We start from the raw sequence: 121896 nt of genomic DNA, 5'->3' as shown, positions 1-121896 counted from the left end.
AGGAGATCTCCTAGACCCTCTTTCAGCCCTGAAATGCCCCTGCCTCTCCACTGCTTGTTCCTCTAACATTCCTGCTTCTGGGAAGTGTCGTGCCAGGCAGGTATTTTTTCTGGCAGAAGAGGGGCTGCATACTGCTGCCAGACATGCTCTCTCCCAGGAGCCAGCAGGCTTCCCTTCTGCCATTCTGTGGGGCTTCCAGCTTCCGCTGGCCTGGGAGCTCCAGACCTTGCTCCATGACACCTGCAGATCACGTTGGGGCTGGACTGGAAGGAGCTTCCCTGGCACGTCTGAGCGACACTTCGCAACTGCAGAAAGCTGGGTGAAGCTGCTAGAGATGGTAAGAGAGGAATTTAAATATCTGTGTAAAGAAAGTTGTGTGCTACAGCTTTTACAACCATGGGTTACGAGAGTGCCTTTCTTAAAGTCACAGTAATTGCATCTTCTTTGATTGAAGTATAACATGGGGTGAAATTTTCAATAGGACTTTGACCATGACCAGCTTCCAGCATTCAAAGACATGCATCAGGCCAAGCACAAAGTGTGAGACTGTCATAAGTCAGGAAAAAGATCTAGAATTATTTATATTTGCCTTTTATTTGTGAGCCTTCCATGTTTACTCATTTTTGTGTTTTCAACCTTTTCTTTACAAGGAACAGAAATACAACTTCAAAGGGGAGGAAGAAGAACAAAGAAAACGCCTTGATTTCAGGAGCCAGGCCTTTGAGAAAAGAACCAAGAATCCCGAGTCTTAAAATCCGGAGCATTACCAAGCAGAGCACCAGACCCACTAACTTTCAGTAAGCCTTGTGGTATAAAATCCTCTTGGGCACTTACTAAATTCTTAGTATTATCTTAAAACTCATTCCAGAATTTTAAAATTAGTTTTATTACCTTCTTTGTTACCATAAAGGACACAGCACTAGAATGATAAGTTACAGATGTGGAAATTCAACACTTCAAAATCCAGTAACACTGCACAACTATTTTGTTTGGTTGGTTTTAGGGGCTTTGCTTGTGCTAGTGAGATGATTTTAACTACAAATTAAATCATAATTTCCTGATGTAACAGAAACCCAACGTAGCAAAGGTAGCATCAAGGAGCTCGAGCAGCATACGTACACGCACATATATTTACTTTTATTTACACTTCACGCAGAGTAGAAACAGAGAAGAGACTCCCAAGTCCTTCTGACTGCCTCAGTGTGAGCCTGCCTGGGGTGTTCTTGTACAGCATGCGTTACCTTCATTTATTTAATCACCTGCTCTCTACCAGCACCCACAAGATGGCCCCTCGTCCCATGGTCCTTGCAAAACCGACTGGCTCGTCCATGTGCGGTGGGAGTGATGGGTTTGGGAAATGGAGGCTGTGCTGTGCTCTGAGGGTCCAAGCTCTGAACAGGTACCACACTTAGAATCTCTCCTGGATAAGATTATCCATGAAATGTACTGTTAGCCAAAAAGATTATTTTTGATACCTCTTTAAAACATTTGGCTGTGCTTTCCCACTGAATAACCAAATGCAGAAGTTACTTAAAACAAAAAAGTTCATGCAAGGCCATATGGGAAGATTTAAGTCCCCAGAAGTCAAGTTACACCTCGTTGTGTTTGGTCGCTGCTGAATTCACCAAGACCTGAAACGATAAAATACATATTGGCACAATCTAAGTTAAAAGGGTCGTCTTAATATCTGAGAACCAAGCTTCACTCGAGCTACATCAGTGTAGTAATACATGGTGTAATAATACATGGCATACTAAGCCAGTGAAAAGGACTTTTCACTAACAGTTATAGACAAATTTCATACCTATATGAAATATACCTAATCAAGAAACTGCACACAGGAGTGCAGCTACTGGAAGAATAATTGGTCCACAATGACAAGCAAACACAGTGTTGTTTCTCCTTCCCCTTCAATGGCTGCTGGCTTTTAGAATTTTCATGATGAAAATTTTTTTCTGAAGAAGAAAAATACAGCTCCCATGGGGCAGCTTTAGCTGCCTCCCATGTGGAACTGGCTTTTCTTGGAGTAGATTACCCCAGTTATTATTATTCATATCTTTAAAGAGAAAGCAAATTCTTTCCCTACTCAGTCCAATAATGGTGTAGGAGGGAGCGAATTAAAAAAAAAAGGAAGCAAGCAAGCAAGCCAGCCCTCTTACTTGCTACTTCTGCAAGCAACCCTGCTCAATTCAGATCAAGGCCAGCTATTTTGTCCTTTTCTGCTCTTCCTCCTCTTTGATGGAGGCCAGTACCAGACACTGCTCTGCCCCAGGTTCTTCACTACATTATCACAAGTCTGCCCTTTCTTTGTCAGAGACAAAATGATGTGTGCTAATAAAAGAAAATAGAATTTGTCTGGTCTGGAGGAGCCAGTTTGTCACCAGGACTTTGGTATCAGTAAATAAAAATAGAAACCTTTATGCAAACCAGCAGGATTTCAGCCAGTGTGAAAATAACTGAGTTACCATCCTCTTTCAAAAGTTACGTTTGCATTTGGTCACCCCAGACAGCAGGAAAACCAGTTGTTCCTTATAATGTTATAAAAGTTCGTGCAGACACTGTTGGTACCCAGCAATTTCACAGCATGCAGACTTTTAATTGCCTTTCCTTCCTCTCTGCAGATGAAAGCATCTGGAATGTTTATCTCTAGTGCATCTTACTGGGGAATACATTAGTTCATAAAATAGAGCAGGATTACAAAGGAAACTGCTGAATACATATGGTGTCTTGACATAACTTTTTACAAGTAGCTGTAGTGTGAGCATACTCCACTCTATCTTAGCACGTGTTTATTATTTCGCAATACAGGTTGTATTCAGAGCTCTAAAGAGCTACATAGCTGATTCATGCTGGCTTCCTCAACGAGATCATTGATCTGCAAGCTCCAACATTATATTCTTTTTTCCTCTTTTTAATTTCAAGTTATAGTCTTTTCTCACACACAGTGCAATCATTTCTGGAACAAACTCAAGTCACTCTGCACATAGTCTTAATACTAATTAAATTACAGCATCCCATATAGACCTTTATTTGCAGAAGACTATAAACAAAGTCTGCATTTGCTGGGACAAAGATATTCTCGTTGACAAACATAATAAACTTCTGTTCTTTAACCTCCACAGCGTATCTGGAACGTCACATTCCATCCATCATGGATGGAACATAAAAGTCTTTTTAGGACAAAACAGCTCTCAGATCAGGTGTCTGTTTCTCTACTATATAATATTCTTAACCCTGTCCAACCATAACTTCCATGGCACTATCAAACCGAATAAAATCTCTTTATCTTTGCAAACGATTTTTTGAAGTGTACCAGAACACATCTGGACAATGTGAAGATACTGAAAGTATGGCAGAAGAGCAGTGTGTTTGTGGTCAGCAGCCTGGGATAACTAAAACCAAGGTAAACAAGGGGCTAGGAAATATGGGCAACAAAAGCTCTTGCAGCAGGCAGAGGAGGATAGAGCTACAAATGAGGGTTTATATAGTAGCAAGCCTGTGGTGCGGGAGCTATTGAAAGCAGAGAGTACACAACCTAATGTAGTTGTTAATGACCAGCCTATTTGAATTGTCTTTTCTAATGGCAGACAGTACTGAAATATTAGACAGGTTTTTACCAAGAACATTCTATACTTCTTAAAATGCTCAGTATATTTTTAGATATATATTTTAATGTGTATATGTATTTTTTTGTGATACATGAAATAAAAGCATACTGTTGTCAGGTGTCACCTGTCCTAGATTAAAGTAGTTATTAATCTGAATTCAAAGAGCTAGCTTCTTTTCCCTATAGAAGAGCCCTATCCATCCATATCTCTACAGTTCCTGACTTGCCGTGCTACTTCAATTCCATTAACCCAAAACGAGCTGTGGTGGAATATGGTTGCCGCACAGCCTGTTGCTCTTATATGTGGACAGAATGCTGTTATGTGGTCTATATGCTGTTATAGATGGACTAGAAGTCAGATCCTCTACTGTATTTAAACACCAAGGAGCCTCGATGTCCAGAAAACCCTTAAAGGGTGTTGGTACAAATACCTGGTGGTCTTTCCTAGACTAGCATAAGGTAATAAGAAGCCTGATGAAAATGAGACAAAACAGCAGGGTCTGTAAAAACAAGCTATCTGAATAAGGTTAGGTTTGTGAAAGATAATTAATTAGCAACTATTATTAAAAGTTCTTTCTGTTCCTCTGACCCATCTCCTACAGTCAGTTCCCAAACACCTGTGAGTAGGACTTGGGAGACAGCAGGTCTGGAAAGTCAGAGTAGCTGCTCTGGAGCTAGGATACTTTGTCATGAGGGGTGTATCCACAGATAAATTAGTAATACTTTTAAACATCATCATGACGCTGCATGCAATGTGAAGTGAGTAATAGCAAAAAGTATGCATCTAGTCAGTTATATCTATCCCTTCCCCCAACACCCAGTTGAGAATGCATAATCCAGTTGGTTTATGTCAAACAGGACGTGAATCCCTGGGAAGCGGTCCAAGTCTGAGCATTCAGTTGAGGCTGAAAAAGCAAAGCCTCCATTCCCTGATCTGTCCCTCATTTGGGGCAGATTACTACCGAGTGTCACTGTTTATCAAGGGGGATAAAGGTATTAAGGTTCTCTGTAAGGTACTTTGTGATCTGCGGATTGGAAGCACTTGTTTATATATCCTGTATAAATATATATATATGTATATACTCAGCACTTTAAAACACTTAAAAATCAAAACAGCATGGCATAAAACCAAATCTTGTTTCAGCTAAATTGTTGCTGTACAGGTAGTTTCTTTCTGACATTCTCAAAGAAACCCCATATATTCACATGCACAACATGAATGCATATGGCAGAGTGCCACAGGAGGCCTCAATGGAATACTTCATTAAAAAACAAACAAAAAAACCAGAAAGTACATTCCAAATTGAACAAGCAACACTTGTTGCAAAGCATTTAAGCTACTAAGGGGAGCCACAAAACTTGCAACTCGACTGAAGGATTAGACAGCATTTGACCAGGAACTTGTGTACTACACACTGAATACAAACCACTTATAGGCTCGCGGTCTGCAGTGGAACTTGGGCATCTGGATGCTTCCTCTTGGCCACGGGTTTCTGAACGTGAACAACTGGAATCTAAAGCAAAAACACTTTCGGCTTCAAAGAAAAGCCTCTAAAGGGAATTGGATTTTAACCAAATATCCTTCTCATGGAGTCATGTCTAATGCTGCATATCACTAAAAGACAGTTACAATTCCCCAACTTTCAAGAACAGAAACAGGTTACACTCTTCTAGCAAGTCCAGCAACTCCTGAGTGCACAAGATTTCGTAAGTGTGTCCACATGGTCAACTGCTTTTTGGCAGGGCAAATTAGCCCTTGCTGAGCCCAGCACTGCAGCAGCTACACTGCTTCCAGCTGTACCTGAGCTCCTGCATTTAAAGATAACCTGACTGCGATCAGGTATCACTTTCCTTGTGACTGACAGCATGGACCAGGTTTTTTTTTTTTCAGCTTGCTTCAGTGGACCTTGCAACAGTAAACTATGACAATTATAACAACTTGGTTTGAATCGTCTCACAACCCTTTACCGTGAGCCAGGCTAACGAAGATGCTCTTCTCTTTCCACAGGTGGGTGGTCTCTGCTGAAAAGGCAGCTCTTCTTTTGCCCAACACGCCCTGGGGATGAAGTATCCATTCCCTTTGTGCTAGCAACAAGTCTTGAGGAAGGACCAATATTTAATGAAAAGTACCTTGGATTCGTTAATTACAGCAAGTAATCCCACTTACTATTGGACAGTAAGCAGCACAAGTCTCCAGCAGGATTTCTGTTACTGAACAACTGCATAAGCATGTAAAGAATTACTGCTAGTTTTTTTGTTTTCAAACATCTGACAGAATATGATTCAGCCCTGAATAACAACTATATTAAAAAAATGCATCACGGCAGTCTAACTGTCATGCTCATTTCAACTCAAAGTGTTCTTACTGTATAAGGAAAAAGAGGCTTTAAAAAAAAAATTAAAGTTTTCAAAATGCAACAAGGATTTTGTCTCTGGAACTGAGACACATGTCTGATCAGAACGGATCTCTAAGTTCTATCAACTTGTTAATAATCATATTAACAACAAAAATAGAATACTACAGATAATAATTTGATCTAATTCTGAATACAGATGGGGAGATTTGAAAGTATTTAGGAAAGAAATTTGCTATTTTTTTTACTATGTTCAACAATCAACTATATGAAGTGTAACAAAAAAAAAAAAAGTAAGTTCCAGATCTGTCATGGACTATGATGAAAATTTTTTAAAAGTGTTCCTACATACCACATATCAATGGAAAACCTCAAGCTCATTACAAGAGCTCTCACTGGAGCATGAGAACCTAAGCATATGAAGCTCAAAAAATAACACCTATGAAGATTTAACTTTGAAATGCTCCATGACCAGTCTATGCAGCATCATACTTTGAGAAATGTTTAAAAGTGTTAAAAATTGCTTGGCTTCTCACTTTGTTTTACAGTCTCTACCTAACACTTCCGTCTTCTTGATTTAGCTGGCCACTGCAGGAAGCTGTGTGTTTGCCTCCAAAAAGATCATAAACGAGAACACTCAACGCTATTATAAATCCTTCAGGGCCAAGTACATATCTTGTATAAAGCATGAGTGGTGGGAAGCAGGGAGAAGTCATCCCACATAGCTTAATATGCCTTCAAGTGAAGTGCGAGCGAAACCGAAGCTCCCATCACAGTCAGTGGAATCGTGCTCAATCCCACCTCCAGAGGGAGACTGATGCGACTTTTCTCAAATGCTTTTTCTTGAACATGATCTCTGTCTACAGGTGCCTGTTTCCCTCCGATACAGATGAATCCTATTCCAAGAGTAACATTTTCCCATTTATGACGTTCAAATTAAGCATGCTTACAGATATTACCACCTTTGAATGATGTAGCAAGCAATAGGCTTGCTACAATCAAAATGCAAAGATTTGACACCATTGTTTTCAATGCTGTTGCCAAGTTTGTACTAAAATTTACCAATTTACTGTAGTGGTTATTGCAGCATGCCTAATATAGTCTTGCACAAATAGATTAAAAAAAATGAAGATTGTTCCACCCCACAAGATCTTGTGAAACTACTTTTGAAACCACTACAAAATGAAAGTGTTATTAGCCCCACTTCTTCTAACATCGTATTTCTGTAACATCAAACTACAACACTGAACTACTTTTCACATGAATCCCGTAAGCTAAAGCTATGAATGACCAAATAACATAGAGCTCCCTTTTCTGCAAGCCTGAAGCTCTGTATCATGTTTTATTAATAGCTAACATGCAAGTGAGTTGTGTCACCTGCACACATCTGTTTTTTACAGCTAGATATTGAATGAAACTTCATCTGAAAATCAACTGAGGAAGACAACACTCAAAGACTACTCTAGGGTAACTGAAATTAAAGGTGGGTTTATAAAGCGGTAAGGGGCAAAGAACAAAAAAGGCCCATTCCTGGTTTAAAAAAAAAAGGGTAGAACAATCATCCGAGAAGCATCCACAGTGCCTGACTCCCCACACACACAGTAATACAACAGCGACTGACAAAGCAATGGTGCACAAACTAAACCAAAGGCTCTATCTGTCCTTTGCCCCAAAAAGGAGATATTTATATCTATACTTAAAAACACACACACATTAAAAACAAAGCTAAATGAGGGCTCTGATTTCAGGAAAACTTGTCTATCCACCTACCTGTAAAAAAAAAAAAACAAAACAAAACCAAACCCACAACAAACACATACAAACAAGTCAATATTAAAGCATCTATTGATACTTCTTCACACACTACTGAAAAGGAGGGGAAAAAACTTACTAAAAAATGAACTGTTTTATCTATTTCTTACATAAAAACCCAAGAGCCCAGGATCTACTCAAAGTCAAGGACAATTTCAGCAACTGCCATGAGCTACATCTTCTAAGTCAAATTTCTCCTAACAAGAAAAATCATCTAAGGAGTAATAGATATGGGTCTTGTGCGCAGGAGTCAGACATTTGATCCTTTTGCTAACAATCTTCTGAATGTTCTTGTTCCACAATTAAGAGTACCTTGTTCCAATTTAGCTTAATCCACTTAATCCATTTGGAGTGAGATACACTTATACCACAAGAGCTAGACGGAATTGAGAGACTTAATTCTGAAATTGCAATCCAAGACCCAGTCACCCTCTGTTAGATTATAGCTTGCTTCATTGTTTGAATGGACAATTCTTCAGGTGTTTGAAGATGCCTAGTCTTCCTAGTCTGAAGACTTCCTAGTCCAAGGAAACAGATCTCTTGCATTCACCAGGTTAAGAGCCAAAAAATTGCCATCCCTCTGCCTTAGTTCTCCAAGGTCAATCTGACATACATGATGAGTGCATCTAATACACTGACAGGAGTTAGGGTTCTTTATAAAACCCAAGTAGTTCACTGATTACTGTTTATAGGAGAGCTGCCAGGGTAGGAAACAACGGCAATGCATCCTGCGTGACCTGGGGAGTACAGCAAACAGGAGGCTCGGATTCCACAGCCTTCTCCTGGAACTGGCCACTGCGTAGCTGAGCACACCAGTTTGTGTGGCCGGAAAGAGGAAGCAAAAATGTAGGTTGCCTCTGCAGCTTACTTGTTAGTGGACTTAAAGGAGGCGAGGGGGAAGTTCAGACTTCTGCTGAACCTCAGATGATTTCTAAAATTCGATTTATTGGGTAGCAGGAAACAGGCAGTAGCTCAGAACGAGCACACTTAAAGCAGACAGAAATTAAGAGGAAGTCCACCTCTCTTTCTATCATACCCCCTCCTGCTCCAGTCCTCCCAAACCAGGATTCCACATACACACCTTCTCTTTATTCTCCACCCCAAAAATTAGGACCCATCCCAATCCACTCACCTCCATTCCTGTAAGGTGACTGGCAGAAACTGCGTATGCCTGAACTGAAGGGTAAGCACCCCCGCAGAGACAGTTATGGATTGTGAGCGACTGCTCGTGTATGGGACTTCACCCAGTGGTTCGTATAAACACCTCCACACAGAAAATTACTTTCAACACACCACTCACAGTTTCTTTGGTAAGCACCAAACTCTATCATACATAATAAACTTAGTTTACTCAGCAGAGTCAACGCTCAATAAAACCTGGGAATCATCTCTCCTCTGGTTATGTCCTGTTAATCTGGAAACCAGGTGGAGCTGCCGCTACATAAATTCAGGCAATCAGACCAGTGTTCTAGATGCATTTCAGTGGAGTTTTGAATCAAGCGCCGGTAGGAGTTTCAAATACTGTGCCTCCTCACATACCAAATAGGCTATATGACACCCAACACAGCACTTTAGATTAGGCATGACTATTTGGTAACCTGAACTTTTGTCATTAAAGCTCCTAGATTGTAAGCACTCAAGTAAATTACTGGATCTAACCCAGAGAGTCATATAAAATCAGTATAAAAATTAAGTCAGGACTAAGTATGATGCTTCAAGTTTATAACCTGCCTTATTTCAGGCAAACTTTCCATTGCAGGCTAGCCCTCCAGAGCTGCTGTAATCTGCAAATTATCATTTCTGTTCTAGCAATACTGTGTATTAATTTAGTTTGCATGTCTTCTAAACAAACTGAAGCTGTTTAAGAAAAGCTCTTTATGTCAAGATTTATACTACCTGAAAAAGCTGTGGAAAAAGGTTTACCGCTTCAATAAAAGGACACAGTAAGTTCCTTTGGGTCAATACAGAATATAATGGTAAGAGTTATTTTTGAGTAACAACTCTGCAGGTGCACGCACTTCACAATGACTGCCACACTTGGGAGTTATTCTACAAATAGGCAAGCCCTAGAGATGCTCTTCATTTGTGAATCTGAATTTAAACAGAAATTTTACAGATTGGGATCACTGAATGGAACTCTTAACAACATTTCAACTTTTTATGTGAAAGTTGGGAGACCCCAGTGTGTGTAAATACTACCCAACAGCTACATTTTCCCTCAGTTTTGTAACTTAAGAAATCCAAACATCTCCAGTATTTTAGTTTTGACACCGTAATAGCTACACTTAGATGTAATAATGGTTGTGAAGTAGACTTCTTTGAAGACTTACAAGGCTTCTCTTAAAACTCCTTTAGCTTTAACAGCCTAAGTAGAACAAGAGGCATTATTTATGATTATTCTAAGGCAAACCTGTAATTATTGTTCCAGACGGATTATACAAGAAATTAACTGTACTGTTCTCTATAAATGAGCTTTCTATGATACAACTTTTTTTCACATAGACAATTTCAAGTTCCCTTTCAGATAATAAGCAGCAGCAGTTTACACATGCAACTCTAAAAAACAGTCCTTGCTCTTTAGTTAATACCTTTTCCTGAGTCTTCCTATTTTGATGTAAATTAGCTACTACTACCAGATTAAGAGAATAGAGAATGCCAAGAACATCCAGTCAAATAAATCACTTCTTTGCTACTAAAAAATAGCAACATTTTTGTGTTTCACTTCAATATAAACAAGGCATTCCTGAATACTGTGGTACTACAACAACAGCAGTACCCCCGAGATTATCTAATTTAGCGCCTCAGCATTACTGGAGGGAAGTCAGTGCAAACACTATACAAATAAATTGTTGATTAGCTCAGTCACACTAATCCCTGATGTAGCGTGGCAACCAGAAGAACGTAAAATTTGCTTCGTATTATTGGTGAAGAGCTATTACTGAAACTATGCCCATCTAAATACCCTTTACACTTGCACCTGAGCGGCACACAGTTATCAAGTAAGGGAATTACAATTGCACTTCTTTCAATTTAGTTAATTGGTATAGAATGAAGATTTGACTACAAGATGCAGCTTAAAAATCAAGTTACTGATATAACACATGAACGAGCAGGACAAAATGCACCTGTATATACAGGCACATACACAGAGAGAGGTTTAGTAACTACTAGAAATAGAAAACAGAATTAAATTTTCTGCCATGCTGTTACCTTCTCCCTGATCTCTAAACTAGGTTCTATTTTAAACTCACCTGTAAGAATGCTTGACAGCTGCAAACTACTTCTAATATAATTTTCTACTTTCATCTTTCATTTGTATTTATTTCTCTCCATTCCAAGTTGTTTACTATTCTTTACAGTCTTATTACAATCATTTAATAGATCAGTAGAGAGCTAAAGGGCACTAAAAATAAGGTTTCCAGGTGTTCTATTATTGGCTTTTATCTAAGATTATCTCTTTGGCCTTGTATTTAATTCTTAGCATTTTTGATTGAACCCCGGTAGTTTTTTCAGGACTTCTACACACTACTGAAATACAGTCATCTTTTCCTTACCCGTAAGTGGATTAGCTGGTCCAAGCTTACATGGTGTAGCTGCCTGCAGCGCTGTGCCCTGCACATGGGAGGCATGCACTTGCACCAAAATCTGTCTTTCACTATAGCGTGCCTCCTTTCTTAACAAGGCTTTTAATTACAGCTTCAGAAGGTGCATGAACCATACAGGTCTCACAGTTTAAGCCTCCATGCCCTGCATTAGTCATGTTTTCTTACCTTATCCCTCCATTATTCCAGATAAGTACGAGACGATTGTCAAAAGGGGCTGTCTGTGCATGCATCAGACAGAACTCCAAACTCCTAGAGGAAGCTAAATAGTTTCTATTTGGTCACTAACAGTAAAGCCTAAGCATTTGTAAAGAGAAAAGTAGTAGTATCTGATCTACTTGCATCCACTAGTTTTCAATCAAACAGCAATTCACTAGTAGCCATCTGAAGCCAACCAATAAAACAAATTTTTCCTCCTGTCTTCAGAATAGCCTTAAAGCATCACCATGTCAAAACTGAAAGCCTCACATCTGCCTCAACTACCTATTTGCAATATAGTTTTGTAGTGTTTAAGTAATAAGATATTTTTTTTTAACCAGCAAAACAGTAACTTTATTTCATCTATTTTCTAGAGCATTTAAAAATAATAATAAAACATACAGAAAGGTTGGAAGAAAATCCCTCTCTGTTTATGCTGTCGTTATAAGGCTCTGTGGCCAACCACATTCTCACCTAGTGGAATTTTAGCACTGTGGAGTCCAAGCATTTGACTGTTTCACGTTACATTGGTTTTCAGTTCTGGTGTATGCTTTAAGCTTCCCATTTCCTTCTTCAGGACATTAAGCAAAGTTCTAGAACTATCCAAAATCTTCATGTAAGCAGCTTCAGTTTCAGCAAGAATTTTGTCAAGCTCATTCCGTGAAGCCACCTTTTGGGCCAGGTCTTCACATACACACTCCAGTTGTTCACTCAGGACTTGGATTTCATGCTGGAGTTTATTTTTTTCCTTTTCTGCTTGCTGGATTTGTTTGTTCAGCTCTTCTTTTTGTATACACAAGTCTTCAATGCATTTCACTAGCTCATTATTGTAACCCTGAAGAACAGCTCCCTGCTGAGTCATCCTCCGCTCCCCTTCCTGAGCTTTGCCACTGCTCCCTGAAGTCCCCACTCAGGAACAGCCTTCTGCAGTTTAAAAAAAAAAAAAACCACACAAAAAACCAGAAAAATTCTGTAAGAGAGTTATCATGAATAATGCTACAGTAGTACAGACAGAGCCACGGGGAAAGATGCTCTGTTTAAGGTTAACATGCCAGTTCTGAGCTGTGCCACATATCTTCCCTTTTCAGGAAGGGGGCAGGACAAACTTTGCCATCTACACTGCACCTTTACTGAAAACTGGTCTCTCCTACGACACCCTCATATCAATGCTCAACTCTGATATCAAAAAACTTCTATTATATTTTATAATATCTTAATATCATTCTGAATATATGATGCTTTGTACCTCTGACTTCGAGGGTTTGGTCAGAACCACCCAAATGGCCCTTTCCCCGGAGAAGGCTCAGCAGTCACCACCAGCAGCGGCATCCACTCGCCCTCTGATGAAGGGGATCCTCCTCGCAAACTCAGCGCCAGGCATCCACCTCAGAGCGCCCGGGCACCTGAAGCAAACCGATCCGGCGCTGTTGGCTACTCACGGCCGCCGGGATGACAATTTTAGACGGGCGAGCTGCTTGCTCGCCGGAGGCGGCCATTAGCGCCCGCACCCGCGACCCCCACTCGCCCCCCGCCCGCCCCGGCGGCGGCTTCACCGCGCCCGGGCCGTTCTGCCGCCAGCGCCTCGCTCCCTCAGCGGCCGGGGCTGCGGCAGCCTGGCGGCGTTTCTTCAGGGGCCGGGAGCAGGGCCCCGCCGCCGCGGGTCGGGAGAAAACCAGCGCCGCCGCGGGGGCCGGGCGGCAAGGCAGGGCAGGGCCCGGTCCGGCCCGGCCCGCACGGCCGCCTCCCCAGGGACATTTTAACAACCTCTTCACCGCCGAGCGCTTCCTCGCAGAAGACGAGCCGTACACAAAATGGCTCCTGCCTATACATCAAGTCCCTGGGCGGAAGGGGAGGAGGGGGTAGGTAAGAGGAGGCATTCCCTTTCCTATCTCGCGGCCGGGCGCCGCTCCCCCCGCCCCGCCGCCTCTCTCGCAATTCCCCCTATCGCCCCCACCTGCCTGGCGTTCCCGCCCTGTCGGCTCCCACCGAGAAAGCCGGCTGCCCCGCCGCGGCCCGGCTGCCCCTCAGCCCGGCCCGCCCGCCCGCGCGGGAAGGCGAGGCGCGGCGCAGCGCTGCCGGCAGCGCGGCCCCCCGGGCGGCGGGGGCTCCTCTCGGCCAATCAGCCGGGCGCGCCCGGCCAACGGCTGCTCCGAGCGGCCGCGCCTCGGAGCCGCCGGGTGAGGGCTGACGGAAATACCCGAGCGCTGCCGAACGCGGCGCCACCCTGACGGGAGCGTGAAAACATCGCTACGGAAATAACCGATGTTTTCCGAAGACAGGTAGCCTTCGGGAGAGGAGGACGAGGCGGGCCGGCCGGTGGGAGGAGGAGGGAGGGAGGAGAGTTACGGAACGAGCCGATGTTTGCCGAAGGGAGAGACTGAAGGGCGTTGGGCTCGGCGAAGGCAGCCGATGTTTCCCGAAGGCAGAGTCGCCCGAGAGCAAAGGGGACAGAGGGGACGGAGCGTGTCGGAAAGAGCCGAAAAGAGCCGACGTTAACCGAGCGCGGCGTCGCCCGAGTTTCCCGGATGTAGTTGGAGGAGCGGCGGCGGCGGTGGCGGCGGGCGCAGCGGGGGGAGGAGGCGGCCGCGGCGGCAGCAGCAGCGGCGGCGGCGGCGGAGTCCGGGCTCCCGGAGTGTCTCAGCGTGCCTGGGGCCGAGTTGCTGGCGTCTCCCCTCTCGCTGTGCGCGGAGGAGATGGGCCCGTGAGCGCTGCTCCCAGCCGAGCTGCCTGAGCCGCCCCCTCCCTCCCTTCCCCCCTCCCTGCCCCCGGTCGGCGGCGAGGCGGAGCGCTGCCTCCCCCTCCTCCCCCCTCGGCGCCTGTGGCCCGGCCGCGGCCGTCCCCTCCTGGTCCCCTCACACTCACACACACAGGCCGGGCATTGATGGTAATGTATGCGAGGAAACAGCAGAGACTCAGTGATGGGTAAATCCCTTCCTCCTCCTCTGGCCCCTGGCCCCACGGGGTCTCCCCCTCCCCTCCGCCATGTTTGGGCCCCCTTCGCCGGCGGCCGGCAACGGTTGTTCGCTAACGTCTCTCTCTTTCTCTCGCTTTCTCTTTAGCTGTCACGACCGCAGGGGGGACTCGCAGCCCTACCAGGTACCTCAAGCGCCGGCCGCTAGGCCCAGGAGGAGGAGCAGGGGAGGAGAAGGGGGGGGGAAGCTACTCCAGCCGAGGCTTCGGCCGCCGCAGGCCGCGGTGCAACAGACGCCTCGGTCCCGTCCCTCGGCGCCGTTTCGGGCCCGGGGGGAGCGGAGCGGGGGGCGGCGGCGGCGGCCGCCCGCGGAGGGAGCGGGGCTCCGGCGCTTCGCTGAGGCCTGCGGGGCCGGGGCGAGGAGGAGAGGCCTAGTGCGACCCGTGTGGGGTTTGGGCCTAGGAGTCGGGGAGGGTACGGTACGAGGGGCGGGAGAGCGAGCGGGGGTCACTTGCAGTGGAACCGAGATCCAGGGGGAGGTGAGTGTTTTCCTTTTAAAAACAAAAGGCATCTTGTTCTTCCCCCACCCCCCTCCCCAAGTCCTTTCTTCTCCCCAAAACTGCTGCTGTGGACTGTAACCTGAGCAGGGCATGGTTGTAGACCCTGAATAACTGGGGTTGCCAGTAAGGCTTAATTTCTGCAGTGCCAGCTGCTAGGCATGTTCAGAAACCATCAAATCCTTAAGCTGCTGACAATAACCTCAATTTCTGTAAGGTGGATACTGTATTTGTCTGCTCTGTCTACTGAAAAAAAACATTCTTGGGGTGTGAATCTGGGGAATTTTGTATATTGTGATAGTGGTCCTCTTAGGGCACAGAATTGAACTGTTTTATTATATTTCTGTGTATTTGTATCACTGTGAAGTGTAATCTGACAGTCCAAGGCAGCTGTCAGTGACAGTTCACATAAATGTAAACATTTGCTACTTGGAAGCTCACACTGCAAAATCAAGCAGGTCAAAGTGAGGCAGAACATGTAATTTTTGGTAAATACTTCAAAATGAATTGTCTTATTACATGTTTTAGGCCCCCAGAATTCTGGGATTTTTTAATTACATCTGCTACAGGGTTGCTAGTAGTGAAAAAACCTTGCAGAAGTTCAAGAGGTAGTGGTGAAGCTGAGTGGCCTTGACTACAGTATGGAGGACATATTCAAAGTTTAGACTGATTCATTGTAACTTTCTGTTCATAATACCAAGTGGAGACTTGTGCTTTTCCCAGAAGTGCAGAACTACTGTGGCCCATTTACTGCTGAAAGTGTGTAGTCCGTCAGTGAAAAGAGAGAGAAATTAGGTTTTTCTTAACAGCAAGTGTTATGTTGGATGTAATAGTGGGAGAAAATGGTTTGAGTTCTAATTACAGAACTTGTTGCTTTAATGTAGGTAATTAAAATTAGAAAGGCTAATGCTGATTGTTTAAATAGGAGATGAAAATTAATTAACTTTAAAAAGTGTTTTGGAAAGAAATACAAAATTTAGAAATAACATTTTACCATCAGTTCTGTAACTTAATATCTAATGTAAATGCCTATTCTCTTATGATCTGTTACAGGCTCTTAAGTACTCATCCAAGAGTCACCCCGGTGGTGGTGATCACCGTCATGACAAGATGCGAGACACCACAGATCCTTCACCACCAAATAAAATGTTGCGGCGCTCTGATAGCCCTGAAAACAAATACGGTGACAACACAGGGCACAGTAAAGCAAAAAGTGTGCATACTCACAGAGTTAGAGAGAGGGATGGTGGTGAGTTATCTTTAATTAACCTTTATTTAAGCAATTACTAATTTCTCATAAATATTAAAATTTAGCCAGTATCACTCAGGTGATGAGAGTGTTACTCTAAATGTGCCTTGTACCGTGCTTGGAAGACTTCAGTGAAACCAAAGTGCACATTTCATTGGAAGCAATCATTTAGGCATTGTAACACCTATTAATTTTCTTATTTTTACAGGTGTGGTAGTTTTTCTTATAACCACAAAGATAAACTTTTTTTTTTTTTTTTAAAGCTGGTATGTCTCACTTACTTTAGACGTACTGCAACATTTGATAACATGAAATAGTATTCTGGATTTTTCACTAACAATAAATATTCACTGTTTTAGAGACAGTTTTTTAAATAACTGTGTATTGTGGTGCTATATGGTGTAGTTACATGCTTCATAGACTAAACCCCATAAGAAATAAAAAAAAAAACTTCCTCATATTTAGCTGTTACGTAGAACTCTTAACAATCAGAAAATGATAATCAAAGGTACCACTTCCTAGAGCCTTTCTTGGCAGGAGCGTAGAGAAGAATGTTCATAGTCAAGTCAGCCTCCTGTTTTTTTACAGGATATTACAGACGGTAGTAATATCCCCAATATTTTTTAACTGATTTTATTTTCTACCCCTGCTTCCTAGAAAAAGGAAAGAGTAGGATTTCCCTTTTAATAAAAAATGGTAGCAGTTGCAGTTTAGAAAACCTCAGTTATGAGTGAATTTGGAAGTGTGTTTTCTGTTTTGTAAGTACTGTATTTGGTCTCTCTATTGAGTCATGAAGTATTCAAGTAGAGAACTTAGAGCTTTAAATCCATGCTTCTTTGTTCTATATAAAGTTAACAACTTGTGATGTACAGATACATTTATTGCTGCACTAATGTTACTTGTTACAATAGTTAAATAAAGAAAATATCTGTAAGTACTTTTTAGGAAATACCGGTTCCACACCATGAATGTGTTTATGGTACCCAAGTGTCTTATAATTCCTATTTGTTTTTCCTTCTTTGGATTAATACAGGGGCTGTGTAGACCACTGGTAATGTGATATTATTGTGTAGAAGGATTATGAAAACAGGCATCTTTTGTTAGCACACTGATTTTCATTGTATCTGATCATACTTGAAAGTATAGTGATCTCAGAATGAAATGCATGTTCAAGGCCAGTAGGCTGCTATTCTGTGCTACTTTTCAGGACACAGGGATGTCCTCTCTTATTTCCTGTTCACCTGCCCAAAGATACTCATCCTACGTACTCTTGCAATTCTGCTTAGTTTTGCTACAATCAGTAATTCTGTCTGCTTCAGTGGAGCTACATTTAGTGGAGTTATGCATATATATGAAAACATCTGGAGGATGAGGCTCTATATGGGGAGTATATTTGCTTATTTGTGTGTTGGAATTGTTTTCAAGATAGGAAAGACATTCTGAAGTTCTGACTGAGTCCAGCTGGATTTAATAGTTGGGGAATGACCTGAAGCATGGATGTATACAGTAACGATGAAGGAAAATCCATTATTTGTAGTTTTGTAAGTGAAAGGAACACTATCCCACTGTACCTTCTCCTTCCCCAAGCTGTTAACACAGTGGAAAATTTCCTTTATTGTGATCTGAAAGTGGTCCTTTGCACATCAATAGACAGGGAGAAGGAAGTAGTCTTCAACAGTCCGAGGGAAATTACTGATTTTAAAAGATGAACATTTGTACTATTTAGTGGAAATAAGAAGTGGGGTTTTTTGTGTTCTTAGTAAAGTTGGTTTGGCCCCAGTTTCAGCTTTTTAAAGTATATTCAAAACAACCAAAGTTGCGTTAAATCCTGTGTATTGTATGTAGTAAACCAAAGCTGAGCAGATCTGAGCAGGAGGATATCAACTTTGTCTTTGATTTACTGAATCTTTCTGTCAGTATGAATTGAAGGTAGGTGTTAGAATATAGGTGAAATGCTGTGGTATTATGGACGTTTGCGTATTGGTAATACGCAAAAGACATAATTCACCATGTTCTCTGTCTATTGAATTACACTGAGGTACTGTTATTGATACAGTATTCCCTTAGTTTTGGAATTAGACATAGGGTGGAAAAAAGGAAAAAACAAATTAAAAAAAAATGCTAAAATTTTTCGTTGAAGTCCTGATATGACTGAAGAGTATTAATTGGCTTTGATGCTACTGTAGTTTTCTGGCTTGTTTTCTTTTCTTTTTACACTCTTCTGAGGGGGAAAAAAAAAGCTTGTGCTTTTTTTTTTTTTTTTTTTTTTGTAATTGCTGTGCATTTCATTATTTTAAAATCAGTCGTGCTTGATTTGGAACTAGTACAAAGGTGTTACTGCCCTCCTATGATCTAGCTGAACTTAACAAAGCAAACCTCATTGAAAAATCTCCAGTATTTATTTCGCCGAACTGCATTAAAGTCCCAAACAATCTTTTTCTCACATCCCTTAGAAAACAAAACAGAACAAAAATCTGAAGTGTTACTGCTGAATGTAAAGCCTAATTAACCTAATCTCTCCCTTTTAAGCCAATGTTTAAAAAGTCACTCCTATGTATCTCTTAGTAATTTTTGAAGTGAAACGGAAGATTCACTGGTGTATCATCATGCTGATCCTTGGGACTCATTTAGTCGTGACTGGTTCACTTTTTTGGGGTAAAGACAACTGGCTAAATGTCATTTAAAGATTTAAGTGTACATGTATAAAATGTAGGAGCTATAATTAAATTGTTTGAAAATGAATAACTCAAAAATGGTAGAACCTCCCTCTGTGAGTATCTTTGGTACCTGTATAAAGGTATTTGTTGTTACAGCTTACTTTTGTAATACTCATGGCAGAATCTTTTGTGTTTGTAGAACTGTAATCCATGGTAAGAAATTCAATTGCTTTCAATTAAGGTTTTAAAGCGTGTGTTATGGGTAAGCCCTCCATGCTAATACAGTGCAAACAAAGCATTTTTCAAAGTTGCTTACTGCATGGTTTCTGTGGAAAGAGCCTACATAGAGAGATCATTTCTCTGGAGAGAGACTTCCAAGTTTACCTTGGACTAAACACGATAGAGTACTTGCAAGTTTTTGTCACATCCCTGGTTTCCAAAGAGTACTTGTACATCCAGCGTATCAAAAACCTGCAGTAACTTTGTTCTGGCTTTCAGGCCCTTGTGCGTGGGGACATTGTCTCTGTATGCAAGTGTTTAAAACGTAATGAACAGCTACCCCCCTCAGTGCATCTCTTATTTATAGGTCAGCTGCTATAGGCAAGTGTGGAGTTTGAAGAGATTAGGGGGGTCTTATGAGACCAACTCAAGTGTGAAGTTCCTTAACAGTAACAAATAGGGACTTAAAGCTAGCATTGTTTATGGGGAATAGTACTATGAAGGGCCTTGTAGATGTGGAAAAGTGTTTCCATTAAAGAAAAAAGGGAAGTACAAAGATTTGAGGGTTCTTGTGCTGGAGGATGGACAGACTGAGAGCATAGATGATCCTCGTAGGTCTTTTTAAATGCATAAATGGGGTGATATTGGTGTACAGGAAAGAAAACAAAGAGGTCAGATAAGTAAGGTAGCTTTGGGAATGCTGTAAGGGAGATATGTATTATTTAGGAGTAAAAATTGCAAGATGCAATCCTTGGTAAAAAAGGGAAAAGGATGTTTCTTTATACTTAAATGTATGGAGCAGAATGACAGACTAAGATACATGGTAGAACTTTGTGCAAAAAAAGTTCAGTTAAGCCACGTGTACTCAGTTGTTTCTTACTGTGAAGAAGATAATGCGTGTTTTGCTACATTTACGTTTAAGACACTTTGAAAATGTATGTTTGCATCATGCCGTGATCTTACTGAATTGTTTAACAAATGGAGAGCATTAATGTACACAGCATGGAATCTTTTTCTGGATTGTGTGCTATGTAGGCTATTTTAATGAAATTTGATTATAACTTGTGATATTTAAATTCCAAAAGATAACTGAACTCTTGTGAATATGTTTCTTTTGCATGCGTTTTTTAATTGGCAATTAAGAATACTGTCAATGACTGCTGTTACTGACTGTAATACAGTTCTAAGATTCAAAATCCTACTGCTATTAGAGACTGAATGAAATATTTTAAATCATGACTTCCTAGTATTGGTGGGAGCTTCTGTCATGAAGTGTTGGCTTGCTTTGTTTCCAGTGGTTCCTGAAGGAGTTCAGAGTCCTCATAGCAAGGGGACAGCGAACAGCCGGAAACAGAGTGCTAGCTTTTCTTTCCTGTCTTAGCAACCCTTGCAGTAGAGGAGGAGAAGAGGCTAACTGCTGATTAAATTAGCATGATCATTGACCAGCAGTCAGAAATAAACAGGGCGTTAGGGCAGGTACAAGAGAGTGGAAGCTGCCTGGGCAACATGCATTGGAAAGAGGAAATTGCAGGGTAGGTGGAAAGAGGGAAGTGTAAGAGTAATGAAGCATAGTGAAGGGTTGAGGAAGAAGCTGGAACAAATTCTGTCTATTTAATTACTATTAGCTGTTGTTAATGTTAAAGTAATTATTCATTACTATGAAAACCATTTCCTCACTGTAACTGTATGGTCAAAGCTGGAATGAGAGAAGTCTGTGGTCACAAATGAGAGTAGGCTCTCCTTGAAACATGCTTTGAACGTCCCCCCCCCCCCCCCCAACATCTAAGTGTGAAAGAGGTGATTCACTCCCCTGTTACTTGAATGTTGGCTGTTTGGATGGCTCTAAAGGAGGTGGGGTTTGGTGGTTTGTTTGTTTGTGGTTTTTTTAAGATAAATACAATTGCTTCCAGGACCATTCATCTCTTAGAAGCTTTTCTCTGGATTTAAAAAAAAAAAAATGGGAAAAAGTAGATTTCTGTGGTTTTCTAATTTTGATAAAACCTTTCTTTTAAGTTGCACTAGTACTAGTACTTTCAGTTGGGGGGTGGTTAATTTTAAGTTTGCTTTAAAAGTTTAGAAGTTTTAGATAGAAAGTAGCTTTACATTTACTCAGTATATTTGGTGATGTTTCTGAAGTGAGTTTTTGCTGGATCAGTTATATAACCCTTTTTTTTTGTGTTACTCCTGTGAGGATCTCTAACAGAAAAGAAATTGGAAAGTGTGATCATAGAATCATAGTAAAGGATGTAACTTGTGTATATACTTTTTAAATTTTGAGGTTTAGAATGTTAATGTTCAAAATTGGTTTTGAAAAGTAGCTGCAAAGCTTGCTTTTAAAGAAGTACAGGATGGAAGATATAAACCCCTAATTTTATATTACTGATATTAGGAAAGAATTGTGATATTAATATGACGGTATTAATTGCTAAGTCTTTACACATTTAGGTGGGTGGACTCCTCTGTTTCTTTTCATGAAGTTCAAGTATCTGGTGTAGGTTGTGAGAGTAAAGATGTATTAATGGGAGACTATCTGAAATTAATGGGAGACTATCTGAAATGGAAGCTGCAGCAAATGGCAATAAGCGATGCTGTTTGTTTGTAACCTATTGCTGGAGCCATTTCCCCAAATCCATTGCTATTAGGACTTTGACATCGGGAACTTCCCATGTCGCTTACTATTATTACTTTCTTCTATTTGCTAGTATATAAAATACAGATCTGTAAATAGGTCCTCTGAAGGTTTCCCTTTATGGTTGATCTGTGTAAGAAAATATCTATCTTTAATTGTTTTAAGGACTCATAAACTTAGTTTTTGGATTGTGAGTGTAATATGTTCAAGTCAGTCTAATAGCTAGACCTGGTAAGCTTTTGTATGTAAGCTTATTCTATGTTTTGGAAAAGGAAAAATACTGGCTATATACAAGACTTGTTAAATTTGCTTATCTTTAGTATATAAGCTAATCATAAGGGAATGATTTTTACTTAGCATCATGCTTTCTTATTGTATGCTTCTAGCCTCTGACTTTGCAGAAATGGAACGTACAGCCAATTAAACTTGTACTTTTGGGTTGCTTTTCTGAAGGTGCTTCTTTTAGCAATGAAAACTGCTAGTTTCTGATGAGCTGCATGCTGCTAGGCCATAGTGAAGACAGCAATTTGTAAATTACGCAGCTTTTCTTACTCTGTATTCTCTAATGGCCCCCAATTAAGGTTAGTTCCTTAACCACTGTTTGGGACATGGCTGCTTTCTAAGAAGAGAAGTATTGTTTATTGACAGTTTACATTTGTTTTCCCTGCTGTTTCTACCTATTCTGTATAAAGTATGAAGTAAGCCAAGTATCATTAAAACTATGCAGAACTTGGAAGAGAAAGCTCTGCCTCTGTTTTGGCTGAGAGAGGAGGTGATGCTGTAATAACTTTGCTGTGGAAAACAGTAATTTAATGGCAACCAACTTGCAGTGTTAACTACATTTCTTTATGAAGTTAGGATTTTATACAATTTCATAGGCACTTCCAGGGAAAACCTCTCAATGTACAGAGAAATTCTTCCTTATATAGTTCTTCAGTAAGGAAAAAATATTGTACTGGCAGTGAAAGGCAGTTCTCAACAGTGGTGTTTGTAGGCTTATTCTTTGTCAGTAGTTTGCTGTAGTGTAAAAATGAATCCTTTCTGGGCTGAAATGTAGCACTTGGAGAGAAGCATTCTTTATCTTGAGTAAGATTGTTATCCTCTTAATGTTTTCCCCTGAATTATGAAGGGGTCACCACACTTCGTACAGGTGTTCCCTGCTGTAACTTCAGTATTAGAAGATTCTGTTTCTTTCTTTGAAGACTTTAACAGTCTTCCTAGCTTTTAGCAATAAAACTACCCTAGAGAAAGCATATAAGTTCACTAGCTGTTCCTTTATCTCAATAATATTTTGCTAGTAGTAAAAGAATGCTGTTTAGTTCTGGGCTTCTTTTGCTTGTTTTACGCATTTTGTGCAGGTTTGCTTATTTACTAAAGTAGCGTGAGTTTCCATTTGAAAGCACTAGCCTAATCATACAGGGAATTCATGTATAGATTTTGACATGAACCTGTATCCCTTCAGTACTTTTGTCTATTAAAAATACTAACCGGAGCAATTGTGGCTGCATATTTTATCCCTTTTCTGAAATCAGAGCTTTCTGCCTGCAGTTGTATGTGCAGGGAGTAATCTTAGAATTATACTGTAGGATAAAAATTTTATTTATTGAAATGTTTTTGAAGTGTTGCTTTGTGAAACAGCATTTTGAAATGCATTCATCTGTAATAAGTGGAAAGTCTATGGTGATGAATATATACAGAACAAAATTGCATCAATTTCTGAAGTATAAGCTTCTAAAATAAATTGCTGATCCTGTAAATTTTAAACACTTTCTAAATTATTCAGAGACATCTCTTGAATCTGATATTTACCTGTTTTCCTGCTGCAGAAAGTTTTTTCTCAGACCTTCAACAGGAAAAAAAACCCCAAAAACCCAACAAACAAACTCAAAAAAACCCAAACAGTGAAATAGCCTGGAATTCTCCTACATACACTTGTGCATCCCTCCTTTTCCTCTTGGGCAGTGTTTAATTTTTCTCACTAGTTTGAAGCTTGTGAAGCGAGATGCATGTTTTAATGCACAAATTGTACTTGCCTACTGACTAGAAGTAGACTCCTGGAGCAGTATTCAAGGATAATGTCCAGTTGGAAAGTCTGTCCTCCAGGTTACTGGAGAGAAGATAAATTTTTGAGCAGATGACTGACAAGAGACCACACTATTCACTCTTTTTATCAGATGGGTTAAGAGATGTCTGGTAAGCTTTTGTGGCCTTGACTTATGTTTTCATGCATGCAGCAATGTTATATTGTGTTTGAAATTAATGGAAAACAAGAGGCCTAAAGACCTTTGGGCCCCATACTACTTTGGGATAATCATTCTGTTCCTTACTGCGATTACTGTAATGAGAAGAGTTGCAAAGGAACAGTATGTCAAAGTTTAATGTTGTGTTTTTTTTCTGTCCCAATTTTAAAACATAACTTTGTTTCTACAGCAGAGGTATGATAAAAATGTTAATATCCTGCTTTTGTCATCACTCAGGAAGAGAGACGTAATGCAGTATGGAAGTGTTTCATGACAAGGCCAAGGCAGTCAGAAATATGAACAGTTAGTTTCCAGAGCTTAAATTCCCAGTGTCTGAGGGGCAGCGGCAATCTTCAGGAGGTCTTTTTTCTGTCTAAACTTTTGTCACTAATTTTCCGATACGTGTCAACTAACTTCTCTGAACTGCTATCTTGGGTAGACATGAGATAGGTGATTTTTAGCCACTGAGTAAAATATTTTGAGATTTTTAACTAAGAAAACATTGTTTACATAGTAATGTTTTATAGGTCAAAAACCAGTAACTGGTAGATCCCAAAAATATAAAACTTGTGATCATCAAATGAGCTGATTTTTTTTAACATTTTTTTTTAAAGTGTGCGTAGGTTTGCTCTTGGACCTAAGTAATAACATTTTTTTTATCTACAAGGAAGAAATTGTAGAATCATTCATACACAGTCAGTAATTTGAGCCTGAATGGCAAATAATAAAAACTGTTTGCTAGTACAGAGCTAGCTCAGTTATGCAGAAGTGAAAATGCTAACTAATCGACAGGAACATGTATAAGTGGTCCACTGTGTAAAAAGTTACCGGAAGGAGGTTACAGGAAGGAGTGTAAGACTTTACAGAAAGTAGATACTGTGCAGAGCGATGACTCCTTAAAACAGACATGAAACTCATCCACAAGAGAGCATAAATATTGAGTGCAGTGTTAGCCAGAAAGGAGATATGATCAGAGGAATATCAAGTAGGACTAGAGAGATTACCTCTTAGTGCTAATGTGACAGCTACTAGAATACGGTCTCTATTTTGATTATCATAGTTCAGAAAGTATGCAAAACTGCAGATTTTCAGAGAAGAGGCAATAAAATGACTACAATTGAAACTCGTGCATTAGAAGGAGAGACTTGAAGAGCTCTTGGTATGGTTACAAAGAAAACAGTAAGGATTTATTTGAATAATAATTACAGGGAAAAGAAATGGCATACTTATGAGTTCTTGAATATAGCAAACAAAGGTGCAAGATCCATTAGCTTAACCTAAATACTCAGAAAATAGAAATTTGGCACAGTTTTTAATGTTGTTAGTAACAACTGGAGTGACTTATTGTGATGATTTTTGCAGGGGTGGGAGTTTTGAAATTGGATGACTTCAAGACAATTTTCTAAAGTTTGTTTCATGCAGAAAGTTGAACTAGTTGATCAGAGGTTCACTGGTAGATAGAACAGTAATGTGAATATTTCTAGTTTAAATGTTGTAGATTAGTGGACTTCAAATTGAAAGGGATTAAAAGTTGTTAATTCACTTTGTAAGTAGCATTCATGTGATAACTCCTCCCCCCTCCCCCAGTGACTGATTTTGGCTCATGGCATGTGAGGATTATGAACCTGTGAATGTGTTTCGTATTGCATTGTAGGATTTTTGTTCATTGAGAATAGGTTGTTTTGAGTGCTGTTGTGGGATCAGGTGGAACTATGATGGATCAGTTGGCAGTAGAACTCAGTATTTGCAGGTGCCTGCTGCACTGGTACAGTTTTAAGTTTTCTGTGCTTTATCAATGCATGCTTTTTTAGGAGCAGCTATCCTAAAAACTCTTCTTAGGATTGAATATATTCTAGATGATCTGATCTCTGAAATTCCTTACCATCTAAATTGTTCACAATTTATCTGCAGTTCAGTATAATTTATACAAGGCTTAGTATGTAGCATGTATTTCTTCAAAGATGATTTCACACTTCCACTTTAATGAAGGCTTATGATGTTTTTCACTAATGTATATGTTTACCAGATTAGATTTTAGGTTGTTGGTTGTTAACTATGCAGCTTCATCTAGTTGGACAGTATCTTGAGTATCTTGAAATTGCTATGCTGTTTTAGATTTGCAGGATTTGCATATGACAGAAAGTAAATTTCTTCTTAAATTTCTTGTTTTCTTTGCCAGAATAACTTGTTGCAGAAAGGTTGACATGCTTATCTCACATGCTTTTTAGAGTGATTTACAAGGCCTTTCCCTTCCCCGCTCACCACCTCCCAGCATACATTCGATTTCAAAGTTCAATTTGTTAATATGAAAATTGGAGAGTAATTGACAGCTTCTGTAGATAAAGATTTCTCTTTGGGATAGAGAAGTGCTGTCATCGTGTGTAGATCATGTTTATGCAGTGAATTTAGAGAATAATGAAGGTAAAGGTCTATCCCCCCCCCCCCCCCCCCCCCCCAAAGTATGGGGCTACATTTAAAAGCTGGTGTAGGTTTATCAAATTCTATTGTTTCCATTTCCACATCTTTTCTTCTTATTTACTACACTTAAGGTTTTAGTTTAAGTGTACTGAGAATTAAAACAGATTTAGAATCTATTTTCTCCTGAATTCTGATACAGACGTTTTCACTCAACAGAAATCATTATTGTGTCTTGCAGAACTTCTGAAGAGGCGTGTTATAGGCAGAAATAACTTGTAACATTTATTAAATAAAGCTTTCTTTTAAATAGTCAACAGTCTTTGCCAGGGCAGCTTTCAAATATATAAGATAATAAAGTCAAGATACACAGTGAATTAACTGAATGAAACTGTAGTCAGGTTTTTTTTCTTGCCTCCATATGTGCTGACCTATCTGGTTATTTTTCTCGTAATTCATTGTGACCATAAAGGAAGCAGAGAGGCTAATTGGACATAGGACGAAGGCTTGACAGTGACATCTGGTTCCTTGCTATCCATTTTTCTGATTCCTGTCCTTAGCTTAAACTTTGGTTGCAAATGTGAGAAACATATCTGGGCTTAGAGACTAAGATGGCTACAGGATGAGATGAGAAGCAGGATAAACTAGGTTACTTCTGCTTATATAAAGATTAAACCAGTTTTATTTAAATCTTAAATAAGCCAGTATTGAATGGAAATTGGTCACAGATCCTTTTTGCAATAATTTTACTAACATTTTGAGTAACAGTAATAATAATAAAGCCTGATCATGGTTGAACTAGTATAGCTTCTTACTGGGGAGCAAATATAAAGGAATTTTAAAGAAATTAATAAAATTACATTTTCCTACTTTTTAAACATTTGTGATACTTGTTTTTAAAAATGCAGAAGCAGCTGTATGTTGTGAAAACATTGTGTCATTTTGTATGTTTATATATTTGGTTAGGAAATGTTAGCTGCATGTGTTGATCAGTTCATACCTTCTCCGGTTTTAGGAGGCAGTGGTTGAAGGCATATGATTTTGTGGCTCGGGAAATTCCTACTATAAAATCAGTGTGGGTTGTTGGGTTTTTTTGTTTGGTGGGTTTTTTTTTGGAGGGGGCAGGGTCCAGTTCATTTGATGACATGAAATTCCTCCTTACCATTTCCCTTACTTCTAGAGAGTTGACATAGCTATTCAAAGTGTAAATGAAAACAGCTCATCTGTGCCTCCTCATGGGCAGGTGATTAAAGCCCCAAATGCTGAGGTGCTTATGTGTGGAAGAATAGGGCTTGGAGGCACATCTCCTTTTACATGTGTATAGACCTCAGCTAACAGAATAGAAGTTCCCACCTAGAGGGTCCTGAAAGGGCAATGATGTTGGATCACTGCGATAAACTAAGAGGAAGAAAATGCACTTAGCTGTGTCATCTTTGTATGTGTTTTTTAATCCCAAATACCATGCATCTTGAATTTACTACTACTTGCTATTTTTCCCTTGAAGAGTGTACTGCAAAACTGGTGCTGCCATTACTCCATCCAGTTGTTTGTCTGAGAAGCTGCCTACCAGAGGAAAGCTTGTGAAAAGATAAACTGTTAACATGCTCATTAATTTCTGCAGAAATAAAAGGCAATCAGCCAATAATTAGAAATGTTTGTTAAAATACACTTTTTTAGTAAAAACTTGAGTAATTTCTGGCCTGTTTTAGTGAACTGAGAGCTTCAAATTTATTCTGAACTGTCCCTAAAGATTTGAGATTTTAGTGATTTTGGTTTTGACAATAGTGCTCTTTAATCTGCTTATTCCAGGAATCTGAAGATCACCATTTTGTTAAAAGACAACATAATTTGAAAAAATATCCATAGTAATGGGCATGTTGCTATTAGACTTTACTAGATTCAAACTAAATTATTGTGTTAAATTGCCAGTATTGGCACTTCCTTATGGAAAAGATCTCATCATAGTTAAGCTTTTCAAAAAATCTCTCCTGCCCCTTTTTCAAACCTGTTACATCTGTTACTGTAAGAATTTCAGTATCCCTAGGAAGATTAATATTTTTTTTAAGCTTTTGGGGGGGGGGGGGGGGGGGAGAGAAACATCCTGTATTTCACCATATTATCATAGAAATCTGATATATTTAGGCATGTCGGGCTTTCTGAAAATATTTTTAAGAAGCTCCATCCCAGTTAAACAGTTTAGTTCCTCTCCCTTGGTTTCTTAGATTTCCTAAATATCATGCTGTTTTATGTTCTCCAAAGCAACAGTCTTCCTCAGTGCTTTCCTGGATAGATTGGTTGCTGAGTTTGTTAGAGTAACAGAGTTACAAATTATTCATATCTATCAGCAGCAAAAACGAGGAAAGGAAATTATGATCTGCCCTGCTCATCTCATTTACTACCTTTCAGACATACCTATTCACTCCCAAAAGTGGAAGAAACCCAAAGAATATTTCTTTCATTAAGGCATGTAATTATAAATAATGCACATTTGTGCATAAACTCTTCTGTACAAATTAGGTAATGTGCTTTACATATTTTTTTCTTCTGTGTTTATTTTACATAATTATGTTCTTCTGGATGACGGTGTGTTCGTGTCAGGTGTCCCGTGTGAATAACATCAGGGGGACTTCAGATCTCTTCTAGTTAAGTAGTTTGAGTAGTTTGCTCATTCAGACACCTGCAGCTGACAGGTTAACACAGACTTAATTTTAAAAACCGCTCATTTCTTTCAAAACAATACTATTTCTACTTGATTTAATATGAGACATAATATGATCCTCTTCAAGTAAAGTTCACCTCTTTTACTGGCAAAACACTGCCTATACTAATGATTGCAGTCTCTGTATAGTCCTTTTGAGAGTGTTTACTTAACTAGGGAAATAAAATGAGACGCTTGGGCAACCAGACAATTGTAAAACAGATTTTCAGTTTGTAAACATAACTTTAGCTTTTGTGGAGAGGCATATTTTCCTCTAGTAAGGAAATTCCAGGAAAGACCAGTTGAATTTTAAGTATATATTTAAGAATTATTTAATGGGAAGAGGGAAGAATTGTCTTGTCACTTGCTGTGCTTTAGATATTTGAAAACCCTATTGTACAATATCTTTATTAAGTTGTGCTACACATCCAGCCTGAAACTAAGGCGATGAAGCCATCATATTAAACCCACAACACTATATATATTAATTCTTAGGTGGATCCTTGCTTGCTGCCTCCCCCCCACCCTGAGCCCTGGGGCAGCATTCCTTTTTTTAATGAAGAACTTCTACGCGGCAGAAATTGATTTGACTTGGGTTTTTTTCAGAACGTTATTAGCATCTTTTCTTTTCAAAAACAATTCCCAGTTGAAGATTAAATGAGCATAAAATTAAAATCCTTATACTTGTTGCATATCTATACTGTAATAAATATATGATATAGTATGTCGTGAAGTGAAAGAGTAGTTTGACTAAACGTGATCATTTCACAAGTTATCATGTAAAAGTTTATTGAGCAACTGCTGCTTCTGATACTACATATTTTCAAGTTAGCTTGCTCATTTGTGATGAATTACTAAAAATTTCATGGACATTGCTGTAGTCTTAGAAGAGAAGCAAAGTTCTCTTCAACTGGCAAATATTAATAGCACTTAAGCAGTGATCTTGTATTGAAGTGGAGTTTGGTTCTTGTCAGATACGGTTATTAAGTAACTGGAGGATGAAAAAAGCTTTCTTGTGTTAGCGTATAAAATAAAAATAGAATAGAACTGAATGAGACAAAATTTTGTATGCCTTTGGAGGATGGTCAAATTTGATGTATCTTGAGATACAAATTTGAGATAATGTGACTTACAGTTAATATTTTTAAGACACATTTAAAAAGGGAGATATACAGTGTCTTTTTTGTTCTTGCCTTTTTTTTAATGTGGTTAGGCATTGATTCTACCACAGCCTTTTTATTAAGGATATAAATGTGATAGTTATGTCTGTGACTAACCTTTTTGCAGGATTGCAGTGGTATTTTGTAATAGAGACTCCTTTTTTAATCTTTCTACAACATCCATGTACTTGTAGTCTTGCTGATTCTGAATGGTGCATGCTTAATTGAAATGGAGGAAACTTTTAAGATGGGATTAAGGTTGCTAGTATTTGTCACTGCATAGCACTACTTATGTTCAGACAAAGCTGCAACTCATCTTCCTTATTTTAAACTGAATAATGGGGACTTTCATGTGAGTTCTAAGTAATACTGTGTTCACAGAATCTTCTGCTTAAAGTTCTTTGTCCCCAAGAAACTAACCCCAAAACGTTAAAAGAAAACTGAGAGTTGCTAAACAACGTGGCCTCATTCTTATTTAATCTTATTTTTGCTCAGAGGATTTTGTCAGGGAGATTAAGTTGTCATACCTTGCTTAATTGGTTGGAGCTCCTGAGTGGGAGTAATAATTTGGTGCTGTTGATACATGGACTACATTGAGGAGTAGTCTCAGAACTGTATTCTGGCCACTGCTGCTTTTTTTTTTTTTTTTTTTTTTTTGTCCTTTGTAAGCAGTAATTGTTTAGCATGACCTCTGACTTTATTCAACCTTCTGTCAGTGATGAGCAGTTTATGGTGTATCAGTCTTTCATAGTATTACTGTGCTGTTTGCAACCTTAAAACGTTGGAAAACCCAGTTTTTAGAAAGTGTCTGCACTTAAGCAATTTCCATCTTACGTCACTGAGGCATATATTGTTAAACATCAGTGTTTCTTCCAGTGGATATGTTTTATCTTCTTTGGGAAGCTCCTTAAATGAAAAGTAAAAATTGTGGCACACACACCCCCTCCACAATGTTAACGGATTTGTTTATCCAGTTTTATTAACCCTTACGCCTAATTTTCAGAAAGCGTTTGAGCATGCGCCTATTGGTAATAATTTAAAAATACCCCAGATGACTAATATATCTTTTAGAAATGTCTTGAGTTCTCTAGTTTTTCCTTTTCTTGGGTTTTGAGAGAAAAACTGTAAAATTGGAATTATCTACTGACATTTAACGTGTATCAGTGATTGCAGAACTAGAGATTCAGGGGATCTGACAGAAGTGAAATGTTTTTTTGTGGTGTGCACTGAATATACTTTTACACACACTATTTTCTGTTAAAGCAAACATCTGAATATGTCTTTGTGGTAACTGCTTATTATCAGGTGCTTAGCCATAAAGTTAGTTTCTCCTTATGACCCAGTCTGAAAACCTTGATATACTTTATTTGACATAACCTGAAATCCTGTTCACACCTTTCTTGGGTTTTTTGTTTAATACATTGAGATGTTCTGGAGTCATGAGCTAGAGAGTTAGGAATATGACTTCGTTGCTGAAGTTCATGGTACTTTTTCATATTTTCCATGGGTAAAATTGCTTAAGCTGCTTTTTCAAGTTGATTGATTTCAAATAAAGTAGGAGCCTTAGAGATGTTAAGCAGTGTTGAGGATGTTGCTAGCTTTTTTTTTTTTTTAATTAGGTGACCTGAACCCAAAGGGAGGAAATAGCAAATGTAAGTCTGAAGAATTCGTTGTCCATCTATAGTTTTTATTTTCACGTAAATTCAACTTGTAGGTTTCAAGTCGTTTAAAATTTATCTACTTCAGTAACCTTTGGGTCTATCTTCTTCTAAGGTGTTCTTACCAGAAAGGTTTAGAAGCTGGTTGGAACTTGCCTTAATTTAGGAGAAACAGGCGAATTCTTTCAAATGGTATTGCTTACTGCTCTTCAGAAATAAAGAATAAATATTTTTACACTGATGGTAAAATGATTTGTCCAGTGTTTTGCTTGTTTTTGTTTTAATGGTTGAGATATCAAGAAAACTGCCAATATAGTGGTTGTCTTTGAAGAAGAATGTTGGTAGGGATTTGTCTAGAGTGCGGTGGAAATGCACGTTTCATCCCTTAGGCATTTTTGAAGGATATGACTTGGGACATTTGGTGTTGGATCTTCGCGAAACTCAGTGGATTCAGTGGACATTGTTCAGTGAACCTGATCATTTTCTAAGTTATGTGTAAGTTGAAAAGTGGTTTCTCAATGCTACTGGGAGGTGGGCTGAGGGGAGGAAGAAAACACAGTAAAATAATTAAATAATTTTGCGGTTAGCTGTAAGAAGGAAAGGAGCAAACTAGAAGGTGATGGTTGGACAAAAATAAGTTTATATCTGTTCTACCAGTGAGGACGACCCAAGCTGTTACATCCATTTAGACTGAAGTACAACCCTAGGAAAACAGTCTGCCTGTTAGCTGCCGGCGTAGTAAATCACTGAATTGTTATGTTAGAACTCAGATGTTTGAATTTAATTTGAGCCATTTTACTACTGCCTTTTGCTTTCCTTTTTGATGGCCAGATAACTGGTTTTCTTTCTAGAGCAGTTTGTACTGTTTGCCCTAAAATTAAACTTCAGTTTCTGAAATAAATTGGGCAGATCTAATGAAAAATGAAAATGTAAGCAGGAGACAGCAAAATACCAAACTACTGTTACATTATGCGATGTGTAAGATAAAATTTGAAGCTAATCTTTTTCGTTTTAATAAGCGGTAGTATCTTGGCATTCTCAGAGTATTGCATTAGTAAAACAATACGAGTCCTTGACTTTAATTGGTTTAATGCTCCTGGCTTTTCCTTCTTGAGGTGTCATTTTCTGGCTACCATTTCAGAAGGAAAATTCTATTATGAAGAAAACTGTATGCTTACAGTATCATTTTAATCCCTTATTGGTCATTTGTCCCACTCCATGTATGTACAACTCTTGGTCTGTTTATACTAATGTTTTGGACTAATTTCCATAAAACTGTATGTGAATGGTAACTTGGAGAAAAGGATGAAAACTTCTTTACATTGGGACAGTTATCCTGTGAATAAAACGTTACAAAACAGCAAGGTTTTGCTGTCCTGCAGAGGAGATAGATTAGGAGGGGAGGGCAGGGGAGGAAATGAGGCTTTGTAAGCTCTTTTGCTCATAAAGCTACTTGGTGACTGGTATAAACCATGTATTTTGGGGGGCATAATGAGTATGTAATTGGGCAGTTGGGCAGTACAGTGATCAGGCTAGATTTTCTTTGTTTTGGCAGAGCACTGTGCATTCAACTTAGTATGTTATAAATTTCTGGAAAACGTTACTGCGCAGTTGGTGTATTCTCTGAGGCCATTGCTCTGCTAGAAAAATTGCAAGTTTTTATGCTTTTAGTTGCCTATGGAAGGCAGACATATTTTATTTCAATAAAGCAGGCCACATAAAAATGCAGTGAAGAAAAATTGTGTTTTGTCTTATTACTTTTACATGTGGCAAATAAAAATGGTCATGATAGGCTGTTCAGTTACTGCTGAGACATTGGGTATTGTGTTCCTATTGTGTTACTTTTTTCCTCCCATATGCAGAACTTCAGAAAGTGTTCTGCACAAAGATTTGCACTGAGGTAGCAAAGATGTCAGTTCAAATGCACTTTAGACATATTAATTTAGGCTTATCCTAGGTAAGTTTCTATCATTTTCACTGCTTAAACAAGTCTTAATTAGTTATCCCCGTAAAATACCGCTACCATAAACTATCTAGCTGTTAAGCCTTCTCTGTTAACAAATAGTGTCTGTCAGTTGGGCAGTATTTGTTCTGTTGAGGAAGTTCAAGTTCTAATATTGTCTCTAGTTTAATGAATTTGATTGCATACTAGCTAAGAAGTGGAATGTAGAGTCATAGAACAGGATGTATGGAGTTGAAACAAGTGGAATGAACTTCCTTGCTTTTCTGCTGCCCAATGTTTCTTTCTATATGCCTGGTTTCTGGGCACAGAAAAGAAGGCTCTCCTAGAGCCCTTCCTGAATCCCTGTTCCCTCTGGAGGGAGTGAAGGGGAGGACTGCCTTTGAGTTCTAGTTACAGCACTTGTTATTGCTAGGGAGCATTTTTTGTGCTTCCTGTCTAGCTGGTGAGCATTTGTAAACTGCCCTTTGTATTATCTGCACTGATACTTTTTATTATGGACAGAAAGAGAGTTAAGGTATTAACGAGATATTTGTCCGACTGAAAAACAAACATAAATGCTCTATGTTGGACTGTATAAAGTTAACTGTTGTATAGTGCAACACTACACTACTGCAACTACTGTAATTTTAGTATTTGCGCCTAGCTAAAATCTTGGGTGTGAATGGAGGCGTGTGAACTTGTTTACTGTCTAATTTCTCAGTGTACATTTGTTTGAAGAGGGTGAAAAATGGGATTTCTTTTACTGTTTAAGTGTATAGGTTTTGGAAAGGAAAGAGTTTCAGCTTGTTCTTGAAAGATGGTGGGGAGAAGGGAGAGAAGTCAGTTGCTTTATTAGAGCAGTCTGATCCTTAGCTAACTCAGAATTTCAACTTTTCTTAATTTCATAGAGTTGAAGTAGTATTAATGGAGACATTAATTAAATGTGATAATTACTAGAGAAAGCTGACTGTGTTGCAAAATGGAATATTCTTGTTTCACCCTCTGTTATGTCTGTTTTCCAAGTCCAGCCTAGTGTTGAAGCCTTGTAGTTTGAACTGCCTGGGACTCAGCAGTTTGGATCTGGAAACTACTTACAAAAACATTGTTAAAGTGAGCCTTGGTGTGACAGAATCTCAAATCTGTAGGCATTAAGTCACAGCCTGTTTTTTTTAATTGGTTCTCAGAACCATGCTTTTTGCACTTTCTTCTGGTTTTCATGCATTAGTGAGGAAGATGTGATTTTTGTTTGAAAGACTTGAAGATAGTTATGATAATTTAACCTTGACTCTGACCTGTTGTATGACCTGTTCGTCACTAGAGGTAGTGTTAGTGAAGGCTTGCTCACACAGTTACACCACTACAGTTTTATGTAACTGTAGTGCTGATGCCCTTCTTGGCCATCTTCCAGTTAGGAATAGCTCTTTCCAGATTTAACTTCTTCCAGAATAATGATTAAGCTGAGGAAAGTCACAATGACTGTGCAGTAAATATTTCCATGGGGAGTTCTGTAACTGAATTGGAGGATTTATAACACAATGTGAATTTCCCTATGGTGCATCAAAGTGCATAGTTGCAATTGCTAAATCTTAAGGTATGCTAATAAGCATTTTAAAAATGAGTCTTTTTATCCCTCTTTCTTGAAGAAAGTGGGACTAGCAGGGAAGGTCTAACTGTAAGATGAAAGGGTGAGAAGTGCTATACGGGAACGTCTCGAGGCACAGTAGTGTGCTGTCCACCTTATCAGGCCTGTTTCTGGGATATGGACTAATCTTAGTGATCCAGTTCTCATGATCTACTTTGCCAGGCATGCAGCTGGGAGACACAGAGCTGACTGCAAGTCAGAGCAACCTTAAAATGGCTCAGGGTTAGGCTTTGCTAACACTGAAAGCTAGCATACAAGTAAGGGGAACCCCCCTTCTTTTTAGAGGTAGAACTCCACTTGCGGATCGCTCTCTGCATGCCATTTTAACTTGATGGCCTTTTAAAGGTCTTGAGCAACTTTCCCTGGCAACCTGAGCTGGCAATGCTTGCTTGGCTGGGTTGTCACAATTCCTAGGTGACTGCCATGCAGGTATGTACCTTTTTATACTGAGGCAGCAAGTTTTTAGTACGTGGTTAGTTTGGTGATACAGTTTCGGTGTTTATGTATGATCTTTAAGCCCTTAGCTTGTATGAGGTGCCTAAAACTCTTGTTCTCCAGAGCATCATTTGCTTCAGTCTTGGAAGCTTCCCAACAGCAAACGTCAGTTTGGCAGCTCAAGTGCTCATTGCCTTGATGTTCGATACAGATCCAAACATAAAGCGGTATTATGCATAAAATAAAATGGAGGCATGGGGGTGAACCTGCACCTGTAATTACACTGTGTGATTGTCCTAGACACCATTGGGTATGTATTTATGGTTTGCCCTTGTAAAAGCCTGTGTAGCTTGTCCTGGCAGCCCGAGGCAATCGGTATCGCTGGAGCAGCAACGGTCAGTTTTTATGCAGCTGAGGCCAGCTCAGGTAGGGCAGGATCCCTGATTCAGGGCAAGCCCATGAGTGTGCAGCCAGGGAGTTCTGCTAGGAGGACTGCAGCTCAGTGTGGAGAGGCCCAGGGGCTCCTTATGAAGAAACTGCTGCATAGTAGGCGTTTCTACTATTGGGGCCAGCTGTAGGTGGGTGTGACTGCTGCAGCCGCTCTGATACTCGCTCCGAGGTGCTTTGTGACTCAGTACTGGGGCTGGGAACCAAGGCGGCTGGGAACAGTGTGAGATGGGGAGGGGATGCTGCTGAGCTGTTAGACCATGTGGGGGCTGAAAGTCTGCTCAGTGAGTTTGAGGGGTTTGTTTCTGGGTTGGACAGAATTGGCTTTAAAGGATTTTATTGATTTAATACATATGTTGTTGGCTCTTATTCATGTTTGGAAAATGCGTGTTATTTTAGATTCACTGTGGCGGTGTATGTAGACCACTACAGTATTTAAAAATCACCAACTACATCTTGAGTATGCTGAACAAAGTGTAGTGTTACTGCATCCATGGTGCAGGATTACAGTAAATTAACTACACTGGTGTTTTCTGAAGTTTTGAAGTGACTAATATCAAACTGTTCAAACAAGGCATCTGGTAAATTTTCATCTTGGCTTTTCCTTTAAAAAGGGAGATGATTTTACCTCATAGTAGAAATGACCTAATATGTCTGCATTAGGCAACCTACAGAAATACATGAAGAAATGTAATGATTTTATCTCAGTAGAGTTTGGGAAGGGTATAGTAAATAAATAAAGATTTAACAGGATGACTAATACAAAAATATTAAACAGATATCTCAGTCCATAATCGGTGTCTAAAAAAAAAGAAATTAACACTGTTGGTGTGACTGAGGATTACAGTTTTGTAATTATAATATACTTCTTGCATATGTTTAGGGGAACTAAATGTGTCTGGTTTTATAAATGTATATTAAAGTACATTCTGGGATTTTCTATTGTACATAACATGTAAAGTGGCATCATTCACTAGAAGGTTGATTATTTTGTTGTTGTTATTCACATGCATCACAACTACGTGATGTTGTGACTATTGCTTTGACAAGTTTAAGTTACACCTGTGGTAAGTCATTCCACCTGGTCTGAGCATGCAAGATACTTTTGGTGTAGGACTAATAGGACTAATTCCTTTTGGAAGGCTGTATTTGAGGACAAGGCTTTTTCTTTTTTTTTTTTTTTCTTTTCTTTTTACCCCCAGATCTTTAAAGAGAATGACATACGGTTTTAGCCAAAGTAGTGTAGGAAAAGGTTCAGAGCTGCTGATGCAACTACAGGTTGCAATAACTCATGCATGTGCAAATCAGCCTTTAACCTTTGTAGGGCACTAAACAGATCAGTCATAGTGTTCCTCTTTGCTTTTGTGATGGACTGTTTTTCTAACCTGCAGGGTTAGAGGTGGGGAGGAAGAAGTTTGAAATAGTAATTTTGTCAACACTTGTCTAGTCAGAAGGCTCAGAAGATAGAATTTGCATTATAATCTCTCCCATTCTGCACCATGATATATCATTTAGTCATCTTCTGAGTGTGTGACTCTCAGACGACTTAAAAAAAATCTATTTGTTTAGTGGCTCCATTCAATCCCACCTATCGGTCCACTATCGGTGGACTGTTCTTTATTGTAGTTGCGTGTAAGATACAGCTTTTAGCTGCAAAGCACTGACTTCATATTTAGATTGCTATACGGTATGTGAAGCTAGTGGTACCTCATGTAGTATCCGTGGGTATTCAGGAAATTCTCAGTAGGCAGAGGAAAAATGAAGGCAAGGGAGAGTGTTGTGTTTGGAATATCTAGTATTTTCCCTGAAATGTGTAAGAAAATAATTTTTCTTAGTTTGGTGTGATTTATGTGAACATTTAAAACTTAGGAAGAGGAAATCATATAAAGAAGAATGGAGGAGTTTTTACTTGCTTAGAAATTTTTGAGGAATGGGAGGCCTTAAGAGCAGGAAATTTAAAATAAGATTGCAAAGGATTTATTGGATGGCCTTGTTTAATTGTAATTAGAACTGTTCCGGTGTAACTGGTCGCTTGAGCTTAGGCACAAATATAGATGTAAAAGGTGTTGAGAATTATCTCCCTTCTCATTTCCCACCTATTCTTTTGTGCTCAAGTGTTTTCACAGGGAGGAAGAAAACTGGGTTACCTTGAGAAGCAGTTGTTAGGGAGGCCAGAAGCAGGTGGCGGTTTGAGAAATGCTGCTTTTGGTATTCTAGATGTTGATACCTATATTGCAGAGACTGAGCTGCAGGAAAATTGATTTAATCTATATGCATAAACAGAAGTAGCTACCTAGAACCAGTTACAAGTAGTCTCAAAAAGGTTAAGAAAACAGCATTGCTCCAGTGAACTTAACCTGATTTTGCGTATCTAACTGTGTAGGCTGTTGATTAAACCCATTTAAACTTTCTGACTTAATGTTGAGGAGTGAATGTCTCTTAATTTCTGAGTTGACATGTTAGGACTCCTCCAACCATCAAAAAATATAAAGGCTACTTGTTTGTTCATAGTGGAATGAAGTTTGGGAGTAAGAGTAGTGAAGGGACATACTGCATTATTGTAACTAGAAAGGCAAAGTGAGCTTTACACTGTGTGAAAAAGGAATATGCGTATGGTCTCCTGAAATACTTCTGCATCTGAGCTATGCTGTGGTCTCCTTTCCCCTTCCACCTCCTTAGAATGCAGATGGTTGACTTCTTTGAAAACATACATGGTGAACAGTCTTTCTTTTTTCGTTTAGGGACCAGTTACTCTCCACAGGAAAATTCACATAACCACAGTGCTCTTCATAGTTCAAATTCTCATTCTTCTAATCCCAGCAATAATCCAAGCAAAACTTCTGATGCGGTGAGTATTTGTGATTGGTATTCATCCCTGTGTCACCACATTCATACGCACTGTATTTTCATAATTTTGTCCAAAACAGGCGGCATGTATATTACCTGCTTCATTGAGTTTTCCAGCATCAGTCTTTATTTTATAAGCACTCTGTAAACCCAAGCTGCAGTTGTTGTAAGTTGTAAAACTGTTCTAATGGATAATCATTAGAGCTTTGAGGTACCTGGCTTGAATTTTAAGATACTAGATTATTTAAATGAAGTAGATACAGAGCTAAATATTTTTCATGAATGTTTTTGGTAAATGTAGAGAAGACAAGTATGATTTTTACCTATTTAAGATGTGTTACACGTTGTGAATTTTAGTCACTTCTGTTATCCAAGTTTAGTAGTTAGGGTGGTATTTGTTAAAAATTGCACTGAAAACAGAATAGATAAATTTGAAGTATAGAAAAATTTTGAAAATATAATTAGTGATTTTTGAGGAAGTTTTAATTTGCAAAAAACTAATGTTATCAATATTGACATTACTGTATCTCACTAAACATACTATCAGATTTTGTTTGAGGGTTGATGGGAATAAAACAGAGGAATCTGTTGCAGATTGCAACAGGAATGTAGTGGTCACATCTTAAAACTATCAAAAGGAAACAGGCATTTAGAGATGGTATAAATGGAAAGCCGTGATGTGAGCACATGTGACACATATATGCACGTACACCATGTATTTTTAAAAATGGTGAAATATTTTAGATTTGTATATTACAACCTTCAAGTAGTCCTTTGTCCAACACTGTTTGTATTTTAAAGGCTTACGATTCTGCGGACGATTGGTCTGAACACATCAGCTCTTCAGGCAAAAAATACTACTACAACTGCCGAACAGAAGTTTCACAATGGGAAAAACCAAAAGAGTGGCTGGAAAGGTATATGTGTGTGTCTGTTTTCATTGTCTAAAGAACAAATATTCTTAAAGCTCATTTAAGAGCAGTTGAGCTTATCTAATAGATTACTGGCACCTATTTTATCCCTTGATGATCCAGAGGTATGGTTGGTTTGGTTTTTTGGTGGCGTGGGGTTTTTTTTGTTTTGTTTTTTGTTTGGGGTGGGTTGGTTTTGGGGTTTTTGGGGGGTGGGCGGGGTTCCCCCGCCGCCCCCCCCCCCCCCCCCCCCCAGTGTTAGTGAGCTGAACTGGTATACTGGGGGCTTCGACAAGCACTGGTGTAAGGAAGCAGTGGCTGGAGTTTGCCTACCCCATCTGTAGCAGCAAGCTCTTAGGATAGTTTAATTCATCTTGTGTAACTTCACCTGTAGAAAGTGTTACATTATTATATATTAGATGATGTATGTTCTTTCTTGTGTTTTCTTTTCTTCAGAGAGCAGAGACAAAAAGAAGCAAGCAAAATGTCAGTTAACAGTTTTCCAAAAGATAGGGATTACAGAAGAGAGGTGATGCAGGCGACAGCTGCCAGTGGGTTTGCCAGTGGAAGTATGTGGTTTTTTTACAGTAATATATTCTTGCCTTGTTTGCATTACTGTTTTCTTTTCCCAACTTAAAAAAAAAAAATTAAAAAATCACTTTCCTTAGCTGCTTTTCTCACTTTTTTATATAAAAAAGCCAAAGCGGATAGCACAGACAGCTCTCCCAAATGTTGTTTCTTAAAATAACTTTGAACCTTTACTAGTACAACACTTGCTTAATGCTTTTCATGGTACTCCTCCTTTTCGCAGCTTTTACTGCATAATTTAATTATCTTTATACGTAGTTATTGAAACAACTTGCACAGTTCATGGTATAGTTGGACTGTCATGATCGTTGAGACCTGTCAATGTCATATTCTGAGCTTAAAAATAGAGATGCAGAGGTCTCTTCTAAAACTTTGATTTCACATCTGAAAATAATAAGCTAATTTAATGGATTACGATACCAGAATTTTCAGAGGCTTGCGTACATTATTGAAAGCATATTTTTACCACACCAGTACTGTTAGCAAAGCCTTTCCCGGACTATGAATTTCTGTTACTTGGAGTTTTTTTTCCTGATAACTAACTTCAATCTTTGTCAATTTTTTCTGGGAAATGGTTGTACTGTGAGATTCTTTCTGTATGCTGATGTAGTTTGGGTGAATTTGTAGCATAGTTCGCAGGGTGGTTTCAAAGTAGAAGCCAAAGTATTAATCTCCCTCCCCCCCGCTGCCCCTTGCGTGGGACTTGACAAGGCAGAGTTGTATAAAGGTCTGTTTTCCTGTGTATGCTGAAACATACTGCATATGCTAAAACTTATTGTATGCTACAAAAAGATAGCAGAAATGCATATTGCAGTAACTGTTTGTTTTGTGACAGGTGAAAATCTAGGAATCAATAAAAAGAATTACTGTATATTTGCTTGGTATGTTCCCCGTGTAGCGTATTTTAAAGTCTATGAGCGTGTGACATGCAGATTAGTCACTCATTTAATATATAGTTGTCTTGAATTAATTAAACTGAAAGTACATTCTTTGTAGTAGTACTCAAGTAACTTGAAGTGGAATTCTTTGAAGGCTAGAATTTGAAACTATTAAATTATGCTTGATGTTCAGGATTTTCAGTGAACAAAAGAAAAATGGCACGAATTATCTCTTCACACTAAATATAAGATGGAAATAATAGATTTTGATTTAGATTTTTTTAGGAGACTTCAAAAGTTAACTTGACTGTAACACTCGTTATAAAGCAGCCTTTCATCAAAACACAGTGCTTAACCGGAACTCTAAATCAAGCAAAGGTCAGAGAAAATGCATTTTGTCAGTGAGTAAAATTAAATTTTGCCTTTTTTGATGCTGATCTACTTGAGGCTTTTTTAATCATAAGAAGTTCAATCAGCTCTAGTTGTTGATGTGCAGCTGTATTAATCAAAGTCACTGCAATCTTAGACATGTTTCTAATTTAATCTTTTTTTCTTATTGCAACATTACTTGGGGAATCCTGAAAAAAGTGGAAGACAAGCATTCCAGTGACGCCAGTAGTATGCTCCCACAGAATATTTTATCTCAAACAAGCAGGCACAATGACAGAGACTACAGACTGCCAAGAGCAGAGACTCACAGTAGTTCTACTCCAGTACAGCATCCCATCAAACCAGTGGTTCATCCAACTGCTACCCCAAGCACTGTTCCTCCTAGTCCATTTTCTCTACAATCTGATCACCAGCCAAAGAAATCCTTTGATGCTAATGGAGCATCTACTTTATCAAAACTGCCTACATCCACATCTTCCATCCCTGCACAGAAAACGGAGAGAAAAGGTATGTCTAATGAAATTCCTTCTGGTATTTAAAATGATGCATTGCATTTGCGTTGCTTGTTCAAAGTATGTTAGTGCTAGAATTTAAAGATATTTTTCCTGTTGATTGTGTGTGCTTGGAACCCTGTTACTGTTTTGATGTGTTTATTTCCCCTTAACAAGTTTTCTATATCTTACACAACTTCAAATTGACACAGCAGTATTTGCTGTTTACTAGTTTATTCTGTAAATTATAATTTCAAATGATAACTTGAAAGATGTATTTTGGTAGGACGTGTTTTAATTTTTGTCCTCCCTCATCTTGTTTCGGATCTCTGCCATTATTTGAGTTCTTAACATAGATGTAGTTACACCATTTGAAAGTCATTTTGGACCATTATATTTTATGAATTGCTGTTACTGTTTGGAACGCCAGTGTCAAACTTTTCAGTAAACACAAGGGCAATTCTTACAGAAAGCAACAGTTTTCTACATGTCTATAACAGCTACTCTTCTGTTCTGATCTATGTCTTGTGATATACTGGATCTTCAGTTCTAAAGCTGCTGAAAGTTTGTATTTCTGTATAATATGTACCAGAAACATTTAGAGTCATCAAGCGGAGATTGGGACTCTACTGTGCGTTGTTTGTGACTCTTCAAAAGTCTGTATTTTAATTGGATTTACCTCATTAGGGAAGAAGAGCTCAAGAAGATTGTGAGAATGGAGATGTGTGTTATTAGTGACAGTGTGACACTTTGGTATAGTCGAGTTCTTAGAGAGTAACATTGTAGAAGAAAATTCTATTTTGGGGGCTTTGGGAGGGGGGAAAAGTAATTTTTGATAAACGTGTCTCATTAATTTAAAACATTGCTTAATTACTGTGACACTGAATTCTTTTTTGAAAGCTGGCTTGTTGCCCTGTTGATATGTGCAAGTCTGTCTAGTTACAGAAGAATAGTGCAGTGTGAAAAAAAAAAAAGACCAAAAAGACTCGGGTCTGACATTGGTCTTATACTCTGCGTTTGCTTTGCTGCCTTCCAGTTTTCTTTTAATAAAGGATTCCAGCTTTTACACAGAGGTGAATGCACTTCGCTATCCAAAATAGACAAACAATACCATACATTGGCAAATACTGCAATGTAAGAAAATTGTGCGTGTAAAGAAATTCTGTATGTTTTTCTGGAGACTTTGTGCAATTTTTACATGACCTGGTACATGAATGTTGACTATAAACTACAGAGGAACAGAAGATTTTCAGCGAGCCTTTTTCTATTCAATGCAGTACAGCAAGGAGTAAGGTGTACTAGTTAATGCATGGTTCTTGTACTGAATAGCATAATTACCTGCTTCAGTTCAGCCTCTATGTTTTGATTGCAGTTTGATGCACTTTTAAACACAACAGTGCAAAACATCTGTGCCAGGTGTTCTCTCCTCTAGCATATCCTCTCTATTTTCATTACTATCTTTAAAATACACTTAAAGAAAACCCTTATTATTACTCTGTTCTGGCATGTACTTGATTCCTGTTTGGCATGTGATCAGACTGGATATATTCTTTCCCTGCTTTACTGCACACCTTTATTAGTTGCTTCCACTTAAATTGGGCAACTGAATCATACTGCAGTAGAAGGAATTTCCCATTGTGACAACTGCTACAAATGTTGGCAGGGAGTGCTAGTATTTCCTACATAAGACATTCATTTGAGAAAGTACAGTTGGGTGCGAATAGTGAAAATGATTGCACAGGGTGGTCTTGACACTATAAATCTTACTTTAGAATCCGTGTTACTGTGGATGTTTCCATGTTAAATAATCACTTAATTTCTGTATTCCTGTGTAGTTTTTTTTAAGTTTATATGGGTTAAATGGATAGATTCTCTGTAATACTCTTGCCTCATTAATATAAGTGTTTCATGGCACTTCATTGTGAGGAAATACAGGACTTCCTGAGCTTCAGATGGGGTGGATTACAGAAAGTTAGTAAGTAACAGCAGAATTAGAATAGATGAATGTTAGGCTTGAAATACTTATTCCAGAAAATGTGAGTTTTCACATGTTGCTTGAATACCTCTCTTCTTACAGAAACAGAAAAATTCGGTGCAGCTTATATTATGATAAGAGATCATTCAAAGAGTATATTCAATAGTCTTGCTTTTTTTTTTGTGAATGTTGGATTTTCTGTTGTTTTTTTTAAATAAGAAATTTGACCAGCATAATTACCATAACATTTCATGTATTTAAATTTAAAAGAAGGGAGGAAGCAGTACAGTACATTGGGATGTTTTTTGATAGTTTGCTTCTGTTATTCAGTTTCCCAGAGGAGACTGTGAACCTGTAGTACTATAGGTATGCAGTGTTTAAAAGTGTGTGTTTGTAGCCATTATACAAAATGAAAAAAAAAATGTCCTGAGACAGTTCAAAAAAATCTTCTAAAAGTATCTCTGTAAAATCATAAAATAGTTTGAGGGGTTTATTTTTACACTAGTGGAGCAAACAGCCCTTGATCTTTTCCTGTTTGCTAGCTGTGCCATCCCTCTCTCTTTCAAAAAATAGGTAAAGCTGTATTTTTTGCTTATAAAAATAGCTTGGTCCAAATGACTGAATAGTATGTGCAGTAGTTCTTGCCTAAATGAGTTCTTCCTGTCGATGTGTTGCTGGCAGCCTTATGCCAGCATATATGTACCACTGTTTTAATAGTTCTGTTCTTAGTGTGTATTTTTTAATGCAGTAATAGTTGTGAAAAACAAAACAACAAAAAAACACAAAAAACACGACCACCACCACTTTTTTCAGCTCAATCTCTTTTGCTGCAGGGGTATGTTGTAGTCCCACAAGGAGATTGAATAAAATCCCTGGCTGAACTATAGCTCAGCTGTTAGCAGTAGTCCTCTGCCCTCAATGGCTGGCAGTAGTGGAGAGTTCCTGGGGAACTATTTGACCTCTACCCTTTGGTTTGAATGTTCCAGTCAGAATCCGCTGCTTCTGTTTGTGCTCACTGTGAGTGCTTTATGCAGGTAAAGTGTGGGGTTGCTTTTCCTACTTTTTGGCTGCTTTATCTGTAGGGCACATCACATTTTCCTATTTCTAATTCAGTTACTGAATCAAATGTTGTATTGTCTGTATCTTAACAGTGTGTCTGTCTGTAGAATACTACTTCTCACACCTCTCCTCCAAGTCCCATCAGGCAGCACTTCTGTTTCTAGTGCAGCAATCCTCAGAAATTTTTCTGAGAGTGCTCAGCAAGCTGGCCAGTGCAATGCTGGGTGGGTTGTGACCCTCATGCTGACAGATTGAAGTGGTTGGTCAGTGACAGCTGAGCTTCTTCCTCATCCTTTTCTCACCCCTGTGGTTTTCTTACTTGTAACACTTGCTAGTCTTTTCCAGTCAGTTATTAACATTGCTCCTGGTATTATTGCATCTTCTTCGGCTGAGTTTTGCAGTTCTAAGGGTATTACTCAATTCACGCAGTGGTTAGAAAAAAATTACACTAGCGAGACTGTTAGAGGTTTGTTCCAGTACTTTATACTTGTTTGCTGAGCATTGCTGTTCCGTTTATTTTGGCAGCAGAGATAAAATACGAAAAGTTTTAAGATTGGAGTAATCCAAATGAGAAGAGTATGGATTTTTTTGTATTTTAGAGAATTTGAGCGTATTTGAGAACCCAGTTACTGTTGTTGCCATAGTTTCATTTGGCCAAATGTGTTTACAAAATGCATTGCTTTTAAATATGTATATATTTTGGTGTGACTTAAGGCCCTTACTAGATCAGAACTGAACTACGTAAAAAAGCTAAATGTGATTATCACTGCTCAGAGAACTGAGTTGGTGGACTATACACTTAAGGTACTTCAGCACAGATGAATGTGTTACGATTCTTAATCATTAGCAGTAAATCAAGCAGTTCAGTTAGCTGTTCTAGGTGGTAGTTGTTTAGTCAGTATATCAGAGATGAGGTGCATGGGGCAATAAGGCATTGAATTTCTGAAAATTTTGTAATGCAGTTTTCCTCCCACAGAGAGCGTGCTGTGAGAGCACAGGTGCATGACTGTTGCTAGCAGAGCAAAACTCAAGCTCACAATAGAGTGATTGGGTAATATTGTAGTGTTGAATTTGAAGGACTGTGAATACATTGGTTTTGTTTTTAATGGCAAAAAAAATGTACATCAGTAGTAAAAGCTATTGGAAAGCTCAAGGGGTCACATAGATAGTTTGGAAATTACCCAGTCAACAGTAAGTGGGTAATTTCCATGTCATTAAAAAAATCTTTGTTGAAATAAATCATCTGTCCATATATGTGGCAGAATAAGAGCAAGCTATATATAGTGGTATTTCAAAGCTACTGTTTGATCAGCGAGTACTAGTTAGTTGTCAGGAGGAGGACTGTGAAGGAAGTTATTGCAGAAAAAATGCATTTCCTCTTTTTGTTTCTTTTTCCCCCACTCACTTCTCTGTCACACTAATGTGCCTGAATAACTTGGCACACCGTGGACGAGAAGGGAATGAGCAAGTACTAGGAACAGTTACTTAGAGGACTCCAGCAGGTAGAACGGGGGGTGACTGAGGCGCAACAGAGGAACGGGAGTGTTGGTGTCAAGAGCTCTTCATTGAACCAGCAGAGCTGAACGGTCAAAAAGCTTAGTTTTTCATCCCCCTCCATTAAACCCAGTCTGAATAACTTTAACTGTAACATACTAAGCTGAGAATTGTCTTTCAGAATGAGATTTCACTAGCGGATCACCTGTTTGTTCAGGAGCAGAAGTTCGTGTGTTGAGGGGCAGGGATTGGTAACAGCAAGATTCAGCAACATTGTAATATACTGTCTCAGACTCTGAGAAACTTAAGTGTTTGCCTTCTTGTATCTAGGTTGTGATTGAAGAATGTTATGGCACAACTGCTGAAAATGATCTGTGATGCTTTTTCTGAAAGGATTACTTGGCCTTATTATTGAAAAATCCACATTGCTAGGAAATACGCAGTATAATGTTTCCATTCTGACTTATGTTTCTGGGGCAAGCAGTAGCCTCCAGTTTACTTCAGATACCTCTTTGGAAACCTGCAGCAAAGACACACCTGTGTCATACAGGTTCTTGTCATAGTGGATACTGCCTGATAACTTGGACTTCTCTCCTTTTTGTCCAAAAGATTGTAGGTCACACTCCAGCAGAGTAGGTTATGAATAGAAAGCTCTGATTAGTCATTGTGGTCTTCAAAAATTATTTTTATTTTAAAAAAGTTTTTCCTGCTCCATTTTAATGTAAAACCAATTAATAGTTCTTAACATTAAGTTAATCTCCACATGTAGTTGTTTTTGTTTGCTGATTACTTTCTTTTCCTCCTTTATTTCTTGCTCATTTTTTTTCCATATGATTAAAGTTGACGGTCCAGAAACCTGTTTCATTTTATATCATAGTTCTATATGTAGGCTGCATCTAATGAGCTTGTTTACATGATTGTCAGAAAGCATGCTGTATTTTCACATTGTTTCAACAAAGTGAATTGATTTTTTTTCTTTAAGTTTTCTTAAAAGCTCCAGGAGTTCAAAGTTTTTAATGTGCTCAGCTTATCATGGAAGGATTGGTGCAAAGTCATCTTTTTAAAATCACAGAAAATGATTTTAAAAAAGAATTTTTTTTTTATTTGTTCAGAGGAAGAGCTAAAATGTAAATTTTAATTAACAAAGTTTTCAGCAGTTCAAAAGATTGCAGCTGGCTGTGTTCTGCTTTTTTTTTTTAGTTATTAGTTATTATTTTAAAAGTTTTCCTTGGGACTTTCATAATAGCTGAAATTTTATGTGAGGTTGAAGAGTCATTTGCATAGCATTTGTATGGAAATTGGTGTTGACAATGAAGAGGCTGCAGAGTTGCCCTGTCCAATAGAAGGCAACTTCAGTCATCTTCTAAGACTTTTGCAGGCCTTGCAGCATAGTTCATCTTTCCTTTAAGAATATTTTTTCTGTAAGACACAGACCAAATTTGCATTTTCTGTTTGTAAAATTTCAGTTGTAGGTTCAAAATTAGTCTCATTGATGTATTAATGGTTCAAATTGGGTTTATGAATGACTGCCGTGTAAATGTTTTGGAAAGTAGGAAATCGTGTTCAAATGTTCAAAAGTAAACTTAACTGTGTGGCAAAACATACAACGAAACAGTGTCTCAAAGCAGATCAGAACAGAGGAATTAGGGAGGAAAAGGAGGGAGTGAGAAGTTTCCGCTTCTGTTTGTGGAAAAAGTAGGGGAAATGCATACACCCCAGTGAGTGATATCTGAGGATTTTTGTGAAACAAATATTTCATCTTGAGGAGTTTTGACTAGCTGTGTGAACTTCAAAGACGAAACTTGCAAGTTCTGTATAGCATCATAAATTAAACCAGTTTTAAACCTTTGTAATTGTATTATGCAAAAATTCATGTGTAAATATTTAGAGGCTTTGTTTATTGGCAGTATTTCTTGGATTTTTTTCTGTGAAATCAAGTGTCCAGTCTGGAAGCAGTGGAGTAAGATAGATTGGTTTAAATTAAGGTAATGAAAGTTGTGTTTATACAGAACTAATCTGTAGTCTGTATTTTTAGCATGTTTGTTTTCATCACAAAGAAATTTCCCTTTGTAGAGAAGATAATAGCCATTCAGGCTACTTCAATATAACAAGAAATACGTGTATTTCCACAAATATTTTTTACAATTTTTTTTGGCAGAAACAGGTTTATACCCTTTATTTCACTAAGAATAACTTACATTACTTAATTTGTGAAGTGCAGTGATACTCTGAGCATTCATTGTGCTCTGCATCCTCCGTGTTAAATAACACAGAGTTATAATATGATGTATGTATAGGTAGTCATGATCATAGAGATGTATTCTTTCATAACATTTGGGCTGTTGGTTTTGTAATGTTAACAATCTCAAAAGATTGGAATGTTGCATTAGACACCATGATTTTTTCACATCATTTTCTCTAGGTGTTTAATCTGGGTGATTGTATATATATTAAAAAAAAAATCTTTCAGAGATACATTTTAACACATACTTAAAATACCTGCAATAATACAGCTACAGAGTAGTGTCTCCATATTGTCTGAAAGAATTAGCTGGACTGTGGTGTTTTGATGTAATTCAGTTTGTATTTTTGTAGCAGACACGCCCAAACTAAAGTACTTTTACAGACCTGTTGGAATTCAATGGTTTTGTATTACATATTTTGAGTCCTTTTATTCAAGAAATGAGTAAATACCCAGAACTGGTCTTAAGGTTTGTCTTCACTGTATTGTTAGCTCAAGTTTGCTTTTGATTCAGTTTATTTTGTGTTCAAAACTGCAGCATGAGTGAAAAATACTTCCAGCTGTTTGGTATGGTGGTGTGGCTTGAAGCTCAGGTATTGCTTATGTGAATTAATAATATAGTAGTGAGTTGCTGCTTCACTTAAAAGAACTCAATCTAACTGTGAAGACAAGCCTAACTATATTAAATATGTTTTGAAATTAGTGCTGGTGGTTGCTTTGTATTTTTTTTTTCCTGTTTTGTTTGTTTTTAAATGAGGGCGTTGTTTGTTTTTTGTTTTGTTTTGTTTTTTTCTTGTAAGGTTCTCAAAGCTATAGGGTAGGAGATATGTATGTATGAGTACTAACATGACCCATTGTGCTTAATTCCCTTGCTTTTGTCTGCCAGCGTATCTCCTTGTCCTTATTTGGACTGTGACAGATCCAAGTTCAATTTAAACTGTACATGTTTTTGTTTAGTAGGGTAAGATTCTTGTTTGCTTGATGTGTCTTGACTTCTAGTTGTCTTATTAAGTTTACTCTGAACACCATAACGTAACATTTTGTATGTAATACTTCTATTACAGAGACTTTTACTAATGACTTACTGTTTGGGGGGGGGTGGGGGGACACGACTAATACCTAATTAGCTGTCCTAGTGACATGTTACTGAAAACCATATAAAAATTTTGTAACTGCTTTTTTTCCTCTTCAGTCTTTGTAACACTTCTTGTCCCTTTGTAAGGTCGTCTTATGAAAGCTCCTGGCCAAATGACCAGGTCCCTTTACAGATACATTGAAAGCCAACCCCTTGTCCTGAGGAGCTCGTAACTAGATAAGGCCACCTCTTCTTTAGAAGTTTGCCTGAAACATCAAAATATATGTCTGTGTGCCCTGGCTGTTGCATCCTTGCAAGCCATCAAATTTGGATTCTTCAGCATTTTTTTTTTTCTGGTTTAGATTTCTCAGCTACTTGGCTGGAAAAGGTTTGTTTGGAGTATTTGTGACCTGTTATGAACTATTTCTACTGTAACTCCATAGAAGCAGAAGTCCCCTTTTTTTCACTGACACTTCTAATCTCATTTGATTTATGTATTGATCTTGCTTAAGTCATTTTTTATTTTTATTTTTTTAGGGTTCTTCTGCAAATTAGTCTCAAAAGTTGCAATTAAGGCTGTCAGAAAACAAAAGCTTTTAGAAATTTTATAACATTTTATTCTTACGTAGTAAACCAAAACAAGACCTTTTCATTTTTCTTCTTTACTAAAAGTCAGCTGCCTCTTACCTTGACCATGTCTCCAAAGGAAAAAAAAAAAAACAAACCCTCAAACACTCCTTTAGAGTAAAAGAGTTTCCTGGCCAGTTATTTTAACTTTCATTTAGATTTTTGCCTGAAATGTGGAATATCCAGGTTGACATTCTCTGCCCAGTTTGAGGTGGGTTTAAAATCCAGGTCTTCAATATTGTGGGCAGTCATCCTGGGTGAGATCTTGGATCCATATCCATCTTTCCACTCTTCATCCACTCTTCTTCTGTTTGGCGCTATAGAGGCATTAGTCTTGACTGAATTTGGGGGCAGAGGTCTCTTACGGGTTTGATGGGGATGAGAGAAGGGGAAGCTAAAATTGAAATATAGTGGTCCAGGCTTCTCAAAGGAAGGCTGTTTGAAGTGACGGATGGTACACCTATAGGAAGTGGAAATGCTTTCAGTATAGGAATTTCTCACAGTACTGGAATGGAGGAGAAACTGTCATGTTAACTGGAAGTCAAACTTAAAATTAATTAAATAACTCACATTAATTAGAACAAATTGCTATACAGTATAATTGACTTTTAAGTACTAAGCATTTCTGTGGATAATAAGTGTTGATATTTGCTAAAATGAGATTAGTAAAATAAAGGATATAGGTCTCGATGCTTCGGGAGAAGCTGACAAGTTTGAAATTAATTATGGGCAGATACATTTTTAAGATGTTTTTCCACTCTGCTGTGGGGATGTTAACAGCTCTTGTTTTACATTTCTAGTGCAGCTCATTATCCTGTATGTGAATCCTGAGCAATGTAGCTGGATTGTGTATGATAGACTTGTTCTTTATTTTGTAGCTTCTTGCAATCTGGTCTCTGAATAAATGAAGCATGGCTTATACCCTCCCCTCAAATTCAGCATATTAGCCTATCTGTAAAGTCCATGGACTATATGGTTTTCGTTCGTAGCATGTTTTCCAAAGAAAGATTGGAATCCTGGGTGAAAATATAGAATATGGGTATATGCACAGTAAAAGAAAAAAATCACTAAGGAATTTTTGGCCCACATTTATCCTAAAAATTAGGGGGGGCGAAATTCCCATTTGTAATACTGGCAGCTTTCAGTCCAATACCTTGAAGTGGAAAGATTGTGTGTGTGTGTGTGTGTGTTCCTAATAAATACTAGGTTCAGTAGCCTAAGTTACACTAGATATTTGATATCTTCAATTTTTGTTATGTTCTTTTTTTTTTTCTTGTAATGATAGTTAAGCATTTGATCTTGTGAATTTAGTATGAATATTGTACTAGGGAGAAGTTGTTGGGTTATATTGGGGAAAATGAAAATTATTGTCTGTCTTCTGTTCAGAGTCTGCATCTGTGGACAAGTCTGTATCCCATTCTTGCACAACTCCTTCTACATCTTCTGCTTCTGGACTGAATCCAACTTCTGCGCCTGCTTCATCTGCTCCTACAGTTCCTGTCTCACCTGTCCCACAATCACCAATTCCTCCATTACTTCAGGACCCAAATCTCCTTCGACAGCTGCTGCCTGCACTGCAAGCCACCTTGCAGCTTAATAATTCTAGCGTAGATATATCCAAAATCAATGAAGGTAAGGATTCTTTAAAGGTGATGTAATCTCATATTTACACACATTAGTAATATTACTGGATACTAAGCTGTAGTAAATGCAAGCCTTACTTTATATGAAAAGTGAATAAATGAATTCCTAGATAAAGTGGGGATTATTTTGTATTTGTGGGTTTTTTGTTGTGGTTTTTTTTCCCCCTGCTAAACCTTTTTAAATTAGCCAAGTAACATTTAAGATTGTTAAGCTAATAAACGCTGATGTATGTGAGCAGTCTAATTGAGACTGGTGACTTAATCGCTGTATCAGCATTCATCTGTTGCACAAAATTTAGTTAGAGATTTTTGATCTTTTGTTTCATGCAATGGTCTTTGTTTTCTGTAGTTGTGCTGCTATTCTAATAATGTGTGTTTGCAAATACTGAAACTTCTAGGGATTCTTAAATCTTGTTGCCTATCAACTTTTTCTCTTTAACAGAACATGTTAGCATCTCTGAATAAAGATAGCATATGCGTAATTTTGCTAGCAAGTTAAATTTTGTGCATGTAATTGGTGTATCCCTTAGATTTTTGTCACATCAGCCTAGTTTATTAGAAGGAAGTTTAGAACTAGCTATAGTGCCTTTCACTGCAAAAACGGGTAGAATTAATGCATTTTGAATGTAGTCTTATCTGATGTGTCTGCATGTGGCAGGTTACTGATGAAGAAAGTGGTGGGGGACTTTTTGTTTGCTTCTTTGAACTTCTTGCGCACTAATCACCGATTTAAATAGGAAGCAAAACATTTACATGTAGTGCCCAGAGTTAATTATCTTTAACTTTTTAAAAGTGCTAACCAGGAAAGTCAAAATAGTAAAATTTTAATTAAAATTTTACTATTATGTATGTTACAATTATTTATAAGGAAAAGCTGTCGACTGACTTCCTTTCAATCAGCAAATATTATGGCTTCAGTACTGATAGGTGAGTTGGTTATTGTTTTTTTCCTGTGCAGGGAGAAGCTTTTAAAACCAATGCAATAGGTTGGAAAAAAAAAGTAAGAGTATCGTGGTTGGTTGTGTTAAAAAATGAAAGGTCCAATCAAGACTCCAATCGTATTTTATTAGCTGCCAATTTAAGTTCCTAGTCATTTTCTCCTGCTGTATCTGAGCAGCAGCTGTGGAACAAGAGTGTTCAGTATTGTTCTGATGGCACGAGGGCCTGGCTGGCAGGTCCACGTCGGCAGAATGACTGCACCTTGCGCAGCAGGACTGCCCTTACTGTGCACATGATGCAGTTACTCTGTTTTTGTGCTGGTGAGTCAGTTTTTTCAGACTTGCGCCTGGGTAGTGTATGTTCAGGAAGTATCCCACAGAGCCTGTAGACCTTTTGAAAAGATTAGTTCAGAAGCTGGGTCTCATCGGCTCATACTGCAAGATGCTCTTCCTGTGTAGTGCAGTTTTAAAACCGTTGGTTGAAAATGATTAATTTTTACTGGGGGGGCGGGGAGTGGACAGCTAAACCCAGAACAAACAAGTGTTGTTTTGTGGGGTGTTTCTGTTGTGTGTTTTTTTTTTTTTTTTTTTTTAAGAAAAAACACCAATTGTCTGGATTCTTAACTTGAAAGATCTTTTCTTTTTCCTTGAACAGGAAGTCTTTCCCCTCTGCCCCCCACCCCCATCTCTTTTAGTGAGTTAAAGTGATACTGCTTTTTTGCCTTTTTTAAAATTATTGTAGTTTTTAAAAAAACACTACACATTCTGCTTACTGCAATAACAAATTGAACAAATGTTTTCTTTATGTTTACAAGAATTATTATTGATCCGTAAGGTCAAGCTGAAGAGTTAAAGTTACTTTCTAAAAGATTTTTTTTACTGTATGTCTCAAAGATAAAACTACTAAATAAAGGACTTGGTGAGACATGCCAAGCATTCATGAATTGAATTCAAGTCACTGAAAAATAGTTCAGGTGGCTCTTTGGTCTATTGTGGATACGGGAACAAAATCAGAAAGAAAATGTGGCTTAAATGTATTTAGCCAGTTTGAACAGTTTAAAGTGATGTTCTAGAATTGCCAGTAAAACAGAATGTTTGTTTTTAGTTCTAACAGCAGCTGTGACACAAGCCTCTCTGCAGTCTATACTCCATAAAATTCTTACTGCTGGACCATCTGCTTTCAATATCACTTCCCTAATTTCTCAAGCTGCACAACTGTCTACGCAAGGTATTCAGAGTCTTCTTTTCACTTATGTAAAATCGTTATGTTGCATTTTATAAAGGCTGATACAATTGAAACTTGCAGAAACTGTCTCTTGTTGTATCTTTGGCCATCTGGTGTGGAGGATGTCGAATGACTTCTTTTTCCAAAGACAGGATAAGAAATTGTTACTTGGGGAGCAGGAAGCTGATACACAACTAAGTAAATGTGCTTCTCTGTCTCACCTTTTGGCATTTTCTTTGTATGTTAACTAACTCTATACGAGTAATGTGAAACGTGTGAGACCCTCTCAATTTATTCTGAACCTTAATTAGACGTTATTTAATGTTCAATATAAAACACAACTCTTCCTTGGTTGAACACCCTTTTTGTAATACTGTGCAACTGTGACTTTTGGGGGAGGCCTTAAATTCTTAAAAGAAAGTTTATTCTATCTAGTGGTGGGTTTTTTTGTAGTCTTCTGTAGATAGTATTTTTCAGCTTCCAGGCAAGATATTCCTTCAGGTATCTTCAATACATTCTGGTTTGTACCTTAATAAAGTTAGAAACTTAAACCAAAACAATAAATGCAGTCATGTTATTGAGTAGGTACGCAGTATTATGCTAATGCTAATTTTTAACCAGTAATTAAAACATGGGTGGGGGACTGTTGGTAGATGTCTAGAATTTGTGAATAGGTTTCTAGATACTGTTCATGCATTCTTTCAGTTAAATCTTGTTGAGCACTCTAAAATAGGAATTGCAAATGAAACTAGTCTCTTCACCTGTAAAAAACATTGCATAATAGCTTCTTCTTTTGCCCCCTCCCGTCAAGTTTTAGAAGTGGAGGGTTTGGGGAAAATACAATTCTTTAGTTAGGACTGTTGTTGAACATTTGATTGTTCCAGTTGTTCACCCCCCCAGCTGTCTCAAGGTGCGTATGTTTGTATATTATCTAATACAGCATACTGCAAGTACCAAAAGAAAATCTAATTCACATTTAAGGTAGGATATGGTTTTATTAAAAACAATATTTTTTTTTCTTTACAGCTCAGCCATCTAATCAGTCTCCAATGTCTTTAACATCTGATGCCTCATCGCCAAGATCATACGTATCTCCAAGAATAAGCACGCCTCAGACTAACACTGTTCCGCTTAAACCTTTGATGACTACGCCACCGGTATCATCGCAGCAGAAGGTAAGCTCCTTTTGATTTATGCCATATTGTAGTAAAAAAACATTATAGGTAATATTAAGTATTGCTGCTATATATCCATGTGTTAGCAGTTATATATAGGATGATAAAATATGTATGTTATCTTTCCCTATAGAAACAGAAACAACTGGAAGCAACTACTTGGCTGTATTTTTGCGGTACAACTCTAGCATGAAATTCTAGTACACTTTTCTGTTCTTGAAGAAAATCTTGTGCTCGCTTCAGATGCTGTCTGGAGATACTACCATGAGATCAATATTTTAACATATTTAAATGGAAACAAAAACTTGCTCCAAAGGCAACAGCTGATATAGTTATCTAGGCTTTAGCCAATGAAAGATTGTTAGAATGGGAGAGAAATTCTTGGGGAAGTTGGCTTGATGCAGTCTCAAATGTTCTAGGTGTTTACAAGGTCAATAACATTATGTCCCTTTCCCTTCCTGCCCCCTCACCCCCATTCATTCAGAATTCCTTAATTGGATCAGTGACTAGGAAACATTAATTGAAGCTCCTAATGTTCTTCTGAAGGATGAAGTAGAAAACATAAAGTTGTCTTTTTTTTTTTTTTTTTTTTTTTTTTTTTGGGTGTGATCCCTCTAGTGGGTCACACTTCAGAGGGAAAAATGTCTTTTGCAGAATCTGAGCTCAGTATTCCATATCCTACAAGTGGCAATATTGAAGAATAAATACAGTTGAAGCTGAGATTATTTATTTATTTGTTTGATTTCTCGGTCCAGTGGATCAGAGACTCTGTTTTGCTGTGTACAGGTGGGAAAAGTGGATGTAATTAGAGGCACTCAAGATGAACTTCCCCTTAGGCGTTTTTTCTTTTCCATTTTTTAAAGACTTGTGATTCATATTATAGAGCAAGGGTGGGAAGAGATACTGGGTTAAAGGACCTATTATGAAGGAGGATTTTGTTACTAAAGGGGACTGAAGGCAGAGGTATTGATTTGCACCCTCTGGTGGAAAGTAACTTTTTTACATTCAAGATAGTTTTCTCGTGCAAGGTACAGCTGCTGGGCATAACACTCTTGTGCCTTTTATTAAGAAAAGCAAACCAAATATTTAGCAGTTTACAGTGGTGTTCTGGCTGTGAAAAATGGAAGTCCATTGAAGAGGATCTGGACCTCTCCTAGAGGTTTGCTGTTTTCATGCAATGGGAGCTTGTTCTGTCTCTTCCTTGTACAGATCTTTCTTTCAAGATCGAGACAGTCAGATTTTAACCCAGTCTATCAGCGTGTTTCTCAGTGTATGTAGTATCTTATCAGCATAAGAAGCGTGACTCTAGAGTTTGGGGTGAGACCGGCCCTGTCTGAAAATTCCACACACACCCCCCCAAGATTCCTATTCTCCATCCCTCCCCCCCATGTACCTAAGGCATCTTTCTTTCAATTTTCTGCTTGGAAAATAACCTCTTATGTCTTGAAGGCCTTTAAGGAATACTTTTATCTTCAAGAGGACAGTTTGCATTCCTCATTCTAGTCTAAATGCCTCTTTTTCTTACAGTTGAATTTTTTCATGGGCACAAAGAAAACCAAGTGATTCTCCTGGTTTGTTGTGATTGACAATGGTACAGTGAATTGTGAAAGCCTCATGTGTGTACTAATCCTGCTTGTTGTCTTTGTTTCTGCCCCTGGAGTGCATCCTGAATTGATGTGGTCACATCCCATAGCTAGGTGACAAGCAATGAAATTATCAAATAGCACACTTGAAACAAAGAAGGGAGATGTCTGGCACTTTTATATCCTGGGATATGAAAAAGAATCTTAAGTTGTTTACTGTCAGTAACTTGGAAGTTGGTATCTTCTGGTCTCTACAACCCAGAGATCTGAATCTACTTCATAAATAATGTTCTGATTATCAGCTACATTATAAACATGGCTAAAGTTTTACCCTTTGGGATCTTCTCTACAGTGTTTTCTGAAAGAAAACTTGAAGGAAGGACAGCTCAGCAGGGATTCCTCCCTCTGCCCCTGCCCCAAGACATTTATCCTTGTTTTATAAGCTTAGCTTCTTTAGTATTTATCATCCTGCTACAGATGTTTTCCTAGAACTGTGTGGACAACCTTGAACCCACTGCCTTTCACCCAGTATAGAGGCCAGCATTATACCTATGAAGTAGGTGGTGTGGTAGTAAACTATGCCTTAAGAGAAAGTGAAGGCAAGCCAAGTGTTCTAAGTAGGGCCAGTCTGTCTTGGTAGACCAACTGTATAATTGAATATGCCTCTGGGCACACAAGCCTTCCCTCAGGTTTTCAGTAGAAGCAAAAACCTTCAAGGCTAAATGCAGATTTGAAAAGAGTTGATCTGAGTTTAGTGCAAGTTGTAACTACAGCAAGGCTGCTGCTCCTCAAAAAAACAACAAAAAAAGTGTTGGTTATTTTGTGCTTTGTTTAATAAGAGAATCTCCACTTATAGGCAGTCACAAAGCCCTGCATATAGTTAGTGACTTGGCATGCCGGATTTCACCTCTGGTATTTTCAAAGGAGGGTACTTTGTTTTTTATTGATCTGTACATAGAAGTTCTTCTGAAAATGGTAATGTCTATATTTTGATGAGCATACTGTGATACATTTTGAAATTACTATATTTTAATCCATCTTTCCTTAAGACTGCACCACGATGAGGTAAGATTGTACATCTGGAAGCACATATAATGTGGTTGTGATCAAAGTGTTAAGTGTAGTAAATTTCCGAGTTACTTATTCTAAGCTATAATGTCTTTGCTTCAGAATGCCATTCATCCTGACGGACTGTTGTGTGTTATTATATACATTGGCAAGTTTTCACTCCCATCCCTCTGTGAGGATGTTAAAACTCTTACTACACTGGGATATCATAACCATAAAAGCTTTTTATTTTCTAGTATCTTGAGTAGCTTCACAGATCAGCTGAACAGAATTAGTAGTAATGCTTGACAGCAGGAGCTTTTCTTGATTTTTGTGTTCCTCAAATCTGGTGCTAACAACAGAGCTGTTGAAATACTAACATGAATTGTTTGTGTGTTAGTCCCAGAAGTAACAAATTCTGGTTCAGCAGCAGATGCTTTTCCAGTTCAGTAGGGAAAGAACTTTCTTCATAGTTCTTGTACTCATTTATTTCAATTCCATAGGATTGAGATGAGAACTGAGGTGGTAATGGTTCCAGTGTAAGCATGTCTGTTTAGTACCCCTTTGGATATGTCAGTCGCATTAGCCTGTCCAGTTCTAAGAGTTTGAGGTAAATTATGCATAATCCAGATGTGGTGCTGTGCCAGGACACACTTGGTTCCAGAGCACAAGCTCGTTGGCTTAGGGTGCTTCTATGCAGCAGGCGTAGACAAAGCTGAACTGGCACCATGTAAGCAGAGCCCAGTGCCTGATGCCCACATACTTGGGTTGGCTCTGGGAGCAGTGTCGTGCCATTTGCACTTAGGACTGCATGAACATGGCTGTACTGCTTTTAAGCTCAAGCTGGCATGTCTGCCTGGAGGTGTGCTGTATGCACACAGCAGCTCAGGTATCACTGACTCCAGGATCCTAGGCATTGCACTTTGCTATTTAGCTGTGCCTGTGTTGTGTAGTTAGAAACTGTTCTGAATTTCTGCAAAATAACTCTGTAAAGCATACGTTACACAGACTTCTCAAGCTCAGTGAGAATGTTGCTTATGGAATTTAATTTAGCCCTTATTATTTTTCTCTTCCTGGTACACTTGGAAAATAGGGAATAGTTACAAGTTTTTGTGGCTCACGTATCTCACAAATCCCAGTGTTTCTTTACAATCCATTTTTGCTTTCATTTTTGCCAGCCAAGGAGCTGATTAGTTTTCCAGTTTGGATGGGCAACATGATCGTACTATCTCTGATGGACTTTCCTTTTGAAATTGTTCCTTCTGTTCAAACAGCCTCTTCTTGTGTCTGCTCACAGCATGAGCAAAATTCAGGCATTGATAGCAAAGTTCTCTGTGTCATGCATTTCATAAAGATACTCAGGTAGTCTTTTTTTCATAAATTAATGTATGAACTGCTACTTTTTCACCCCTCTCAACTGTATAATTCTGTTGATTTCAACACACTGAGTGATCTTACAATGATCTTGCTTTATTTTTTCCAGAACCATGACCTTTTCATGTGCTATTCAGACTTTTTTTGGCCTTTGATGGTAATTTTAAAAGGTGGCTTTTCCTCTTAGACATAAAAGGTTTAAGATTACATTAAGATTTCCTGTATATTTAAATAAATGAACTTATGTCTTGAGTTTACTTTAACAGATACTGTCTGACTTGCCGTCTTGTGGTTTGTTTCACAGGAGTCTGTTTCTGAAACTGAGAGAATTTCTGGAGGTTCAGATGACCTAGTTAGTAATCTACACCAGCTTGATGTCAGCAAATGCCAGACAGGCTGCCTGATTTATGTTTTTTGTCTTTATGGATCCCTAAACCCCATTTTTCTTCCCTCCTTCTTTCTTAAAATTGTTAGCTTGATTTTTGGGAGAGGGGGATAAATTTTGGAGCTGCTTCCTCTCTTGTACGTACTTTAAAAGGGACAGAGGCATGCAGAGTATGGTACAAAAAATCCCCACTTGAACTCCATTTACTATAACTTACACACTAGTATATTCCCAAACTTTTCATCTGATTGTAGTTCAGGAATTCACAGAAAAAAGACTGTATCTCACTGCTGGTGTCTTAATAGCTTAAATGGGAATATGTACTACAAATGAAAAGTAAAAAGCTACTGGTGACTTTTTTTTTTGTCATTCATTAGCTTAGAACTGATAGAACAGTTAAAAAGGGGGAGTAGCAGACTGATAAATATGCTTTAGATTTTTTTTTTTCCCGTTTCTGATAGAGATGTTATAATACCCTTATGACCTAATTCCGCTCTTGACACTGTGTAATGTATTTTCAAGTAGGGAGCTTTTAACTTTTTAAGTGAAAATTTTTATTTGGATAATGACAATTCTTCTGAGGTTGAAAATGAGCCTGGTGCTCACATGGAAGATATGCTCAAAAATTAAATTGGGTTGAACTGTTTTACCTAATAAACTTGGAATATTTTGACAAGTCAGATGAATCTAAATTTGCTTCTGTTATGCCTGTTAAGTACCTTTCTACTTTAGTAAAAAAAGCTATCTATCACAGCTGTGGAACTAGGGATGATTTTTAAAAAGAAACACCTTGTGAAGAGTATAAAAATTCTGTCAACAAAAAAAAAAAAACTTGTATCAAAAAACCCCACTGGTCTTGTAACTTGTAATTTCCATGTCTTCCTCTGGTTCTTACACTTGATATTTACTGTGGAGGAAGTCTAATGAAGTTTTGAACTTTCCAGGTTGCTACTCCAGGTGTTAAACAAGGACCAGCTTCACAGGCAGCACCTCAGCAGCCAGCAATAGCTGACAAGCAGGCAGGTCATGAACCGGCCTCTCCACGAAGTCTTCAACGCTCAAGGTATATTGAAATACTTCTCTGTGCTGTCCTCTGTTTTTGCTTTGGAACCAATGTATGTTGTATGTCTTGCAATTTGTGGATTCTTCTTTGGCCTATTTATTGAACATATGATTTAACTCTGCTGCTGCTGAAAAGATGCAGCTAAATACCTCTGTTACAGAGCTAATGTGGTAGATTCTCTATTTTAGGACCACCACTAGAGTTCCATTCACAGAAGAAGAATAGAGTTAGTATTTCTGTCACTGGAGTCAATTTTACAAGTGATTGCTTGTATTATGTTTTCTGAGTTTGGAGGTTTTGTTTCTTTCTGTGCAGTTATGGGATTAAACGCTTTAATGCTATGTGATTTGCTTAGTGTTAGATGTTTGTGGTGCCTTGCTGTAGTGTAATTTGATTTTTAAATTAGTAAGAACTTTTGTCTATCAGGTGATTTTGCTGCTTTAATGAAAAACATTAAAAAATGAAGTAAGTTTCACAAATGCTTTTCCTTGGCCAGACTTTTTTTTGTCAACATTGCAGCCTCTTCAGATGTTGCATGGTAGGAACATTTAGTCATGGATTTACAAGGTGGGTTTAGAATCTGTATCTTGTCTGAAATTTTTCTTTTGGGAAGATGGACTTTTCATCATGTAGGATGCTGTGCACTTTATCATATGGGTTACGGCCCCTGGAACCAAAGATTTGTCATAAAATCCTTCTGTGATGGAGTCATGGTCTAGAACTGTGGCAGGAGGAGATTGCAGGTTGACTTTTTTATGAAGTGCATCATCACAATGGATTCCTGTAAATCTACAAGGTGTTGCATTTCTTAAAAGCTAGATTTTTAGAGTGGTTGAATAAGGTGTGATATTAAAAAAAAAAAAAAAAAACAAAACCAAGAAAAAACCCACAACACTTTTCTTGTGAGCGTACCTAAAGCTACATGGTGGTGCTTTCCAGATCATAAAATAGTGAGGTCCTTTTATCTGCCCTTCTGGGACTAATAATAAAGGGGACCTTTGATTATATGTCATCAATGTGCTAACTTATTGTTAGATCTTCAAATCTGTGTTCGGTTTTGTTGGGGGTTTTGGAGGGGGGGGGAGAGGGGTTCGGGCGGGCGGGGGGTGTAGGTTTTTGCTTGCTTGCTTGGCAGTCCTGCCCCAGTGACTGGCTTTACTGGAGACACTGTGATATTGATCAGTTTGAGGGTACAAACAGAAGCAAGTTAGAAGTTTTTGAGTCTTTCATGTTGGCTATCTCACAGACAATTGGTTCTAATCTTTGCAGATGCTTAACCTACAACTTGTTTTCCTCTATGGGTAGAACAAAGACATAGTGTACCAGCTCCAGTCTCTAGTAATTATGGATGGTGCTGTTTAAATCTTTCTCAATTACAGTACCAAAAATAAAATTATACTTGGCAACCAGCTAAACCTTTTTAGTAAGGGGACTAGACCTTTTTATAAGGAGTGGTGAGGTTTTGGGGAATAGCTCTCAGTCACAGACCCTTTGTTCTTTGCTGATCACCCTTTCCCTGTAGGAAATCTTTTTAAGGAAGATAGTCTTATTCTTGGAAACATTTGCCGTGGCCTGGAGTCTGTGTGAAGTGATACTGGTGGGCGTTTGGCCTGCTAATCCATACACTGTGCTGCGGTGTTCCTCCCGCCCCCATTTTGGGTTATAGGACTTCCTACTCTGGCATAACCCTTACCCACATTGAGTTCCCTTTAGGGATCTGCTGGCCTTCTGCAAACCATTGCTCTGCTTGGCATCAGCATTTTGCTGGAGAGGGGAAGCTGCGTTTGTCCCAGCAACTGTACCGCTGAAGCAGAGGGGTCATGCCGGTAGCACTGTCCCGTATTTGAGGAGTAGGTGCAGGAGGCAGTGCACAAATAGAGAGTGTGCAGCCTAGTATCAAAGATACTGTGACAATATTAGTATTGTTTAGTATCCTGTATCTCTCAAATTGTTACACGTTTGTGACAGTGGTATATTGTGCATCACAAGTTCATGTATTTCTGTTTTTCGGAAGTGTCTCATTTGCAAAAACCAGAAGATTAAGGAACAGGTGATTTGGAAAAATCTGTGCGACTGGTACTTTCTTCTGTTCAGTACAGTGGAGTTGAATGAAGATGGACCAGCTCAGATGTAGATTTACTCATCCACAAAAGATGTCCTGTGTCTGGGCGGTATTTCTGAATTGATATAGAACAGATTATTCCTTTGTAAGTTAAAGCAGTCAGTCAGATTGGGGACTGCTCTTAGTGTTAACTCCCTTTACTTTTTCATAGGAATGAACAGCAACTTAACATGAACTGTGGACAGGTGGTCCAAAAAGAGGCTCTATGAATTAAGGTTGCAGTTTTGTACAGCTTAGATACAGGTTTATTGTGCAGAAGTCAATCACAGCTACATTTCCTTTGCTTTCACTGTTACTAAAAGTTTTAAGCAAATAGAGCTAAAATTACTTTTAACTTGTTTGGGAGGAAGCACTGTCTAAGAAATATGTCAGTAGCTATTGATAAGTTGTGAACTTGTGATAAGTTGTGAACATTTCAGTCATGTAAGTTAGGAAATTAACACAATGGAGGCATACAGCGAGTCTCTTTGTAAGAGATGATTTCAAAGACATGCCATGAATGATGGCTGCTTTAAAAATGCAACTAAATTAGTGCTTCCATAATCAACAGTTTCATCAGGTTGCTAGTTTCTCTTTATTTCCAGAAAGGACTGGGAATATTTTTCCCATACCTTAGAAAATGCAAAACTGCTGGTGGGGGAGGTGTTTCCTCCCATTTGTTGTAGATTGTAAGATTTTGTAGTTTTTAGTGGTGTGTTTCAGAACCATCCTGTTTTCATACTCTTGTATAGATGCTTTTGCCTCTCTGGAAGCATTCTATTACCTGTGGCATAGTCAGTCTTTAACTCATCCAGCAGCTAAGGCAGATATTTGGCTTCATTGAAGCATTTGAAAATATAGCAGTAGTCTGGAACTGTCTGTCATTGCTGCATTCATAGCTCCCCCTGCTGCTAACATAGCAGTGCTAGGATATTTTGCGACAGTATGTTTTATTCATAATTAAGATACAACTTTATTTTTGAGAAAACCATGGATTTTGTTTATTTTCCTGAAATGTTTCTGCTGTGTTAGAGTGATTTTTACTGATGAAGCAGGAGTCAGAGAAGTCAGGTTGATAAATGAAGAGGAGGCATTTCATAAGGGAACTTTGATACTATTAGAACTAAGGAGTAAATAAACATTGAAGGTGATGCCTCAATTCTACTTAGTTAATAAATGTAGCCTTTCTCTGCACCATCAGTGTGCTGATGCTGAATGAATACATAGAAACATAGAATAATTTAGGTTGGAGGGGACTTCTAGTTGTGATCTAGTCCAAGTCCCAACTCAAAGTAGGACTGGCAAGTTTGAATTGCTAAGGGTATTGTTTAGGTGATTTTTTTTAATATCTCTGAGCAGCATCTTCAAATTTTGATTAACCTTATGGTGAAATGTTTTTTCCTTACATCTAATTGGAATTTCCCTTGTTGCAACTTGTGGCTCTGCCTCTTGTCGTATCACTGTGCATTTCTGAAAAGAGTCTGGCTGGCTGCTCTCCCCATAGGTAGTTAAAAACAGTAGGAAGATCCTTCAGTCCCCTCCCCTCAGCCTTCTCTTTTGCAGACTGAATGAACCCAGTTCTTTTAGCCTCTTGTGATATGGCATGTGCTTCAGCCTCCTCATCATCTGTGTGGTCCTTTGCCATTTGGTTTGGCAGTTTAATTCTTGTCCAGTTTTGGGCTCCCCCCTACACAGTGCTCCAGGTACTGTGTCTCTAATATGCTCTGAGGAGAGGGGAGGAATTGCTTTCCTCAACCACATTCTTGCTAATACAGCCCAGCATGTGCTTGGCCTGCTTTGCCACAGGGATACGTTACTGGCCCGCATTTAACTTGTCCACCAGGATCCTCAGGTCCTTTTCTGCAAAGCTGCTTTCTACCCATTCAGCCTGTGCTATTCCCGGGGGTTGTTCCAGTATTGTTGCATGGGGTTCTTCCACCTCAGGTGCAGAGCTTTGCATTTGCCTTTTTTGAATTTGGTTCCTGTCTGCCCATTCAGGTCCTTCTGAATAACAACCTGCCCTCCAGTATTGACTGCTCCCCCCAAGAAGGTGTCATCTGCAAACTCACTGAAGGTGCACTGTGTGCCACTGTCTAGGTTTTTAATAAAAATGTTAAACAGTATTGGCCCCAGTGTTAATCAGTGAAGGACAGCACTAGTCACTGGCTTTCAATTGGTCTTTGTACTGCAACCTTTGAGCCCAGCAGTTCAGTCAGTTTTCCACCCACCTTACACATGAAATATGGACTGGATAAGTGAACAGTTTGACAATAACAATACTGTGGGAGATGATGTCACAGGCCTTGCTGAAGTCAAGGTAAACAACATCACTGCTTTCCCCTTACTCTCTGAGCCAGTCATCTCCTCATAGAATTCAGTGAGGTTGGTCAGGCGTAATTTCCCCTTGGTAAATCTATGTTGACTCTTTTTTTTTTTGCCTTTTATTCTTTCCTGTAGCTGGAACCCCTTCCATGAAGACTTGCTCCATACCTTTCCCAGAGACTAAGGTCAAATGGCCTGTAGTTCCCCAGGTTGTCATCCTTGTGCTTCTTGAAGATGGCTTTATGTTTGCTTTTTTCCTCCCATCATCAGCAAACTTGCCTGCTCACCATGCTGCTTCAAGATGATGCAGCATCTGAGTTATACTGGCCAGCTCCCTGATTACCCTTGGGTGCATACCATCTGGTTGCATGGACATAGGTCCAGTTGGCTTAACTGCTCCTTAATTTCTTCCTCTGCTGTAGGTAATACTTTACCTGCACTGACTGCTGATGTGCTTGGGCATGTGGGAGGCCTGAGGGCAGACCATACCCGTAAAAACCCAGGCAAAAAAAAGTTGCCGACTGTCCTGGCCTTTTTCACATCCTTTGTCTCTAGGTCCCCTTGCCTTGTAGAGGGGCAACCCAGCTGTTCTTTAACCTTTTTTTTTTCCCCAGTTACATCATGTATTCTCTTTTGCAACTTCTGCTGCCTGAAATCAAGGGAAACTTATGTATGTAACCCTAACAAAGCTGCATGCCAAAATCTTTCTGCATAATTTTTTTTTTTAATATTCTAAGCTTTTAAACAAGTTTGGGGATACTGAAGGGAATGAGATTAAAGTCTTTGATGCTGCAGAGCAGTGTGCTGTACCTAATTTGTTGGCTGTTTGTTTGGAAATCTGCTGTAATTCTTTGCAAGTGCGAATGATTAGGATAAATGGCTGAGCATTGGACTGTAAAGATAGGTGCGTTATGCTAGGATGTTTTCAGTCTTCAAGGGTGTAGGTTAGGTGATGAATTCAAGATTCCTCTCAAATTTGTTTTTTCTTATTACTTTATATCAATTGCAGGCAAACAGTAAGAAAGTTTTAAGAAATAGACTGAAATTATTGCCTGTGTGGAAAAGCTGCTGCCAGTCAGAGAGTGATTGTAAACACAATCTTACAAGTAATGGCTAGGTACTCACACAATTAGTACTTCTGTTTCTCAGTATATGTAGTGCCAAAGAACATCATAACTGTGAGGTGCCATCACTGTTGTGGTGCTAGTGATGTTCTTTTGTCCCGGTCAAGATTACTGCTTCCTTTGTCTTCCCTTACAAGGGTGGGGAGGACAGAGCAGACTGTTTTCATCCTGCCCTGTCCCTGTCAATGTTTGCATGGATAACTAGCTCTGCTTCCACCTCTTCTTAGTAAAATATAAGAACAGAGCCTCTCTCTATGGAGGGGGGTGATGATTGAATGAATGCTGGAAAGGGAAGTAAGAGTGTAAAGGCCTAGCTTTTGCAAGGGATGGGGGAGTAGAAAAGGGCATGTGCTGAAACGTCAGCTTCTAAGCTTCCCCACCATGGGTTATGTACTCCTCCCAGCGCAAGTTCTGGTTTCCTAGAAGATCCGGTCACCTGGACAGCAGTGCTTGCAAGGAGGAGACAAACCCCCACATTCTGATCCTTCGTTTGATAACAGTGATATACCAAATAGCAGTTTTGATGCTGGTGGAAGTTGCAGTGGAGTTGTCTATTGCTGATAATACAGAAGCTGAAGAACAGCAATGAACTCTTACATGTAGCACAACTGTGTAGCTGCAGCTCTGGCAGTTGTCAGATGTGGTTGGATCCATACGATATGAGAGTGTGGTGTTCATGCTGGCCCTGATACCCGGGCTTCTGGACACGTGGAAAGTAAATTTCAGTGGCAGTGATTTTTACATATTTTGGGGGAACTTCTGTAACTTGTGGGGCTTAATGTTAGGTGTTCAGGTTATATATCATAGCCTTATTGATAGAAGTGATAACAAGCGAAATAAAAAACCCCTACTTCTTTACCTAGAGAGCTAAGCATCCAAGTGTAAGGTCTGAGCAACCAAGTGTAAGGTGGAGGATGAGTATTTGCAAATTGGGCGTACAAGAGTCCTTGTGGATTAGTCAGTCATATCAGTTTACCAAAGATTTACCTAAGCGGTGTCCACCTTTTTTTAGTCATTGCAGCAGGAATAGGCTTTTATAAAGAGATGGGATTCTTAAGAAGGAACTCTTAAGAAGGCCCCTCCCATACATGAGAAGCATCATGAGGTAGAGAGGAAAAACGTCTTGTAAAGTGGAATGAGAGGCTAATTATTAGAGAAATGCACTTTAAAAAAAGAAACCCAACATTGCTTAAAGCAATGGCTAGAATACTTTATAGATAACATGATCCTGAGCACTGTGGATGGCAAAAGACTGCTACGCCAAGAATAACATGAGAGTTTTTTAGTAAAAATTAGAAAAGTTTTTGACCAAGAATTATAGTTGCAAAGTAGAATTGGAAAAGCTGTGTATTGGTGAAGTGTTCAGGTAATGTAAATGTTGTGTTTGCTTGCGTATGGAGATCTGAAAGGGGACAGTCAAAGACTTTGTCCAAGGCCCAGAGTTTTTGATTTGTCTTACAGTACACATCAGCTGAACATGTCTCCATGCATCTGTTCTCCAGCAACAGGTTAACACACCAGCCAGAAAAATGGCAGTATGAATATGTTCCAGTAAAGCAGTCAAGTTGGTAGCTACAAACATACTGCTCCTGTGATACTTCTGTTCTTTTGAGCAAAACAGTTCAGAACACATCTTTAAGTGAGGATGTACAGTATCACAAAGTCACCTAGGTGTTTGTGTTTTGGCATTAGTAACTGGTTATACTCCTCAAAGCCTGATATGGCTGTATTTTTAGATCATGACATCAGGCTTTGTACTTAATGATTATTGTGATACTTGCCAATATTCTGCTGAATGAACCTGCTTGACTCCATCTGATACATCATTATTGAAAATCTTAGGTTTGCAGCTGTTTGAAGGAAGAACATACACATATATATTCTCTATCCAACACTAAAATGTAGCCACAACTTACATCTCTTGAGCAGCTATCAGTTAAAAAACAAAAAAACCCAGCCAAACGAAAAGAACCCTGTTATATTGCAGCACTCAAACAGTTCTCATTGAAGTAGGAGGTTTGTGGAAAAGTGGCACAGGTTTGGTCTACCAGAAGTATTTACTTGTGGTTTAAATGGTTTATGTATTTTTGTGGCTGGAAGTAATGAATTTTAAGTGTTATTTCTCTATAGGTTTACACATGTTTTTAAATGCTCACTTTTGTTTTTAATTCTTTCTTCTAGTAGTCAAAGAAGCCCATCACCAGGTCCAAATCATACCTCTAGCACTAGTGCATCAAATTCAACACCTGCACCGCAAAATACATCTGTACGACCCACTTGTTCATTAACACCTACGCTAGCAGCACACTTCAATGAAAATCTTATAAAGCATGTTCAAGGCTGGCCTGCAGATCATGCAGAAAAGCAGGTGAGTACACTTGCGCTTTGTTCCCTGTGAGAGTGCGAAATGTATAGCTTAAAATCTGGTTTTCTTACACAGGTTGCTTTTTCTAGGAATTAAAAGTATTTAAAAAAACCCTGATGCTTGGCCTTAGCCAGAAAAGAGGAGAGGGGAGGGAGATTAGGCCAGACCTGTGGGTTTTACAGGTGATTGCCATTTAGCAGTTGAGTATTTTCAGTCTCACTTAAAGTACCAGTGCTTTTGAAATTCTCTCAGATGAATAGCTATCCTCATAATTATTTTCTTACTGCCAAAGTTCTGTTGAAATTTACAAAGAACACAAATTTCAACAAATTTTTATATAATGATATTTTTGTTATGTGGAAAATGTTATGAATTAGGTGACAAGAGTTAAACTATTTGAGACTGCTCCACAGTTTGAATCACTGGGTTATTAGCTCTACACAATGAAAAAGGAACTCTGCCTTGTTTGTTGTACCCGGTTTTTGAGATGACGTAGAAGGCTCAGACTGAATTTGAGCTATTTTTACGTAACGGGAAATCAGTAGAATTGCCATCCTTATTTTATAATTAACTGCATGAAACCTATCCTGTTGTAGTAATACAGGGAAACTGGATGCATGTCAGCTGCTTGGAAAGTATTACTCAAAGAAACCATATTGTTTGAGTCTAGTTCAAGTCCTTTTGCAGGCAACCCTGTCTGACACAGTCTGTATGGGATATTAATCTTTCTTACGCTCGTTTACTTTGGTGTTTTGAAGAGTGGTTGCATGCTGGCTCAAGCCTACACTGGAGGCTTTTGGGTAGTAACTTGCCGGATGACTCTTAGAAGTGCAGCTTAGACTGATACCCCATTTGGACTCTGTTTGGGGTTCTTGTTTTGTTTCTTTTAATTAATTTTTTTTAATTGAATTTTAAGACATTACCAGCCTGCACTGAGTCAAATGATTGAGCCATTGCTGTGGAATGTGTGTTTAAGGAAATGGTGCCGCACAGCCATTTCTCTCTGTGGCCTTGGTGCATAGATTTCGTAGTGTTATTTTCACTGTACTGAATTGACATATGTCTTAATGCAGAGAATATAGATTTATACAGTTCATAGGTAATTTTTTTTCTCACTGTCAGTAATAAAGTAATCAAACAAACCAACTAATGCTAGGCGGTCATGTACTAGTTGGATACTTCTACCTTTGTGCCAAGTGTTACATGCTGTATTGTCCTGTCTGCTATTTCAGATGATTGTCATATGACAGTGTTGTTTATAGACCAGTTGTGAATAGTAACACTTCAGGAACTTAAGTCATATATTTGATACTAAAAAAAAAAAAGTGAATGGAAGTATAGGTTCAATACATAGAGAAGGTAAACTAGATGAAAGTAGAAAGGCTAAAATATGCAGTGCCTTGGTTTCTTCAGATTTCTAACCAGATGCGTAGCTTAAATTGAAATTAGGGCCTAAGAGCACATGCCAGAGTAAACTGAAAGTTAAGTAAGTAAATAAATTAGGTGAGCCAGGACAGGTATATGTTAAAGCACTCAGACTCGAAGAAACGTACTGTGCAGTAATTAGTAGCTAAAACAATTCTTGAACTACTAGCAGTTAGGTCGCAGAACTCGTAAGAGGCAGTTAATGTGGAAAATTGGAAAACAATCCAGTAATGTGGTTATTTGGAAAATAATCAACGTAACTATCTTTAAGGAAAGTGAGAAACAGAATTGTAGGTGGGCTTGACTCAGTAACTGTAGAGGTGCTTTGAGTACTGAACAATAAGTAGAAAAAAATGATGAATTTACCTTTTTACAAACACCTGAAAAGAAAATCCTGATCATAGTCAGCATGGACCTTTTAGAAAGAAATTATGTCAGGTGTTTGGTTTTGTGTGGGGTTTTTTGTTTTGGTTTTTTTTTTCCTTTTGATAAAGTATCAGGCTTTGGTAATACAGAAGAGCAATAATTATATCCTGATTTGCAGCAAGACTGTTAACACCTTTTAACAAGAATCTTCTATGCAAAAATTATTTTAAGGCCTTTTAAATGAGATTACTTTAAGATGGGTGACTGGTCAACTTAAAAAGAAGTACTTTGAAAGTCGTTACTGATAGTTTGCTGTCAGTCTCAAGGCTTCAGAGTTGTGTAGGGAGAACATGCGAAATGATGTCCTATTGGAGACCAGGCTACTCCTGGATGTCAACATGCTCCACAAAAGAAAACTTTTAATGTAGGTGATTAGAACACAAAGTGCTTATTTGAACTGGAGAAATGCCAGAAGTTGATGAAGACCTGTGCTAAATACCATTATTTTGGGGAAGGAAAAATCAAGTATACAGGTATGTAGGCAGATGTTGTGGACTAACCCCAGCAGGCAGCTGAGCACCACACAGCTGCTTGCTTACTCTCCCCCAGTAGGATGGGGGAGAGAATGGGAAGGGCAAAAGTGAGAAAACTCGTGAGTGGAGATAAAGACAGATTAATAAGTAAAAGATGGGGGGGTGTGGAAGTGATGCAACAGCAGTTGCTTACCACCAGCTGACTGATTCCTAGCCAGTCCCTGAGCAATGGCAACCCTTGGAAAACTGCCCCTCGGTTTTATTGCTGAGCATGACATTATATGGTGTGCAATATCCCTGTGGTCAGTTTGGATCTGCTGTCCCAGCTGCATTTCCTCCCTGCCTTTTGTCCAGCCACAACCTATTTGCTGGGGGGTCAGAGAGAAAGGGAGAAACCCTTGATGCTGTGTTAAGCACTACTGAGCAATAGCTAAAACATTGGTGTTTTATCAACAGTTTTGGTCACAGATCTGAAACATAGCACCATATGGGCTACTGCGTAGTACTGTGCACCTGCAAGAAGTCCTCTTTCCTTATTGCAGTGTGATATACTAGTCTCCTTGGTACTGTTGAGGAATTCTCTGGAGTCATATATCCAGTTCAGTGACAAGACTTAAAGAAATGCACAAATTGGGTATAGGTCATGCCTTATAAATTTATACTTCTGCTTGTCTCCACCTAAGTGGGTATATTAAAATAATGGAGTTTGTCTGGAAGAGAACACCTGAAAAGGTTTGCAGAGGGTTTTTTTCCCCTGTATAAGGTAGCTGGAAAGAAGATGGCATTCAATTATTGTCACTAAGGCTTAATTTAGATGGAAATTTTAAGTCTACCGTTGAAATAGTGGACAGAGACTTTTAACTACTTGAACAAATTACTTTGGAAACCCGGAGCCCTGTCATGTACTATCTTTCAAGATAGTTGGGTAAACATTTGTTACGATCAAGGAAATCTAAACCATCCCTGCCTTAGCATGGGCCTGGGTTAGACAGTCTCTTGGCAGCCAGTGTTGTTCATTTCTGATCCTGAATGGGCTTTTGTAGAGAATTTAATGTACTTCTGATACAATGTTCCCTTTTGAAGTTAGGGTGCTTTGCTGTTTCAAGACACACTCATCCAGCAATCCTCTGGCTACAGCCAGTTGTTTCCAATGCATGATTCTAAATCTGAACCTTCATGTGTAACTGTTGCAGGCATCAAGATTACGTGAGGAAGCTCATAACATGGGAAGTGTCCATATGTCAGAAATTTGTACTGAATTAAAGAATTTAAGGTCTTTAGTTCGAGTATGTGAAATTCAAGCAACTTTGCGTGAGCAAAGGTAAGTGTGTGCTATGTGTTTATTTTCAAAATGGTAATTTTCAAGGTGGTATTAGAATTCCCATTCTGGCATTGTTTTGCATGAGCTATATTTACTGATGACTTTGTAAGTATGCTAATACTTGCCAGGTTTGCAAGCTGTCTTCCCTGTGTACATTCTACCTGTTTCTCACACAGATACCTCTTAGTCTCCAATGAATAGAACCAGGTATGCAACTTTGTGTATTTTCACTTAGATAGAAAAGATGTATCTTTCCAGATTCGTTAGTGCACTAGGAAAAACTGATTGACTCACACTAGTTCAGCACACTTCTAAAATATCTGTCCATACATGATGCACAGATCACACAAGTACACAGCTGCATGGTTTATACTGGCCTTAAACACTACAGTTTGCATGAGACATTTGTTAGGTCTAAAGCCAGAGCAAGTTTGAACAGGTGTCGTTGATATCACAAGCTAAGGAAAAATTAATGTTTATTACTTGGGTAGGAGACGTCTGAGAAGATCTTGGGGTTCTTTAGCGAGATGTTGATTATAGCAAAGTAGACTTCTGCTTCTTAAGTCAGTAATAGCGGGTGTCTTGTGTGTCACTGAAGGAATACACAACCACGTTATTGATGACTGTTGCGCAAGACCGAAAAATTTAGTCTTGCAATACATGCTGAAGCTTTTCACCAGTAGTCATGATCCTGAATCTACTTTCATATCCAGTTTCCTTTCTGAATGATGTTATCCCATCTATTAAGTCACACTACAGTTTGAATACAGTGATTCTGATTTACTGTTTTAAGCTGCTTTAATAGTGTTGCATACTGTTTAAATAGCTAGCTTTATCCTAGAAGCTCTTGCTTTTTGGCAGTTAGTAAAACAATCCTTTACTCAGAGGTAGGCTACAATGTGTTTGTAAAGATATAGTCAGAAGTAGGCTATAATATATTTGTAAAACTTCCCTAATAAAGAATCTGAAATACCTATTCTTTCTGAAATTTTATTTCATAATTTCATTACATAAATTACAATTTCTGTAGTATATTTCATGAACTGCTTGGTTTCTTACAGGTTTCATTTCTGTCAGGGTGCACATTTGATCTGAAATAACATGTCAAAGGTCATTGTTCAGCTCACTAAATAGCACCTTGTTTCTCGTACGCTGTGTATCCTTAAGCTATCAATGGATAATGATTATTATGACTTTGAATCTATGATAACATGTATCTTTTATTTTTGCTGCAATCCCAAAGACGTGGAATACATGGCATAAGTAACAAGTTGGTGGGGGGAGGCTTTCGCAAAGGATGGGATTATCGAAGCCAATACATTTGAATGATAATACTATTTCTATACTTTTGCACAGAAGAGAACTATTAAATTTGTTCTAAGAGGGAACTTTATCTCTAGGCAAAGCAAGTATATTGTTTTAATCATAACTGACAGACAGCATGTGAAAAGGCACTTTTCATTGATGGATATATTCTATGTGCCCGCACCTTTTAAGTTTAATGTTTTTTTCAGTGTGTCCATCTTAATAATTTTTCACCTACTTTTCAGTAGAAAATTAATTTTTACTGAACTGGGCACATATTTGAAAAGTGTTCTACAAAAGTCTGCTGAAGTGGATGCTTTTTCTGCATCGATTAAAGTTGCTTCAGACTTTATAGTATATTTATATGAAACTTCAACTTGCCCTGAATGTTTTCTGAATTCATTCACATGCTTGCATTACGCTTCAGTGTCATAAAAAATTGTTTCAAAATTCTGGGAAACTGTTACGTAAACCAAATGTTAATTAATCACAAGAATTGTTTATGTCAGTTCAGTAGAAGGAGGAAAAATGTATAAGGGAATTGCTAGCAATATAATTTATTTCTAAGCCAGGTGTAGTTACAACTTTTTTTTTAATTAGACGTCTTTTAGTGATCAAATATTTTCAGATTGGAGCTTACCATAACTAGAGACTACCACTAGCCGCAGAGCCAAATTGCACCTAGAAGAAAACTTGCTTGTTTAAAAAAAATGTGAGCGCTTTGGGTTGTTGTAGAGTCTGGAAAACTGCATGACAGAGGCATAATACTATTCTTCAGAATATTTAGTTACTCAATGTACTCTTCCAATGTCCTGCTTTTTCTGGGAGTTAAAATCAAATGAAGAGCAGGCTTAAACATAACTGTGTATCAGTCATAATGAAACATAGCAACTTAATTTTCTGAACTAAGGTATCAAACACGGCAGGTCTCTGTGCATCTGCATATGGTGTTTGTAGATGATTGAACAGATTGGGTATTAATTTTAAAGTATCTGAATTTATTAATAGAGCTAAGGAGCTTGGTATCTTTCACTGAAATTTCAGAAGTACTTGTGTAGATACTTATTTAATATCTCTGTAAAATGAAATGTTTATACTAATTTATTTCTCTTCTCTTGCAGGATACTATTTTTGAGGCAACAAATTAAAGAACTTGAAAAGCTAAAGAATCAGAATTCCTTCATGGTGTGAAAAGTTGTAAACAATTGCACATGGTTTTGAGTACAGGAACTATTAAACTTATGCCCAGTCTTAACACTTTTGAGCTGCATTTGAGTAGACTTTGGACCGTTGAGCTGGGCAGAAAAAAAGTTGACATGGGGAAGGGGACAGGAGGGAGTCAAATTCAGGGGAAAGATACAAGAATGATTTGTAAAACCCTTGAAATGTAGATTTCTTGTAGATGTATTCTTCACGTTGTAAATATGTTTTGTAGAGTGAAGCCATGGGAAGCCATGTGTATCAGAGCTTAGACATCCAAAACTAATCAATGCTGAGGTGGCTAAATACCTAGCCTTTTACATGTAAACCTGTCTGCAAAATTAGCTTTCTTTTTTTTTTTTTTTTTTAGTTAATTTATCATTCAGAAATCTTGCATTTCCTAAAATTCAATGCAAGCGCCAGGCGATCTGTGTCTAAGGCTGCAACAATTTGGGTAATGTACAAAATATCATGAAACAACTGTGTCCACACTTGCACCGAATCGAGAGCAGTGCTTCTCCATTTCTGTTTTACAGAGAAATGTTTTTCATTTTCTGTATTCCATTTCCCTGTGAAATCCTAAATCTGATTTTATCAGTTTTTTAATGCTTCTAATTTTCTCTTTTCTTAAGGCACTGTTGCTATGGCACTTTTTCTATAATCTTTTCATTCCTGTGTACAGTAGCTTAAAATTGCAGTGATTGAGCATAACCCACTTGTTTGTATAAATTATTGAAACGTATTTCCATTTGCACCCTGTAAGAATGGACTTATAGTACTGCTGGGCATGTGTGCTGAAAGTACATTACTTGCTCAAATATAAGGAAATAGCCCAATGAACATGTTAACATGGTTGTGGGAGGGGAAAGGAAAAAAAAAAAAAGCTAGTCAGATGTGAATTGTATCTGTTGTAATAAACATGTTAAAACAAAGAAACACTGGTTTTCATTTCCTTTGGTCAACACATATTAAAATTTGGTCTGTTTGGGGACTCTTTATTAGAACTGTTCTTGTTGAACATTTTTGTACTTAAATAATTCCTCAAGGGAGGTTTTGTTTAAAACTTGTAAACAGGAAAATGTGTATAAAATATTTAATGAAATATAAAATTCAACAAGAATGATTTAAGACACCTCCCCAACGGTTGTCATATGTTAACTCCTGGTTTACCTGTCTTGATATTATGACATTTCATTTCGAAGGATGTTTGTGTTGTAGCTAACTGTTTAAGTCTGGTGCTGACTGCTGTTCTTAACCATCACAAAACGCTGAATTTGTGTAATTGGAGCAACCCACTGTTTGAAAATGGTGGCAAAGCTCAGCTTTGTATATTGTTTCCTAAAGTATATTAAAAATAAAAAAGAAACTATTGCTACTACAAAATAAATGTGACTTTTTCTTTGTTAAAAACAACAAAAATAGTGCTGGCAGTGCTAGTTTAATATTTGCAGAGGTGTATATGTTACAGTAGCCTGTTCAGTAAGAAAGATTGTAGGTGATGGATTGAAAAAAAGAATGATAAAGGTGTTGACATTTCATGCTACATGTTTTGTTCCTACAAAATACTGTCTTTCAGCACCAGAAACGTTACTTGATTTTTTTGTTTTCCCTTGTCCCATGTTGAGTGGGCTTGGACTGATTTTAAAAGCAGTTTTTAATCAGTGGAAGCTGAATGCTCTGTCGTAACAAGACATTGCCAATGGAACAAGTTGAAATAACTAACAATAAAAAATCAGAAATCAGGACAGACTAACTTGTAATTGTCCCTCACTTTTTAACCTAGTATGTGCTGTTGTGTTTCACATCATGCAAATGTTTGGTTTTGCTCAGAAACTGGGAATAGAATAATCTTGAATTAATTAATTTAACATACATTGTTTCTGCATTTTTAGAGACCCAAGGCCAAGTGACAGAAGGCTTCCTGAGACTCTCGTATTTGCCTAACATCCTGTCTCTTGTAATGCTCATGGTCTTGAGGTTGCCCAAACATAGGGAAATAGCACATGAAATGGATGCACGTACAGGTGATCCTTCACCCGTGGCTGTCCTTAGTTCTGGTATTTTGCTGTTTAGTTACTTGCTGAGACAAAGGTTGTTTCTGTCCTAATAGATATGCTGGGTCTATTTTCCACAAGCTTACTTTGTTTCCTTTCAATTCATGTATTGCCCTCTATAACATCCTGTATCAATGAGCTTCACAAGTTAATTTTGTTCTGTAGAAAATTACTTTGATTTTTTTAAACCTCTGGTTTGAATGAATTTTCTTACATGCTTAGGTGCTGCCTGTTGGTCTTATTATTCATTGTTTTACAGAAGAGTCTCTCTTCCAGCCTGAAGAGTACTAGTCTGTTTTTATCACATGAACACTTTTATAATGTACGAATGGTCCCAGATAACTTGGGAGTAACAAGGATTAACGTGCTACTTGAACCCCTTAAAAATACATGCGTACATATACATACATCACACAGAGATACACACTCTCTTCAGGGGCTGTCCTCCCTAACTAATGCAATAAAGGCTACTTCTTTGTCAGCCTCAAGTGGTGTACTGAAAGCTTGTTGGCTTCTGTGTTTGCTCACCATGCAATAGCTTTTCTCCCCCCATCCTCCACACCCTTCCAGAGCCTGGAACTGTTCTTAGCTGAGGAGTGACAGCTTGCCAGACTTTCACTAGCATCAGGCGAGTTGGGGAAGAGGATTGCAGGCACTGCTTTGAAGTAGATGCTAACCAAATGGCAGGGTCTGGGTTAATGTCCTTCAAAATGGCTTCACTAACGTACAAATGCAATTTTGGCCTTACTGTGCGATCTGGAGACCCTCTTAGTGACATGCAGAAGCTGGCCCTCTGTATTTTGCTTGAGGGGGGATAAAACCCCAGATTTTTCTCCTTCCTATCAAATCTCTGAAGCTGGACAACAAAGAAATGGGCAGGTGCACTGAGACCTGTTCCTAGATTACTAGCTTACCATTTACTATCCATCCTGAAGCTGCTGCTACCCTTTCAAATGTAGTTGACATTGTTTAATGAAAGGGGCTCAACTGGATCACTCTACACCTGCAAGTCAAATCAAGTGAATTTCCTCTGGGGCAAATCTTGTTTTCTTCCTAGGCAGGTGTTCAGAAAGTGTTTATTGGAGTTGTGGGATGTTTTCTATATTAATTACTTGATATGGGTGGTCAAGGAATAGGGATGAGAAACTGATGAAAGAACTGTTGTTGCCTGTGTTGCTTTTGGTTTTCCTGTTACGCATGTGCTAAGCAACTATTTTGTATAATAGAAAAATGGTCTTTCGAGAATTACTTGAGAGATTGGCTGAGCCTGTACAATCATACTGCAAGCAGTGCAATTGGGATAGTATTTTATCTGTGATGGCATGCTCAAGGAACTCCAGCAGAAGGAGGGGCTTGATCTAATTAGAAAACCACGTGATTGATCCAAGGAACTCCCATGTTTGCTGCTTTTACAATTGCAAGAGTATCCCCAAAGATACTTGAGAAAAATACTGGGTAGTTATGCCATGTGTCCTAAGCCTATGGGTCAAAGAAGACCGTATCTTACTGTCACCTTTTCATTCCAGTGTCACCTTGCCTATGATGATACCCTGAGGCCCTTCCAAAGCAGAGTCCTTCGTTGCTGCAAGTTTGGCTGCGGTGGCCAATATTTCATGTTCTGCTGAAAGGAAGGAGTGATGTGCCCTAAGCATCACTCTGTCGCTGTGCGTTGGGGGTGCTCGTGAGTCAGCTGTGTGTAAGGGGCAGTCACGTACTCTAACCCTAAATTAACATTTGACTACTGTATATATAGTTAAATTCCAGGTCCATTCTTGGAATTAGGAGCTGGATGTTTCTGTGAATACATCATCCCTGTTGCTGTTCCTAGAATAATACTGTGTCCTCACCAAAACACAATCTCATTTACAGATGTAAGATGATGGTGAGGCAATTCTGGATGTTTTAATAATACTGCCTTGACTCTTGAAAGTTTCCTGCAGAGGAATATTCTGAGCAAAAGTGCCATCTCATTGGCGTTAGCACTGCTCTTCCGCCTATAATTACTGATTAATGATATGTGGGGATTTCTCTTGTGTTTTGTTTTGGTTTTCTTATTTATTTTATATTATTTCAGAAGAATCAGAGCTTTTGATGTAGGAGGAATTTGTTTCTTTGCCCAGCCTAACTGCTTTGGCAGTTGTTTTGTTTTGCAGTTAGCCAGCAAAAGCTTTCATTTGCAACTGAGATCCATATATATGTTGACTTCTTTTGCAAAGAAAATTGTATTCGGCTGTGATACAGTTTGGGATTCCAGTTGCATCACTCTTTTCAGATATCTGTTAAGTTCCTCTGTCTTCTCTCTCTTTGCTCTCCTACAACAGGCGTTTGGAACGATTCAGTCTTTCATAGCCGTAGGTGCGAGCTCTATTCTTCTAACCTTCCTGGATGCCTGTGTTGCTGCTGCTGTACCAATTTGGCTGGAATTGTTCCTAGAAGATGCTCCTTGCTACAGATTTCTGTATTTCCCAACTGGCTTTCTGTTTGAAGATCCTATCTGAGGGAAAGGACTGATGTAGACTTTCTACCAGCTAGGGCTCCAGCTAGCTGAGGATTTGGAAGTCATGAAGCACTTTACTCTTCCCTAATAAAGATACCAGGCCATCTGATATAGGACTTTCTAGAGAATGAACTGTCAGGTTTTGTCTCCCATGGGAACTAGTAACATCCTAGCAAGTCTTCTTGTATCCCAGACAGGTCCTGCCTGGAGCTGCTGGGCTGTATGGCAGCTGTACTACATGGCTCTATATACCAGACTTTGCACGCCAGGTTTGCAAAGATGGCTTGAACAACCTTACCTTCCCAGCAGTTACTCAGTACATGTGTCGGTATCTTGTCACCTTCTGTTAGTCACACATGCCAGAGAGCATTTGCAAAGGGATGCCATCTACCTCTGTGTGCAGCGCCAAGCTCAAAGATGAGTCCCTTCACTCCGGTTTGAGAATTTGGGTGGAGTGAAAAGTGTGCATTAATATAGCGAGGCTCAGAATGGTCAGTTATGCTCGTCTTCTGGTTTACTGTATGTTACGAGAAAATTCACCCAATTAATTATGGATAATACTGTCACAGTCATCTGCACCAGTAACTAGAAGGGTGCAAGTCACTTAAATTGATCCTCTCCCTTTCTTCCTCCCAGGTTTCTAAAGTTGTCACGTGGAGGTCTGTTAACCTGTTGCCTTTCAGAGCTCTGTACAGCTTCCTTCTCCTGCCTGGCCAGGCAGGTTTGCTGTCAAGATCTTACGTGCTTCTCTGTCCAAGAATCTGTGATTGGATCTTTTTTCAGTGTAATTGGGATGCTGTCAGAGTTTGACTGGAGTTCATGTTCTTCTGCTAGATGTGTCGTCATTAGCAGCAGAATGCCTGTGTACTGGGGAGAGTTACTTGGCAACATGACCGAAGCCCGTGGCAGATGGTGCTACAGAAGGTGAATGTATTGTCAGCAAGTCTGGGCTACTTGGTGGTGCCAAGGGGCTCTGATGTCCATCAGCTCCATCCAGGTTCCTTTAGCTGCTGCTCTGCATACTCAGAATAAAGATTTTTCCTTTCTTCAACATTTTGAAAGGTTTAATTGAACTTCTTCTTCTTGTCGGGGATTCAATTCCACAGTAAGTCTTCTATCTTTTTTTTTAAATGGGAAAGCTATTAAACCCCTGACAGCATGTTCCTGTCTTCAATTGCTAAATAAAACTGCCTTTCTGTTTCAATAACATTGCCAGTAGAAGCATGGATAACTGACGCTCTTGATACTATTCTTTTTTTTATTAGGATAAAAATTCACACAGTTCACTTTGACCTAGGGTGGTATCCAAATTTCACTTAATTAAAAAAATAAAATAATTAATTTGGTTTATCTTTTGTTCTTATATCCCCTGGCATCTCTTCACCTGAACAATTAGAGGTGGGTGCTGGGGGCAGGGGTGTATGTGGAGTGCATGTATGTAACACACAGATAGGACAAGATCTTTAAGGAGTCTTGGTTGCTTCATAGGTGGTTTCATGGAAAGACTTGCTTGTTGAGGGGGAGGCTTCACACAGTGGAGAGCTTATCTGACATCCAGCTTCCTGTGAAAATAGACCCTTCCTTATTGCTTCCCTGCTCCCGGTGATGTGCTCCTGCCGAGTCCTTTTTGCCAGCCCTGAAGTGGTTCAGGGAGCAAAGCCCCAGCAGAAACCTGCCTGGTAAATGTGTCTGCTGGCTTCACAGGCTGAAGAGGCTTACACCAAGGGTAAAAGCAAGGGCAGGGCTGGCACCTTCTGGCATTGAAGGGCAGGTCGGAGTAGCTCTTGGGGCAGCAGTAAGCTCAAATGGTAAAGAGTAGATGCTCATAAAACTCTGAGGTATGTGTGCAGAGAGAAGGGCTGGGGGCATGGAGGCTGCTCCAAGTTAGGCATGTTTTTCTGAGGTTTGGATGCACGTATGCTTTCATCTGAAAATTTCATCTCTGTGAATGTTTACTTGCCATGCAGCTCAACAAAATCCTAACAACCAAACTGCCCTATTAACTGCTACATGAATTTCCAACTAAGCATGAGTAAAGGTGTAATTATCAACCATGCTCTCAATAATATATTTAAAACCAAGCACCCATCCCAAAACAAACAGTGTGTCTTAATAGGTTTGGAATACAAATGGAGGAGTGTCTCCAAGGAGATGCTATTCCTCTTCAACTGTTACTCCCTGTTAAACTAACCAGAGAATAGCCACTATTCTCACCCTGGATGGTTTCTTTAGATACCAAACCTCTCTCAAGAATGAGGAAAAATCAGCCCAGCTGTCCTCCTCTGCCATCTGAGGAGTTTGGAGCATTTCCTGAAGACCTTAGCTGTTCTGCGAGGATTTTGCAGGCTCCCCTGCGGGAGCCTTGTGAGCAAGCACGCGTCCTCGCTGCGGGTCCCGAGCAGCCTGCCAGGCTGGGGACCTCCCACGGTTCGCGGGCCAGCTTGGGTGCTTGGCAGACCCCTGCCTTGTGCCGACACACGGAGAGACGCAGGCTCTTTCTCAGCGTGTGCTTTCTCTCTCTCTCCAGACAATCTGCCTCCCTTCTGTGGCAGCCGAGGCTGTGTTTGGTGCCTGCTCGGGGGAGAACGCTGGGTCTGAGCTGGTCCAGCGCTGCCCCCGGCTCAGCGGAGACAAACTGGTGCACAGCCTGGTAAAAAGCCTCTGCTTCAGCTGGCACTTCTTTACTCGGTTGGAGTTTTTAGTGCTGTAGTAGCTTAGGAGGCTCCAAGGTGCAGGAATCTTTCAGGTACCCACAAGGGATCCAACCCTGGAGGGTCAGAGCAAGAGAACCACCGAAATGAGGGTTCACAAAAGCACGGCAGATGCCAGCCCTCACCTGAACTGCGTCAAGCGCTGTTACTCTGGCCAGCTCGGATCTAATTTTGGCAATGCCAGGCCAGGCCCCTGTTCCTCTGGAAACTGGGTTCCTTTCGTTTAAAATCCATTGTTACTATTCTGGGGCCTCTGTTATCCCACCTAGAATAATCTTTGGTAAAAAACCCCTAAATCTCTGTATTTTTCTCCTAGCTAAGATGCATGGCTTTCTCTGTTAATTGTTAATATATTTGAACTTGTTTAATTCTCCAACCCAAAGCATTCTATGATTCTATGATTCTAGTGCACCGTTTCAGTACCGATCATCCTTGACCAAGATAAGCTTAAGTGGAGTTTATATGTTAGGTGTAGATTTCTGACTGATTTTTATCTGAAATGGCAGCCATTGTTCCAAGCTGCTTGGGATTAGGGGTATAATTTGGAATAGTTTATTGAACAGAAGGCAACATTTTGGTAGCTGGTTCATGGGAGTTTGCTATGTGCTTTTGCAGTTTCACATGACTGATCTTCATGGTATTGGTAAAGCGTAATGGTGCTCTGAGTTTCACAAAAACCTATCTTGTGCAGTGGAGAATGGGATGATAAACATCATCCCTGGATGGTACTTAGCAAAGGACTTCGCTTCAAGTGTGCTATAGATTGATTATTCAGCATTTTGTAGTCTGAAAACAGTTTTCCATTGTCATGCAATGACACAAATAGCTGTTACTATTTTTAGGTAAGCTGTTCATATCACAAGAATAACTTCTGCTCACCTCCAGTGTGCCCAGTCATGGGCACTACATTTTGGAGGATCTAGTATGAAAACATTGAGATGTAGAGAGGCTTAAACCTACTTCAGGCTTGTGCCATTATACATAGATTTAGATGAGTATCACCTAAAAGAAACCTGTCACTAACTTCTTTTTAAATAGGCATTTTAAAAAAATATTGTATTTTTAATGACATTCTACTCTTCTGTACTGCCTTGTTGAACTCTGGTGGGATTTGGATTATTACAAGATTTTTCACAAGGGAAATTTTGTCAAACACATTTTTTCAGCAGTGACTTCCCTGGCTGACAAGTAGAAATATTAATATAGTCTCAGATTTTGTACCCCTGCATAGCAGAGTTTATGAGATTTTTCTCTTTAGAGCGGGAGAGATTAATTCACTCATGCCGAGTTACTCAAGACAGAATTTCTACCTGGGAATCTAATGTAGTTGTGATGTATTTTTGTAATGCTTGATCTTTTTTTGTATGCATCAAACAAAGCATACATAAATGAGGAATGTCTTCATAAACAGTGTATCCTAAACCCCCTAAATTCAGAAAAAGCTGTGAGAATCAATAACTTTCCTGAGGGGAGGAAAACGTTAAAAATTAAATCACATTTGCCTGTTCATTTTGTTGCATGCTTGAATTCTGCACAGGCTTCACAAGCTTTCAGTGAAGTTGGATTCAGTTTCATTAAATACCGTCTTTTCTGTGTGCTTTTCCATTTTGTGGAATTTCCTGGGATGAGTGACAGGACATTTGTGAATTACAGGAAATAGTTTTAACTGAATCTGCTTTTCAATATTAATCTAAAACTCAGATATTATTAATGCATTTTAATCAATGCAGGCTGCAGTGGCTTTAAAGAGACATCCCTGAACTGGGAAACCAATCTGCTCATCTTGCCTATTCTGAACCATCCAGGCCATTTTATTTGAAATATTACTCTTCCTTTTTAATGTTTGAGGCTTGTTTTTCTTCCCACCCCGACTTTTACATCTCTTAAGATCGTTACTATGCCCTGTGGTAGCGAATCTTCATTGTTGGTCACGGATTGTGTCCCCTCTTCAGGCCATGTAATAGCCTGCGCCAAAAGTGTCTTGCTGTGTGCTATTTCAGTCATGCAATTTCTCTTCTTCCAGGTAGGATTTTATCATTTACTGCAGTCTTACGATCTTCATGCTGAAGTTTTGACTGTCATGGCGTCATCTTCCTCTGCCTAGTTTTGTTTCCCTGCTGCCCTTCACCTCCTTTGGTCAGTGTCTCATAAAAACCAAGCTCCTTCTGTTGCCTAAGGGCAATTCCCTTATTCACCCCTCTGGTTACATCTCTCGTTGAGTACTCAGCGGACAGCATGCATGTTAGTCTTTAAGGAAAGTTCCTTCTCCCCTTAGTGACTGTCAGCCCTTACACCGTCAGCTCTCACAGTCAGAAACCAGCCCTCGGTTCTCTGCACCCGAAACCTCGTGGGCAGCACCAGAGAGGTTCCCCGTTAGGCGGAAGCCAGCGGGGGGGGCGATGGGTGCTGCAAGGTCTCAGTGCTTTGCTGGGGACCGGACATCACAGGGGGTTATTTTCTGGGCTAATGTGCAGTTTTTCAATTATTTTAATAATTTCAATTATTAAACTGTTCTTATCTCACCCCAGGAGTGTTTCTCACTCTTACTCCTCCGATTCTCTCCCCCATCCCATCGGGGCAGGGGGAGTGAGCGAGCGGCTGCGTGGTGCTTAGCTGCTGGCTGGGGCTAAACCATGACACCCCTTCTCTTCACCACCCACACCTTAATTGTATTTCCATGATATTTCCCAGAAGAGAGCACGCAGAGGCTTGTTTTGGGGCCAATTGTTTGAATTTCTGCAGTTCTTCACCAGACGCAAACCCCACCAGCTCCCTCTGGAAAAACTCCATCTTCTTCCAGTGCTACAGCTGGTTTCTTGTAACCAAAGCCCCAGGGAACCCAAACTTTTTCCTGATTAAAGCTGAACTGAAGACATAAGGCTGGGTGAAAAACTGAATGTGTTTCATGGGGAGTTTTTTGTGCTACTCGTGATTCTGACTGTTATCTGAGCTGCTGTTGTACCCTTTCCACAAAAGATGTTTTGGGGAATGGGATTACTAAAGGGTGCTTCTTAAAAATAAAAAAAAAAAAAAGAAAAGTCAGTACTTTGCATGTGTGAGTGTTGCAAATATATCTATGTCTTAGAATTTCCTCTGTGCACAAGGGCTTGCAGCACCTGGAGGGAAGGGCGATGCTCTGCCTGCCGGTGGTGTTCAGCTTCGCCTTTCCTCCCCAAAGTGCCCATCCAAGTCTGCCCCCAGAGACCCTGGCCTCAGCTACTGTAGAAATAATGGTAAGCAAAAGCCTGTTAGGAAGGAGCAGGGCTTTGGGTACTCCTGTATCGTCCTGGAAAAGATGCTTGATCTTGAAGCCTGTGTTTGAATTGGTTTTGCAGCTTAGTGCACTTCTTTTTTTTTTTTTTTTTGTCCCTTTGATTCCTTACCTTCGTAGCTGAAATAAACAGAGTTTTAATGTAAAATATAATAGAAATATAATAACATAGAATTTGCTAAAACAACAAAAGGGTCCAGCCATGTAGGCTTTATTCTTGCTACTGTTAATTGAGTGGAGCGGGTTATACCATTTTGCAACAACTGCTGATTGCACCAGGGCTGCCCCGGCGGTGTTGCTCGGCCCTCTGTCTGGATGATGCTTCTTTCAAGAATTTGATATATTTGGGGAAACAGTTGGGAAATTACTGGGGAAAACATTGTTTTCATGTTGGTTGTTTTTCCTCTAAGTGTTGACACATTCTGTCCCTCCAAATCTCAGTGATTAAGTGAGGAGACTTCTGACCCTGGAGATGAGAAATAAATTAACTTGGTTTGCCAAACTAGAAATGGAGTGTCTTGTGACAAGAGAATGGTGATGAATTTTTTCTGCCTCCCCTACCCTTGTTCTCCCTCTCCGTATCAGTCTGCTTCACCGCTTTCGTACGTGGCAAAGCCATTTTGTTCCCTTGGTTGGTGGCCTTACATTTCAACATAGAAGACGGCAGGAGCGCTGTGCCGGCGCTTGCGTGCCCAGCCCTAAACCCCAGTGAGCCTGGAGGTCACCGTGCCATTCTAAGACTTGCTCCTACCTGGAGGGACAGGGTTTGAACTTGCTTCTCTTTTCACTCCAGGGTATTGAGAGTCTCCAGCATCAAGCCTGGAGAAGGGAACCCATCAGCTTGTTTCTCCCAAACCACCAAACTGAGAAGATGTTCATTCAGTGTCACTGCTGATGGAAGGCAGATCTGAGCAACTCCAAAGGTCCTTTGGTACCCACTCCCCTCTTGTCACGCACCCTTCTGCTCCGTTTGCTCTCCTGTAGCGGGAGCAAGGCAGAAACCCCTGTCCAGGCGCAGTGCTTGCTCTTCGGAAACCCCAAAGGACGAGGTAAAAGGAGAGGAACCGGTCACCCGGGATGGGCCTGCCCTCCTCCCAAAGAAATGCAGCTTGCCTTCCAGCTGACCTTCAGGCTTTTACAAGCTTAAAGAGAGAGAGTTACAGAATTGTTAACGGCTATTTTATTACACTTACAGATTGTGTGAGTTGCGTTTTATTGGAACGCAGCACTTGGCAGGTTCTGCATTTGGCTGCAAGGGGAAGTTGAAGGGCTGTGGTTACTCTGACATGTTAACCCCCGGCTTCCAGCGTCTCCCGCTGTGCTCAGTTAAGCCAAACGCTTGGGCACAGCTGCAACCTCTTTCATTACAGAGGTGCCACGCTGGAAAACGGTGATGTGAAGCTAGTAGTTTCTGGACCACGAGAGGATATACCATGGGGTTGAAGGTGTCTAGGGACAGAGGAATACTTTTTGATCACAGTGCCATGTAGTAATGCTACGGCTTATTGCTCAGCTTCGAGGAGAGGTGATGGTGTTTGGGACCTTGCAGGATCAGGCTCCAAAGCTACTTTCTTCCAAATGTTTTTTTGAATAAGAGCTCGACTCAGAGCAACACCACCTAAGAAAGAAAACCTCCCCTTCCTTTTTCTTCCACAGGCATCATTTTGCAATCTGATTTCTTTCTTTTTTTTTTTTTTTTTTTTTAAATTGATGCTTGCAGTGATAATTCACACAATAATGCCTTAAACAGTGGTAAAAGGCCTGTGCCAAAGGCACTCTGTGTAATAAGAAATTGAAGTTTTTGTGGTAGAGTGAGGCAGCGTTCAGCGTCTTTCAGGGTGAGGCCCTGGCTCCTGCCGGCACTCGCTGGAGGTGCTTTCACAGTGCAAAGCTGGTGAGAAAGGGGGACCGCAGTCTGAGTGACTCCCCGAGAGGCATTTTCACAAGGTGCTTCGATTCATGGAGAAGAGCAGTTATATGAGGATTCCTCGTTTCTTGAAGAAAGGTTAATATGTGCTTTTGAAAGTGTTTTTGATGAATATCCATACTGGGTATATGTGGGACTGTCCCCTTGGGCCTTGCGAGGTGTCTCTGTTTTCTTGGATGGTTCTTCTCATTTAGCACTGCTTGTTGCCCCATGACACCAGCTCTCCTCTGCATTTCTGTCTAAGTGTCCCTTGCTTTTTACAGGGCTGTGTAAGTTCATTTTACTGCAGGCCTTAGCAATTTGGGAGGCAGAAAATTTGGACAATAGGATGGGAATGCTGCGACTGCCTGTTCTCTTTGCTCTGCTCTCTGGCCTGATTTTGCATCTGTCTTCATGAAGGAAGAGGCCCTGGCAGCTCCCGCAAGAGGTGGGATGTTGTAGCCTGTTTTGCTAGTCCCAGTGTATATTGGAAGGAAAACAAAATCTGTTGACCAGCCCAGCTTGGCAGCACAACTAGAATGTTGCAATGAGATGATTAAGAAGTCTAATTGTTTGATTTTAATGTGAGAACCGAGACTTGGCTCCTGTATGTTTGACTTCCCAAATCTGCTTGGACACAGGCTCGTCTCTCTGCCAGAATACCTCTGCTGTGCCATAAATCCATGTCTAGCATTAAGAAAACATTTTCCTGAGTGTGACCTGCGTGGAGATTCTGTCCGTTTCCTGTTCATTTGTGCGTCAAACATAGCCATGCCATAGCAGCTGAAAGGGTCAACTGAGCCAACAGTTGATCAGTGCTCAAGCTGAGTAAAAACTCACCTAGACATGGGAGGAATTATGGGAATGGTCCTCATAATTTTAGTTGAGAATACAAAACAGTTACTTCTGAGTCCCAAAAAGGATTTGGGGCATTTCAGAAACTAGGAAATGGCCCTCACTCTGCACAGCCCAGTCTGTTATAAAACAAGATGCACTGACAGCCACTGAAAGTGCTGGGAAAGGAAGGAGGAAGCTACTGTGATAAGCAGGTATCTTAGCTTTATTATTCAGTTTGAGCCTGTACCTGCAACAACTTAACACATTAGATGAATTAGCTTTTCTAAAATTCCCTCTATCATTTGCTCCTCCAAGGGAACAGCAGAAGCATGCATCTAAGTCATGAATTTTGGGGTAGATTTCCTAATCTAAGCATGCTGACCCCACGTGCCCATGTAGCTTTCTCTAAGTTACCCATCAGTGACATCTCTACAAACTCCCTTCACTTTCCTATCCCACTCCCATCACCCAGCAATCCCTCCCTCTGAGAGCTCAGCACTTCTGAGGTCCCAGGTCCTGCAGCAGAGCTACCAAAACAGCAATGTTGGGTACCATGGGGAAGTGCAGGAGCCCATTACAAAATATTTTCAATGGTATGTTCAGGTTAAAAAAAAAAAAAAAAAAGTAGTTTCTGGAGATGTCAAAAAATGTGGAGACTTGACAGAAGTCTATTGACTTAAATATGTAGGAGCGCTTTTTTCAATGTTGAGATGACATTGAGACACAAACTTGAGCCATTTATTCCTGTTTCTTTGGCAATGATTTTAAAGCATCAGCTGATAAACGTGGTTTGGAAATGGCCCTTACGCCTGACACTTGGCCACCTATCCACATTTGGGCTAGGGAGATATAAATTTCATCTTAACCCAGTCCTTCTGAGATTGGAGAAATTTGGTGGCCTCAAGTAGGTCAAAGCATGAACTGTCTGAAGAACTGACTGTAAAGCAACAGGGGGACATAGTTACCATCTCTTTCATAATGTTCAACACAGGACTACTACTACTTAAAGGAGAGACCAGCTCACTTAAGTGAATCTCAGCTCTCTTTCTGACAAGACAATCTTGTAGTGAAAAGAGCTGATCTCTAGAATTGGTGCAGTTAACCCAATTTCTGCTGTTGTGAGACGAGCTGCACTAGCAGCCAGAAGCAATAACCTTGTTCAGAAACAGATGAAGGGTTTTTGTTGTGGTTCGTGATGCTCCTCCTCTTCACCTGCTTTAAGACTCTTTCTCTTTCACTCTTTCCAGATCATGAGAAAACTGATCTGACTGAACAGAGTTTATAGGGAATCCCAGTGCAGCCACATAATCCCCCCAGCCAGAGCCATCTGCTGCTGCTTCTCCAGCTGCATTAGTTTAATGAGAGGTAGCATCTCTGCCCTCTTTTTGCAAGCTAATAAGAGAGCAGGACGCAGCCAGGCTGGGAAACAGTTTGTGAACCCTCAGCTCCAGCAGCTGTGAGTGAATAGGGGGCAGCAAGGGGAGTTTCACACGGCTAATGGCTGGGGCTGGGTCATAGTCTGTGAGGCAGGAACAATGAAAGACAGAGCTGCCGGAGCTGAGATCTTCCTTGACCTGCAGCCGTGAGGGCCAGGCCCACATAGTCACCACAAACATGCCATGCCTCAGCCCAGATCCTCGCCTGAGTTACCAAGGGCTGAACTTCACATTTTTCTGCTGGTGAGGGTGAGGACAACGACATCTTCCAGTGTGGAGAGTTGTGCTGGGGAAACTTATGTAGAAGCAGGCTGCAAGAGCTGGGCAAGGAAAAGTCAGATGGAGGTAGGTCCATCATCCCAAGAACCTGGATAGGGTGGATGTAAAGGTCTCCACAGGACAAAGATAGGAAGTTGGAGGTTTGCAGCAGCATTGCTAGTGGGAGAGGAAACGCTGCTCTGCAAAGAGAGAGCGGTCACGGCTTTGGTGGTCGTACCTGCTCCTTCGTAGAGAAGATTGACTAGATCATTGCCCAAACACAAAGTGAGGACCGAACTTCATTGGTGTGGAAGGCAACACCACACGCCTTAACCTCTGTGCAATTTGTGGCTATTACACCAAAGAAGATACACAGGATGGAGTTGGCAGCCCCTCCACTGCTTTCACAGGGGGTTACTGGCTCTATCAGTGATGACTAAAGGGGGGAGAAGGAGTGCTATGGCTGTACGTGTTTCTGCAGGCTGCCATACCAGCAAAATCAGGTGGACCAGGTTGCCTTTCAGCAACTAGGAATGTCATCTAAAGTGCAGAGCATGACGGTCATGGAGGGCTATAATCATCTGCACTTCTGCTGGGAAAGGATAAGTGGGATGCAGAGTGGTGAGAAATTCCAGCACTTGTTACCACAAATTTCATACATATATGTGTATATTCCTACCTATATGAATGAGATGGAAAATGAATTTTTTCCACCTTCTTTATATATAAAAACTAATGAAGAAAGAAATTCTAGGTTTGAGTCTAACCAGTAGAGCAAAACAGGTTGAGTGTGAAGATAAAAGATACTGTTTGTACTGCTCAGGAATACAAAGTGAGAGAAGAGCAAGGTAAAGACCAAAGTCTTGAGTAAAATAAGAATTAGTAGGTAATTTTAGGTAGGAAGCCTAAGGTAAAAAGAAGTTAAGCAAAACTAGTAATGCCTTTAAATAATAATTTTTAAAAAGTGCTAAGAGCACCAAAATAAGTGGTTCCGGCATGGATGAACAACAGAAAAAGCAGTAAGAGGCAATACTGGCTAAAATGTGATCTCTTCTTTGACAAGGTAGGAGTATACAGAAAGTGAAAAGTAGGTTTCTAGAAAAACATGAGATGAAACTCATAGGTGAAAAGAAAAAATGTGCACATTCAGTTAGGAGAGCCCACTGCAGGAACATGGCTGGGGAGCAGCCTGCAGAAAGTACATTGCCGGTTGTCTGAGAGTCCGTCCCATGGATCACGAGGCGAATGTGGTCACTGGTGGCCTATCTGTCAAACACAGCTTGCCTAGTGATGGCCAGTCTTCCTAGACTCCCTCTCTAGCCAGCGGAGTCTCCTCCTACAAAGACATCTGGACTGCCTTAGCTAGACATCTACTCTGAAACATCCTCTAGAGCAGCCTCTATGTTTGCAACAGGGAGATTAGCGTCTTGGTTAGGGAGTGGCTTTCAGGATATGTCCCAGTGTGTTGCTCTTGCAGAAAAGCAGCAAGCTCAGAGGTATGAGCCATGTTCTACTTTGCAAGATACACAAAATGAGGCAAAGAGGTTTCCTTGCTCTCCTTAGTGCGTGGAGGGCCTGAGGTGTAGCACGATGTCCATATTTGTAGACTGCAGTTTGGAAAGAGCCTGGAGGAGAACAAGGACAATGATCTCCAAAACATGACCTGCCAGAGGGGCCTGAAAAAAACAAGGGTAGTTTAGCCTGGGGAAGCCTAAGGGGAAAAGAGGGGAACATGCAATATGCAAGTCTTCAAATATGTAGAGGGCTGTTGCAAGAAGAAAAATGTGTTCTGTGTCCTTGGCAGGTAGTACAAGGAATAAGTGGCTTAGGTTTCACCAAGGAAGACTTGGGTTGCTGTTTATAGTAAGATACAGTAAGTCAAGAGCTGGGAAGAGCTGCCCTGGAAAGCTGTGGGGCCCCTGCACTGGGTGCCAGTGAAGAGCATGTGGGACAAGTATCTGCTGTAGGGAGAAATGATCCTGCTCTGGATGAGGAGAATGGCCTTGATGACCTTTTAAGGTCCTTCCTAGCCCTATTTCTCTATAGTCTGTTTTGGTTTTTTTTTAATCAACCATTACTTTAATTTTTCCTTGGTTCTGAAGTGATAATGTATGCCAGGATACTTTATTACTGCCTGCAGCTCTTTCCTTGTCATTTCTGGATGATTATAAATGAACTTCAAACGTCTGTAGAATTCGATGGCTTCAATTTTGGATGCTGAACAAGTCTCGCACATTATTTTATGTGCTGGAGTAGGAATCCAGTGTGGGGCAGGCAGCACTTTGTATAACTGAATGCTTTCTGAAGCTGGATTGAGAAATATGGTTCATTTCTGTTCCTTCCCTCTATTCTTAAGGGGTCAAACAAGATGGTATCTGATGACTTCCACAGGGATATGGCTAGTACATCCTAACGCTTTCTGGTAAGGGCACTGCTCAAGATAAAGTCAGGAGAAGAGAAGGTCTTGTGTATTGAGGTCTACTGGACTGCTGCAGTATAGCGCTCTGTCCACAGTATACTGCCTTCTGATGAGGGAAAACAATCTGTTGAAGTAAGTGTGATTTTTTCCAATGGGGATGCTTTCATGAGTGTTACTGCTGGGCGTGCAAATTCACCGACTCGTTCTGGCAGTAGGTGCTGCACATCTTTTACCGATGACTTGCTCTGCTTCCCATGTCTGCCACGTTCAGACCTGGTTTGTAACCATCGCTCTTTGGTAATATATGAGTATGTTTCTGTGGCAAATGGGAACTTAGCGCCATTAAATTCCCCTGAAGAATCCTAGTCTTAATTGTTAAGGTTGGAAGAAACGAGACGCTCGTGAACGAGTTATTGTGCTTTTTGAATCAGCTGTGGGATTGTTCTTGGTAATGGTCCAGTGAAGTTTAGTATTGTGATAAGAGCCGTGGGGGCTGGTGGCAGAATTACGTGTTTCACAGTTTATAGAGAATCACTCGCCATTTATTTCACTTGCTTCAGAGTTGGCATGTGCATTTCTATTCAGGATTGTCACCCGTACCACAGCTGAGAAGACACAGGTCTTTTAATCTAAATCACAAGAATTAATCATTTTGGCTGTTTTCTGTGCTGGGCTTTGGGGATCTTGTGGAAGAAACATGCTTTATAAGCAGAGGGTATCTCCTGACATATTATCTGCCAATCCCCACTGGTTGCTGGTGGGAAGTCATTGCATACCACTGCGTTTTTAAGCAATCTGTGCTGAGGGAGTCTGAGGCAGCTGTGTAGTTTTAAGGATTAAGGTAGGACCCTGGCACAGCTTCCATTTCCAGATTTCTGACAACCCCTTCTTTCAACACAAATGAAGTAAATCTCTGACACAAATGTAGTGTGGAGGACTGCTCCAGATGTGCCAGCAAAGAGGGAAGGAGCACGCTTTCTGAAAAAAACACGTCATTTGTGCTTTCCTAATTATGTCATTAAAATCAGAAAGGAAAAAACTCAATCAGCCACGGTGAGATATTCCTCATCCAAGAGTTCCTGCAGGATGTCAGGGATGGAGTAGGCCACAGGGAGACTTGTCTTCTGGGCACAGTGAAAAATCCTGAGCTTGGCATGCTGGAAATAATGACCTGGTTTTGGAGCAAGGTATCATATTTTGGGAATGAAAGTATGAGTGCTGTTGCAAAATTGCTACGAAGGATGCAAAGGGCCCCTTTCCACAGAGAAGAGGGATCCAGACAGCGCTGTCCTGCACAGGGGCTGTCCCTCAAAGGCTCCTGCCACCAGCCAAACATCTGCGCCTCAGACTTCAGGTGCATCTCAGCCTGTTCTCACTCCCTCTGCACCCACCCCTCATCCCCAGTTCTCCCCAGTGCCTCTGCAGTGCCAGCTGGGCTCGTCGGCTTGTCAAATTGCAAACCAGTAGAGAGGACTGCGAGGGCAATTTTTGACATGTGGGTGTTTGGTGGTGCCAGTGCCTGTCTGTCAGCATGTCCTTAGCCTTCATTACCGCATCCCTTTTTCCTGGCACGTCTCACCTTGTTCCTTCAGCACGGCGCCGGGGCCAGCTTTTCTCACTGCGGGGTTCGCGCTCGGATCCACTTGCTGCTTTTCGCTCTGGTGCCTCATTTCTCGTCCTTCCTCCCTGCTAGCTTTTCAGGCTTCTCTCCATTTTGGCCTGTTTTCATTCTGCTTCACCTCGTTCAACCTCTTAGTACGTCTTCCTGTTGCTACTTTCTAGCTTCATGTGTAAATACAGGGAAAAATAGTGTGAGCAAGAGGAGAGGCAAAGGTGAGTTCAGGATTTTGGGGAGAGGCCTGAGGAGCATGTCAGTAGGGATGATCTCAAGCTCCTTTGGTGCACTTGCAGCTCCAGGTGAAATAAATGCCAGGTCCTGTGTTCAAACGACATTATGGATGTGTGAACTGAATTTAAAATCATTGTTTAAATGCTGAAAGGCAGACATCTTTTAGATGCTTTTAGATGCTGCATTCACAACAACCCCATGCAATGCTACAGGCTTGGGGAAGAGTGGCTGGAAAGCTGCCTGGCCAAAAAGGACCTGGGGGTGTTGGTAGAAAGCCGGCTGAACGTGAGCCAGCAGTGTGCCCAGGTGGCCAAGAAGGCCAACAGCATCCTGGCTTGTATCAGGAATAGTGTGGCCAGCAGGAGCAGGGAGGTGATTGTGCCTCTGTACTCAAGCTGTGCCAGGGGAGGTTTAGGTTGGATATTAGGAGAAATTTCTTTACGGAAAGGGTGGTCAAGCATTGGAACAGGCTGCCCAGAGAGGTGGTGGAGTCCCCATCCCTGGAAGTGTTCAAAAACTGGGTAGACGTGGCACTTTGGGGCATGGTTTAGGCTAGTCTACCCTTGATTGGTTTAGTGTGGACTTGGTAATGTTAGGTTAATGGTTGGACTGGATGATCTTAAAGCTCTTTTCCAACCTAAATGATTCTATGATTCTATACGTGAAGAGCAGAGGTTTACCTGGGAGCCCATCAGCGCAGGGAAAGGTGTGGATAGTTCAGTCACTGCGATGTGCCCTGCGATGGAAAACAGCTTAAAGCCGGGAAGACAGATGGCTGCATGTAGCACCTGGGATTTGGAGCAGCCAGCATTGGCTGGGTGGGCTTTTAACCCTGCAAGAAGCAGGAGCCCTAATAACACTAGAGGTCAACTTTTAATCTGTGAGCTGTCCTCTTTCCTGGGTAGCTGCTTGGCAGTGCCTGTGGCACAAAGTCTTCACAAAGTCCAGACTGGAGCTCAGAAGAAAGGCAAAAGGCCATCTTGGCTCTGCAACAAAAGCATCCATGTGAGATCAGGTGAGTATGGTGCAACCGTTCATAGGACACGCTGCATGCTGCCATCCTTGAGAAGGCTTTCCTACCATGAGTGATGTTTCTGGTGCAAATATCTGCTTTTAGTCTCAGCTCCTCACCATTTGCCACCACCGCAATATTTTCATTGCTTTCTGCAGCCTCTCTGCTGAGGGTGGGGAGAATAACCCCGGCCTCACCCCGAGCACAAGGCTGGCACTAAGCGAGGAGCAGCCCTGGAGCCGTGCGAAGCCCTGGAGCCTTGCTGCTGCCCAGCATGCCCGGGCCGGCGGTGTGTCTGGCTCTGGCAGCCCCCGTGTGACAGGGAAGCAGCCTGAAACGGTATCACATGCAGCTTTACATGACACAGCTCCACAGCTGGCACAAGAGTCCTACTATACATTTTCAATATATTTCTCCAGAGAGAGTGAGATGGGGGGCAAGGGGCTGTGAAGGCCAGGGGAGAAGGAGTAGTTGCACAGTAAATCACTTAATGTAGGGGATGAAAGGCAGAGTGGTCTGCTAACTCCCTGGGAGTGGCAGGAGGAGGAGGAGGTGCGCTGTGCTCCGGAGGAAGGCTCACCTGGCAGGATGCCCAGCCTCCTGCCTGCAGCCCCTGAGCATCTTCAGCGGGCGTTGGCATTGTTCTCATCTTCGTGAGTGACCTTCCCTTCTCCTTCTCCCCTATTTCTGTCTCTCCTTCACTCTCCTACTGGGATCCCCTTTTGTTTAAATAGTAGAAAATTGTTGTCTAGTGCACGCAAGGTGACTCTGGGTGTGTGCCACCTCTGCCGTGGCAAGGGGGACAGGCAGAGCTGCCGGGCGGACAGGCTAAGAAATCCAATGCCAGGCTCCTCAGGGCTGAATCGAGTGGCACCTCCCACTACTGGAAATAGAAGTGTTGCAGCTGTCATTTGCGACATGAATTAATGTTGGTTTAACCTGAGGAGGGTTTCAGGAAGGGCAAAGAGATTGGGTCAAATGAAATGGTGCTGGCTGGACGGGGCACAGGGAGCAGAGCTGGTGCCAGCGCTCCCCTCTGCCACCCCTGCTCTGAAAACAGCAGCTCACAGGGTCCTCCTTCCCTTGGCACAGAGCTTGAGTCCGGCTTTATTTATGGGAATGCAATTCAGATGAATATAACCTGTATTTATTTATTTAGAAGTGCAAGTATCTAGGGCTAACGACAGGGACACTAATTAATGCAGATTTTTGTGTCTGATTTTTGTCACGCTAATAGCCAGTTGCTAAGCGCTCAGCTGCAGTTTCCCTTAATTGGGCTTCTAATACCCGCCTTTCTGTTACTCCCATGGTTAGAACAAGATGAGTTTAAAATCTGCACTTGGGAGGGAAAAGGACATTCTTCTGTGTGTTATCAGTCTTCCTGCCAGGGTCTCCAAGCAGAGCTAAAAAGACACACTTAATATCCAACAGAATGTGTCTTTAAAGAGATTGATATAGTTTTGTTTCATTGGGACTCTAGTAGTGAAGAGAAAAGTGAGAACTCGATTATGATTGAATTGACTGAAAAAGGAGGCGGTGGTAGATGTGCCGCTGGAGCACGTGGTCGTGCCTGCCGGGGTAGGGGTGCGCGGCAGGCAGGGCTGCAGCCGGCCCAGGCAGCGCAGTGCTACCCACCATCAGGATCAAAGGCAAAGAAGATAAGACAAAGCAGCTGGCCAGCATGTTGACAGTCTGTGGCAGGCTGGTATATTTGCTGAAGGCTGTAATTCAGCCTCTTCATCTCTTTTGGTAAGTAGGAGCGTTATCCTCACCGCCCAGCTCACTTTGGCTCTCAGACTGCAACAAAGCCATTCTCGCTACCTCCTCTTTATAACTTCATTCTGTCTATAAACAAAAAGGAGGAATAATAAGTGAAGGAAAACTGTTCCTTCCCTAAATGTGTGACAGTAGCTGTCGTGGTTTCCACAAAAAAGTGGAAGAGCAGCGCGTTGGAGGTACGGCAGAGGAAGGCAATGGCAGCCCGGAGAAGGCAAGCACCAGTCACTTTCTGCAGCACAGAGATGTGAAGCTGCAGGCAAGGCTCAGTGGTGGCTGCCTGGCAGCACTGGCTATGGGGCTCTGCACAGCACTTTCCCACTCCCCACCTCCAGCGTGTTTAACTTTCGTGTTTCACTACTGCCTTGCAAGCCTTTACCTGTGGGGAAGGACCTCAGTTTAACGTCCCGCTCTGCTATATAATAGTCTGCATTATAAAGGATGCTCTGAGAATAATTACGACTGCTTTCTTACTCTGGGGCCTCTTAATTTTGGTTTTAGTCCTGTGCAACTCTCACATGTCTTGCATTCTTCCCTTTAGTGGTTATGAAAACATAGGGGCCACACTTCTTCCCCCTTCCAGGACTATCAGCTCTCTCAACTCATCTCCCTTGCCCCCTCACTGCCTCTTGGCCCTGGACTGTGAGGAATTTGAGTTTCTGTTCCACTTGGTATCACTTTCTGCCGACACTCTGCTTCCCTCCACCTATCCTTTCCTCCGCCCGATCTGCCTTTGATCTTGCAGTGCTCCTGCAGATGAAACCTCTGTGGCATCTCAAGATGTTTCTGGCAAGAGCTCTGCCTGAGTTTATCCTCTCCATCAGAGGGTGACAGGACAGCACTCAAAACCTGTTCCTTGGGTGCTTCAGTGCCAGGCTGCGGATGGCAGGGATGGGTGATCCCTTCTGCAGTCCCTGCTGCAAGGGTGGGAGTCCCTCGGGGAGGGCTGGCAGAAAGCTGAGGATATGACCACCTTCACCCCCGCTGCTTAAACATACCAGAGGTGGTGGGTTGGGTCTTCAGATGCTGCCCTGCCCAGCAGCTGGGGTGTCCAATGCCTTCAGCCTATTGCATGTCTGCCAAAGCTCGCCGCATCTCCTTTTGCCCTGTTATTTCCCATTTTTACAACTTTTCTGACTCCCAGTTATCAGAATTACAAGCTGTCTCTGACGTAGTTACTGATCCTGCCCTAGAGCCAGAGGGAAGCCTCCACGCTCTCCCTTCGTGGCCTCCCTGGCCAGCCCAGAGCACACCACCACATGCTGCTAGAATTTAAGCTAGTCCACAGCCTTTAGTGACTCATAGCTCCTCACGTCCCCTGCCCCACAAATACTCTTGCCCCTTCTGCTTGTCATGGTAAAGTGAGAATTAAGGTTTTATTCTTGTTGCACGTCTGTGCTTAGATGTCCTGCTGACTTCTTTTTCAAACAGCAGCTTTCTGGGGCTGAATTATTAAAGTCTTACTAAGATACATATCCATCTTCTTGAAGCTGCTGGTCCTTGCTCTGAGATCGAGCTCTGCCTTTGGCCTTTTCTATTGCATTTGCAAATGCCTGTCAGAACTGGAGCTTGGTGTAAACTGGCAGAGTGCTGCCTACTTAAGCAGCTGAGACTCCAGTCTATTATAATGTGTATAGGCTTTCCCAGCTTGTATTGACTGCCTTGTCTCTGGCATTTGGCTCTGAAATATGCAGCTCAGAAAATAGAGGTTGAGCAATAAATATTGACTAATACTGAGTAACATATCACTGGAGCGTTTCATTATTTGCATCAAAAGCTTTTAGAGCTGCCGTTGTGGAGGGGCTGCTGACGATAGTTATTTGCAAGAGCAGAGAACAGCCTCGCGCAGCCCCCAGCCCCTGCAGAGCAGCCCCTGCAGAGCGTCCCGGGCTGTAAGTCCTCCAAGGAACTGACATCTGTGATCAGACCTCGTGGACAGTCTGTCTCGCATGTGCAAATATGAGCCTGAGATGCTTCCTTAGAAAGGCAACAAGCTCTTTTTCTTTTTTTTTTTTTTTGAAAGAGGCTCTGGTTTGACTGGCCTACATGACTGTTGCACTAGATGTCCTATATCCGAACTACAGCTCTCTGTAATAAATGTTACTTGAACTGTATGTTCTGACCCGTTACAGTGGTATTCAATTTCCAGGTTTTTTTTTGCCGTGTCATGACTCCAGCGCTACCCCTCCTCTCTCGCATGTGTGCTATGCCATGTCAGGATGTAACTAATGGTTTCTCGTGCTTGGGATCTAAAGTGAATTCCTAATATTTGCCATACCTTATCTCTAGACACCTGATAACTCAGATCTGATAGGTGCTGCTTGACTTTTAGGTACAGTTTATGAATTCTGACATGTAACACCTTTACGTGGATGCTTCACAAGGTGATGGCTGAATCCTGGACGTTAACTCCTGCGTGCAGGATGCGGCCGGGGGTAGGAGCTGGTGTGAGCCCCGCTGTACCACCGGCTCCCGCACCGCTCTAGCTGCTCTGGCACTGGGGTTACTTATTGCTAGGCTGCGGGCAGCTGCATCCTGCTGCTCAAAGAGCAGCTGGAGCGCTACCTAGCACCTTTCAGCCCTGCGTTTATACGGGCTGAGCTACGAGAGCTGGCTGCTAGGGCCGGCTTTGCCAGCAGAGGGCAAGACGCGCCCGCCCTCAGCCCAAAGCCGGCGGCCCGGGGAGCCGGCCCCGCCGGGGCTGCCCGACCGCCTTGCTGGCTCCGGGGCCACGCTTTCGGCCCCGGCCGCAGTCAGCTGAAGGACGAAGCCCGTCACGGTGCTGGCGCCTTAGTGGCCCCTCTCCCCGCCACCGGCTACTGAAGCTGCGAGGGGGTGTCTGTGCGTAAGGAACCAAAGGCGAAAATGCGGTTGTGTCTCCCTGAAAGCCCCTGCCGAAAGCTGGTGCGGGCTCTGCTCTAATACCAGCAAATGCGCGGGCCAGGTACGGTGTTGGAGAGATGGAAACACCTGTACCGTGCCCAGGCAGTCACAGGGGAAAGCCGCAGGGCAGCAGAAGCTCCCCTCCAGCATCCCTCTCCCCCCCCCAGGGTGAGCCTGCGCCCCCCGCCTCCCCTGCGCCCCGGCAGGCTCCGGGGAGAGGGGCTGGGGCGGCGGAAAGGGGGTGTGCAGAGGAGGGATGCAGGTTAAGGGGCTGGGGCTGAATTTGTTGCCCTGCCGTGGGGCAGGACGGCATTTGTGCTTGGCCGAGGGATTTGGCGCTCGGTGTGTGACTTTTGGCACAAGGTGAGGGTAAATACGCTGAAGATGCTACAGAGCCAGGAGTCTCCTGTGGAAAGGAAAAAGACATTGTGACCCCAAGAGCAGTCAGACCTGGAGTGCCTCTCCCAAATGCATCGACCCCCGTGCTGCTGAGCTTCCAGCACGGGAGGCAGACCTGCCCTGGGAGCACCCGTGCTGTGGCGGGCAGGGATGGGGCTGAGCCCCGGCTGTGGCACAGGGCAGGGCTGGACGTGGGCTGCGGCGTGGAGCCGTGGCTGCGGCACAGGGCAGGGCTGGACGTGGGCTGCGGCGTGGAGCCGTGGCTGCGGCACAGGGCAGGGCTGGACGTGGGCTCTGGTGTGGAGCTGTGGCTGTGGCACAGGGCAGGACTGGACGTGGGCTCTGGTGTGGAGCTGTGGCTGTGGCACAGGGCAGGACTGGACGTGGGCTCCGGCACGGAGCCGTGGCTGTGGCACAGGGCAGGACTGTACGTGGGCTGCGGCGCAGAGCCGTGGCTGCGGCACAGGGCAGGACTGGACGTGGGCTCTGGTGTGGAGCTGTGGCTGTGGCACAGGGCAGGGCTGGACGTGGGCTCTGGCACGGAGCCGTGGCTGTGGCACAGGGCAGGGCTGGACGTGGGCTCTGGCGTGGAGCCGTGGCTGTGGCACAGGGCAGGGCTGGACGTGGGCTGCGGCGTGGAGCCGTGACTGCGGCACAGGGCAGGGCTGGACGTGGGCTCTGGTGTGGAGCTGTGGCTGTGGCACAGGGCAGGACTGGACGTGGGCTCTGGTGTGGAGCTGTGGCTGTGGCACAGGGCAGGGCTGGACGTGGGCTCCGGCACGGAGCCGTGGCTGTGGCACAGGGCAGGACTGTACGTGGGCTGCGGCGCAGAGCCGTGGCTGTGGCACAGGGCAGGGCTGGACGTGGGCTCCAGCACGGAGCCGTGGCTGTGGCACAGGGCAGGACTGTACGTGGGCTGCGGCGCAGAGCCGTGGCTGCGGCACAGGGCAGGACTGGACGTGGGCTCTGGTGTGGAGCTGTGGCTGTGGCACAGGGCAGGGCTGGACGTGGGCTCTGGCACGGAGCCGTGGCTGTGGCACAGGGCAGGGCTGGACGTGGGCTCTGGCGTGGAGCCGTGGCTGTGGCACAGGGCAGGGCTGGACGTGGGCTGCGGCGCAGAGCCGTGGCTGCGGCACAGGGCAGGGCTGGACGTGGGCTCTGGTGTGGAGCTGTGGCTGTGGCACAGGGCAGGACTGGACGTGGGCTCCGGCACGGAGCCGTGGCTGTGGCACAGGGCAGGGCTGGACGTGGGCTCCGGCACAGAGCCGTGGCTGTGGCACAGGGCAGGGCTGGGCGTGGGCTGCGGCGTGGAGCCGTGGCTGTGGCACAGGGCAGGGCTGGACGTGGGCTGCGGCGTGGAGCCGGGATGGGCTGCGGCGTGGCGAGGCGGGCTCAGGCCGTCTCCTTCATGTGTGTCTCACTTTGTATTGAGTGATGTTAAGCAGAGCTGGAGCTGGCGCCTCGGCCTCATTACCTTCAATTACAATAATTGTTGCCTCTCTCCAGTGTTTTGCATTTCTCCCTGGGGGAATCTCTCTGCTGCTTCTTTTCCAGCCTTGCTCCAGCTTCCCCCTATCGATTGGATCGCTCTGGCCCCGGTCCTAGGAGCGATGCCTCCAGGAGGATAAATGCAAATCGTCCTATTGATTCGGAGGAGTAGGAGTGCAGCTCGTTCAGGGGAGGGAGGCTTAGTTTTAAATGAAAAAAAGTAAAGTGATGTGCATGGCAGGAAATGCTTCACTTTCTGGGCCCCTTAAAAAGTGCCTCTTTATCACGTCCTGTGTCTGGGGGTCATGCAGATTGGTGCACTGGATGGTATACCACGTGCGCGTGGAGAGGTGGATGCTGCTAAGCAGACACCAGCCTTGTTTCCTATTTATTTTATGGGAACGGGTATCACTGAGCATCTCTGGAACACAGCTCCCCTCCTCCAGTTTGCAGGTAACTGAGTTTCACTGGGGACGTGCTAATTGCAGCTGAAAGTGAGCAGGCGTGTAGTGTGCGGGCCTGCATCCACCCCTTTGAACTACCCCAGTTACAAGGGATAAAGCTCCCTGGGAGTTATTCACCTGTGGGAACCTGCTGGGCATCCTGTCTGTCACAGCAGAGTGGCTGGGGAAGGAGCCAGGCTTTGGGCTCTGTGTAGTCTTAGCTCCTGAAATGGCTACTTGATTCAATAAATCCATGGCCAGCCCCAGAAGTGGAAAGCCAAAGAAATTGCATAGTCATATAATGTTCCCTGCCCCCTGGGCTTTATGCTGAGCATAGCTATGTTAGCTTAAGCCTTAATTATTTTTTAAAGGCAATAATCAGCATAAATAAAGGTAATCAGTAGAATTAGCTTGTGTGTATCATATCCAAAATGCTAGCAAAATAACTGTGAAAAGAAAGTTGTATGTTGGCTAGTGTTGAGCAGTGAACAAAAAATACTACTCTGATTAATATTGCTCCAAAGATGCTTTAAACAGTCCCAATGCTTTTCACTTCGTATGATTTCCAAATGAGAAACTCCCAGCCAAATCATAATTGCTAGGTGCAAAAAAGAATGGATATGGTGCACAAACATTGCTGTTGACACCAATTTGAAATGACTGCGGTGTAGCAGCACTAACCTTTCCTTGCTAGTGAAATCAGCATCTTATGTGGCAGTACTGGCAAATGCCAGCATGCACATGCAAATCCAGCAGTATGCAAATCCTCAGCTCCCTGAGGAATGCGGGTTTCCCCGGGACAGGGCTGCTGTGATGCCCTGACTATAGAGGTGAACTTGGATGGATTTCCAATCTGCTCTTGTTATCCATTTCTTTTGCCTAATTTTTTTTGATGGGGGAGGAGGTTGGTGGAAGGGTTCAAACAGGCAGAGAACACGGCGTTAACATGGTCGTTGGAGGTAGACTGAAGGGTTACATCCAACCGTTTGGGGAAAGTGGTGGCCAGTTGCCAGCATGCCAGGCAAGTTTATAGAAGAGTGAGGAATTCGTGATAATGTTCAAAGCTGCCAGATGAAGGAATTACTTTTCACTGCAAACCATTTTTCTAGGGCTAGTTGCTTAAATCATGGGCAGCTGCAGGCTGAGGTTTCAACTCCTTTTAGTCAGTTTGGCAGGCACGCTGCTGCTGATGGCACATACCCGATAGGCAGGAGCAGCAGGGACAAGCATTGATGCCAATTCATGTGAAAAAGAGAAAAGGAATATATGAAAGAAGCAATACAAAGGGAGGAGGTTGATTTTCCGCCCCCCCCCCCCCTCCCCGAGTCAGAAAGGAGCTTTTCCCTCATTCAAAGTAATTTACTCAGAAACTGCTGCCAGCTTGGTCTCTGTCTTGGCTTGTCTTATTTTCCGCCTTGATCTAGGAAAGACCTAAACCCCTCATGCCAGTCATCCTCTCGTGCCTGTGCTGGGGCTCTCAGGCACGTGGAGCTTCTGGAGAAGATGGTGGATTTCATCGGAGGGATTTCACCAGCTGACATTGGGAGGGAGACTCTTGCATGGCTGCACTGCTCACATGCTCCTGGTGGAAAACAGAGGGGCTTCTCCTGAGTGTGACCGTAGGGGAAAGCCGTCCCTGCACTGAGCAGTTGCTTGCCTGACAGGAGAAGCCCCAGTCTGGAAAAGTTCAGGACTTTGGATGCTCCTTTGAACAGGTCTTTAAGAAGGACTCATCAGTTCTTAAGTCCTCCTGGCAGAAACTTGGCACTGCAACTATTGGCCTGTGAAATGAAGTAAAAGATCTAAACCAGCCTTTGAGTGGCCTGCAAAGCCTCTTTGGACAGATCTCTTCTTTTGGTTGGGAATTTCATCTTCTTAAAGACAAAATTTTGCATCTGTGACACAATCTTGTGCTGATGCAGAGGGGAACGTGCTCCTGTGAGATGCTTCCCAAAGCAGTCCCTTTCCCTGAGGTACCCAGAGGCTGATTTTGCAATCAGGTCCTTTGTTCGCGTTGTTTTCAAAGGGTTTCGCTGTTTCTGGTGGGAGGGAGCAGCCCTGTGCTCTGTGGGGCTGTGCAGTCCATACCCGTGGAGGCTCCAGGCTGCTCTCCCATGGCTGCTGGAGACACGTCATGTGGCCTCAGGCTCCTGATGCTTTCCTTGATGGTTCCTCGTAGTCATTATCCCACATTCCTTCTGGTTGCAGAACACGTTGTTATTATTGCTTTGTGCCGGGTCTGTCTCCTGTCCCTTTTTTACAGGCCAATCTGGCCCTGTTTGCTCTTGCCTCTAAAACAAAAGCAAATTAGCGCCGCAGAAGCTGAATTATTTTGTTTATGTTATGGTCTGTCAGAGGACCCCACGCAATCCTTGCGCAGCTCCCTGAGCAGAGTACCAGCAAGCGAGGAGACACGGTAAGCCAGTCAAACCCTCCTGACACCCTGGCTTGATCCACAGGTTCCCAAAAAGGTCTTTAAATTAGTTGCTTTGGGGGGAACCAAGGCTGGGGAGTGATCCCTGCAGCCCCTCCATCACTTGTGGGGCTTCAAGCGCGCCTGTAGCATACAGAATTAGCGATTTTTTACAGTAAATTGTAGCTCACAATTCAAACCTGACAGCTGTCAATGAAATTTGCTGCTCAAAACTGATCTTGAGCACATTGCCTTCTGCTTAGTCTGTCCATGCTCGCTTGGCCAGGATGTTTATAATATTCAGGGAGTCTCTCATGTTACTTAGTGCAGTAATGTGGCTCCACGAATAAAAGCCATTTCCAGTCTGTCGGTATCGCATGTAACAAATGAGATCTGCTAAATGCCCTTGTCACCAGTGGTAGGAACAGAAGAAGCAGAATTGCACATGTTGCTGTAATGATTCTAAGTTATAATGAATGATATTTTCGTATGTTTGCAAATGAGTGTCTGATAGCTGGTGCCAGAGTGGGAGATATGGCTTGGCTGATCTCGCTGTTTTTGTAATTTCTAAACAGAAACAAGAATTAGAAAATTACTTTGTGGTGGAGCGCAAATATGTATAACATAAGTGTAAAGACTGCGGTGCAGCACACGTGTATCTATCTTATACATATGCAAATCCCAAGACTCACAGTAAAACCATTATAACGTGTGATGGCATCAGCACTAATTAGCTCGAGATCCAGTCTGTTCCTCTCTGCCAAAGTAAACTGGAGTTATCTCAGTCTCAGATTTCATATTTCCTCCTTTCTCTTTCAGGGGAGGAATGCCTCTGTCACAAGGTATTGTGTCCCGAGTTGAAAATGTCTTTAAAGACTCACAAACCATTTCAAATTAAAATTCTAAAGTAGTTTTTTTGCTATTAACTTATTATCTACGCAGCATCCAACAGCTTTAATACTAGCTGCGGACCCAAATATTTAAACCATTTTGCCCATAAATGGGAAGCAGTCGGTGTGCAAATGCTGTAGAAATCAAGGCTTTTAAAACGTAATGAGAACAGAAAGGAGAAAACTAAGTTAGCAAAGATATTTTAACGATGGGACACATTGTTTTGGGGACCAGCAAGTGAAGGAAAACTGTCCAAACTAAACATGACCGACAGGAGCCGTGTCAGAGCCTGGTGGTGGGACATCACCTTGTGCTTCCATCCCCAACAGATGTTTTTTGAAAGGAAATGTTGGAAGGGGAGTAGAATCATAGAATCGTTTAGGTTGGAAAAGACCTTGAAGATCATCCAGTGCAGCCATTAACCTACGCTACGAAGTCCACTCTAAACCAATCTAGACCAATCTAAACCAAGTAGAGTTACTGCGGGACGTATTTGCTAACGGCTCTGACCCACGGGCCTGTCGCTGCCGCGTGGACGTGGACGTGGCAGCGGCGTGGAAGTCCCCGGGGGGCCGAGCGGGGGGTGCATCCCCGGCCACGAGAGTGGCCTGGACCCGGCGGGATGGAGACCGCAGCCGCACCCTGGTTACAGCCGAGCTGCTGTTAGCTCCGCGCCGCATCAAGCCCAAACGCGGGTTTTTCATAACCCTGGAAGCAAACCCTGGCTGCAGTGAAACTCCTGGCGTGCCGGGTGTTGCAACGCCTTTGCATCCTCGTATAGCCTTGAGTGTCAGGAGCGGAGACGCAGGGGAAGGGCTGGCAGCGGGAAGGAAGGGCTGGCAGCTGGAAGGGCTGGCAGCGGGAAGGAAGGGCTGGCAGCGGGAATGGCTGGCAGCGGGAAGGAAGGGCTGGCAGCGGGTACGTGCTGCAGGCCCGGTGGCAGCGCTGCCGGCGTGGGCAGCAGGCGCGGACCGGGAGTGTTCTGCCTCGCTTCATTTGGCCGCCACCTTTCATCACGAAGCGAGGGCTTTGCTCTTTGCTCAGGAAGCACGGCTCTGCCAGGCTGGCAGCCGCAGCCGTTGCATTCGCTCATGGAACTCGGCGTTGCTGCCTCCCGAAGGGGGTAATTTCGGGGGATCCCCGCGGCGCCCACCCTCCCGGCCCCGGCCAGCCCCGAAACCAAGGCGGCGCCCGACGGCTGCCCCTGCAGAGCCGGGGCCGGGGCCGGAGCCCTGCGCCCGGTGCCCTCAGCGAGCTGAGCGGGGCCAGCCGCGCGCGCCGCCCGCCGCCGCCGCCGCCCGGGGGCGGGAGCGCACGTGGCGCCGCGGGGCCGAGCCCGCCGCCGCCGGGGAGGAGTGGGCGGGGCGAAGCGGCCCTGCTCGCGGCGCGCCCCGCCCACCCCCGAGCGGCGCAGCCAATGGGACGGGGCGGGGCGGGGCAGGGGGCGGGGCGCGGCGGCCCGGCCCGCGCCCGGCGCCGGCGGTATTTACGGGGCGGGAGGCGCCGCCGGCGGGGCAGTGAGGCAGCGCCCGCCGGGCCGCAGCGTCCGCGCCTGCCGCCGCTCCTGGGGACGGGGCCGCCGCCGCCGCCGCGGCGGAAGAGGCAGGGGAAGGCAGAGAGCCGCGGCCGTCCCCTCCCCTCCCTGCCCGCCGCAGCGGTGGCCGCGCAACGGCTCTGCCCGCGGGCGAGCGGCTCCTGGGCGCTCCGGCGGGGCAGGGGCGGGCGGCGGCTCGGCCGTGCCTGCGCTGCGGGCTGTGGCGAGCGGCGCGGCGCCGCGGGTCGGGCGGGCGGGTAAATGGATCGCCATTCCAGCTACATCTTCATCTGGCTGCAACTGGAGCTGTGCGCCATGGCCGTCCTGCTCACCAGAGGTGAGGCCGCGGCGGGGCACCCGGGGGCTGCGGGGGGCCGGCGCCTGAGGGGAGCCGGGCGCGGGGGAGCCGCTCAGGCGGCGGCGGTGTCAGCGCGGCGGGGCCGGTGCCGCGGCCGCCCCCGAGGCGAGGCCGGCGGGCGTGGGTCGCGGCGGGGTCCGCGCCGCCTCGGCAGCCCCCGGCCCTGCACCGGGGAGCCGCCGGGGCCGCGCCCTCCCGGCCCGGCCCGCCCACCGGTGCCCCCGGTCAGCGCGGGGGCCCGCGGGTGTCGGCGCGGGAGCGGCGGCCCGGGCCCGGGCGAGCCGGCGGCGCCGAGGGGCGGCCGCGCCCTGCCCTGCCCGGCCCGGCCCGGCCCGGCCCTGCCCTGCCCGCCGCGGGGCCGGGGGCTGCGGGCTGGCCCTCGGGGGGCTGCGGGCTGGCCCTCCGGGGCAGAGGCGTCCCTCCGGCTGGCTGCGATCGCCGCGCTCCGGGGAGGAGGTGAAGGGATAAGTTAGCGCGGTGGTGACGGGCGACGGTATTTATTTATTTTGGAAGGCAGGCTGTAATTAACCCTAAATAACAGCCCTTGCAGCGTGCAGGGGGGAGCCGGCTGGCCCCATCAAAGCGGGCAGAGCAGGGAGTGACTGAGTGATGTGAAGTCGCAGATACTGAAACTATGTGCCTGATAATGATATAATTAGGGGATCACAGGCTTCTGGCTGCTGTTGACTTCAAAAGCTTTAAGAGAAGCCTGCAGTCTCTCCTGTAGCCATCTTGACTAAAAGCAGACATTTTTCTTTAATAGCTACATACAGTAACAAGAAAGAGGAGGGAACAGAAGGGCATTGTTCACTGTTTCAAAATACTAAATACCCTTTCTGGCCTTTTGCATAGCGCAGGAAGAAACTTTATGAATTGACAGAAATACAGTTTTAATACAGTAATACAAAGTCCATTCTGTTTTGCTGAAAACGTGGCTTTAATTAAAAAGTAGCTGAATTAACCTGATGGCCAGCCTGTCAGATTTTGTTTATAAGATTGTCTTAGGTCAATAAAATGTAGGATTTTAAGCATGATTGTATAAACAGTTAAATGGAAGTATGTGTGTTGTTTTGCTTTCTTCCTGTGCTGTGCTGGGACTTGTGAAAGGACTGTCAGCTCTGGGGCTGTTCCCTGTTTGCATCTTACTTTTAACTCTCACGCAGTGAGAAAGAAAATAATGAAAATTATTTTTTTAGTGAGGGTAGGGGGAAGACCTCACATAGAATGCTTATAAAATGATTGAGGGTTTTTTTTTTTCTTTTTCCATAGCACACTGGATGACAGTGTGTGTGAATTCACAAAAAATTAGGTTACTTGGTCTAAAAGCCCAAGGGAATTGGACTGCAGACAGTGAGACAGTCCATCATTTGGCTTCTATTAAGCGGAGTTATTAAAGAGCAGCGGGAACTCGAAGGCCTGGAGCCTGCAGTAGCTTTTGGGGGAGAGTATTAAGGTAGGCTGAAGAGGGGAAGCTAACTTGGTTGGGATGATTTTTAACACCTTTCGGAATACTTTTTAGGTGTGGGGTGGTAGGAAGCATCATAAGAAGGGGTGGCGGCAGGGAAGCCTGTAGACTGATTTTTTTTGAAGTGCAGACTGTAGAAGGAAGACATCTGACAATTCAGTTGACTTTGAAAGTCTTGGTGCCACTCTGATGGCAAGTACACCAGGCACATTAGAAGTAGTTTTAAGTTCACCCTTCCAAGGATGCCTCCAAAATCTGGCTTCCTCTTAAACCCTGGGTAGATGGCACATTGAATTATGTTTGAGTTGCAACTTGCCTAGAAAGAGTAAGTTTTCCCTACAGCACAGGAGACGTAATTCGTACCAGAACCGTTTGGAGAGCACAAAATGAAGATTTTTATGAAGGGAGCTTTTTTATCGCTTCCTTCAGAAATTTTTGAGGTTTCCTGAGAGATTTTTCATAGAGCCGGTAGAGGATTTTCAGTCTAAGTGTTTCCCCTTTTGACCGCATGTTGGATTGCATGCAGAATTGGGGAGGGGCAAGGGGGAGTGTTTAGCCTTGCAGTTTCACCCCACTTAATAAATTTACATTTGAGTTGAGAGACATTGACTCTGGTGAACAGATTAATTACAAACTGCAGTGTTTCGGTTTTATAATACTGATAAAAAAAGCCTTTTTGCATGAATGGCTACTTAAAGAATTTCTCTCTTTCTGGAGAAATTACAAATAGTTGCCCCATTTCACACAGTAAAAACCTTCCTGACTGGGAGACTGAGATGGTAATGGTTCTAGCTAATAGCTTTATAAGGTGTTAGTTAAACCTTTTAAATTTTGGCACAGTATAGAGAGGTAATAAACAATTCAGCAGTTCCGATTTTTTTTCATTTGTCACACAAATATTTAAACCTAGTATTTTTGTTGTGTGCTTATGCCCAGTTAAAAGAAGTGTTACCTTTATAAAAATAGAATGCTGTTCCTGTTGTAATGGCTTAAAATGTAGATGTGACTTCCTTACGGGACTGAAGGCGTGTATTGCTTTTAAAACTGGGATTTCATTTCAAATGTGGTTTAATGCTACTGCTGATAGCAAGTGGAAGTAGCTATAAAATGGTCTTGTTAGTTATTTACCTTGGGGGGGAAAAAGCCACTGTGACCTTCCTCGTCCCCCCACTTCCCTGCCCTCCCCCAGTCCCTGTTTTAGTGAAATGTTCTTGCTTTAATTCAAAGGAGTATAGTACTAGTAATTAAAACAAGTGCCCTGAGGCATTTGCAGGGATTAAGGTTACAGCGAGGTAGGCACTGTACAGTGATGGGAAGGAAACAACCCCTGCTCTCATGGATTTACAGTCTAGAGGAGTACCCCAAAACTGGCTCTGGGTTTGGCTGTGTGATGCTTGTGGCTAATAAGAGTACCTAGTGAGGTGTCCTTAGAGGAGCAAATTCTTACCTTTCTTGCACAATTTTTATTTTTTAGGTGAAATCAGATGCTACTGTGATGCTGCACACTGTGTTGCAACTGGCTATATGTGCAAATCTGAGCTTAGCGCCTGCTTCTCCAGACTGCTTGATCCTCAGAATACACATTCCCCACTTACTCATGGCTGCTTGGACTCTATTGCAAGCACAGCTGATATCTGCCAAGCCAAACAAGCACAAAACCACTCTGGCACCACCACCATGTCCACATTGGAATGCTGTCATGAAGATATGTGCAATTACAGGGGACTACATGATGTTTTGTCTCCTTCCAGGGGTGATACTTCAGGTAGGGCAAGGAAGCTTGGGTGAAATCTCTTCTGGCCATTGGGCTGGTGACAGTCAAAGCCTTGTATGTCTGCTATTGATTGGTTGTTAATGTAGGTAGAGACACTAGGGGGAGAAGCGGGTGGCTGGATGCAGGGGAGCATCTCGGCTGAGTAGCTTTTTTTGTCTGCATTAATAGAGGTCTGTCTTGCCAACTTGACATTGCTTCTAAGAAGCAGTGGCATTCCTAGTTAAATCAGCTTTCGGGGGAAGAAATTCCGTGTTATAAACAGCCTTAGAAACTAATTTTTTTCTTTATAGGAGTATTTTCTGTAGATACTGCAGAGTGCGTAGCTGTTGCTCCTTAACTTGTCAGCATGGTGTTTAAGGGAGTTGCGTATATATAAACCAGTTGTTGATACTGAAATAAGCTTTGCATCTTTCCCCTTTGCAGGACAAGGGAGCAGATATCAACATGACAGCAGCAGGAATCTCATCACCAAGGTGCAGGAATTGACCTCTTCGAAAGAGCTATGGTTCAGGGCAGCTGTAATTGCTGTTCCTATAGCTGGTGGGCTAATCTTGGTGCTCCTTATCATGCTGGCCTTGCGGATGCTCAGGAGTGAAAACAAGAGACTGCAAGATCAACGACAGCAAATGCTCTCCCGTTTGCACTATAGCTTTCATGGACATCACTCGAAAAAAGGGCAGGTGGCAAAATTGGACTTGGAATGCATGGTACCTGTGACTGGTCACGAGAACTGCTGCATGACCTGTGATAAAATGAGACATTCAGACCTCAGCAATGATAAAATTCTTTCGCTAGTCCACTGGGGAATGTACAGCGGACATGGGAAGCTGGAATTTGTATGACCAATTATTTTTTAATCTGAGCTAAACTTACTCTCTGAACTCTTGAAGGCCTTTGGGTTCTGCTGGACAGGAGCACTTTATCTTAAAACAAAAACTCTCATAAATCATCTTTGAGAAACAAAGGACCTCTGCAAACAGAATCTTGGATATTTCTTCTGAAGGATTCCAAAAGTTGTCTTATTTGCACAGAGTAAAATACACTCAAATGTATTGTTTGCTTTAAAGTTATGAAAGCAAAAATTAGAAGTTGTAAACACTGTCACCAGGGTTATCTGAACTGTAGGGAGCTGAGAACTGAGTTATTATAATAAACTGTATGCAAGCTCCTATGTTTCCTGACTTATTGTAAAGATTTTTTAAAATATATATATATTTTGTCTGAAACTTGCTTGTGACTTTTTGTTTTGGAAAACAATTTTTTTGGGGGGAGGGGGTGGGAAACAAATTGGGGTGGTATGCGTGGTAATGCTGTGCATGACAATTAGATTCTGAAAACAAGAGTCTATTTTCCTACTCTGTGAGGGAAATTGGGTGTTTTTTCCAGAAAGAGGGTGGCAGCTTTGTTTAATACTTCAAGTGGCAGTGAACCCACATCCTTAATTCTTGGCTATTGCATTTTGCTCATAACCTGGCTGAATTCTTCTGCAGCTTTGGGTGGTAACTATTTCTTCCTCTCTGTTAATGAGAGGTGCTGCTTCTCTCTGTGCAAAACACATCAGAAGGTGGCTCCTAATTCTTTATAGCTGTTTTTTCTCCCTTGTTTCACAATTCTTGTTTTCTGTTATCTTTATCTTTTTCCTTTTGTATCTCTTACTCCTAATTTTTTTGGGGGGGAGGGAAACCCCAAAACCACAATGCCTATTCTGCTGTGTGTATTTTAGTGTTGGTTGTTTTTTGTTTGGGTGTGGGTTTTTTTTTTTCCTGCTGATAACACTTCTGGGCACAGTGGAAAACATCTGCCTTGCTCTTCTATAGTGTACCTCAGTATCACATGCTGCTACTTTGTTGATTCTTCAGTCCCACACAAGTGTACTCACTTTAATCTCTGGCTCCTCCTTTATGCTATTCTTGCATAGGAGGCTTTTCTTCCCTGCCAGTATTTGTGCACTTAGTTGTTTCTTACTCCTTCAGCTATTTGGCTTCTCTTGATCATTTCATTTATTCAATGCCTAGTTGCTAAAAACAAAACCTCTGGATTATCCAAGGAGCTTATTGTATTTATTTTTCTTGCTTTATTAGACTTTGTTGCAGTAATTAAAGTAGGCTTACTTAAAAGGCAAATGCCACATCATGGTGAAAGAAGGGTCCAAAATACTGCTGCAGGAGATGAAACTTGGCAAGAGTCTAGTATTCATCTAGGTTTTAAATAGCTTTAGAAATGCTTCTACCTCCTTCTGTTCTGGTTGTAAAGTTGAGCCCCTGTTGTGGCCACTGGTGACACAGGGATGGCACAAACAGGGTTACAGCAACCCTGCAGCAATGCTCTGATCTGGTGTACTGCTTACCATGGTAGGTTGCTTTGGGATATGCAGCCTGAAACGCAAAGAGACGTAAGCAAGGGAAGCCTGCCCCTCCAAGGCACAAGCTGCTGTTCCTGAAAGTACGCTTAAACTATGTGGCAGGCTTGTTGCAGATAAGTTGGTCGCTTGGCTGTGCAAACAGAGGTATTGATACTGCAGACTTACCCATATAGTTGCACACTCATACCGGCCGAGTGCAGCGAGAGCCTCAGGAATGCCAAGGTCCCACTGTGCCCACATTTGCAATACTAAAGTGTAGTTTAGAAGGATTAGTTTCATCTGTGTACCTCAAGCTGCTGACTCTACTTACTTTCTTGAAGTGCCTGGAACTTTGCTTTTAATGCAGAGACTATGTTCTCTGATTTCTACCTTTTTCTGCTGCTAAAGCTTAAGGAATTACGTGGCTGCAACTGCTGTTGGAATCTGGCCTGTGGTCTTCTGGCTGACCTTTCAAAGTGCTGCTTTCCTATAAGAGCTCTGCCCTTCCTTTGCACTGATCTGAAAGTCTAGGGCAGTTGTCTGCTCTGCCAAGTGTATTATTTTTGGGAATGACTGGCTGGGAACCTGGTGCTGAAAGAGACAAACCTGAAATACCGTCTGTCAGGCATAGCTGCACCGGTAGTTCCGATGACTAGACAAGTTAGAGGATCTGATGGCTAAACCTTTCAAGTGCTTTCTCCAGAAATCTGAGGGAGCATGTTGTATAGTCATTTAAGCATCCTGTGACCTTCACCACTCATTTGCTCCTTATTTGAATACATAAGGGCCTATTTATGCTTGCCATTAAAAGGCTAGTAAGACCAGGATACTCTAATTGGCCCCTTGCTGTGGAGATGTTTTAAAGAAGAAAAGAGATTGTTTGCCTTCCCCTGCAGCCCTGGGAGCAGGGTCGCTGGGGACAGCTCTCAGCTTAGCAGCTGCCTCTCCTGGGGCTGTTCTGTTACCTGCTGGGGTATGTATAGTTTAGATGCGGTAGCTGATACAACCTAGAAGTTTCTGGGCTGTGAGTCTTCTAAGGATGAAGTGTGGATTTCCAATTTATTTTAAAGCCCATATATTCAGGAAACTATGTTATGAGCTCTGGTGTCTGTCTGGCAGCGGCTATGCGAGTTATGGAACGAGCCCCGAATCTTTTCACTGAATCTACTGACGGCAGAGTGCGAAGGGTGTCGGAGCAAGCAGTAGCCATCTGCATCACTAGTAAGTATTTCTGTAGTGGCTGCTTGTATTACCTGCACACCTCAGCAACACCAGCTGGCCATTGCACTTTTTAGAAAACCTGTATTCCTGTGACAAAGAGGGACCTTAGTGATGTTCCATGGGCTTCCCGGCTGCTGGGTGCCGTACTGGTGGAGAACAGGGCAGTCCTGGACATGCGCTGCATGCGACCTAGGGAGACAGGGCACAAACATTAACAGCTGAAGAGCCCGGCCAGAGGCTGGAGGCTGAAGAGGTGAGACAGTAAGCGCCGGCTATCCTTTAAAAATGCATTTGACTTAGGAGCCTGGATTTGTCATTGTGCTACGCACTCTCAGATTTCCCCTGCAGACAATAACAAACACTCCTTTCTTTGAAACCGCTGCAAGCCCTGGAGCAAAAGAAGGAGAACCCTCTCTATTTCTAACTGAAAAAGTCTCTCGGATCAGGATAAATGAAATCAAACGTCCAAGATGTAATTTAGCGTCCCCCGTGCCTCTCTCTTTCCCTGATTCTTTCCTCAAAACAGTAATGGTTGTGGCTTTTCTTATGTCTCTGCTTCTCCTGGCTTTGAGAGTCGCTGGGTTGGTATGTCTCCTCTTAACTCCTGCTGAACTGATTCTATTAAAACCCCCTTACTCCACAGGGGGCTTGACCTTTTTCTGAAATACCAAATGCGTCTGCTTTGGAAATCACAAACTTCTCCTCCTCTAAAGAGCTTGTAAATCTGGTTTCAATATTGGGTGATTACAGGCTGTGCGGAGAGCTTGAAAGTAAGCAGCCACTTCTGGTAGCAGAGTGCTGGAGCTGGGCTGCCTGAGCTGAGCTGCGACTCTCATTTTTCACCCCAGTGTGTGTTTAGCGTAAAGCCACCGACGCCAGCAGATTCACCCGGCTTAGCGGTCGGGTGACTGGCCAGGCTCTGCTCGCAGGACGGCTTACCTTCCCTTATCAGGACCCTGGAATCCAGTTTTTGTTGTACAACCACTTGGCTCTGTTGTAAATCCAGGGATCTCATTGCAAGGGGATGCTGCCCTGCAGGGCAAACACCCAGAAAAGCCTGGGGAAAGAGCAAGGATTTTCCTTAGGTGTAATGGACGCATCTGCACCTTCCCTTGCCGCTGTTGTGATTGTTAAGACAAGGTATGAACTGGGAAAATGTATCGCCAGGCTGCCCGTGGCGGGGGGGATGTGCCTGTTAGCTACGGGGCAGTGGGGTTCCACAGCGATGAAATGAAAACAAAATTTGGCCTTCTCATTGAAAAGGAGCGGGATAAGAAGCTTAGCTCCTGAGGTAAAAAGATCTATGGTCACAAAAAGACCTCCATAAAAAGGCACAAGCTGAATGAATAGAAGTAGAGGATCTCTGAAGGAGGCAAAGTTGTCTTTATTTCTTTTTTTCGGATGCTTTCGCACGTGGAGATCAATGGAAGCATGTTTGTTTTGTTCCAGTGACTGGTCACTTTGCAGGAAAATCCCCTTTCTTGTTTTGGTTCTAGGAGTTACTCGGGGAAATGGTATTTTGGATCCGCCACTGTATTTTATTTGTGGAAAAAAAAGTTGCGGAGAGGTGCTGTAAAATTATGGTTATCTCTTGGGAGGGGCCCAGTGTCTCCGACATTATGAATTCTGGCTCCCTCTAAATAAACAACCAAGCTCATTTTCTTTGTTTCACCTCTAACCCTCGTCTGCAGCCTTTACAATCCCAGGGGGTGAACCCTGAAGTAAAACAAACTGCAAGGGAAGGAAGCCAGGAGGGAGCCGCAGTGCCTGCAGATTAACAGAGCCTTCTGCTCTCCAGCCAACCTTGACAAAAGGATCCAATCCTGAACTGACCTTCGGGGGGAAAAGCAAAACAAAAACCACCTTGACTTGAACTTTCAAGACCGTAGGAGTTTAATGCTCGGTTTGATGTCTCCTAAAGGGAGCAGGGAGTTAGAAACGCCAACCACCTGTCTCGCAAACCCAAATCCTAACAAGTTATCAGGAAATCTGAGCCCCAAATCAAATGGCTTTGGAAAATTCAGGATTTGCTCATCACTGTTTCCAAGTCATCCATTGTTGCTAAAAGGGCCTAAAAATAGGTTTTTTCTTCCCCAGTGTGATTCTCTAGGACAATAGAAAACATCCAGTTAAGCAAATAGTGAGTTCTCTTGAAACATCAATATTTAGATGCAACTTTTTACTGAATATTTCCGCCTGGAAGCAGGTCCTGCCCCACAGCCCAGCCCTGCTCCCTTCCATGTAGGCAGGAGGGAAGAGAACAAGTCAGCCCTGACTTCGTAAAAAAAAGACACCGGCATGAATTTAAGGCGTGACTTTCTTTTTTAAGAAGTTTTTATTAAAGCTGGAATGTTAAAGTATTTTTCTCTTTCTAGTTATCACACTATTATAATACAGCAACGGCCGTGCAGCTGGGAAAACCTAGCGAAATGTATTATTTCCTTCCCCTTGGCTATCGGCTGCATTTAAAAAATACTGACTTGAGACAGCTTGTTAAGAACGGAGCCTCTTCTTTAATTGCCTTTTTTACCTATTAGATTAAACTTTCAGGATAGCATCTGCGGAGCAGCAGGGTGGTGAGCACTTGCCTTTCTCTTAATTACATTTCCATTTTTAAAAGGAGGGCAACCAAAAAAAGGTAAAAGTGGCATCATGATGCGTCTGCCTGTGACGGATGCTCCGGGCGGCGGGGGACCAGCAGCCCGGCAGCGCCGGCGGGGCAGCCAGCGTGGCCGCCGTGTGCCAGGCTGGTCTCCACTTTTGGAATCGTTTCACCCTAACGGCGTGCGGGTTGCAGAGGTAAATCCCCTTCCTGTCGCTCTGGAGGAAGATCTCGGTGCGGTCCACCTCCTCCTGGCCTTGGCTGTGACAGCGGGGAGGGGGGAACAGCGTGGGCTCAGGGTCCTGCCCAGGCTGGGCGGTGGGGATGCTTGCATTTGTGTGCAAATCAGGGCTTGTGTCAAGCAGGTTGCTTTGAAATGCTCAATTTGTTTAGTTCTGGCTGCGAAGTAGCTATTTCATCAGTGGAAGAAGATTTATTAACCAATTTTTTATGGCTATTAACAATGGCTTAGCTCCAGCAGGGTCCCCAGCATTTTTATGAAGTGCAGTGGGTTCCAGAGGCAGAGGTGTTTTATATTGTTCTGGTATTTTAACCCAGTGAACTAAGGCCTCTATCCTGCAAATACTTAAGGATATGCATAATTCACTCCGCTCTCGGGGGGGTGTTTTGTCACGCCGGCTGGCAGGGTTTTGCTGAGCTCCGCGCTGGGCACCTGCAGTCGCAGTGGGCCTGTTGCTGGTGGGGGGGGGCGCAGTGGGCTCTGGGGGGGTCCCCCCTGCCATGGCATTCGCTTTGTCAAAGCCTGGTGTGGGGTGTTGAGAGCTAATGCCGCGAAGCCAGCGTTCAATCACGCCACCGGTCACCATCGGGTTGGTATTTTCACCACAGCAGTGGCCCGGCTGCCCTGGCTGGGGAGGGTGGTGGGGGAGCGAAGGGCCCCACTGGACGAGATTTGGGGTGCAAATTAGTATGGACATGTGTTCGTCAGGGGCAGCCTCTCACCTGGCTCAGGAGCCTTGTCCTGGGCTGCAGCCAGCTCTTCCCGTGGGCGGTGTGGGGAGGAGCACCCTGACAGCGTGAAGGAAAGGAGGGCTGCGCTCATGGGGTGCTGGGCTGGCTCCACTGCACAGTGAGACTGTGCTCAGGAGGGGGCACCTTTTGAAGGTTTTGAAGCCATACCGGTTCAGCTTCCCAGACCCAAAGCATTGCTCCCCGGCAAATCCACACCACCCCTGCCCTGTGTTTATGGACACCTCACTGGCACATGAGCCCCGGGCCAAGCCGCGGCTTTTACGTGAGTGATTTCCAGCCATGGCGTGATGCATTTCCATCCTCCCACCTCTCCAGGCAGGACCGCAGTGCTCTCTCCCGAGCACGCTCATGGTGCAAGCGAGAGCAGCATAAAGCAGCAAGCGCAGAAGCACGGATGCTTCTGCAGCAACCTTGCTGCTGGCGGGATTTCTCTTTTCCATTTCTCTCTGCAAAAAGTTTCTGTCACCTACGGTCTTTTATTATTTTGCACATGAGAAATCACAACATGATTGCTAAGCCTGCAGAAGACCAGCTCTCGAAGCTACCAAGTGCCCAAAGCTGTGCATTCAGCCGTAATTCACCTCCTTCGCGCACATGCGTGATGATGAAGGTTTTAATTACATGAACGCATGCAGTGCCTTTCCCACAAACCCCGCTCCTCAAATCTCACTCCCTGACCACCTGGGCCCCCGGTCTGGCTGGCTGCAATCTCTCCTCAGCTCCTCATCTCGCAGCGGTGCTCCTCTCCCACTCCCTCCCTCCCCTGGATGCCTTTCCCCGACCTCTCCCCGCAGGGCCGGCGGCGCGGGGGGCCCTGCCTGCGCTGGAGCAAACTCTCCCTGGCAACAGGTACCGTTCCCAGCCTCCCTAGCTGTTATCAGTCTGCAATAACCTTTCCCTTATTGGATTTTTTTTTTCCCTAGGGGGACGGTAAGGGACAGCTATGTTTCTTCCGACCCGATTCCACCTGCCTGCTCCCTGGTGGGAGGGCGGATGGGAGCGTGGTCCCCCTCACGCACGACGGGCTCCCAGGTGGGCGAGCAGAGCCGGCCTCTGCCAGCCTCCGCTGACGAGCAGCCTCACCTCGGGACGGGACAGGTCCAAACGCCAGGGTCTTCCTCTTTGTAAATGAAAAGTATAAAACCAACTCTCTTGGAAGTGATTGTTTTGTGTAGCTTTTATATCAGAAGCTGATAGCATTTTTTTTCTGCATCAACAGATGACAGAAATAAATTCTTCTGTTTGTTTGTAAGAAATGCAGCAAATCTGGGACCTGCTCAGACTTTTTTTTGTTTATCATAATGCCAATGAAACTTGTCGTAAGTTTTTGTTCTTAAAAACATCCTATACCAAAGCATTACATTTCTAATTGTGTTCATAGGAGAGCATTAAAACTGCTTTACAGCAACTTTTTGCTGCAGGATGGATTGGTTGTGGGGTTCTGTAATCTCTGCCTTCATTATGCGCTGTTATCTGTGTCCTGATTACTGCTCTGCTTTACTGACTGCAGGACAGTTTTGTCTGTAGAAAGGTTGTCACCCTTTACCTCTTCGAAAGGAACTTTGCACCCTTATATCTGCTGGTGGCAATCAACGCTCCTGTCTTTCTCCTGCAAGACAGAGGGACCCGCCTCGCCCCCCGCCCCGGGGACTTCTGCAGTCCTGAGCGGCTCCGACCCATTCCTCAGTCCCTCCCTTGCTGTCCCCACTGGGCAAAGCGAAATGCTGGTGGTTCTGCTGGCATCTTGCAGCTTCCAGGAGAGCGGCCTCCAGGAGGCATTTTATGGCGAGCACCTTATCGCAGATTATGGCTGAACATACACAAGCACTCCCGGTGACCAGTGTAATCCACTCTTTACTGGCATATTTTGACTTTATTTTCTATTTACACAGGGAGGCTTGGGTGGAGTGTTATGTACATGGTATCAGAAAAACAGTCTGCTCCGCCTTGGTACTGTGTGCGTGCTGGAGCCAGCGCACCGGCTGCCCCGAGGGCTTCAGGAGCTCTTTGTACTCACGGAGCGTCTCCTCGCATTCGGAGGGCATTCGGGTTTCTCCTATCAGCATCTTAGCAAGCAGATTATAATGGCCCGGTAATCTTCACTAGGTAGCCAAATATTCAGTGACACTTCCTATTTTCAAATGGCAATCGATGGGCCTGACGTAACAGTCCTGAGTACAGCGCCGAGTGGGTGCCCGTTGAACATGGCTCATCTCTTATCGAAACAGTGGGGCTCTTCTGACACTGCACCCTACCTACATATTAATATTTGATCATTCATGAACAATTTGCAAATTTGTAATGAGTAATGAAATACCCTGGGAACTGTTTGCTCGCAAATAGTTGCCAGAGTATTTCATTACATGTGACAAATTTGCAAGTAAGTAGTTGCCAGTATGGGGATTCCTGAGTCGTCTGCTCTTGAGGAAAGCGCTGCTGCAGGACAGATGGCCTGGTGTCTGCTTAATCACAGCTGGGGATGCTTTCAGTGGATTTTTGTCCCAGCGCCATTTGATAGAAATGTCCAACAGCAAGATTACAGGGATCTGCTACCTATATGATTCAGCGAAAATTAATCAGAAATACAATATACAGGTATAGTTTCCAGTCATTACGTAAGTATCTTATCCCACTGATTTCCTCCACAGCCAGCCATTTTTCTCCTTTTGGTAAAAGTTGCCTACCTGGACTTATAGATGCTAAACTCATTTTTTCTTCATTTTTTGGATTTTTTTTCCCCAACAGCTTCCTAAAAAGCTGGTATGGTTGAACATCAGTAATTGGAGAGTAATCGCCATGAAACACTAGGTTTCAGAACAGAACAGTGGAGTCCTGCCAGAGAAAGTCACTGGGAGTTTTTGCCTGGGCCAAAGTGGAAGGATTTGGCACAAAAGGAAGATCAGAGCGTGCAAAATCTATTTTCTTCCCTGAAAACAGTCACAGCTGTAGTTGTAGTAATAAGCAAGCCCGTTGCGATGTGATGTGTAAAGAGGGCGATAGCATTATCAAGACTATCAGGATGCTGTACAAAATTAACAGAAAAAAGCAACGAATGAACCCATCCCAGCACTGAAATACAGCACGGATGAGTTGGCTTCCTGCCTTCAGTGCCCGCACGGAGGATGAAGGACCAGCTTTGGTTGCAGCCTGTGGGTGGCTGCACTGGGCAAGGGTCCGATGAGATGGCTGCAGCCAGCGTTAGGAAGCGTACGGGGTTCAACTCAATTACATACAGCTCATGGGTGATGCTGCATTACATGTACGTAACATCTGTGGGTTGGGTGAGTTTGGGCCTCCTGGTGCTTAGTGCCCCATGGGCACCGTAGCAGGCATCACCCCCCGGAGCTCACAGCTCCTGAAGAGGGGCAGAGCCATGGCCAGAGCCAAAGGAGGAAACAGTAGAGACATAGCAACAATCACTCTTAAGCCTGTTTATGTTTGTTCTCCCCAAAACACGAAGAATGGGAGCAAATGCAATTAGTCACCAGCTGCTGGTGGGGGAGTGGAGGCAGATGAGTCAGGGCTGCACTCAGCTCTGTCCCCCGAAAGGTCAGTGCCAGC

General features: G+C 42.2%; 3 protein-coding genes across 12 annotated transcripts; 2 read left to right on the top strand and 1 right to left on the bottom strand.

Annotated features, from left to right (window-relative positions):
• Positions 1-557: 557 nt before the first annotated feature.
• On the bottom strand, positions 558-14457 carry LOC104024328 (microtubule nucleation factor SSNA1). 7 transcript variants are annotated; one of them, XR_012830819.1, is made up of 4 exons: positions 13338-13473; positions 12820-12976; positions 11976-12497; positions 558-1631 (listed from the first exon to the last, which is right to left on the bottom strand). XR_012830819.1 is itself a non-coding variant. In XM_075704640.1 (3 exons), exon 2 carries the CDS (start codon positions 12433-12435, stop codon positions 12091-12093), a length of 345 nt encoding a protein of 114 aa, XP_075560755.1. In that variant the 5' UTR covers positions 12436-12497; positions 12820-13027; the 3' UTR covers positions 558-1631; positions 12048-12090. The 7 variants fall into 7 exon arrangements, 4 of the variants coding, with proteins under 4 accessions (XP_075560755.1, XP_075560757.1, XP_075560758.1 ...); XR_012830821.1 differs by lacking the exons at positions 12820-12976; positions 13338-13473 and adding an exon at positions 14436-14457; XR_012830820.1 differs by lacking the exons at positions 12820-12976; positions 13338-13473 and adding an exon at positions 13528-13565.
• WAC (WW domain containing adaptor with coiled-coil) lies at positions 13758-75537 on the top strand. 4 transcript variants are annotated; one of them, XM_075704636.1, is made up of 14 exons: positions 13758-13852; positions 14633-14669; positions 16095-16290; positions 39174-39280; positions 40081-40196; positions 40647-40759; positions 42245-42553; positions 52396-52641; positions 54696-54818; positions 55842-55990; positions 61324-61442; positions 69171-69357; positions 72872-72999; positions 75426-75537. In XM_075704636.1, exons 1-14 carry the CDS (start codon positions 13836-13838, stop codon positions 75493-75495), a joined length of 1917 nt encoding a protein of 638 aa, XP_075560751.1. In that variant the 5' UTR covers positions 13758-13835; the 3' UTR covers positions 75496-75537. The 4 variants fall into 4 exon arrangements, with proteins under 4 accessions (XP_075560751.1, XP_075560750.1, XP_075560753.1 ...); XM_075704635.1 differs by lacking the exon at positions 13758-13852 and adding an exon at positions 14436-14495; XM_075704638.1 differs by lacking the exons at positions 13758-13852; positions 42245-42553 and adding an exon at positions 14436-14495.
• Positions 75538-107842: 32305 nt separating this feature from the next.
• Positions 107843-112344, top strand: BAMBI (BMP and activin membrane bound inhibitor). Its single transcript, XM_075705776.1, has 3 exons — positions 107843-107918; positions 110879-111169; positions 111602-112344. Exons 1-3 carry the CDS (start codon positions 107843-107845, stop codon positions 112018-112020), a joined length of 786 nt encoding a protein of 261 aa, XP_075561891.1. The 3' UTR covers positions 112021-112344.
• Positions 112345-121896: the final 9552 nt, after the last annotated feature.

This window comes from Pelecanus crispus, chromosome 2 (genome assembly GCF_030463565.1).
Source record: "Pelecanus crispus isolate bPelCri1 chromosome 2, bPelCri1.pri, whole genome shotgun sequence".
Taxonomy (NCBI): domain Eukaryota; kingdom Metazoa; phylum Chordata; class Aves; order Pelecaniformes; family Pelecanidae; genus Pelecanus; species Pelecanus crispus.
The sequence above is the reverse complement of the archived record's forward strand: the minus strand, read 5'-3'. Positions and strand labels throughout refer to the sequence as shown.

Excerpts from the sequence above, each read along its gene's own strand:
- LOC104024328 (XM_075704640.1), bottom strand. The coding sequence starts at position 12,435 with ATGACTCAGCAGGGAGCTGTTCTTCAGGGTTACAATAATGAGCTAGTG.
- WAC (XM_075704635.1), top strand. The coding sequence starts at position 14,455 with ATGGTAATGTATGCGAGGAAACAGCAGAGACTCAGTGATGG. Across the intron at positions 40,197-40,646 it reads CCAAAAGAGTGGCTGGAAAG|AGAGCAGAGACAAAAAGAAG; the intron begins GTATATGTGTGT and ends TCTTTTCTTCAG. Across the intron at positions 73,000-75,425 it reads GCAACTTTGCGTGAGCAAAG|GATACTATTTTTGAGGCAAC; the intron begins GTAAGTGTGTGC and ends CTTCTCTTGCAG.
- BAMBI (XM_075705776.1), top strand. The coding sequence starts at position 107,843 with ATGGATCGCCATTCCAGCTACATCTTCATCTGGCTGCAACTGGAGCTG. Across the intron at positions 107,919-110,878 it reads GGCCGTCCTGCTCACCAGAG|GTGAAATCAGATGCTACTGT; the intron begins GTGAGGCCGCGG and ends TTTATTTTTTAG. Across the intron at positions 111,170-111,601 it reads TTCCAGGGGTGATACTTCAG|GACAAGGGAGCAGATATCAA; the intron begins GTAGGGCAAGGA and ends TCCCCTTTGCAG.